Source organism: Lithobates pipiens, unplaced genomic scaffold (genome assembly GCF_037356315.1).
Source record: "Lithobates pipiens isolate NorthernLeopardFrog02 unplaced genomic scaffold, aLitPip1_a1.2 Scaffold_18, whole genome shotgun sequence".
Taxonomy (NCBI): domain Eukaryota; kingdom Metazoa; phylum Chordata; class Amphibia; order Anura; family Ranidae; genus Lithobates; species Lithobates pipiens.
This window is the reverse complement of record NW_027507758.1, coordinates 490195705-490339883: the sequence shown is the minus strand read 5'-3', so window position 1 is coordinate 490339883 and position 144179 is coordinate 490195705. Positions and strand designations below refer to the sequence as shown.

General features: G+C 42.6%; 2 protein-coding genes across 2 annotated transcripts; both read right to left on the bottom strand.

The window, feature by feature from the left end:
- Positions 1 to 27261: 27261 nt before the first annotated feature.
- LOC143988747 (uncharacterized) lies at positions 27262 to 105721 on the bottom strand. The gene is made up of 11 exons (XM_077488571.1): positions 105662 to 105721; positions 99429 to 99622; positions 98180 to 98332; positions 96103 to 96251; positions 95887 to 96027; positions 89194 to 89345; positions 85370 to 85480; positions 71204 to 71339; positions 53792 to 53898; positions 32781 to 32893; positions 27262 to 28941 (listed from the first exon to the last, which is right to left on the bottom strand). The coding sequence occupies exons 2-11, from the start codon at positions 99603 to 99605 to the stop codon at positions 28933 to 28935; spliced, it is 1248 nt and encodes a 415-aa protein (XP_077344697.1). The 5' UTR covers positions 99606 to 99622; positions 105662 to 105721; the 3' UTR covers positions 27262 to 28932.
- A 6160-nt stretch (positions 105722 to 111881) lies between these two features.
- On the bottom strand, positions 111882 to 141901 carry SHBG (sex hormone binding globulin). The gene is made up of 8 exons (XM_077488569.1): positions 141675 to 141901; positions 133987 to 134096; positions 129010 to 129199; positions 121085 to 121252; positions 119020 to 119185; positions 117675 to 117817; positions 116977 to 117202; positions 111882 to 112363 (listed from the first exon to the last, which is right to left on the bottom strand). Exons 1-8 carry the CDS (start codon positions 141891 to 141893, stop codon positions 112233 to 112235), a joined length of 1353 nt encoding a protein of 450 aa, XP_077344695.1. The 5' UTR covers positions 141894 to 141901; the 3' UTR covers positions 111882 to 112232.
- Between the last annotated feature and the right edge of the window lie 2278 nt (positions 141902 to 144179).

Sequence of the window (144179 nt, the reverse complement as noted above, 5' to 3'; positions counted from 1 at the left end):
TGCCACACAGTTCCCCAAGGAGAAGATATCTATGATGATGAGAGTACTCCTCTGAATGAAGTAAGGTCTGAAAACCCAGTTGTGGAACGGACCTGCACTGAAATAATAAATTGAGGAGGCAAATATAGATATCAGAGGAGGGAATGATAAGAAATATGCAAAGAATTACAGGTGATATTGATATTTGCCTTGGTCCTTATATGTACTTTGTGTAGCTAAAAAGGGCGCTGGCTTATTGTTTATGCAACTTTATTAAGTCCTGACCAAGGCCTGGGGCAATACTTAAGAAACTAGCAGATATTACCAAATTAGGAAAAGCTTGTAAAGGCACTCTGGCTTTGGCAATAAAGCTGACAATGCACCATGAGTCACCAGTGTGCCTTAGCCAATGGCAGGTTGCCAAATACTACTATAAAATGACTGTGTACATATTTCCTGGTATGATTTTGCTGTGGATCTTCTGTTGGAAGGGTCCCTCATCCGTTTGTACTGGTACATCTGTAATAAATCTGTCTTCTAATCAACATGACCGGAGTTGACTGATCAGTAAGAGGAATAGAATTTTACTGACATATACCCAACACTGTGCTCAAACAGTTCAGGGGACATGGTGGGTCTAGGGAAGGAGTGACTGATGATATTGAAATGAGAGAAGAAGACGTGTTGGCAGCTTCTTTGATAATACCCTGAGCCTGGGTGAGAGAGGATGAGGAGGATGAGGAGGGCTTGGTCATCCACTCTACCAAGTCTTTGGCATGATGCGGCTCAACATGTTCAGCTGCCGTAAATAAGGACAAGCGTGTCCCATGGCCACGGGCTGATGATGATGCACCGCGTCCATGACCAACACTGTTGTCTCCAGACACAGAGCCTGCTTGCCCTCTTTTATTGGCTTGTGACTGTCTGCCTCTCCTTGTTGGCCTTCCAGACATAGTAATGGCCTGCAGGGAGATGGGAAAACCAGCAAATGGGTAGTGTATATTGTGCTGGAGGCACACACCGCCCACTGTAAAGGCTGCAGCTGCCTGTATTAGAGGACACCAGCAAAAAAGGGTAGATACAGGTGTATACTGTGCTGGAGGTACACAACACCCACTAACTCCTGCAGATGCTGTATTAGAGAACACCAGCAAAAAAGGGTAGATACAGGTGTATACTGTGCTGTGCTGGAGGCACACAACACCCACTAACCCCTGCAGATGCCTGTATTAGAGAATATCAGCAAAAAAGGGTAGCTACAAATGTATACTGGGCTGGAGGCTGACAACACCCACTTTAACTCCTGCAGATGCCTGTATTAGAGAACACCAGCAATAAAGGGTAGATACAGGTGTACACTGTGCTGTGCTGGAGGCACACAACACCCAATTTAACTCCTGCAGATGCCTGTATTAGAGAACACCAGCAATAAAGGGTAGATACAGGTGTATACTGTGCTGTGCCGGAGCTACACAACATCCACTAACTCCTGCAGATGGCTTTATTATAGAACACCAGCAATAAATGGTAGATACAGGTGTATACTGTGCTGGAGGCTCACAACACCCACTTTAACTCCTGCAGATGCCTGTATTAGAGAACACCAGCAAAAAATGGTAGATTCAGGTGTATACTGTGCTGTTCTGTAGGCACACAACACCCACTTTAACTCCTGCAGATGCCTTTATTAGAGAACACCAGCAATAAAGGGTAGATACAGGTGTATACTGTGCTGTGCTGGAGGCACACAACATCCACTAACTCATGCAGATGCCTTTATTATAGAACACCAGCAATAAATGGTAGATACAGGTGTATACTGTGCTGTGCTGGAGGCACACAACACCCACTAACTCCTACAGATGCCTGTATTAGAGAACACCAGCAAAAAAGGGTAGATACAAGTGTATACTGTGCTGTGCTGGAGGCACACAACATCCACTAACTCCTGCAGATGCCTGTATTAGAGAACACCAGCAATAAAGGGTAGATACAGGTGTATACTGTGCTGTGCTGGAGGCACGCAATGAACACTTTAACTCCTGCAGATGCTTGTATTAGAGAACACCAGCAAAAAAGGGTAGATTCAGGTGTATACTGTGATGTGGGCACACAACACCCACTAACTCCTGCAGATGCCTGTATTAGAGAACACCAGCAAAAAAGTCTGCGCCGCTCCTCAGCCGCCGAGTGACTGGTTGCTAGGCAGAGGCCGCTCCGCATCTAGCAACCGGTCACATGACTTCGGCGTGGGCACGCACTGGCACGAGCCCGTCAGTGTGACACACGCTGCGCGCCGGACTGTCCTCCCGCTCCCCTCTACCCAGTGCCTCCTGGGGAAACAGCCGCTGCAGTGCACTTTGAGTTTACTTCTCCCCCCAGAACAGAAGGGAAGAAGAGAATACCAGGAGGTCAGTCACTAGTAGTGTCATGTGTAAGTAAGTTGCATTCTGCAATACCCTGCCAAATTGCCAATACTCATCCATACTCTGCAATACCCTGTCAATACTCATCAATACTCTGCAATACCCTGCCAATACTCATCAATACTCTGCAATACCCTGCCAATACTCATCAATACTCTGCAATACCCCGCCAATACTCTGCAATACCCCGCCAATACTCTGCAATACATACCCTGCCAATACTCTGCAGTACCCTATCAATACTCTGCACTACCCTATCAATACTCTGCAATACCCCGCCAATACTCTGCAATACCCCGCCAATACTCTGCAATACCCGCCAATACTCTGCAATACCCGCCAATACTCTGCAATACATACCCTGCCAATACTCTGCAGTACCCTGCCAATACTCTGCAATACCCTGCCAATACTCTGCAATACCCTATCAATACTCTGCAATACCCTGCCAATACTCTGCAATACCCTATCAATACTCTGCAATACCCTATCAGTATCAATACTCTGCAATACCCTGCCAATACTCTGCAATACCCTATCAATACTCTGTACTACCCTATCAATACTCTGCACTACCCCGCCAATACTCTGCAATACCCCGCCAATACTCTGCAATACCCCGCCAATACTCTGCAATACATACCCTGCCAATACTCTGCAATACCCTGCCAGTACTCTGCAGTACCCTATCAATACTCTGCAATACTCTGTCAATACTCTGCAATACCCTGCCAATACTCTTCAATACTCTGTCAATACATACCCTGCCAATACTCTGCAATACCCTGCCAATACTCTTCAATACTCTGCCAATACTCTTCAATATCCTGCCAATACTCTGCAATACATACCCTGCCAATACTCTGCAACACCCTGCCAATACTCTGCAATACCCTATCAATACTCTGCAATACTGTGCCAATACTCTGCAATACTCTGCAATACCCTGCCAATACTCTGCCAATAAATACCCTGCCAATACTCTGCAATACCCTGTCAATACTCTTCAATACTCTGCCAATACTCTGCCAATACTCTTCAATACCCTGCCAATACTCTGCAATACCCTGCCAATACTCTGCAATACCCCATCAATACTCTGCAATACTGTGCCAATACTCTGCAATATCCTGCCAATACTCTGCCAATACACACCCTGCAATACCCTATCAATACTCTGCAATACCCTGCCAATACTCTGCCAATAAATACCCTGCCAATACTCTGCAATACCCTGTCAATACTCCGCAATACTCTGCCAATACTCTGCCAATACATACCCTGCCAATACTCTGCAATACCCTGCCAATACTCTTCAATACTCTGCCAATACTCTTCAATACTCTGCCAATACTCTTCAATACTCTTCAATACTCTGCCAATACTCTGCCAATACTCTTCAATACCCTGCCAATACTCTGCAATACCCTGCCAATACTCTGCAATACCCCATCAATACTCTGCAATACTGTGCCAATACTCTGCAATACCCTGCCAATACTCTGCCAATACTCTTCAATACCCTGCCAATACTCTTCAATACTCTGCCAATACTCTTCAATACCCTGCCAATACTCTTCAATACCCTGCCAATACTCTGCAATACCCTGCCAATACTCTGCAATACCCCATCAATACTCTGCAATACTGTGCCAATACTCTGCAATACCCTGCCAATACTCTGCCAATACACACCCTGCAATACTCTATCAATACTCTTCAATATCCTGCCAATAATCTGCAATACATACCCTGCCAATACTCTGCAACACCCTGCCAATACTCTGCAATACCCTATCAATACTCTGCAATACTGTGCCACTACTCTGCAATACTCTGCCAATACTCTGCAATACCCTGCCAATACTCTGCCAATAAATACCCTGCCAATACTCTGCAATACCCTGTCAATACTCTGCAATACTCTGCCAATACTCTGCAATACATACCCTGCCAATACTCTGCAATACCCTGCCAATACTCTGCCAATACACACCCTGCAATACCCTATCAATGCTCTTCAATATTCTTCCAATACTCTTCAATATCCTGCCAATACTCTGCAATACATACCCCGCCAATACTCTGCAATACCCTGCCAATACTCAGCAATACATACCCTATCAATACTCTGCAATACCCTGCCAATACTCTGCAATACATACCCTATCAATACTCTGCAATACCCTGCCAATACTCTGCAATAAATACCCTATCAATACTCTGCAATACCCTGCCAATACTCTGCAATACATACCCTGCCAATACTCTGCAATACCCTGCCAATACTCTGCAATACCCTGCCAATAGTCTGCAATACCCTGCCAATACTATGCAATACCCTATCAATACTCTACAATGCACACCCTATCAATACTCTGCAATACATACCCTGCCAATACTCTGCAATACCCTGCCAATACATACCCTGCCAATACTCTACAATACTCTGCCAATACTCTACAATACATACCCTGCCAATACTCTGCAATAACCTGCCAATACTCTGCAATAACCTATCAATACTCTGCAATACTGTGCCAATACTCTGCAATACCCTGCCAATACTCTGCAATACCCTATCAATACTCTGCAATACCCTGCCAATACATACCCTGCCAATACTCTGCAATACCCTGCCAATACTCTGCGATACCCTGCCAATACTCTGCAATACCCTATCAATACTCTACAATACATACCCTATCAATACTCTGCAATACCCTGCCAATACTCTGCAATACCCTATCAATACTCTGCAATACCCTGCCAATACATACCCTGCCGATGCTCTGCAATACTCTGCCAATACTCTTCAATACATACCCTGCCAATACTCTGCAATACCCTATCAATACTCTGTAATACCCTGCCAATACTCTTCAATACTCTGCCAATACTTATTCCTGTTTGTGGGATATTTTCTAATGGGCTGTGTAACAGAATTTGGAACAGGGTGTATTTGTGGTAGAAATTCCCTGCGAGGGAAAGATCATCACCCATTGTGTTGATTGTTTTGTTTGACACGTTATTTTGTTTTTGTAAACTGGCACTTTACAATAAATGTTGTACTGTATTTTCTGTGCAGTATATATGCATATGAGCGTACCTTTTTTTTTTTTTTTGGTGGGGGAATGGATCTTGGGTGGGAGTTCCCACACTTTTTTTCCCAGGACTTGACCCCTGCATACCCCCACTCTGCAAACACCTCTTTCCAATCCCAGGAAGTTATCCATTACCTAACAGGTCTCAACCAGCATCAGTCTGCCCCAGTCAGCTCTTTAGAGCAGGCTGGGGGAGAACGAAAACTGGGGGGACTCTTATAACAATACATATTAAAATACATCCAATACATCTTCATAAAATTTTCCACAAAAGTTCGTCCTCTTTGTCATATGATCCCATGTGTCCCTCGATGAAACTTGATCTTCTTTTTACACCTGGAAATGAACCAGTCCTTACAGTCCATAAGAGTCCATAAAAAGGAAAACACAGCTTGACATGTAGACTCTGTTCTTCAGGAGAGATGACATGGTGAGCTGTAGTAATAGCCGGTTGGTCTGGGATCCTCTGTGTCTTGTATGTGGGTTGGGCTTCTTGGGTGTCTCATTGAGGAAGATGTGCTCATCAGCTCAGGCTCTGGTCACGCTTCCAGTCAGGCAACAGGAGCACCTCATCACGGCATATAGGCATATAAGGAATAGAAACAAAAACAACATGCAAAAATAAAGATTAAATACCCATAGATTCCCAGACCCTTAAGAGGATTCCAACCTTCACTAGCTATAGCTCTGGCTTTGCCTCTCATGGATCCAAGCCCCATCCATATGGGCCTGAACGTTGTCACTAGTATCCTCGATCCAGGTATAACAATCTTTACTTATGAATTCACAGAAACCCCCCTTGGACTGTGGGAATTTCCTTGTAGCTTCAACAGTTACATGAAAACATCCCATTCTCAGACCGCAGTGCATAATTATGGTACTTATGTGGTTGCCTCCTGGTGCGGTGTGGTCTATGAGAGAATGTTACTTTTGTTTTTATTCTTGGTTCCTTTTTCTTACTTTTTTTTTTTAGTTTCATTGACATTTTCCATGTCTCAGCGGTCTACAAACCGAGCCTATTTGTACTTTGTGTTTCCTGTATACCTTTGGATGTAAAAACCAATGCTGCTGTACGACTGTACTTTACTCCTATGTTTGGTTTGTACCATATGTGTTTTGCAATAAAAACTTATTTGAGTTAAAAAATAAATAAAAGGTAAATAGAAAAAAGCGTGGTCAAGCATAGCCAGAGTCCAGTAGCCAGATCGGGTAGTCAGCCAGTCCAAAGTTCATAAACCAGATCGGGTAATCAGTCAGTCCAGACGTCAGGGATCCAAGGAGAGCAACTGCAAGCAGGATAGAAGCCAGGAGGGATGTCAGCAAGCCAGTCTTAAAACAAACAGCAGGAGATGGTTCCTAGTGATGTGACCAACGAGAAGGCAAATGAAAGAGTGAGCTGGAAGGCTTTAAATAGGCAGGTCAGACGAGCATCATTGTGAACAGCTGGTAACTGTGGAGAGAGAAGAGAGCTGGCAATTAGCCGACAGCAGAGCGGCCAGCCCAGAGGAGGAAGGGCTAAGCCAGCCCTGACAGTACCCCCCTCTCAATGACCCCTCTCCCTCGGAGGGCCACCGGGCTTGAGGGGAAACCATCTATGGAACTCACGGAGGAGGACAGGGGCATGTACGTCAGAGGATGAAACCCAGGAGCATTCCTCTGGACCGTACCCCTTCCAATGCACCAGGTACTGTATCCGCCCACGGAACCTACGGGAGTCAACAATGGATTGTACCTCATACTCCTCATGGTTCTCAACCTGAATAGGGTGAGGACGTGGCACCGAGGTGGTAAATCGGTTACAGACCAACGGTTTCAATAAGGAGACATGAAACACATTTGAGATGTGCATACTAGGAGGAAGGTCCAATGCGTAAGCTACCGGGTTAATCCTGCGAAGGATACGGAAAGGCCCAATAAACCGAGGTGCAAACTTCAGTGAGGGAACACGAAGTCGGAGATTGCAAGATGACAGCCAGACCCTGTCCCCAACATGGTAGGAAGGCCCAGGCAGGCATCTGCGGTCAGCATGGAGTCTGTACCTATCATTAGCATGACGCAAAGCCTCCTGGACTTGTACCCAAGTGGAACGAAGACCACGGAGATGCTCCTCTAATGCAGGAATACTCTGTGGAACAAACGAGTCAGGCAACATGGAAGGTTGCAAACCATAATTCGCCATAAATGGAGGCAATCGGGAGACAGAATTCAAGGCACTGTTGTGAGCAAACTCTGCCCATGGTAATAGGTCTGACCAGTTGTTATGGTGGTCAGAAATATAGCAACGTAGGAATTGCTCCAAGGACTCATTGGCTCCCTCTGCGGCCCCATTAGACTGCGGGTGATATGCAGAAGAAAAAGCAAGCTGGATTCCCAACTGTGCACAAAAGGCTCGCCAGAACTGGGAGACAAACTGACTGCCCCTGTCCGAGACAATCACCTTGGGTAGCCCATAGAAGCCAGTTCCTTAGAAGTAGGCAACTTCTTAAGTGGAATACAATGACACATCTTTGAGAACCAGTCAACCACCATAAGGATAACAGTTTTGCCTTGGGACCTGGCAACTCCACAATGAAATTCATTGACAGGTGGGTCCAGGGCCTCTCTCCATTGGGTATGGGTTGTAGGAGGCCAACAGGAAGGTGTCGTGGAGTCTTACTCTGAGCACACACATAACAGGCAGCTACGAAGGCAGTAACATCAGCCCCTAAACTAGACCACCAGAATTGTTGGGAAATGGCTCAAATGAGTTGATTCTTTCCAGGATGGCCAGCTGCCTTGGGAGAATGGTAAGTCTGGAGCATGGCAGTATGGAGACTCTCTGGGACAAAGCAGCGGTCACAAGGTTTATCAGGAGGAGCATGGACCTGAGCAGCAAGAATTTTGTCATCCAAAGGAGAAGTAAGACTGGTGCGAACCGTAGCCAAGATACGATCAGGAGGAATCACAGGAACCAAAACCGACTCCAACTTGGAAGTGGAGGAAAATTGTCGTGACAAGGCATCAGCCCATTCTTACATTCTTAGTACCGGGTAAGAATGAGACAATGTAATTAAAACTCGACAAGAAAAGAGCCCATCGCGCCCTTCTGGGAGAGAGGTGCTTAGCCTCAGACTGGAATGTAAGATTCTTATGAACAGTAAAAATAAGAACCGGCACAGTGGTACCTTCAAGGAGATGTCTCCATTCTTTCAGCGCTAAAATGATCGCCAACAGCTCTGTCACCAATCTCATAATTGCACTCAGCAGGTGACAATTTCTTGGAAAAGTAGCCACGCGGATTCACAGCGCTCTCAGAGTTAGGACGTTGAGACAGAAGGGCGCCAACTCCAGTCTCAGAAGCATCAAATTCTAGGATAAAAAGCAACGTAGGATCGGAAAATGCCAACACAGGAGCAGAAACAAAGGAAGCCTTGAGAGTCTCAAAGGCCTTAATGGACTCCGGAGACCAACTCTGTGGATTACTATCCTTTCTGGTCATATCAGTCAGGGGCTTGACCAGAGACGAGAAGTTACGAATAAACTTCCGATAGTAGTTGGCAAAGCCCAGGAAACGCTGCAGAGGACGTAATACCCACGGGTCGAGGCCACTGTAGGACTGCTGAAAGTTTCTCTGGGTCCATCGAAAAACCAGCAGTGCAAATGACATGCAATGGAACTCACACTTCTCCAGTTTACAATAGAGATTCTTCTCTCTTACTTTCTGAAGCACACGACAGACATCTCTGTGGTGGCTCTCCAGGGACTTGGAAAATATGAGGATGTCATCGAGATAAACCACCACACATAACTGCAACAAATCTCGGAGGACATCGTTAATAAATTCCTGGAAAGCCCAAAAGGCATTACCAGGTACTCATAATGGCCTGTTCTGGTATTAAACACAGTTTTCCACTCGTCGCCCTCCTTAATGCGCATGAGATTGTATGCCCCTCTCAAGTCAAGCTTCGTGAAAACCGTTGCTCCCTTGAGGTGGTAAAATAACTCTGTAATCAATGGAATCGGGTAGGTATTCTTAATCGCGACACGATTGAGACCCCTATAATCTATACAAGGTCTCAGTTCACTGTTCTTCTTCTTCACAAAGAAGAAACCAGCACCAGCAGGAGACGAGGATTTGCGGATGAAACCTTGAGAAAGTCCGTCTGCAACATACTTCTCCATGGCCTTATCCTCCAAGACCGACAAAGGGTAAACCCAGCCATGGGGAGGTATGGAGGTATTTCCAGCGGAAACCTGGGTGAGGAAATAACTTTGAATTGGATTATCTCATGGTGAAGAGCCCCTACAGCCATGGACAACGGAACTGTCTCATGAGTCACATGGGCAGCTGTAAAGATCTCCTGTCAAGAGCCTCAATGGCAAGTGGAGTGTCACGCAGCTGCAGCGGAATCGAGTGCTGCGAAACAAATGCAGCATCAATGAACAGGCCTGCAGCCCCAGAGTCGATTAGAGCCTGTATCTCGATGGACGACTCAGCCCAAGAAAGGGTGACTGAAACCAGGGGCTTATCCTTCTGGATAACTGGGGACGAAACAATGCCATCTAAGGTCTGTCCATGACAGGACCTCAAGGTTCAGGCGTTCCCTGGACGGGTAGGACAAGACTTCAAAAAGTGACCTGCCTGGCCACAATAAAGGCACAATCTCTCCCTCCTCCTAAAGGCTCTCTCATCCGCAGAGAGACATGAGAAGCCCAGGTGCATGGGTTCATCTTCACTGACCGACTCTGTACCAGGAGGCATGGGAGGTGAGGGAGGCACGGGTGGGACTGCAAAGCTCGGAGGCAAATGTACAGGAGGCTTCCGCAAGCGCTCCTTAAAAGAAAATCTTTCTCTGAGTCTGAAGTCAATGAGGATGGCAAACGAGATCAGGCTCTCCAGCTCAGTAGGTATATCTCGGGCTGCTATCTCATCCTTGATGGAAATTGAGAGACCATGAGAAAAAGCAGCCACGAGGGCCTTATTGTTCCAAGCAACCTCTGCTGCCAGAGTATGGAATTCAATGTCGTAGTCGGCAACATTTCTTGTACTCTGTTTGATGGACCTGAGGCACTTGGCAGCAGAAGTGGAGTGTGCGGGAACGTCAAATACCCTTTTAAAGGAGGCCACAAACTCAGGGTAACTCAAGACAACAGGTTTTTGCATCTCCCATAGAGGGTTAGCCCAGGCCAAGGCTCTCTCAGAAAGCAAAGATATCACAAAACCTACTTTGCTTCTGTCCGTGGGAAACGCCTGGGGCAGCATCTTGAAGTATATCTCAACCTGATTGAGAAACCCTCTGCATTGAACTGGATAGCCCCCAGATCACTGGGGAAGCGGAGCAGAATCAGCCATACCTCTTATAGAGGTAATACTCGAGGCGGATGCCTGCACATAGACTGGTGCAGCAGCAGGGACGGTTTGCGACTCAGGTTGTACCGGAGCAGCCACCGTGGGGGATTCCAGGTGAGCTGTGCGACTCCTGGAGCGTTTGTAACGCCATGGCAAAGTGATCCATGCGGTGATCTTGCTCATCCAATCTGGAAAAAATATTGCCAACAAGTGGATTGACTGTATCTTCTGAATTCATGGCCTTCGCCTACTGTCAGAAACCATGAATTAGACAGAGACAGAAGTACAATTAAATCACACTTGTTTATTAAATAAAAATAAGAAGGTAAATATAGAAAGAGTAGTCAAAGCATAGCCAGAGTCCAGTAACCAAATCCAGTAGTCAGCCAGTCCATGGCTCAATATCTAGATCGGGTAATCAGCCCGGCCAGAAGTCAGGGATCCAAGTGGAGCAACAGCAGGAGAAGGAGCCAGAAGGGATGTCAGCAAGACAGTCTTTAAACAGAACCACAGGAGATGGTTTCTTGTGATGTGACCAAGGCGAAGGCAGAGATAAAGTGAGCTGGGCAGCTTTAAGTAGGAAGGTCAGACGAGCATGATCAGGAACAGCTGGTAACTGTGGAGAGAGATGAGAGCTGGCAAATAGCCGGCAGCTGAGCAGCCAGTCCAGAGAAGGAAGGGCTAAGCCAGCCCTGACACATTGGTATTGTGGACACCATGGTGCCTATGATCCTTAGACAATGAAGTGCATTGGGATAAGGGGAGGAGAGAGCCAGACGAATCCTGCCCCGAACTATTACAATCTTCTCCTCGGGTAGATAGATGGTACCTCTTACCGTGTTGAAGAGAGCTCAGAGGAACACAAGAGACTGAGAAGACCCTTCTCCAGGTTCAGGAGCCAGCCGAATTCCTTGAGAGTTGAGATAGCTTGATCTCTGTGTTCCAAGAGACGATCTCTGTCCTGAGCCAGAAGGAGCAGATTGTCTAGGTAATGATGGATATGTATCCCTCTGACCATTAACAGGGCAACAATCGCCAACAGGACCTTTGAGAAAACACGTGGTGAAGTCAACAGACCGAAGGGAATGCAAGTAAATTGTAAGTGAAGATGGCCTATGGAGAATCGCAGGAATTGTTGGAAGCCTGTTTCCATGGGGACGTGGAAGTAAGCATCTTTGAGGTCTATGGAGACAAGCCAATCTCCCAGCTGAACTGACTGTTGGATCGTGGACAGAGTCTCCATCTTGAACCTTTCTTTTTTGATGAAGCGATTCAAATGCGCCAAATCTATTACGGGTCTCCAAGCCCCATTCTTCTTTTGGGCCATGAAAAGAGGAGAATACATTCCCATACCGCGTTGGAATGGGAATAGCAGCACCTTGATCCAATAAAGATCTTAGGTAGGCTGATAGGATTTGCCTTTTTTCCTCTGACGCTGGAAGAGATGCGGGAACCTTAGTTTGGGAGCCCTGCTGAAGGTCCAGGTGTGGCCTGAAGAGACAGTTCTGACGGTCCAGAGGTCTTGGATCGAGGCTGCCCAGATGTGCCAAAAGTGGAAAAGACGAGCCCCCACCTGGCCTTTCTAGATGGGCCCAGTCTCAAAAGGACTGGGTCGGTTCCTTTTCCCATGTCGAACTTCTCTTTGCCGACTTCTTGAAAGATGACTGCCTGAACTTCCATGACCTGGAAAATTCACGTCCAGGCCTATAACTACGTGCCTCTCTGGCACAATCTTGATTCTGTCTCCTTTGAAAGGATCTTCTTTGGCCTTGTAGACTGAGCCTGAGGAAGAAAACCCAATTTGCCCCCAGTAGCCTGAGTTATGGCACTGTCTAACTTATTGCCAAAAAGAGACGATCCATCAAAAGGGATCCGGCACCAAACCTGTTTTGAAGCAGGATCGGCCAAAGAGGGACGAAGCCAGAGGGCACGCTTGGCAGTGACAGAATACAACATAACTCGAGCCACCAGGCGGATTATATCAATCGAGTCCTCCCCCAAGAAGACTGAGGTCAACCTCAACTCTTGGACGGGTGAGCTCTTGGCCAGGTCTTCCAAGACATTTCTGAGTGTCTTATCCATATTGTCAGACCAAATCTTCATCGCTCTAGACAATATGGCAAGGTTTACAAGCCATGCCTGCTGTAAGATAGACCCGTTTTAAGTCAGAATCTATCCTTCTATCCAGGGCATCCTTGAATGAAACAGTGTCTTCTAAAGGGGAGCTGACCTGATCCTCTTTGAAGGGGTAAAGCCTCTGAATTTTAGAGACGAGGGAATTCTTCTTCTCCACCTTCCCCCATTTGTCCGTAATAACTTCACCCAATTCAGAAAGAAAAGGAAAGCTAATACGTACCTTCTTTACTTTCTTGAAAAATTTCCTCTGTTTTGCATGAGCCGTCACTGGCTCTTCCCAATTTAAAGTTTCCTTGATGGCTTTGATCAAAGGAGGGAGTAAAGTCAAAACCGGTGCCAGACTCTTCTTCTTCAGATTCGCTATCTGAGAGGGCAGCGGATGGATGGCTAGGTAAAGTGGACTCCCAGGCATCCTGAGCCTGAGTATACCTTGCTGGGGATCGAGGAGACTCAATGAGAGACATGTGGGGAGCCTCCAGCTTCTTTAAACTGTCCTTAACCATCTTCTCACCCAGAGACTTTAGTTGCTGGTCAGAATCACTCCTTTCGCCAGTTGCTTTCACAAAGCAGGTATCACAGAGGGACTTGTTAACAGAGACATGGGCCCTACATCCCTAGCAGAGACCTTCAGTTGCGTGACTGGAGTGAGCCGTGGAAAGTCGAGATGATTCCCGGCTATGGTGACTGGATCTCGAGGGAGAACCATGGTGTCTGGATCTGAAAGAGGAACGCCGGCGATGCGACTTTGAAGAATCACTTCCTCTGCGTGAACTCCATTGCTAGATAGACCTAGAAGGGCTGACAAAGAGAAAGGAATCATCTGTGTTAATGGAAGCCATCAGATACTGGTGATCCAACAATTCCCCCCCCCCCCCCGCAGGCACTACAAGGGAGACCTTCGCCCTACCATATACCTGCTGCGAGAGGGCTGGCCATTAGCAGGTGGTGACGGATCCAGGGCTCTGGAAGGGTCCATCAGGCTGCAAGGAAAACAGCCTTGTTAGGAGAATATAAAGCAGCAGAAAGACAGGAAGAAAACGTGTCCCCTTGAGATCCCATACCTTAGAAGCAAAAAATCAAGTCACAGGAACACTGCTGCAAACCAACAAGCATTCCAAGGCTTGCCAATTGTTTTCTCCTTTTAAAACTGCCGCCCTTAATGACGTCATCAATGCAACAGCCATAGCGCTAGTGCGCATGCGCGAATACCACTACGAGCATGCGTGACCCAAGCCTCGTTCTTGCGCCGAACTCGCGCCTGCACAGAACGATCGTGCGAACGAACGAGGCAGTGGATCGGCGGCTAGAACGCAGAGGAACCAGCCGCCATGCCAGCCAGACACACTGAACAAACAGTGTGTGGGGAAACACAGGGAAACAAGGGGAAAGACATGGGACCAGAACAAAAACAAAAACAGCTGCCATAGACACAACAAGAACAAACTCACCACTCCCACGAACGACAACTGGCCGAAAGTAAGCAAACATGCATGCCGGACTTGTAGGGTGAAGGTCACCTGCTAGTAGCTAGGATAAACGATCAGAGCGCGATTTTGCCTGTCGGTGACTAGGAATACACCTCTTCAGCGCCTCTTCCATATGCCCATTCCATACCCTGCTAGTAGCTAGAGCTTATTGGAATCATGCGACTCCAGGTCGCTCGGCCGGTCCGCATCGCAGGAGATAATTGGAAATCTTCGGGTAGGAAGACCACAAAATAGGTCCTTTGGAGGAGTACAAAAAAAGAACGCAGCCTCTGGCAGGGAGCAAAGATTTATGGGAGTATCGTCCTATAGGGCAGTGGAGGTGGGACTAAACCCACATGTAGGCTGCCATGGAGTCTGTCAGGAAACTCCCATACATTTGTAAAATAGAAATAACCGCTGTTTATAAAAACTCATAGTTAAAGCTAGTTTCACTGTCCACTGAAACCCAGTGCAAAGCAGAGATTTCAATGAAAACCAAAATTCAATACAGAAAATGCAATAGCTTTACTGAAAAATCATGTAAAAAGTACAAAAATAGAATACACTTAAAAGGAAATGGTGCCGGCCCAGAACACATGGCTACACACACAAAGGAATTGGAGCAGTTTCCACTCTGGGATGATTTACAAGCTGAAAAGCACAAAGTCCTTAAATTGACCCCTCAAAATGGCCGCCGACCATGACCTCATGGTGATTACAACAAAAGCCAGGCCACCACAAAATGGAGCCTTTCCTGCCAAAACCAAAATCCAATACAAAATTTGCCACTCTTATACTGAAAAGTTGATAAAAAGTACAAACAGCTAACCTACAATAGCTTACAGTACATTCACTTAAAAGAAAACAGAAATGATGCCTAGAAACAAGATGGTGGCTCATATCACATGGTTTCACACACAAGGGAATGGTGTCTGCACCTTCCCCTATAGGAAGACTCGCAGTTCCTCAAAATGGCCACTGACCCTGGTCACATGGCAGACTACAAAAGAAAATGGCAGCCAAATGCAGTTGCTTTTCCCGCCAAAACCAAGATTTATTCAGTTAGCTACACAAAGTTCTCCCCACAAATCCTGACAAACTTGGGACATCAGCATGAACACTTAATGCATAGACAAACACTTTAGGCTAACTCACATTTAAAAGTGTTAAAGTTACATGTAAATGCACAACTTAAACATACAATCTTGTGCCCACCTAAAGTTCATATGCTCACTGTGGCATCAGCTTCCATAATAAACCATTGAAATACAAACAGTGATGCTTGTGTGTATGCTCAGAACATTAGGGTTCCCCTCCCACAGGGCGTAGCCCTGTCAACACAAAATCCTTTCTATTGTAAGCAATGGAGCAGCCATGTGGCTGCCCTTCCCCCATGCATGGCCACAAACATGCAGTTACAAACTGCTCAGGCACCTACACATTGCAGGTTGCAACTAATGCCACATCTATACTGACAAATTATATACAATATACAGTTTCCATTTCTCATTCAGTTACTTACACAACTTCAATCTATTCTTTTAAACACCATACATAACTCATACACTTACACACACATACACTAACACACACAATCAAACTTCCAGTATTATTTCAAAAAGATGTAAAATTTGTTCTTTTCGCAAAGCAGGGCCCCCTCAGCACATCAGGCAGAGAAAACGTACCCCTTTTGTCTTAGGACAACAAAGTTTTGATGTCCTGGACTGGGATCTGTTTTCCCCCCACTCTCAGCCTGTGCAGAGGGGCTCTTCTTGCTCCTACCTGGCTCACCATCTGTCATGGAGACTTGGATGTATGCTATGCACACAGCCAAATCTCCTGTTTCTCATAATAATAACATTTTATCTAAATGATATAATACTTTACCTTTCAACCCACTCATCCAAATAAAGAGACATCACCAGCATTCTTACGTCCTCAAATCGGTCACTATCTCTGAGTTCTCTGAGCCGTGCATCTGCTTTTATTTACATATAAACAGGAAGCCACACCCTGGAGGGTTTGCCTCCAACAGCTAAACCCCTCCTACACATTTTGTGACCTCACAGGAAAATGAACAACACAGGATGTTAATGACCATATAAGGACATGACCAAATAAAGATATGACACAGAATAAATTAATTTATACAATAACCAATGAATGATGACTACAATTTTGCTGATAGAAATCCTTAATATACATTGTTCCAGAGAACAATGTATACCTGGATTATGCTACCCTTCCTTGTGGATGGAAGGTTATCTGCAGATGCACGCTGCGAATCCCGACATGTGCTGATCAGACACAGCAGAGACAATGAGCGTACATTCGCCCACAACTGATCTTTGCAGAGCAAACATATCCCCTCAGACGATCGTTTGTGCAATGCACAGGGGCCCTTTCACTGGCGGACATACCCCCCTCTTTCCAATCCCAGGAAGTTATCCACTACCTAACAGGTCTCAACCAGTATCAGTCTGCCTCAGTCAGCTCTTTAGATCATGCGGGGGAAAACGAAAACTGGGGGGACTCTTATGACAATACATATTAAAATGCATCTTCATAAAATTTTCCACAACAGTATGCACACACACACACACACATACATGCATGCACATACACACACACACACACACACACATACATGCATGCACACACACGCATACATTAACACACATACATGCATGCACACACACAGACATGCATGCACACACACACATTCATGCACACACATATAAACACACATACAGTAGATAGACTTATAAAAAACGGCAGTCCTTTACCTTAGCTCTTCCTGGCGAGTACTGCACTGTAGGGGGAGACAAAGAGCACAGCACACACTGCTTTCACTTTAGGCTAATGTGAGGAGATCCCTGCACCGTGTCGCTTACAGTTCGGAATCGGCTGACGATCGGGGAGCTCCTCTCAGCCGCCCCTGCCGTTCCTCCTAATCGAAGAACTGCAGCAAGGGACCCGGTTGCCATGGCGATCTCAGCGATCCCTATAATTCCGCCACTGCTCTGAGCAATCTTCTTTTATTGTTCAGTGAGATAAATCTTGACAGAGAAAAATGTTGTCAAATCCTCCACCTTGCTGTGAGTGACAGGTGGTTTACATATCTCGTGCACTAGCCTAAGAGACATGCATTAATTTTTAATTCGCTCCCACTCCTTTCTTCTGCTGCTCTGCAAGGATTGGCTGTTCCACACCTCAGCATGATTGGGAATGCTGAAGTCATGTGGGGACTTTTCTGGGTTTTGACTGGATAGTTAGTGATCATAGCAGAAGTTCAGTGTAAGAAATGCACAGGAGAAAATGCATGTTGATAAGGGGAGTGTAGAGGTGGCAGGGAGTCTACTGACATCACGACTCCACCCACTGAGCCCTGGAAAACAGACCCACCCACAAAATCTGCAGTTTTTCGGGTCTCATAGCAGACAGAGGGGAGACATTTGACAGCGAAGTATACATGCAGGAGGCATGTATATCCTTCTAGATAACCAATATTGCAGTAGTTTAGAAAGGATGAGAGTGGGTTTACTTTAGGGGTGCCCAACCCATGGCAGAGTGGACACAGACATACCATCCATCCGCTCCCCTCATTGTGGCCCGCGACCAGTTCCCAAGTCGCTTATGTGGCCCTTGCTCTTCAAAAGGTTGGGCACCCCTGCTCTAAATGATCCAGGGAATAGCTACTCGCAACTGGATACCTCAGCTGTCAGATAAATCCTGGTTTATGGATTTAGCAGCCGACAAGTGATTCAAACTTAGCAAGGTCTCTGCCACAGACTTGGTTGTAAAACTTTAGATGAATACAGAAAGTCTCTCACAGGAACTTAGTTGTAACCGAAGGATGAAATTAGGAACCAGAATCTTGCAGCCGATCCGGTGATACCGTAAGAATGCAGATTTACTTGATGTCCTTTCAGCTCAGCTTCCAGGCTCTTACCAAGCAGCCAGCCTCATGCATGATAGTAAATAGTTATTCTTGCGCTGCTCCTAGTGAAGGTTATTTATATGAATAGCTGCATACACCGATATGTACCAAGCCGTGTCCACTAGGGAAAGTATGTAAGGAAAGTTGATGTCGCGCTATTCTTACCCTATTCAGAACATATATATTTGTATAGATGATATCTTCTAGATGGTTCTATTTGATTAGAAATTCATTATGGTGTAGGTAATTTATAGAAAGAACTATAGAATAAGGTGCCAAGAAAAGGACTACATTTTAAAAGTTGCACTCTTAAAAAACCATAAACACACTTGCAGAGGTGCTGACACTCAGTGATGTTGGATGTATATAAAACTATCGGAAGTGTGTTAGTGTTGGATGTTACCGCAAAAAAAAAAATTTAAAAATAAATAAACGCCCTACAGAGGCAATTATTGTATACATATAACTTATCAACTCTAAATCTATATGTGTTTAAATGACATCAATATTGCGTGAAGAAAAGTGCCACGTGCTCATCAGGTAAGTACAACTACTTCAAATATGCTAAACAGAACTAAAAACTCTCTGATTCACTCATATATTGCCTAGTGTTGGCTGGTATTGTAAAGGTAGTAATAACAATGTTAAATATAGTAAGATATGTGAAGTGTCAAAATAAATATAAAGTGCAAAATGTAAAAACCCTACAGAGGTGCTATCACACTAAAGTATAAATAATCCAAAAAATTATGTATTAATGTGGGATAATGGTGTAATGGAAATTTGTAGGTTCTGTATATAATTGTATTCTATTTTATATGTATTGCACAATGCCCTCACTGTGCACACGGCACTAATAATGTTTTCAGTACATGTTTTGCATTCTTTCGAGTTCTGATTAGAATAAGCCTGCCTATGTAACGCCCCTTGTTACCATAAACGTACAATTGTAATATTAATGTGATACCTACGTAATCATGTGTATAAAAGCCTTCACATGCGTCATAATAAAGGAGAACGGTTATTTGGAAAGATGCTGAGCGTATCTTTTGTGTCTGTTCCCTACTGCAGTAGTTATTAATTTGGAACCACTAATCAATATGAGGATAGGAGTTGCCTATCATCAAAATATCCATTTCAGGTGGCGAAGCCAGCCAGGAGGGGTTATCAGGTGACCCTGAGTATCCGAAACGAGGAGCTTGAGACGATCCGGGAATTTCTGATAATCAGCCGGCTGAGGTAAGCCTTTTGCTTACATTTGAGTTATCAGACTTCCTTGATCGGTAAGGCATTTTCGGGACAAAGGGTACCTATTTTACTCCCCTTAATCGAACTGTATTGATTAGTGGTTATATGATATGTTGTCACTGTCTACTGTCCATCAGAGTGTTATAGAGAAAGAGAAGAATAGTGCTGTTCACAGAGTATAATGTAGTACATCTGCTACATAAAGTAGTTTAGAGGCAAGAGGGTATAGGCACATGTAGAGAAGACTGGCCAGTCATTATGGGCATTAAATTAAGTAAGGGAATGATGGGTAAGAGACCCTCAGAAATGCCCAGCGCAAGAGGAGCGCTATATATGAACCGAAGATGTGGTTCCGCCTATACTGAGCCCCTAGATTAATGGTTAAAGTGGACAGGGATCCACAAAGGGTAACTGGGTTACCACCAAAGTCCGCAGGGACAAAGAATCATGCAGAGTATACAGCTAGAGAAACAGCTATTTATGTGAGCAGGATGGATCAAGAGTGACATTAACACTAGAGAGAAAGAGACTTTTGATGTTAAGTTGTGGGATGAATTTGGGGTCAGGCACTACAACTAGTAAAGTCAAGAAACAGTAATGAGAGTTAAAACAGAATGCTTTATATGTTGTCAGAGAGGGAAGATGGGATGAGCACTATGGCTGCCCGTCTGATCATAGAAGGTACAGTATGTGAAGTATGGACTTACAATACATTGGATGCAAAGGATATCAGAACAAAATAAAGAAAGCAGAAATTTAAGCAAGAAAGTAATAAAAAGCGTTAAAAGAAAGTGAGAGAATGATATGCATATGTTGTGTACAAATGGGAATAATGTAAGCAATTTTAGAGATATATTTGAGTATGTTTGTGAATGCTGGAACCTTTAGTTCGCTCGGTTGTGTCATGTACGCAAATGTGACCCCCTCCTTTGTGCTCTCCTGAAAGAATGTGGCTGACATGAGAGATTGGTGATAAGCTGGAGGACACCATGCCAATTTCAGTTTTTTAGACAAAACATTTATAACAAAATGTGCTGGGTTAACGAATCTAATGATAAACAATGTGATCACAATTATTTTTGAATCTGTTTTCCAAACATGGTAAAATGAAGGTTACAAATTAACTGTGTCTTACACAAATTTAATATCCTGTGATAGTGGAAACAGTGCATAAAAAAAAAAAAGAGAGAGAAATTGAGTAAAAATAAGTAATATGTCCCCGTTTAAGGACATTTATCTGTGCATATATATTAGTGTGTGATATTGAAATTATCATATGAGTATTAATTTCTAATATGAGTTTAACAATTTTATTAATAAATATAGATATATTGAAACTGGTTTAGACAACCTTTGGTTGGAAATTAAATCCAGGTTAATGGGGAAATTGGTAAAAAAAGGAATTTGTTTAGATTAAGATAACAATTTTGTAATTTTACATTTATTAAGTGGAAAGAAAAAAAAGATTAAGATGAGGTTGTTGATTTGAATACAGCTGCAATAATGTTTAACAAAGCCAAGATGGATGGGATACATAAGGAAGTTTTTCTACAGAAATGAAATCTTAAAGTCTGATAATAACTTGATGTGCGGTCCATGATGTGAGAGTAATAATAACATGTAAATATAACAGACCCATCACATCAAGTCCATACACCCTGTTAGGATAGCTGCTGCCTGCAGCCAGTCGGTTTAAAGTTTTTGATGGCCAAGTGCTTTCTGGTCCGTCATACATAATGTTGGTCCTTTTGTTTTTATGTATTTTTATTTTTGAAATCCAAAGCAGAATGTGTGGATTGTGAAATGATGTGTCCCTTTTCCTTATAATGCAGTGGGTATAAGTATAAGAATACTTAGGGTTTATGGAAATCTCTGCATGACTGCAGGGTATTCTTATCATTTATTATAATATTGCTAGGAAAAAGTTGTCTTTTTGAAACATGAAACTGGAGTTCTTACACAAACAGCATGATAGAAAACAAGCCATTGTTTATGCAAGCCGGACCCAGTAATCAAGGGTTCACCCCGATAGATCAGAGCTGTAGCTTTATGCAAAGTTGCTATTAGACAAAGTTACAGATATTATTTTGGTTGAATATTTAATTTTTAATAGTCCGACATTCTGCACAGCAAATATATAGCTAAGTGTTTGTCTAATGAAAGGTTCAAAATATGAATTTGTTTTGTGTGTTTATGTACAAATCTAACAATGAAAAATGTGTACATTTGAATCCAGCCACCTTATTGCCTCTATTGGAGGAGGCTGGAGACAAAAAAAAAGCACATGTGTTAAATTGATGACGTGGGAATCAGCTGCTGTGAGCCCAGTGCAGGACACACTCCCTGAAGACCCGAGTATTTACTTTTTTGTAGTGTTATTCCTGGTTTTATACTGAGGATGAAGTTTATCACCCAGAAGGAAACTCTGTATTCAGAGTCATTGGATCCTTTTTCCCCAGCTCAAGAAGCAGAGCTCCATGTTTTAGAAAAGCCTGTGAGCTATAAAAAGAGTATATATTTATATAGATAGTCGAGATATAGAGAGCTTTTGGTTCCATTTGAAGGGTCAGAAGTTTGTTTTTACTTCGGCGGGTAAACCAATCAAGCATGCTAAGTTATTTTGATCGGCTGTTTTCAGCCTTCCAGGTTCTTACTGAGGTAGCCATACTAACAGTAAAACTCAAATATGGAAGCAGACCAGGCGACTCTAAGGATGCTGCATTTACAGCCCCGGACACTTGCTGGGTCTGTGCAACTCACAGATTCCACCCCAGTTCTGGCCCAGTATAGCTGGGATTAATAATTCAACTTTAAGGACCCCAGAACGAGAAGCACAAGTGGTCCACAGAGGGCAACTTCTTACGAAACAAGACTTTGGAAAAGGTGATCATTTATGTCTGCCAGACACTCTTTTCCCTCCAGCTTGACACGTGGACCGTGTCATCAGTCACAAGCAGTTATGGCTGCCTTAGTAAATGAGCGTGGGATAGAGCCAGGGTTCTCCACAGTTGTTTTTATAACATACCACTTCTTGTTTTACCTGTTACCAAAGGTGTTACCAAAAGCTGAACATCCCTTCCAGAGATAACAAAAAGATATATCCAGATGCCCAAGTCAGGATCTTAGTATGTATTTTGTTTGTATGGACATGTTTTCTGGATGTCCAGTGGCAAATGCTACTGCACAGGCCACAGTAAAAAAAAGTGTTATCAGAAGTAGTTTGTAAGTACAGAGTGCAGAATCTACAGAGAGTAACAGAGGAAATCATTTTTATAGGAGAGTCCTTATTAGAAGTTTTGAGGTTTTATTTTTTACACCCCTTACTGTCTACAATGTAGCGGACAAAGTAGAGTAAGAAACTAGAAAACTTTTGCCTGAATGTTTTATTATATTTTATCAAGCCCGTAGGGGGATGTTGGACTCTCTCCCTATGGGATTTGCTTTGGGAGTGTGTTACTCACTTGCTTATATTTTGTCTCAGCAGCTGAAGTCCTCCTTTCGGATCTCACAGAGAATGTTGCTGATTTTTTAAGGTTTTTGACAAACTTATTTATGTGTTTTCTCCCCAATTCCAGATCCTAAAAGTTTGGAAGGATCTAAAACTAAAGCCAGTTGACTTGTGGATTGTTAAGAGACATTTATATATAAGGAAATGTTTGGAGACTCAATACAGCATCTATTTTATGTACAGTTTTGCAAAACTTGAAGGAAAAGTCACCCAAATCCACACCAGACACTGTAATATGACTAAATGAAAGAAATCTCTGTGTTTGATTTGTTTCCCTCTTGCGATAACAGTCTAGGGTATTTTTTGATTTAATTACTTTAATTGTAAGGGATATAGATATTTGAAAAGTAGTTTAGCCATGTTGAAGTCATATTTGTCTTTTGTACCTTTTCCATTTTATGTAGAATTGTCTGTGTTTACATGTGCTGATAAGTCAGCATACCAGCAATTAAGCTAGAAGGCCATTCTGGCCACAGGAGTGTACAGCCAGTACTCTGTAAATATGTCTTATCAATCATTTGTTTTTCACAGTGAAAAGTCGTTTTGTAATGAAAAAAGCTGCTCAGCTATTATTTTCTCCACAATGGAGTTTTTGCCTCTTTGGCCAGGACTACCTCCACCTAAGCCTGTGGAGGTTCCAGGTTAAAGGTGATAGCAGGTATGGTTAGTGATCAAAATATTGATCAAAAGAGAGGAGACTGTAATGGAAATTTGTAGGTTCTGTATATAATTGTATTCTATTTTATATGTATTGCACAATGCCCTCACTGTGCACACGGCACTAATAATGTTTTCAGTACATGTTTTGCATTCTTTCGAGTTCTGATTAGAATAAGCCTGCCTATGTAACGCCCCTTGTTACCATAAACGTACAATTGTAATATTAATGTGATACCTACGTAATCATGTGTATAAAAGCCTTCACATGCGTCATAATAAAGGAGAACGGTTATTTGGAAAGATGCTGAGCGTATCTTTTGTGTCTGTTCCCTACTGCAGTAGTTATTAATTTGGAACCACTAATCAATATGAGGATAGGAGTTGCCTATCATCAAAATATCCATTTCAATGGGTATCACACTCAGATTTGAAGTCCTAGAAACATTAATAAATATAAAGTGCAAAGTGATAGAAATGTAAACACCCTACAGAAGTATTTAACAACCAAAAGTATAGATGATCCAAAAGAAATTGTATTAATGTGGAGAAATGGGTATCGCACTCAGACTTGAAGTCATATAAGGTGCATGGGTGCGTAAAATTTGTATATCCAAAAAAGAAAATAAGAGTAAAGTGGATGATTTTAAGAACAAATTGTGCGTGTGGAAGTTCAGTGACAAGTGTAAACTGGTCCCATGCACTAACCTCAAAGACTGCAAAGAATCTAAAAAAATTATAAAAAATATTTCTAAGAGTCCAAACAATAGTAATTTGTAGTGAACAATAAATAAATGAACAAAATTATTTTGATAAACACCCTACAGAGCTAATGGAAAGCAGGGTGTGTAAAAATATGTTTTCTTCGCTGTGTCAACACACTTAAGTGAGTAATGGCCCCTTACCTCAAGGCAAGGAGAAAAAAGCGTGAAAGTGAGGGTCCCTTTAAGGCTCCTCTTTCTGGATCTGCATCTCTCCTTCACTCTCTCCACAAAAGCATGTTTGGCAAGAAAATGGTCACAGCACAGGTGCAGGTCACTTTAAGACTCCTCTCCCCAGCTCCACTCTCCACCTTTAGTTTATCCCAATAGAGCCCAGTTTAATCAGAGAAAGCAAACCATAGTGTAGTAGGTCTTTTAAAATATATCCAATTTTTATTAGCAATAAACATAGGGTACTCACAAGAGAGGTCTCTTTATATAATAATATTATATATAATATAATATTCTAGGACTTCAAATCTGAGTGTTATACCCATTATCCCACATTAATACATCATTTTTTGGATTATTTATACTTTAGTGTGATAGCACCTCTGTAGGGTGTTTACATTTTGTCAGCACAAGGCTGTGTTGCAGTGTGAATGGGACTCATAGGAAACACTTGTTTCCTGTGTGTCCCTGTGGTGACAGACGTTTACCATGCGGTAAAACGTCTCTCAGCGCATATGGTGTAAATTAGCCCACAGTTGCTTATTTAAATAATGTGTGAAAAATTGTATATACCAACCAGTAAAATGGGCCTACCCTTGCTGTTTAAAATTGTTCTGCTGTTGGCCAGTACTGCAGTGTCATCTGTGGTCTATTAATTCATTAAAAAAACACCTACCTGTACTCGTTGCCTTTAGACAATTTTTTACTGCAAAAAGAAGAAGCCCACAAATTCTACCATAAAACAGTTTTGCCACTGGCAAATTTGCTGCTGCATTTAAGCCAAGTAATGATGTCAAATTTAAAAAATAAATTCCACACCGTAAACATGTAAATCCAGAATACTGTGTCGTTGTAAATCCAGAATACTGTGTCGTTGTAAATCCAGAATACTGTGTCGTTGTAAATCCAGAATACTGTGTCGTTGTAAATCCAGAATACTGTGTCGTTGTAAATCCAGAATACTGTGTCGTTGACACTGTTAATGAGAATTGTACTGTTCTGTAACTTCACACTCAGCTTAAAGGCATCTCTCAAGCTGGATTGCTGTTTTTGCCCCGCTGTTTAATATTTAAAAAAATAAAACAAAAATCTATTGGTACATTTCCACTATGGCAGTGTCCAGCAGTCCATGCCCTTTTTTTTTTTTTTTTTTTTTATAACTGACAATTTTTATTAAGAGTTTATATTTTTTAATACAAAGATAAAAATAAAAAATAAAATGTACTTTCTCTGGATAGCATACAAGCTTCCAATAAGAAACTGAAAGGAGATACAATCTGTTAACATTACACACAAGAATCTCAGAGAAGGATGATAACTTAGTTCTAAAATATGATAATGAGGGTACCACAGTCAAACACACTATATCAGCATAATGATGGCTTATAATTGCGTAGCCTGCATATCCATGAAAGAAAAAGGTAAAACAAAAATAAAAATGAAATCAACCAGCGGGGCTCATCACTCCTTGGCAGTCCATGCCTTTTATTGGCAATCCGTTGCTTATTAGTCTAGAAAATGCCCAGCACCGATTGCCAATTCACCCCCCCCCCCCCCTCATAGACTTCAGTGGGATTCAGTTTTAGGATTGCAATTTTTGGACTGATTTTAAGGGCAGTGTTATACAAAGGTGCCATTACATTTTTTTATGCAGAGACATCCCTGAGGCCTTTAGCTTATGTTTATTTGAATAAATTAGAGATTTTAGATTAGAAATAAATTAGATTAGATTCAAAGGTGACCTTAAACAGTCTTGACTTTTAATTTTAAAATGATAGGTAAGGTGGGAAATTCAGTTTATTCAGCTTAATCTTTTGAAATGTCCTTTTCTTGTCCAACTTTGCTAAATGAGTCCAAAATGATTCTACAGAATCAACATTTGATTTTGTCTTTGCCAATAGATGGCTATGTCTAAGCCCTTGTACACACGGTCGGAGAATCCGTCGGAATGTGTCCTATCGGACCGTGTCGTCGGATAATCCGACTGTGTGTGGTATGCATCGGACTGATTCCGTCGGAATATCCGCCGGACCCAATTTTCCAACATGTTGGAAATATTTCCCGACCAACTGGGCCGATCGGACATACTCCAATCATGTGTAGAGAATTTTGATCGGACCAAGTGCCACGCATGCTCAGATCAAATTCCTACATCAAAGCTATTGGCTATTAGACTGAATGTAGTCCCATCGTAACGAAATTACGTCATCACGTTCTGAAAGATCGGATTTTTCGCCAACTTTGTCCGACCGTGTGTATGCAACAGTTTCGGACAAGATCCGACGGACAAAATCCGACAGGCAAAATCCGACGGATTTGGTTGTGGAAATCTCCAACCGTGTGTACAGGGGCTTATGTGTAGCTATGGTGGATACAACTGTGTTTTGTTGGAAATTATGCAAAATGTTCAAGTTTAACAATGCTGTTACTGAAAAGCAGGTAGAATCAGTGCCGGATTTAGACCTTGGGGGGGACCCAGGGCACTTCAAGTTTGAGAGCCCTCAACAAAGAAATTTAATTATGTGACAAATAAAAGTTAGGTCCCCAAAAAGACATTTTATTGACTTTAAGAATACACATTACACAGGTAATTGGAACTGGGAAGTCATACATCACAGTTATGCATCACACTATAATATTTACAAAAAATCTTTCTTCCTGCACTTAGCATCTGCAAAATCTTTAACATTGTTGAGATGGAGTGAGACATGACCTGAGTTTGCCTGATGAAGGGGTCCTGCGTGGCTCTGAAACATTGCACTTGTCTTTGTGATGTGATCTATCTGCAATAAAAACCTTTGGATGGTAACTGAAGATTCCTGGTGTGCTGGAAAATATGTACATTGGTTTTTGTGTTTCCAGTATCCAGCTGGTAATCGCTGCAGCACCCATTACTGATGAGCTTTGTTTTCTGGAAGGTGTGCAATAGGAAGATTGATAAGACTGAGCTTGGGAAAGGCTGCAAAGTGGAAAATGTCCTCAATGAACGCACTACTGAATTTGCGAGGGAAAATACGTTTAATTTTTTTATAAAGGAAGTCTGTGGCCCCTTCTGGCGGGGGGGGGGGGGGGGTGGGGCAATTTCCTCTGTGGCCCTCTTATCCACTTTTACCCCCTTAATGACCAGAGCATTTTTTGCGATTCGGCACAGCGTTGCTTTAACTGACAATTGCGTGGCCGTGCGACATTGTACCCAAACAAAGTTGACGTCCTTTTTTCCCTACAAATAGAGCTTCCTTTTGGTGGTATTTGATCACCTCTGCTGTTTTTATTTTTTGTGCTATAAACAAAAAAAGACTGACAATTTGGAAAAAAAAGCAATATTTTAACTTTTTGCTATAATAAATATCCCCAAAAAATATATCTAAAAAAAATGTCTTTCTCAGTTCAGGCCAATATGTATTCTTCTACATACTTGTGGTAAAGAACTGTCGCAATAAGCATATATTGATGGGTTTGCGTAAAAGTTATAACATCTACAAAATAGGGGATAGATTTATGGCATTTTTATTATAATTTGTTTTTTTATTAGTAATGGCGGTGATTTGCGATTTTTATTGGGACTGTGACATTGCAGCAGACAGATCGGACCCTTTTGACACTTTTTTAGGACCATTGAAATTTTTACAGCGATCAGAGCTAAAAATAGACACTGATTACTGTGTAAATGTCACTGGCAGCGAAGGGGTTAAACGCTAGAGGGTGATCAAGGAGTTAAATGTGTTCCCTCAGTGTGTTCTAACAGTAGGATGGATGGGATACCTAGGACATGACAGAGATCACTGCTCCCGATAACAGGGAGCGGTAGATCCCTGTCATATCACCAGGCAGAACAAGGAGATACCTTGTTTACATTTCCCCATTCTTCTTCTCCTCGTTGCCCACAGGACCCGTGGGCATGTCACAGTGCTGCCTGCGGATTATGAAGGGACGTACAGATACGCCCTTATGCTCACCTGTGCCATTCTGCCTATGTACATCGGCGCACAGTGGTCGGGAAGCAGTTATAAATACCTTATTGTCAAGAACAATCAGCAGTACTGGAATGTGAACATGGAAAAGCCACAGATTTTCTGAGTTTTGTAAATTTGCGCCAATCAAATGAATGTACCGGTCACTAGCGCAACAGTCATCTTCTGAATATGGTGATGAAGGCTTTAAAATGTAGAGATGGATGTGTCCATTCAGTGCAGAAGAGTATGATTTCTCAGTTTTTCTGTAAAGAACATAAAAATGAAAACATATGATTTAACTAATCTAATCTGGATTGAAAAAGTCAGCGCATATTCAGCTCATATCAGAGTATAGGTATGCTAAGTTATATGCTAACAAGTTCACAGTTTGGATGACTATTACCTGATCAAATATATTTTAACCAGTTTAGAGAGGGCTGGCATAGCTTTAGCTGGCCATAAACTTTTTGTGCAAACATTGGTACAAAAAATTTCATTAGAACAGTCAATAATGCCATCGGAGACATGTTTTGAAAGTACTACAAAATTTAATTTGCTTCCAACATTTGAATTGTGGAATTATTGGAATTTTCTTAACAAAAACCACATACACTGTTAGAAGTTTGTTAGTTTGAGAAATTTTTTCCACCCTGCCCCTTAAATTTTTCTCATCACTACCATGAAAATGATCAATTTGACCTCATTAACCATTATGCCGCGTACACACGACCGGACATTTCGGCAGACTAGGTCCAATGGTCTCCACGACAGACTTTTCAGCGGAGTCCCGATGGGCTTCCGAACAAACGGACTTGGCCACACACAAACGGACTAAGTCTGTTCGAATTCATGAACGTGATGACGTAAGACGGGACTAAAAAAGGAAGTTCAATAGCCCGTAGCCAATAGCTTCCCTTGCATCGTATTTGATCTGTCGGACCAGCTTACAGACGAACGGTTTTCCTGATAGGAATTGAGTCCGTTGGACAGATGTTCTATTTCTACGTCCGTCTGATTTTTTAAATGAAAAATGATCGGATTAGCCCACACACAATCGGATTGTCTGACGGACTGATTCTGTCGGATATAGTCTGCCGGAAAGTCCGGTCGTGTGTATGCAGCATTAGAGAATCAAATTAACGTTCTGAAATGAACAATTTTCAATTTAAATTTTACTAGTGTATGGTCATTCTTTGAGTACTGTGTGACTTTTCGTTATGGAAGTGAAACATGATGTAACACTTCCGAAAATAGTTTCTAAACACAGCCATGTTAGTAACAGCTTCCATTGTGTTTCCTTCTATGTGCACTCGATGTGCACCAAGAAAGAAACACTTTTCTTGAATAAGACACTACCCAATTAAAAAAATAAAAATGTTTACACAGTTTTACATTTTATTGTCCACTTGTATAAAGATTAGGGTTCCATCATATTTAATGTCATGTTCCAAGCTAAAAAGTTGTTTGCTTGAAAAAACAGGCCCCGGGTATTTGAAATGAGCTTGTTTAACCCTCAGGAACAATTAAAAACTAACTGTGCCCTTAAAAACCAAAAACCATCTTAATTTCACCCTTCCAATAGATAAAAAAAAAAAAAAAGGCAAATTCTGTCAAAATGTCAGTTTTTTTTAGCAAAATTTCAGCAAAGAGATACATTCTTTTAAATGTGCTATGAAATGTAAACTTTTGATTTGAGACGTGCCCCCAATCCACATGCATACATTGTACCTTGTAATTATAAAGCTGGCTACACATTATACAATTATTTTTGTTCGATTTCCTTTGGATTTACCTAGGGCCTGCCTGATTGCATACAATTTGAAAGTGTTTAGGTTTGACCTCATATTATATGGTTTTGGTAAATCTAAAGGAAAGTTGTATAAAAATTGTATAATGTGTAGCCAGTTTTAGAGACACCACCGTGTGACTGAGCTTAGATGTCAACTGGGTTAGTCTTCCAGCCATTTGCTGTTGTTTTCCTGATATAAAGCTGTTGCTCGTAATAGCTGCAAAATGTATCAGCACCTTATACAGTACGAGCACACATGCTTTTGCACCTTTCAAGAATAATAATCAATTGACAATAAGATAGTGAATTCTCATCGGCAGCTCCCCATCTTGTGTTTATCAGTACATTAAAGCATTTGCAAATTTTGGGTACAAAAGATAATGGAATAAAAAATATTTTCCAATCCTTAAAGTACTTTGAAAGTACAGAGGGGGTCAGCCAGATGTCCATCCCTCATTCCAAGCAATATGCTGTTTAGTAATACAGTCAAGGTCTCTCATTGGGTACAAGCTGTTCTCCATGTTTACACAGAGGAGATTAAAAAGAAAATCAGTACACAGAACTATGTAATTAGCTACTTTGGGAAAAACAAGCATTTTGTTTTTCTCTAGAGAAAGTGAAATGTAATTTATCATTGAATGTAGAGGAAGGGTCTCAACAGCATATTGAACATGGAAGCTATTTGAAGAGTGGTAGCCAAATGCAAAGACCTGGAAAAGCTGCTCATAGTAACTTTGCATCAGTTTCAGCAGACTGTGTGCCAAAGCATGTGGATTGCTCAGCAACAGTATGTGTTCTTGTATCCTTTAGCTGTGCTACATGATAAGGTAGATATTTTTCAAATGGAAACAAAAATAATAAAAATAGTGCAGATATCTAAAACACAAAGCAAAGTAGGTGAGCAAAACTGAGGGGAGTACAGACTAGATGATGCTAGATGTCCTCCAGGAAGGGAATGAGTGAGCATGCAGCGAAATCAGAGTAAGTGATTTTAGTACAAGAGCCTGTACAACTGTGCAAGGCTGAAGGTGGCATTTGATTTTGGGGCTCTTCCACATTGAGCAGGGTCTCGGAGCAGGACATCCATATGCAGATCCCGTGCTGAATCAAAGCCAAACAGGATGGATGTCAGGTTTTTGACATCCATACCCATTCATTTTGTGCCTGGCGGACACAAGCAGACCCGGGATAGCTCTATGAGTGGCCAAATTGTAAATGGACACTGGTCCAACATATGTAGAGCCCTCCTAGGATAGAACGCTAGGCAAATTTAGTTGTTGGCTTGCTCTGTAATCATCGGAGCTGAGATTGATTGCCCGTGTCTGTACATAGCTGCACAGCCTGGGAATTTGATTGTTCCCCTGCCTCTATGAAGAACCTTCCAGAGCTTAGGGCAGGAAATTCGAATGCCTAGGCTGAATATTTGCCAGACAGCATGATCAGGTAACATAAACATGAATAGAACATGTCAACATGAACAGACATGAATAAGTATCATTTGTACTTTGGTAAGCTAATGTACGGGTGCTTTTGTCAAATAGTGGGTATATAGATACAATTATTTTCTATGCATCTTTATCACTGAATGCAAGGCAGTAGGACCTGTCCTTTTGTCTGCTATTCAGTGTTGTCTCACAGGAATAGGTAGCTGAGTAGCTTTGGATTCTAGGCAAATAACCAAACATATAGCTGATATACACATAGGTGATCTGTGTTATCAACCAAAGGATTTATAATTCTGTTGAGACACTTTTGCTATTCCCGTATCCCCACCAAGCAGCAGAACCAGGAGTGGAGCCTAGAACAATTGGAATTTATAGCTCAACCGTATAGGTTTTATTTTTATTTTAATGTCAAGCATTTTATGGCAAGACAAAGTTATTAATTAAGCATTTAAGATAAAGTGTTACTAAACCAACAAGAGTAAAATGTGTATTTGGAGTCACTCTGCACATGCTCAGTTTGGTGTGTGTTGCTAGAAAGTTTTTTTTTTTCTTAGGAGGGTGCATGTGATTAGCACAGGGCCAATCAGCACAGGGGGTCAGGGGTCCCACAGCCTCATAGGACAGTCAGAGTAGAATGAAAAAATCCTCCTACAAGCTTTAAGCAGACACTGATAGAAGTCACAAGATTACTATATACTGCTGATGAGAAATTGTATTTAGCAGTTTATATTTACTGAAATAATTCAATTTCCATGTTCTGTGTACTGTGGGAGACCAGATAGAATGAATGCAGGCTCCTTTAGTAACACTTAAAGAGTCCAGACATTTAAATCACATGTATACACCAATATAAAGTAGTGCCAATTACCTTCTTCCTTTTCTTCTTCGAGACTTTCAGTTTTTTACTCTGTTTTAGGATGGCTTTAAACGTAATTGAGGAAATCTGGGCAGTGACTTTTATTTTCAAGCGCGGTAGCTTTCCTGGAAAGAGCATAAGTTAAGGTGAAAAAGGAAATAAAAGTACATAACTATTTGTGACTGGATTAAGGAAAGAATGAAGTGTATGATGAGTAATGGTCCATAACACTTTTAGATTTTCTTTGATTTCTCTTACAAAGAATTGTATAGTAACTGGACTGTCTGCCATCATCTTGTAAAGCTCTGCACAAATTATTGGCTATATATATATTTTATATATATATATATATATATATATATATATAGCGTGTGTGTATTTTTCTTATATTATATCTATATATATATATATATATATGTATGTGTGTGTGTGTGTGTATATATATATATATATATATATATATATGTATATATATATATATATATATATATATATATATATATATGTATATATATATATATATATATATATATATATATATGTATATATATATATATATATATATATATATATATATATATATATATATATATATATATTATTACCTTGGAATAGAAGCAGGGGAGAGAGGAGAGAATTTAAAGTCGTACATCATACTGTTTTCACAAATTACTCACTCTAGGAGGGGGAGTTTTTACACAAATCAAGCTGGCCAGCACTCATGTTACCCCACACCAGTGCACTTCCACCAATATGCTTGACTGTAGGCAAAACACACTTGTCTTTGTACTCCTCACCTGGTTGCCGTCACACACATGCTTGACACCATCTGAACCAAATAAGTTTATCTTGGTCTCATCAGATCACAGGACATGGTTCCAGTAATCCATGTCCTTAGTCTGCTTGTCTTCAGCAAACTGTTTGCAGGCTTTCTTGTGCATAATCTTTAGATGAGGCTTCCTTCTGGGAAGACAGCCATGCAGACCAATTTCATGCAGTGTGCGGCGTTGTCAGAAACCATGAATCATACTAGTACAGACGTGCAGTAAAGATCACACTTGTTTAATAATGATAATAGCAAAAGGTAAACAGAGTAAATGTAGTCAAAACATAGCCAGAGTTCAGATACCTGAAACAGACAAGCCAGAACATAAGGGAGCCAGGGATCAGCGTACTTCAGGACAAGCTAGGAAATCAGATAACTGGAGAATCAGCATAGTGGAACAGCAAGCAGGATCAGGAACCAGAAGGGATGTCAGCCAAGCAAGTCTTTACCAGGTGCACAGGAGAGAGTCTCTGGATGTGTTGACAAGGCAAAGGCAGGACTTGAACCACCAGTTTGAAGGGAAATGTGTCAGGTCACCTGAGACCAGGTGACAGATGCACTCCGTAGGAGTCAGGAGTACACTGCTAAGGTAGTGGACCCTAGGACTGACTGCTGTGGATTGAACCCTGGGAGGTTCAGGAAGCAGGTCTACTGGATCATTAACACACCTCCAAGAGGCAGCTAGAGCATAGATTCCCCAGGGCGTGGGGCCTAAGAGCCAGCAGGTGTTCACCAGAGCTTCTAGTGGTGAGGATGGACTGCGCTGCAGTCTGGCTCCAGGTCGTGGCCCCCAGGGTCTCACAGCTCATGCTCACGGTAGATTACAGGAGAAGGAAGCAGCAGGCTGGAACAACAATTATAGTAAGGGATAAGGCAGAGGTCAGGGCAACTAGCAGACAGGAACAACAGAGGACACACCAAAGGATCAGGGTCACAGGCTAACAGGGATAGTCGGCGACACGCCAATAGGTCAAGGTCACAAGCAGACAAAAATAGTCGAGAACATGCCAAGGTCGGTAACAGAGACAAACGTAGAGCACACGGCAAGCAGGAAACCAGGAAGCTAAACACACACAATGGTTTATCAGTACCACTGGCTTGCAGTGCACAGGTTAATATAGGGTTTCCTGATAGGACCTGGGGTGGAGCCATGCTTAGAGGAGAGGTTATAAAAACAGCCAGGTGAGAGTGGCTGGCCTCTTAGTCTGAACACATGACGAGAGGTAAGCTAACAGAGAAAGATTACTGCATAACCATGACAAAATGTCTATGTAAAGCACTGAGGAGGAAAGGGGCATGTACGTCCAAGCATGAGACCCAAGAGCGTTCCTCCGAGACCATACCCTTTTCAACGTACCAGGTACTGTATGCACCCACGGAACCTATGGGAGTCAACAATGGACTGTACTTCATATTCCTCATGGTTCTCAATCTGTACTGGGTGAGGACATGGCACAGAGATTGTAAAGTGGTTGCAAACCAAAGGTTTTTATATGGAGACATGGAACACATTTGAGATACGCATATTAGAACGAAGTTCTAAAGCGTAAGCCACTGGTTAATCCTGCGGAGAATATGGAAAGGCCCAATAAACTGTGGTGCTAACTTCAGTGAGGGAACATGAAGTCGGAGGTTGCAAGATGACAGTCAGACCCTGTCCCCAACCTGGGACGAAGGCACAGGCAGGCATCTGTGGTCAGCATGGAGTATGTACTTTGGCATGTCGCAAAGCCTCCTGGACTTGTGCCCAAGTGGAACGAAGACCACGGAGATGCTCCTCAAATGCAGGAATGCTGTGATGAACAAATGCATCAGGGGACAATGGGGACAAGGTGCTTTGGGGTGGGGGGGCGCGCGGCCCCCCCTTCCCCAAGGCACCCCCCATGTTGAGGGCACGCGGCCTGGTACGGCTCAGGAGGGAGGGCGCTCGCTCGCCCCCCTTTCCTGGCCGGCCGGGTAGCGTGCTCAGACAAGGGTCTGTTGTGGACTTGGGGGGGAACCCCACGCCGATTTTTTTCGGCGTTGGGGTTCCCCTTTAAGTCCATACCAGGCGGCGGGGCCAGCGACGTCTCCTTCGCGGGCCCCGCCTACCTGGAGACGCGCTCGAAATGAGCGGACTTTCCTCCGCGTGTGTGGGCGAGTCCGTTCATTTCAAAAGTAGGGCGGATAGTATGGCGGACTTAGTACGCCGTATTAGTCCGCTCAAAAAGTGGTGTGTGTGGTCATGTCCGTTCATTCGAAAGTATGACGGACTGTCCGTCGGATTGTCTGACGGACTAAGTTGGCCAGACAGTCCGCCCCGTGTGTACGCGGCTTTAAACTCCCTTCCACGAAAACATTTTATCCCTATTGTGGGGTCACCAATACGGTATTTGTAAATTGAAATCATATCCCCTCTCAAGCTTCTCTTGTCCAGAGAGAATAAGTTCAGTGCTCGCAACCTTTCCTCATAACTAATATTCTCCAGACCCTTTATCATCTTTGTTGCCCTTCTTTGTACGCGCTCAATTTGCAGTACATCCTTCCTGAGGACTGGTGCCCAAAACTGGACAGCATACTCTAGGTGTGGCCTTGCCAGAGTCTTGTAAAACGTGAGAATTATCATTTTATCTCTGGAATTAATTCCCTTTTTAATGCATGCCAATATTCTGTTCTTTGTTAGCAGCAGCTTGGCATTGCATGCCATTGCTGAGCCTATCATCTACTAGGACCGCCAGGTCCTTTTCCACCCTAGAGTCCCCCACAGGTTCTCCCCTGAATGTATAGATTGCATTCATATTTTCCACATCCTGAGGAGAAGTTATTGCCCTGCTTAGCTTGGTATCGTCCACAAATACAGAGATTGAACTGTTTACCCCATCCTTCAGGTAGTTTATGAACAAATTAAACAGGATTGGTCCCAGCACAGAACCCTGGGGGACCCCACTACCCACCCCTGACCATTCCAAGTACGTCCCATTTATCACCACCCTCTGAACTCGCCCTTGAAGCCAATTTTCAATCCATGTACTCACCCTATGGTCCATGCCAACGGACCTTATTTCTTACAGTAAATATTTATGGGGAACTGTGTCAAATGCTTTTTCAAAATCCAGATACACCACATCTATGGGCCTTCCTTTATCTAGATGGCAACTCACCTCCTCATAGAAGGTTAATAGATTGGTTTGGCCAGAACAATTCTTCATGAATCCATGCTGATTACTGCTAATGATACCGTTTTCATTACTAAAATCTTGTATATAATCCCTTGTCATCCCCTCCAAGAGTTGCATACTATTGATGTTAGGCTATCTGGTCTGTAATTCCCAGGGATGTATTTTGGGCCCTTTTTAAATATTGGTGCTACATCAGCTGCTACCATTCCAGTCAGTAGACTGTCAGTAAAAATTAGGAACAGGTCTAGCAATTACTTGACTGAGTTCCCTAAGTACTCTCGGGTGCAAGCCATCTGGTCCCGGTGATTTATTAATATTAAGTTTCCCAAGTCTAATTTTAATTCTGTTCTCTGGTAATCATGGAGGTGTTTCCTGTGATGTGTCATGAGGATAAACACTGCAGTTTTGGTTAGCCCCCCGATTCTCTCATGAAGACTGAAAAGAATAAATTCAATACCCTCGCCATCTCCCCATCCTTTGTAACCAGATGTCCTTCCTCATTCTTTATGGGGCCAATATGGTCTGTCCTCCCTTTTCTACTGTTTACAAACGTAAAGAATTTCTTGGGATTTTTTTTGCTCTCCTCCGCTATGTGTCTTTCATGTCCTATCTTAGCCATCATTGCACCCTTACATTTCTTATTGCATTCTTTATAAAGTCTGAATGCTGAGGATGATCCCTCAACCTTGTATTTTTTGAAGGCCTTCTCCTTTAATTTTATATGCATTTTCACATTCGAGTTAAGCCATCCAGGACCTTTGCTCGCTCTTTTAAATGTATTACCCAATGGGATGCATTGGCTAATGCCCTTATTTAATATGCTCTTAAAGCAAACCCATCTCTCCTCTGTGTTCTTTGTTCCTAAGATTTTATCCAAATTTATGCCTTTTAGCAAGGTTCGTAGTTTAGGGAAGTTGGCTCTTTTGAAAGTCAGTGTCTTTGTATTCCCCTTATGTTTCCTATTTATGTGATTTATACTGAAGCCAATTGACCTGTGATCACTGTTACCTAAATTGCCCCGTATATCCATCTCCGTGATCAGGTCTGCATTGTTGGTAATCAGTAATTCCAGCAACGCTTTATTTCTAGTTGGTACGTCTACCATCTGACCCATAAAATTGTCCTGCAAGACATTTAGGACCTGGCGAGCCTTAGATGAATGCGTGGTACCCTCCGCCCAGTTTATGTCTGGATAATTAAAATCGCCCATTATGATAACACTTCCCATCCTTGCTGCTACTCCAATTTGTGATAGGAAATCCTTCTCCCCTTCCTCCCTCAGATTAGGGGGCTTATAGCATACTCCCAGTATTATTTTCCCCTTAGCTTAATCCCTTTGGAGCTCTACCCATAAGGATTCCACCTCCTCCCCAGCTCCCTTAATGATGTCATCTCTCACATTCACTTGTACATTATTCTTGATATATAGGCATACTCCTCCCCGTTTTTTACCCTCTTTATCCTTGTGATAAAGGGTATACCCTTGAATGGTTGTCAGCCAATCATGAGAGCTGTTGAACCAGGTCTCTGAAATTCCCACAAAATCCAAATCCTCCTCTAACAACAGTATCTCTAGTTCACCCATCTTGTCCGCCAGGCTCCTTGTATTGGTGAACATGCCACATAGATTAGACCAGTCGCATGTTATGCTTTTATTAGGTGTTCTGAGATTGCAACTAGGACTTGCTACTACATTTACCTTGGGTTTATGTAGTTTGGTCAACCTATCACTAATGCCCCCAATACTACCCTCTGGAATATGTTCCACTCTGAGTATCTCTATCTATGGACCCTACCCCTCGTCGCCTAGTTTAAAAACTCCTCTAACATTTTGGAAGGTTGAAAACCATAATTCGCCATAAACGGGGACAATCAAGAAGCAGAATTCAAGGCACTATTGTCAGAAAACTCCGCCCAAGGTAAGAGGTCTGACCAGTTGTTATGATGGTCAGAAATATAGCAACGTAGAAACTGCTCCAAGGACTGGTTGGCTTATTCTGTGGCCCCCATTAGACTGCGGGTGATACGCAGAGGAGAAAGAAATCTAAATTCCCAACTGTGCACAAAAGGCTCACCAGAACCACAAAATGAATATCTCTGTCCGAGATGGTCAGCTTGGGTAGCCCATGTAAGTGAAAGATCTCCTGAGCAAAAATGGAAGCCAGTTGCTTAGATGTGGGAATTTTGCCACCCAAAGTGAAGGTAAGATTGGTGCAAATGGTAACCAGAATACGATCAGAAGGAATCATTGGAACAAGAACCAATTCAAAATTGGAAGTGGAGGAAAACTGTTGCGACAAAGCATCAGCCCTTTACATAGTACCAGGTAAGAATGAGACTATGTAACTGAAGCTTGACAAGAAAAGAGCCCACCCTTATGTGAGAGGCATTTAGCCTCAGATAAGAATGTGAGATTCTTATGGTCAGTAAGAATGAGAACCGGCACAGTGGTACCTTTGAGGAGATGCCTCCATTCCTTAAGGGCTAAAATTATCGCTAACAACTCTTTGTCCCCAACCTCATAATTGCATTCCACAGGCGACAGTTTCTTGGAAAAGTAGCCACAAGGATGCATAGTGCTCTCAGAGGTAGGACGTTGAGACAGAAGGGCACCAAGTCTAGTCTCAGAAGCATCAACCTCAAGGATAAAGGGTAACATAGGATCAGGATGTGCCAACACAGGAGCAGAAATAAAGGTAGTCTTGAGACTCTCAAAGGCCTTAACGGAGTCCGAAGACCAACTTTGTGGGTTATCGTCCTTTCTGGTCATATCAGTCAGGGGTTTGACCAGGGACGAGAAGTTATGAATAAACTTCTGATAATAATTGGCAAAGCCAAGAAAATGTTGCAGATGACGTATACCCATGGGTTGTGGCCACTGTAGGACTGCTGAAAATTTATCTGGGTCCATCAAAAAACTAGCAGTGGAAATGACATAGAGATTGTCTTCTCTGAAGCACACGAAAGACATCTATGTGTTGGCTCTCTAGGGACTTGGAAAATATGAGGATATCGTTGAGATAAACCACCACAAATAGCTGCAACAAATCTTGGAGGACATCGTTGATAAATTCCTGGAAAACTGACAGGGCATTGCAAAGGCCAAATGGCATTACGTAGTACTCATAATGGCCTGTTCTGGCATTAAACTCAGTTTTCCATTCGTCGCCCTCCTTAATCCTCACGAGATTGTATGCCACTCTCAAATCAAGCTTTGTGAAAAACATTGCTCCCTTGATCCGTAATCAATGGAATTAGATAAGCATTCTTAATTGTGAGATGATTGAGACCCTTATAATCAATACAAGGTCTCAGTTCAGCACTCATCTTCACAAAGAAGAAACCAGCACAGGCAGGAGACGAGGATTTGCAGATGAGTCCTCGAGAAAGTGCATCTGCAACATACTCCTCCATGGCCTTATCCTCCGAGACCGACAGAGGGTAAACCTGGCCATGAGAGGGTATGGCACCAGGTTGAAGGTCAATTGTACAATCGTATGACCAGTGTGGAGGCAAACTACCGGCTTAACCTTTGTCAAAGACACCGCTAAAATCGCAGTACTCCTCCAGTAGGGAGGAGAGTGAAGAGGTGCACAGGACCTTAGCCACCTTCTGAAAACATGTCTTGCTGCATTGTGGCAACCAGGAAAGAACCTCAGCACAAAACCAATCAAAAGAGGGTTTGTGCCTCTGTAACCAAGGATAAGCAATATCCACCGAAAACTTAGGTGAGGGAATGACTGGAATTGGAGTATCTCATTGTGAAGAGCCCCTATGGCCATGGGCAATGGAACAGTCTCATGAGTCACATGGGCAGGTCTCCCATCAAGAGTCTCAATGGCAAGTGGAGTGGCACGAAGCTGCAGTGGAATCAAGTGCTAAGATACAAAGGCAGCATCAATGAACAGGCCTGCAGCCCCAGAGTCAATTAGAGCCTGTATCTCAATGGATGACTTAGACCAAGAAAGGATAACCGGGTTCAGGGGCTTATCCTTCTGGATAACTGGGGAAGAAAAATTCCACCTAAGGTCTGTCCACTACGGGACCTCAAGGTTCGAGCGTTCCCAGGACAGGTAGGGCAAGACTTCAAAAAGCGACCTGCCTGGCCACAATAAAGGCACAATTTCTCCCTCTTCCTAAAGGTTCTCTCATCCGCAGAGAGACATGTGAAGCCCAAGTGCCCAACTTTCACTGACCGACTCAGTACCAGTGGGAGGTGAGGGAGGCAAGGCCTCGGAGACAAATGTACAGGAGGCTTCCACAAGAGCTCCTTAAAAGAGTCTTTCTCTGAGTCTGGAGTCAATGAGGATGATAAACATGATCAACCTCTCCAGCTCAGTGGGTAGATCTCGGGCTGCTATCTCATCTTTGATGGTATGCGAGAGACCATGAGAAAAAGCAGCCAGGAGGGCCTCATTGTTCCAAGCAACCTCTGCTGCCAGAGTACATCATTTAATGGCGTAATCGGCACCAGTTCTGGTACTCTGTTTGATCGACATGAGGCATTTGGCAGCAGAAGCAGAGCATGCGGGAACGTCAAATACCCTTTTAAATAAAGCCACAAACTCTGGGTAACTCAGGACAATGGGTTTTTGCGTCTCCCATAGAGGGTTTGCCCAGGCCACGGCTCCCTCAGAAAGCATCTCTTTGTTGCCACTGTGCTATTGCTGGGTGTCCAGTGTGCTCCTTTTCCTTTAAGGGGGATTGGGCTGCCTCCAGGCCCATCTGCCTCTCATCTATCCATTTAATGCATGTGCTTCTATTGTGGAGACGCTTATAAATTCAGTAGCGTTAAGACTGCAAGCAATACACAAAGTGCCGTGAAGAGGCCTTGCAGCTTATGCATGTGTTTGCAAATGTGTGCTAACTAAACCCCTGTTTTTAACGCAGACAGGTTAATTTGGTCAGTTGGCAGACTGGTTGGTGAGTTGAGCTACGGAGTGTTCTGTTTTTGTCTTATCTCAACCTGGTTAAGAAATCCTCTGGATTGAACTGGATGACCCCCAAATCGCTGGGGAAGCAGAGCTGAACCAGACATACCTCTTATAGAGGTAATACTCGAGGCAGGTGCCTGCACAGAGACTGGAGCAGCAGCAAGGATGGCCTGCAACACGGGTTGTACCGAGGCAGCCACAGTGGGAGATTCCAGGTGAGACGTGCAATTCAGGAGCGTCTGTAACACTATGGCAAACTGATCCATGTGGTGATCCTGCTCATCCAATTTGGAAAAAATATTTCCAACAAGTGAATTGACTGCATCTTCTGAATTTATGGCCTTCGCCTACTGTCAGAAACCATGAATCAGACCGAGACAGAAGTCCAGTAAAAATCACACTTGTTTGATGATAATAGTAAACGGTAAACAGAATAAATGTACTGAAAACATAGCCAGAGTTCAGTAACCGGAAAACGGATAGTCAGACAAACCAGGACATCGGGGATCAGCTTACATCAGGACAGGCCAGGAAATCAGAAAACCGGAGAATCAGCATAGTGAAACAGCCAGCAGGATCAGGAACCAGAAGGGACATCAGCCAAGCAAGTCTTTAACAGGTACACAGGAGAGAGTCTCTGGATGTGTTAAAGCGGTTCTTCACCCTAAAGGGGAAGTTCCGCTAATCTGATCCCTCCCCCCCTCCGGTGCCACAATCGGCACCTTTCAGGGGGGAGGGGGGTGCAGTTAACTGGATAATCCAGGTATCTGCACCCACTTCCGGGCAGACCGCCGCAGACCCCCGCAGACGCCCCCCCCCCGTTGTGTTCTGGCAAACACACAGTTCCCAGGACACAGTGGGAGATCTGAAGAGACGCGCAGCGTGACTCGCGCATGCGCAGTAGGGAACCGGGCAGTGAAGCCGCCATGCTTCACTTCCCGATTCCCTGACAGAGGATGGCGGTGGTGGCTCGTCATCTGCCGCCGACATCGCTGGACCCTGGGACAGGTAAGTGTGATTTTATTAAAAGTCAGCAGCTGCAATATTAGTAGCTGCTGGCTTTTAATATATTTTTTTTAGGTGCAGAACCACTTTAACAAGGCGAAGGCAGAGAGGATCTGGACTGAACAGCTTAATTAACCATCAGGACTTGACAAGCAGGATATCATTATCAGGTGATTCACTGTGCAAAGATTGGAGCTGGCAATTAACTGGCAGCTGAGCAGCCTGCTCTGATCAGGAAAGGCTGAGCCCAGCCCTGACAGGCGTATGGTCTGAGCACTGACAGGCTGATCCTCCACCCCTTCAACCTCTGCAGCAATGATGGCAGCACTCATACGTCTATTTCACAAGACAAACTCTGGATATGACGCTGAGCACATGCACTCAACTTCTTTGGTCAACCATGGCGAGGCCTGTTCTGAGAGGAAACTGTCCTGTTAAACTGCTGTAGTCTTGGCCACTGTGCTGCAGCTCGATTGGTTTGCACAAAAGTTATAGCGACTACAAAATAGGGGATAATTTTATGGCATTTTTATTTATAATTTTGTTTTTTATTAGTAATGGCTGCGATTTTTATCGGGACCGAGACATTATGGCAGACACATCAGACATTTTTTGGGACCATTGTCATTTATACAGCGATCAGTGCTGTAAAAATGCATTGATTACTGAGTAAATGACACTAGCAGTGAAGGGGTTAAGTGTGTCCTAGGGAGTGATGCTAACTGTGGGGGGAGGGGCTACAACACACATGACAGCGATCACTGCTCTGGATGACAGAGAGCAGTAGTCTCTGTCCTTTCACTAGGCAGAACAGGGAAATGCTTTGTTTAAAGCATCTCCCCGTTCTACCTCCCTATGACACGATTGCGGGCACCTGTGGTCATGGCCACGTTTGTCATGGCAACATTTCTAATTACGCCACTAGTAACTGTAGCCACCGAGCATGCACGGGAACCAGCAAGGAATGATGGTTCCTCCGAAGAGAGGGAAGGAGGAAGTGATTGCTTGTGGGCTTCAAATGCCTACAAGCAAAATGACATCGGCCAAAACTCATTTATAAAAAGAAGGATTTAACGGAAATACGGACATGGATAGCGGGCGAAGTCAGGGCAAGTAAGGTTTTTATTTGAAACACATCTTTTTTATACATTCCGCAAAAAAAGAAAAAATCGTCAGTGCAGAACCGCTTTAAGTATTTGTTGCCTACTCTGCCCATACACAAAAGCTGCTCTAGAAATAAACATTGCACTGCCATGGTGAGTTTTGCCATTGAGAAGACATGAGTGATCGCAGGTATCCTTAACTATTGCCAAATTGAAAGTCATGGTGCAGAGGTTACATAAGAAAAAAAGTGAACATTTTGTTTAAGCCAGCCCCCTCCAGGAATAGAATGGACATCTCATGCAAATGTTGTTTTTCTTCCTGCAGCAGAGTTATGTTTTGCCTTCTCACAAAGTTTTCCTATGAAAGAGCAGGACTACAGCATAGTAAGTTGTAGCACACATTGGTGGGGTTGAACATTGTGAGCGTTTCTCTACTATGCTCACTAGCACAGTACAAGCATATGTGTAACTAATGTGAGATGTTCCCAGTACTGTCATTATGAGTCCTAAAGTCTAATTCCTTTGCTATAGCAGAAACAATAGTGTCACTTGTAGGTAGATTCTCATGCCAGCAGTTGCCATCTTGAAGAGCGGGACTCTTGCTTGAGCGGGTAGTAGAGCAAGGCATAAGGTGGTGATCCACAGGTCACTTATTCACGTCTGCATTAGCAGCCATAAGTAAATAAAACAATCAAATGATTTCAATTAACCTCTGGATCTACGGGAACCCTCCTGAGGACTGACTTGCGGTGGCCATATTGGGGGAGTCTATGTCCAATTAGACACAGAGCTCACATGAGATTTTGAGCAGCAACACTGGACACAGAGAGGCTATAGATAGTCCCTGTTGGATCATTTTGGCCTGCCCTGCAATGTGGGGAATGTGAGATAGGGATAGAGTCTAGCTGGCTTCAGGGGGGTGGGGGGTGAAGTAGTTTAAGGAGAGATTCCTAAAGGGATGATCAGGAATACTCCTGGATACTTTTTGGAGTTTGGGGGAAAACATTTTTGCCCAGTCTGCCTTTGGATTGGCACATCCTACATAGCCAGCACAGCACCCCATCTGGAAGTCTACTGTAAGCCTAAGGGGATCTGTTTAAAGAGCAATCTTCGAGTACAATGCACATGAAAGTTCTAGATATTAGAAAACTGTAAAAATGCCTCGAAGATTACAGCCACATTGTTGTAATGTTCATTTTTTTATTATATAAACCAGAACATTTTTAAGGTTGTCTTGCCTGGTCCCTTTAAATCACTCACACCCAGTAAGCCCCAGCCACACATGACTGCAGAATTTTTCTTTAAAAATCTGAGTGAAGGGGCGTGGCTTAGCAATGGCCGAGTAAAGACGTGCTTTGGAGGCCTGTAATGACCACCAAACAGCTTTTTACTCATGTGAGCATGGCATGAGCACCACTAAATGGTACAGAACAAGATTGGCAACCCGCGGGAACCGTCCCCAAACATCCCAAACCGGAATCCAGCGCTATTTCAGAGACCCACTGCGAGCCTCGCCAGGCACCATTGTAGCGGCACCACACGTGACCCGCATAGAGAACGACACCATTACCTCGCTGGCAACCTCACTTACACCTTCTCCAGAACCTAACTACATCACTGAGACTACGCCCACTTTCCGGACTGATATGGCAGGCCCTTCACAGATCCAGAGCCACCTGGATGACGACCTCCGCGCCATGCTGCAGGCCCTCCCTACACGGTCGGACGGCGAGGCCTTAATCCTCCGCATAGAGCAGGCTCACAGCAGGGACATGCAGGAGGTGAGAACTGATTTACAATCCCTAACAGACTGAGTGAGCACAGGAGAGACCTCAGTCACCTCCTTAGAGAATCGGGTGTCAGCTCTAGAATGTTTACAGGACACCCACTCTGCTGCAGCCCTGGAGATGCAACTCCACTTAGAAGAAATGGAGGACTGCAGCCGCTGAAATAACTTATGGCTGCAGGACTCCCGGAAGCCACTGGGCCAGAAGACCTGGCAGAGACAGTCGCGGCCATATTACATAGGCTCATGGAAGACCCACAGCCTTCCCTAGAAATAGGCCAAGTACATTGAACCCTCGGACTGAAATCTGCGGACTCGACAGACCCCGCAACGTTCTATGCCGCCTGCATCGCTACTTGCAAAAGGAGATAATCATCTGTAAAGCCTGGGAACATGGAGCGATCGAGTTTGATGATGTACAGATCCAAATTCTCACAGACTTATCCAGAGCAACACTGCAGAGGAGAGCACTATTAAAACAGGCTCTAGAGGCAGCTGGCCCTACAGATGGGGATACCCTCTGGCAGTAATATTTCGCAAGGCACAAACCACCATCACCTTACGATCCCCAGCAGATTTACCGGCGTTCTTCGCCTTTCTGGAAGCTGAGCCGGTGCAGGTACAGAATTGGCTACAGAGGAGTCCAAGGCCGATGGGACAATTAGGTCCTGCCACCTGCAGAATCTACCAGCCTGCCTGATTGCAGAGGTCTCGGAGGAGATTCCGCGGGTCATCCATGAACAGGTCATGTGAATTCCAAGACCAAGAAATGGTTCCTTGTTCCACACAGATTGTCTGCCCATTTCCCCACAAACTGACTCCCTGTCTCGTTGCCAGCTGTTTTGCAACTCATTGGTCAGCTTCCCCCCCCCGGCCAATCGGCCAAGTTGATGTTGGGTAACTTCTACACTGTGCTGGTCTAGACTGTCCCCGTCCCTGTCCCCGTCCACCCCCGAATCACTGATTATTTGGTCATTCCCCCATCACAGGATACTGTCAGACACGACCCTCTCCCAGACCTAATGGGAACTGATGGTATTCTGCAAGGAACCCTATAGTACCTGCAGATACTCGGACCCCTAATGCTCTCTACCTGAGGAGACAAACAGGAATTCACACTTAACATTTTTTTTATTTTTTACTTCTGCCAACCTGAAGAGACACATTATCAACTGCTAATGACGTGACAGAAGGAACTCAGTTGCCATATATATGTCAACACATAATCTATAGGCCCTCTCCTGTTAGACAGATGGAGGTGACGGTAATAGCCCTGTTTAACAACCCTTCCATTGTGGGTCCGTGCTTTATTCATTCAGGTCTCACGGTCCCCTGTGCTGCAAGAGCTCCAACTGCTACAGCCATAAGTGCGCTATATGTGAGTTGCCAATTTGGAGGGTTATATATTTTCAATCTGGGGTGGTGGGGGGCGCGTGGCGGGGCCCCGGGGAGTCGAGTGACACCGGACTCTCCGGGAGACATGTGGGGAGGTCATCAGAACCAGCCTCTTACAGCGAGGGGACCTGGGGCCTTCATGTCTCCACTCAAATACAAGACCTAATGAGAATAACTATGATGCTGCGGGGGAGATGTGAATACCGAGGACTGAATGCTGCTTCTGGTCAGCACAGATCCTTACTGTGGGGGGGGATATATTCATGGTTCTATACGGGGGGAGGGGGGGACCTGATTAGAGGGGATCAAATCTAGACCTTCCTTTCCATGCTTACCCCCCTGAAGGCCCCCCCTTTCTTGATTGGGGCGACCCGTGGGGAGAGCGAAATCTGGATGGGGGAGAACCCCAAACAGTTAGTACTTACCTCAGCCTGTGTGTTTACTATGTTAGTTATGCTTAAGGTGTTGATTATGTTTGAAGTTCCCACCGACTCTTGCTAATCACACTCCCACATAGGCCAACGCTCCGCTCATGGACCAGTTTTTTTTACTGGAAAGCTTACTAGCAAAACTTTGCTACCACTTTAGCTTCTCCCTCTATTTAGGTGGTGCCCATTGTAGGACACAGCCCCTTGTAAAAACGTCCCCCCCCCGTCGGGTAAACTACCCACGGGGGCTTCTCTCCTTTCTCTCTTTCACACGCTCTTTCAACCTTACTTCCTTTCCTCCTTCTTTCCACCTGAACCCCTCACCCTACCCCTTACCAGCCACTCCCCTGTCCCTCCACCCACGAACATGGATGAACTTACCATCATTACCCTAAATGCGAAGGGACTTCACTGACATCCCTGAAAAAAGACGGATGCTCCTGCATGACATGAAACGTATGAAAGCAGACATTATTCTATTACAGGAAACACACTTCAGAGAAAACACTCTGACCATACTTAAGGACAAATTCTATCCTACGGCGTGGCATTCTACCCATTCAGAAGCCAAGTCCAGAAGAGTCTCATTTCTAATTTCAGCCAGAATCCCATGGACACATGTACATGCAAAAACAGACCCAGTGGGTCTCTACTTATTTAATAAAGGCCTGATTGGCGGAGTAAAGGTAACTATTGCGAACCTCTACGTCCCAAACGACCATCAAGATACCTTTCTAAAACGACAACGCAACAACTAGAACAACTCTTGACATATTCTGATGGCCAATTGATCATAGGAGGAGATTTTAATATCCCCTGATCCCGACAGAAGACACTTCGATGGGAACGTCCTCAACACCCCCCCCCCCCCCCCCGAGACACACACACACAAATTCATACTGCTCTTCATACTGCACAGTTGATAGATGCCTGTCGCCTTTTCCATCCTGACGAACATTCTACTCAAGACCTCACTACACATACTCACGAATGGACTATTTCCTGATCCCCCACAGCCAACTACAAGCAAACAAAGACACCACCATGGGGTCCATTACCCGGTCGGACCACGCTCCGGTTACTCTTTGGTACGCTATAACAGACTTCTATAAAGCACAAAAGAAGCCATGGAGACTCAATGAGAGCCTACTACAAGAACTGGAAGTGCTGGCAGAAGTGGTAAAGGAGACAGTAACAAGGGAATAGTTTGGGAAGCTCACAAGGCGGTGATATGTGGTGTACTCATAAAACATGGATCTAGGATCAAGTGACAATGATCAGCACAACTGACCTCCCTCCTAAGCAAATTAAAAACACTAGAAACTAGACATAAGCAGGCCCCAACCAGACCACTAGAGAATGACCTTGACACTGTCCGCACACAGATTACTGATCTCCTACACTTTAAAGCCAAGTCTGTCGCAAAAAATTATATGAGTTGGGCAATAAATGAGGGAGACTATTGGCCCAATCCCTACATACCCAGAAAATGGCAACTTATATACCACACATCATATCCCCTATGGGACAAAAAGCATCCCTACCTCAACAAATTACTAGGGCATTTAAATTGTATTATGAAACTCTCTATAATCTGCACACAACACAACCCCCCAAGAGCAAATGGCAGACTACCTAGCTTCCTCCCAGATGCCCACTTTACCAACTGAAGTGCACAATTTATTAGAAGAACCCATCACGTTAACTGAGCTCCAACTAGCTATAGGAAACACCAAACCAGAAAAGGCACCGGGACCAGATGGCCTCAATACCCAATACTATAAAACCCTACTACCTCTAGGTAATCATCTAGTTAAACTCCTCAATGGCCTTCGTAAAGGGAAAACACTACATAACTTTACACTACAAGCCCAAATATCCACCAGAGAAGCCAGAGACAACACCAATAAGGTGCTAAACCTGTTATATACAGCCAACATTACCAAAACACCAAGTGTCTTCATTGGCACAGACACTGAGAAAGTGTTTTTTACCAAGTTAACTGGAATTTCATGTTTGCAACACTGAGACATGTGGGATTAGGTAGCAATATGCTTAATTGGATCTCCGCGGCATACTCAGACCCATCAGCTAGAGTTAGAGCTAATGGCTTGACTTCGGACTCATTCCCAATTACCAATAGGATGTGACAGGGATGCCCACTTTCACCCCTCATTTTTGCACTGTCCCTAGAACACCTCCTGTGCCATGTGAGATTGAACCCAGATAGCACCAGAATTACGATAAATTAATCACAACATAAAGTATTGGCTTACGAGGATGACCTGATGTTCTCAATCACAAGCCCGACTATATCCCTATCAAATCTGTTACGAGAATTTGCGACATTCGGCACACTCTCCAATCTAAAAATGTATTTCTCCAAGTCAGAGGAGATGGGATTCGGAATACCACAGCTGCAGCTCATACACCCACAATTTAGCTTCAATCTAAAATGGACCAATAAAGCTTTAAAATATCTGGGAACGCTCATCCCTCAAAAAATTTCACAACTTTATGAACTCATCTTCCCGATGGTACACAGGTCTACATTCCTGGTTTGGCTGCTGTAATATCCTCAAAATTACCATTCTCACCAAATTCCTTTACCTTCTACAAGCCCTACACATCCACATCACTGCAGGCTACTTTAAACAAGTATAATCAGCATATGGGCCCGAAACAGACCCCGGCTCAACAAAAAAAATACTCACCCTCCCTAAACATGGAGGTCTATCGATGCCGGACATTCGCACCTATTTCCATATTCAGGCAGGCTGCTAAATTGGTTCCGGCACCGAGAAACAAAACTATGGCCCCAGGTATAACAAGCCCAAAGAGAGATTCCCCTCAGTAGAGCCCCATGGTGCCATTAATCCCTCCCTCAAAATATCAAACGCCATCCCCTGATAGGCAACACCACAAAAATCTGTGCCCTTCTTATCTCCCAAACTTCTCGCTCTTTCCAGAACTCACCCTTATGCTCCATACTGGGGAACCCCCAGTTTGCACCAGGTCTGAATGATGTAGTATTTCGTGGGGTCTAGGCAACGCAGGCCTCTACCAAGCCTCCCACTTTAGCTCTGGGGGATGCGAGAAGACGATTACAGAATTCTCAGATCCCATGGGCCCGTTCCGCCTGGTCTCCAGAGATCCCTTCAATTATACCAATTTCTGAGATCCATACAACCTCCCTCTGACCGTAGCCAACCCCTTACAACACTGGAGGAATTCTGTACTGAATCCAGAGTTCTACCGCATACACTCTCCCTCGCCTACACCCTGTTAAATACACCGCCTGTGGAGTATCAGCCTCCAAGCCTCATCAAGTGGGAAAGGGAACTAAATTGCCAGTTCAGCGCTAACGAACAAAACCATATCCTTAGATTCACATATAAATCTTCCATCTGCACCAAAATTCAGGAAACCAATTACAAAATTCTATCAAGATGGTATAGAACCCCATCACTACTACACAAGTTCCTTCCGACAACATCTGACCTCTGTTGGCGTTGCCAAACAGAAAGAGGAACCCTAGTATACATTTTTTGGTCATGCCCTAGGATTGCGAATTTCTGGAAGGTAGTTGGCAGAATAGTACAAAAATTCACAGACCGCAACATCCCAGACGAACATGCTTTTTTCCTCCTACATGCATCTGACACACCTGAATGGACCTAAAAGAAATCAGTGATACGCCAACTTCTCAATGCAGCTAAAGCCTGCATTCCACTCCACTGGGAATCACCACACCCACCAAAGACCTCATTCTCACAGCCCAAAATAGACAGGAAACATATTCCAAAACCTGGCAGCTGTGAAACATGTTTATATATTCAAATGAAGGCCAAGCACTAAGAGGAAATACATCTGACACCTAATAATAATAAGAGAACCAACTTTACGCTTTAATTGATTGAGTAATGCATGACATCTTCTGGAAGATTAGCCAGACGAGAAACCCCACAGTTCCATGTTCCACATCTCCCCTCCCCATCTCCCCTCCCCATGTCCCCCCCACTTTATCAAGCACTTTGTATCTACCCCCGCTCTATCAAACACCCCTAATTCCTCCTACCCTTGCCCTCTTATACAGAGAAAAAGGATTGAGCACATGGTGCCGCAAAATTTTTCACAACCCACACCCCAAGAATTCATATGATTCTCCCCCAAGGCAGGAGAGTATATGACAGAACAACAAGCACTGTTTAACTGAGAAATCTGATCTACAACAAGATTCGAATAGTAATTTCCTCACAATGATAAGTTCTCTATACTTAGAACATTGTGAACTGTGATCAGATGTAACATCATACATATTATAGTTATGTAGTTCCTGTTATAGTTACGTGGTTGTATCCCTTTTCCTGTAATGTACTGTAATGTTGCAGTCCATGTGGGCTTCTTTCCCAGAATAAATAAACAATTAAAAAAAAAAATCTGAGTGAAATGCCCCAGTAAGGGTAATGGCAGATGGTGGACCTAGGATCTCAGGAACAATTCTCACCAGAGTTCCCAGGAGATAAAAAGTCAGCAGGTTGGACATGAATGTGAAATATAATCTTCAACTTGACTGACCTTTTACATGTATACTCTTTAGAGTATTATAATTTTCAAATAATTGTACATATTCAGCTGTGGAAAGTGACAAACTAATTCTTAAGAATTTAAATACATATGCGCCTGCAAATTTCATCACACAGGTGGCAGCACACATGTCATATAAATCCCAGGACAGATTGCATAATTTGGCTCCCAAAGAATAACTTTAATTATTAGCTTAGCTCAACCAAATGAGAACATGTAGCTGAACATTCAGCAGGTGTAGACCAAATTCTTGCATTTAATTATAACTCTGGAACCTGGATGCAATCTTATTATCTATCACAAATGTCTAAAAAACATTTTCTTGACCTGGACAAGAAATAAAGACTAGGCATAGCATTTAAAACACATCAGTTAAAGCATATCTAAACCCCCAAAAAACACTATAATATATTGCAGGTTACCAGTCAAGACAGTGTTATATTTATTTTTTATTTTTTTCCTTTATTTTCCCCTGTTAGTCCTATTCCTATGTTCATTTCTCTCTAGTATTTATGAAGGAAGTCATAGTGGAGGCTTGTTGTTTACAGAAGATAGCTTGGAAAATTGATAAAATTATTGAGCTTTCAGGAATAAACGGAAAGCTGTTCTATTTTTTCAAAAGAAGTACATCCATGCTATATTAGTATATTGGGGAGCTGGAATTTGGAACAAAAGAGGTGAAAGGGGTGAACTTAGCTTTTAAGTTTGAAAAAATGCAGCTAAGGTCTGAGAAGCTGTGTTATATTACATTTTTGTTCTTGGGTTTAGATATCCTTTAATATTTATGTAAGCAAATATTTCAAAGGGCCAGAGCATTAGCGTTTATGTGCACTGTTCATGCATTTTAACACTGCTTATTCAAGACTGTGACAAAGTAGATCCTTGGTATACCCACATTTTATTAAAGCATAGCTGACTGAGGTTGAGGAACCCACATAAGCTCACATCGACACACAGTTGTTCTCAGACATGCTCATTAGTGCATCTTGCAAATTACAGACTTGCCAGATGGCTATTGACTTACCCGCCTGCTGTTGACTATTGAAAAAGTTGGGCAGTGCACTCTGTGATCACTGCATTCTCCGGACATAGCTGATTACAGATTGGGGTAAAGAGCCAATCATAGACACTTTTTTCACAGCATGAGGAGAGGAGAGAGCCGGTAACCAGCTAGTGTGAAAGGGGGCATCTGCACTGATAATCAGGGCACAGATCATCAGTGCCCTGATTATCAATGCAGCTCCAACAGTGACCATCAGTGCTGCCTATCAGTGCCAGTCAGTGCTGCCTCAGTGTCGTCTATCAGTGCCCATCAGTGCCACCTGTCAGTGCCCACCAGTGCCTCCTCATCAGGGCCCATCAGTGCAGCCTATCAATACTGCCTATCAGTGCCCATCAGTGCAGCCAATTAGTGCCCATCAGTGCAGCCTCATCACCGCACATCAGTGAAAAAAATTTCAGTCTTTTTTGATTTGTTTAGTAAAAACTTAAAAACCCAGTGCTGATTAAATACCACCAAAAGATTTCTATTTGTGTGAAAAAAATGCTAAATGTTTCATATGGGTACAGTGCTGCATGACTACCCAATTGTCATTCAAAGGGTGACAGCGCTGAAAGCTGAAAATTGGCCTGGGCAGAAAGAGGGTAAAAGTGCCCGATAGGCAAGTGGTTAAACCTGCTTTAACCTATCTGTACCTGTGGCTTTGGCTTTGGCTATCACAGCCCATGTTTCAAATCTAAATGTTTCACTCTTTATTGTAACAAAAGGTTTAATTCATTACAGTAAAAGATAAAAACATACCTTGATTTCTGTAGGTCAGGGCCTCCAGGATGTCAGTGGCTGGCATTTCTCCTAGACAATTGTTATCAAGATCCAGTTCAGAAAGCTGTTCTGAGTAACGGATCAAGCTAGAAAAATAGTGAATAGCCAAAAAAAGGTCACAATAACTGGACATAAGTAAATGATGACACTCACCCCAGTAATAAGTGTTATAGCTTTTATTGCAAAACTTTTGTCTGTAATAGTAATTTTGACATTATTACCATGAAAACACACTATTTACTAATAACTGCAAAAGTATACATTTCACCTGAGTGTCCCATTTTCTAGTGGCTGCTGTATTAGGTTGAAGTCCTCATGACTCAGATACCCCCTGTGTGAGGGTTAGAATGGGCATCTTCAGCTGTCACAGGTACTCAAGTTCTAACTTCATTCGTTAAAGCTGTACTATCAGTTCCCACAATGAAAAGAATGCTCTAATAATGAAGGACAAGTGGATGAAAGAAAGGCCTGCCTCCGCTATTCATGGAACACTTTTCATTGTGGAAACCAATATTATGGCTTCTATGGAGGGAACATTATGGTGAAATAGGTAGAACTGTGCAAATGTTTCCAAACCACCGTTTTATTTCATCAAGTGTATTATCTGAACTTGGTAAAAGTTCAAATGCAAGTCTAGAGGCATCTATGAGTATGGATACATATGCTGCCATATAGAAGGGGTGAAGCATAGCTGGTGAATGAAACAGTGTCTAATATTAAATGCCAGCTACTGCTGGTACACATATGTTCATAGCAGAATTTAAGCTACAGGACACTGGTGCAAAACAGCCCCCCCCCCCTAACTGCACAAACCTACACAACCTACACAAACCTCTGATTGTTTTATTCAGAACTTGAGCTGTTAAGTTTTCAGGGGCGTAACTATAGGGGGTGCAGCAGTCGCGACCGCAACCGGGCCCTGTGATGCAGGGGGCCCATGCAGCCCCCTCTACATATGGCCGGCAGCAGCATAGGCAGCTAGGGGTACCAGTGCACCATGCACACGGGTGACTGGAGGTGGAGGGTGACTAGCAGAGCTCCATGCTCGACTATCGCACTGGCTGCTCTTTAGTTGTGCATTCCCCGCATGCAGGGCCGGTGCACCCACTAGGCGGATTAGGCAGCCGCCTAGGGCGCACTGCCGCCTAGGGGCGCAGCCGACCCTTGCCTCCCCCTTTCTTCCTCTTCTCCCACCCCAAGCTCCCGGCAGAGCCACTGACAGGGGACCCGGAGAGCAAGGAGTTCAGTGCGGCGGGCGGGTGATAGCCTTGTGCTGTGGTGTGCAGCTTCTCCCCTCTCCCTCCCAGGATTTCACAATGCTGGAGGGAGATGGACGTCTGTGTAACAGGCAGGCAGCCAATAGCGCTCCTCTTCTGAGTGGGAGGGCGTGACTGCTAAGTTGCTCCGCCTCCCACTAACTCCTTAGCCAATCATATTGTCCAGCCCGCCACATTTGACCAGCAGATGTTGGCCAGAGCAGGGCGGGATGGAGAGGACCTCACCCGACATACCTGAGCATGGTGAAGGTATGAGATAAAACCTGTCACAATGCTGGCTGCAGACAGGTATCAGTGTTCTCCTTCTCTGGTGCTGTGTGTAGGATATGCAGAGATCACACTGATCGGGAGGACTTCCCCCTTGTCTTCTCACTCTGCTTCTTATCTGTGGTTTTATTTACACTGAACACAGGACAGGAGAATGCTGATTAGACTTCTGCAAGACCTGCAATGACTGCTGTTTCTATAGCTATATGTGTCCATCCATGATTTGTTTGACCTTTTATTTATCTTTGAAGGAATTAGGTTGGTCAGGCTGGGAGCGTCTCAGACCTGTTAACCATTTACTGTCCTCCTTTGCTTGAGAAATTACTGTTTTTTTATTTTTTTTTGGCACATTGTTATATCTTGTAAACTCCTGTTTACACATATTGCAGTGATCAATGTTTTTCCACACTGGTCACTGCTAGCCTAGGAAACGCTTGTACTATGTCCCCAGTCTCTGACCCTCTTCTGTACCCTGTCTGCAGTCTCTGACCCTCTTCTGTACCCTGTCGGCAGTCTCTGACCCTCTCCTGTACCCTGTCTGCAGTCTCTGACCCTCTCCTGCACCCTGTCGGCAGTCTCTGACCCTCTCCTGTACCCTGTCTGCAGTCTCTGACCCTCTTCTGTACCTTGTCGGCAGTCTCTGACCCTCTTCTGTACCCTGTCGGCAGTCTCTGACCCTCTTCTGTACCCTGTCGGCAGTCTCTGACCATCTCCTGTACCCTGTCGGCAGTCTCTGACCCTCTCCTGTACCCTGCCTGCAGTCTCTGACCCTCTCCTGTACCCTGTCGGCAGTCTCTGACCCTCTTCTGTACCCTGTCGGCAGTCTCTGACCCTCTTCTGTACCCTGTCGGCAGTCTCTGACCCTCTCCTGTACCCTGTCGGCAGTCTCTGACCATCTCCTGTACCCTGTCGGCAGTCTCTGACCCTCTCCTGTACCCTGCCTGCAGTCTCTGACCCTCTCCTGCACCCTGTCGGCAGTCTCTGACCCTCTCCTGCACCCTGTCGGCAGTCTCTGACCCTCTCCTGCACCCTGTCGGCAGTCTCTGACCCTCTCCTGCACCCTGTCGGCAGTCTCTGACCCTCTCCTGCACCCTGTCGGCAGTCTCTGACCCTCTCCTGCACCCTGTCGGCAGTCTCTGACCATCTCCTGCACCCTGTCGGCAGTCTCTGACCATCTCCTGTACCCTATCGGCAGTCTCTGACCCTCTCCTGCACCCTGTCTGCAGTCTCTGACCATCTCCTGTACCCTGTCGGCAGTCTCTGACCCTCTCCTGTACCCTGTCGGCAGTCTCTGACCCTCTCCTGTAGTACGTTTTGCAGTCTGTGACCCTCTCCTGTAGTATTTCTGCAATAAAGGGGGGCTACAGGTATGTTGGGTGGTGAGGGAAGAGGGCTGTGGGTGCAGTAGGTGGTAAAGCAAGGGAGGTTGCAGGCACAGTAGATGATGAGGAAAGGGGTCCCAGATGCAGTGGGTGGGGATGAAAGGCATGCCTAGGCACAAGTGATGGTTAAGGCGGGCCTGTAAAGAAAAATGTAATGTATAATTCAGGGCAAGGGGCTTCATAATCCAGAGCCCACCAAAATCTTCAGCACCAGGCCCATGATGCTCGTAATCCAGGCTGAACGGTCGCACTTGCAATTGGCCCTGGTGTTCACAGTGAAATAATTAAAACTGACAGATTGTCACACAATACACACTGGGATCTGTGATCAAAGAGTGTGTTGTGCTATTATTTAATGACACTTCACAAAGCCATGCAGGGTATGTTTTTTTTTTTTTTTTTTTTTTTGGGGGGGGGGGGGGGGTCGCAAGTAGCTGGTCTTGCCTAGGGTGCAAAATAGTCTAGCACCGGCCCTGCCCGCATGACCTCTGTCCTCGGCTGGCTCCTCAGAGTACCCCTCTCCAGCTGCATTGCCGCTCAGTCCAATGTCTGTTCTCCCCAGCCAGAGTCCGCCCCCCCCCCCGAGTCCAGCCCACTCTGCACTGCATACTTCTCCCGGGTAAACAAACTTTAAGCACACAGATGCAGTGCAGCCCTATGAGAGCCGGCTCGCGGAGCACACTGCAGGCTTGTCTGCCAGCCCTCCTCCTCCCCCATCATACACAGATGATGAAAGGTCTTTCTGGGAGATATGCTGATCGCCCGTCCAGCACACTGGATGGAGCCCAGGCCAACATGGATGAGTGAGCGGCCTACAGCTTGGTCATGGTGAGTGAGAGGACCCCATCCCCCACACACCATTACATACCCCCTCCATCTCCCCCTGGAGACAGGGACCCCTTCTCACGTGGGGACAGGGACCCCCACCTCCCCTGGGGACAGGGACATCTTCTCACCTGCGGGCAGTAACTTCATCTGTCCTGGAGAAAAGGACCTCATCTCTTCTGGGGACGGGGACCCCATCCTGCCTAGGGACAGTCCCCCAATGGGGCACCTAAAAATTAAAAAAAAATAATAATAAAAAAAAAATCTGATGCCAGTGGTGGAACTACAGGGCTCACAAAGGTCAAACCTGTGACCACGCCCTGGAGTTCCACCGCTGGACTCGGAGGGAAGGGCCCTGGCTGGGGTTCAGGGGGGCCCTTCATGGTTCCTTGCATTGGGGCCCTGAAGGTTCTAGTTACGCCACTGTAAGTTTTATTAACCACCTTCAGACCGGACCATTTTGCTGGTAAATGACCAGAGGTCTTTTTACAATTTGGCACTGCGCTGCTTTAACTGGTAATTGCGCGGTCATACAATGTTGTACCCAAACAAAATTTGCGTCCTTTTCTTCCCACAAATAGAGCTTTCTTTTGATGGTATTTGATTGCCTCTGCGATTTTTATTTTTTGCGATATAAACGTAAAAAGACCGCAAATTTTGAAAAAAAATGATATTTTCTACTTTTTGTTATTAGAAAAATCCAATAAACTCAATTTTAGTCATACATTTAGGCCAAAATGTATTCAGCCACATGTCTTTGGTAAAAAAAAAGTCAATAATTGTATATTTATTGGTTTGCGCAAAAGTTGTCACATCTACAAACTAAGGTACGTTTTCTGGAATTTACGCAGCTTTTAGTTTACGACTGCCTATCTCATTTCTTGAGGTGCTAAAATGGCAGGGCAGTACAAAACCCCCCCCAAATGACCCCATTTTGGAAAGTAGACACCCTAAGGAAATTGATAAGTGGCATGTTGAGCCCATTGAATATTTTATTTTTTTGCCTCAAGCGATTGAATAATGACAAAAATTCAATTTTTTACACAAAGTTGTCACTAAATGATATATTGCTCACACATGCTATGGGTATATGTGAAATGACACCCCAAAATAAATTCTGCTGCTTCTCCTGAGTACGGGGATACCACATATGTGGGACTTTTTGGGAGCCTAGCCGCGTACGGGGCCCCGAAAACCAAGCACCGCCTTCAGGCTTTCTAAGGGCGTAAATTTTTGATTTCACTTCTCACTACCTATTACAGTTTTGAAGGCCATAAAATGCCAAGATGGCACAAAACCCCCACAAATGACCCCATTTTAGAAAGTAGACACCCCAAGCTATTTGCTGAGAGGCATTTTGAGTCCATGGAATATTTTATATTTTGCCACAAGTTGCGGGAAAATTACAAACTTTAATTTTTTTTTTTTTTTTCACAAAGTTGTCACTAAATGATATATTGCTCACACATGCTATGGGCATATGTGAAATGACACCCCAAAATAAATTCTGCTGCTTCTCCTGAGTACGGGGATACCACATATGTGGGACTTTTTGGGAGCCTAGCCACGTACGGGGCCCCGAAAACCAAGAACCGCCTTCAGGTTTTCTAAGGGCGTAAATATTTGACTTCACTCCTCACTACCTATTACAGTTTTGAAGGCCATAAAATGCCAAGATGGCACAAAACCCCCACAAATGACCCCATTTTAGAAAGTAGACACCCCAAGCTATTTGCTGAGAGGCATGTTGAGTCCATGGAATATTTTATATTTTGCCACAAGTTGCGGGAAAATTACAAACTTTTTTTTTTTCACAAAGTTGTCACTAAATGATATATTGCTCACGCATGCCATGGGCATATGTGAAATGACACCCCAAAATAAATTCTGCTGCTTCTCCTGAGTACGGGGATACCACATATGTGGGACTTTTTGGGAGCCTAGCCGCGTACGGGGCCCCGAAAACCAAGCACCGCCTTCAGGCTTTCTAAGGGCGTTACAGTTTTGAAGGCCAAAAAATGCCAAGATGGCACAAACCCCCCCCAAATGACCCCATTTTGGAAAGTAGACACCCCTAAATTTAGGGGTACACTAGTGAGACTAGGTAATAAATGGCGGGTGCCCTGAAACTATAAAAAAAATAACTAACCAACCAGCGTCACCTGTAACAGTTATATGGTGATCACTGGTGAAAGGGTTAACTAGGGGGCAATCAGGGGGCTTTATGCGGTAGTATATGGGGGTCCCTGGCGCTATAAAAAGCTGCGGCGAACCTAAATACCTACCTGCCTAACTAGCGTTACCTGTGACACTAATACAGTGATCAGAAAAACGATCGCTTATTAGGCTGGGTTCACACTGGAGCGATGTGGGAACGCCACGAATGCGCGGCGGGTTCCCGCATCACATGCCTCCCGGCGGCAGTTCACACTGCCCTATACGAACTGCTGGGAGTGTCCGTGAAATGTTAATGACACCCCCAGATCAGTTCGCATATTGCAGTGCGATCTGCAAACTCGGATCGCATGGTGTGAACACCCATGCGATCCGATTCTGCTGCGGACCAAAAAAAGGGTCCCGTGCGAGTTTGCGGCGGGTGCGGCGGGTGCGACACGAATTCAGCCATACTATCTGTATGGCTGAACTCGAATCGCACAGAGATCGGATGTGATTTGCACTGCAGTGCGGTGCGAATCACATCCGTTCTCATAAACCGCTGCAATGTGAACCCAGCCTTAGTGACACTGGCGACGGGGGGTGATCACGGGGTTAAACCTTTATTGGGGGGGTTAGGGGGGTACCTTAGAACTAAAGGGGGCTAACCCTAACTGCCCTAACAGTTATTACTGTCACAAATGACACCCGCCGGGTGATCAGGGGGTTAAACCTTTATTAGGTAATAAATGGCGGGTGCCCTGAAACTATAAAAAAATAACTAACCAACCAGCGTCACCTGTAACAGTTATATGGTGATCACTGGTGAAAGGGTTAACTAGGGGGAAATCAGGGGGCTTTATGCGGTAGTATATGGGGGTCCCTGGCGCTATAAAAAGCTGCGGCGAACCTAAATACCTACCTGCCTAACTAGCGTCACCTGTGACACTAATACAGCGATCAGAAAAATGATCGCTTATTAGGCTGGGTTCACACTGGAGCGATGCGGGAACGCCATGAATCCGCGGCGGGTTCCCGCATCGCATGCCTCCCGGCGGCAGTTCACACTGCCCTATGCGAACTGCTGGGAGTGTCAGTGAAATGTTAATGACACCCCCAGATCAGTTCGCATATCGCAGTGCGATCTGCAAACTCGGATCGCATGGTGTGAACACCCATGCGATCCGATTCTGCTGCGGGCCAAAAAAAGGGTCCCGTGCGAATTTGTGGCCTTTATTGGGGGGGTTAGGGGGGCACATTAGAACTAAAGGGGGCTAACCCTAACTGCCCTAACAGTTATTACAGTCACAAATGACACCAATGCAAAAAAAAAAAAAAAAAAAAGCAATTGGTGTCACTGTGACTGGGGGGGCAGGGGTAATTGGGGGGTGATCGGGGGGTAAAGGGGGGGTGTGAGTGTGCCTGGCATGTTCTACTGTGTAGTGTAGTGCTTGTGCAACTCACCGATGCTCTCTCCTCGGTGCCGGAACGAAAAATACCGACACGGAGGAGAGAATACATCACTTCCTCTCCTGTGTTTACATTACAGGAGAGGAAGTGATGTCACGGGACATTTTCATTCGTCGGGAGCGATCGCGAGGGGGTGGCCATGAATGAATGGCCGTCCCCTCGTCCGGGATCGCTCCCGAACGAATACCGACCGCCGCAGGCACCGGGCGGGGGCCCGATCGGGCCCCCGACCGGCGGGCAGGCAAGGACGTACATGTAAGCCCTTATGCCTGCCCGTGCCATTCTGTCGACGTACATCGTCGTGCGGCGGTCGGCAAGTGGTTAAAGTTTGACAAAATGTCATCCGTTTCCGATCCAAGTCAACTAGAAGTTTCCATGGCAGATAAAAAAAAGGGTGGTAAAGGAAAGATATATGCCTTTCTATTTTGTACAGAGTGTAAAGTAAGCGTGCACATGGTATTGTGCACTGTGTACTCATTATATCCGCATCCTAGGTACAAGTAAAATCTTGGATTGAGAGTAACTTGGTCTGAGTGTTCTGCAAGACAAGCACATTTTTTTTATAAATTTTGACTTGATAAATGAGCAATGTACTGATATAAAAGTAGCGTCTGAGTATAAAAGAGAAGGGAGGCAACTCTAAGTGTAGCAGTATATTTTTACATTTAATAAAGGTACAACATTTAGCAACTCACATGGTTGATGACTAAAACGGGCACATATAAGTATGCAGACATCCAGGGTAAAGCTGTCCACATAGACCGTCCTCCACACAACCATCGATGTCATCCCTTCCAAGCTGTGCTCCAAGAGCGCTTCAAGCTTCCATTTCAGATCACTCTACTGTAGAGTAGTCTTCCCGGTCATGATTGCAGACTGACAGAGGTGAGTGCGTAGGATGGTCAGCTTTAACCCAGATGCCTGCATACTTAGATGCGCCTCTGTCAGGGTTCCGCTCGCACTTTGCGAACGGACCGCCATTCGCACATGCGCACCCGCGCCGCTAGGCAGCCTGGGCATCGGCGCGGGTGCGCGCGGCACTGCGCACCCCAGGCGCGCGCGTGCACGTGCGGCACGCGCACATGTGCGCGCTAACGCGATTGGCGCCAGTGGCCCTATTTAAAGGTATAGCTGCAGATGCTCTGTGCTGTTTTTCTGCAGCTAGTACCTGAAGAACCCCGTTATCTGCCTGCTTATTCCTGATTATTTGACCCGGCTTCCGTCTGACTCTGCTGCCCTCTCCTGCCCCGACCTCGGCTTGCCTGACCTTGTTACGGACTGCTTACTGTTGCTGAACCTACCACCTGTCTGCTAGTCCCAGCCTGCCTGACCTGTCTTGTCAGTATCTTCGTTCTGAGACCTTCCAGGATCCGCTACTGCCTTCCAGGTTCACCGGGTTGCCTGCCCTGCCTCTGCTGCCAGTTCTGCTAAGCCGTCTCCTGCTTCCACCAGCTCCTGTGGTTCCAGCATCTGGAGGTCCGCCCGGTCCGCCTGCATCTGCTGCTGCATCCAGCCAGATGCTCCTACCCCGCTGTGCTCTCGTACCACTGTTCTCACTCCAGTGGGACTTGAACCAGAGCCATAAGAGAGGTCTTCTTCCGTCGAGTCAGGCTCACCACCCAGGTACCTAACAGCCTCTTTTAATCATCAATCGTGTGAGTTGCTAAAAATTTTGTACTTTCATTCATGAGCAGATCCGGGGGGGGGGGCAACAGTGCAATTGCCCCCCTCTAAATAGTAGCACTGAGTCTGACTGACATCTCATATTCTCACAAGCTCTGCCTCTGCCGCGGCTGCCGCTGTCTCTGCCGAGTCTCTGTCACATCCATTAGCCGATCAACGGCGCAGAGAGAGAGACTCGACTAAGAATAGGAGGAGGAACAGGTGATTGGGGCCTCTCCTCTGCACTCGTTGCTAACGCCTGGGTCGCCTGGCGTCTAGCAACGAGTGACATCAGTGAGTCACGTCAGACTCGAGTCTCACTCTCAGAGCCGACGTGACTCACTGTAACAGGAGCTGCTGGAGAAGAGAACAGGGGAGAGAACAGTTGCAGTAGCAACTTTAGAGTACAGACTCTGAGACTGAGTGTGTGTTGTGCATATCGGTTCCACTCTTCCAGTTCCAACCACCGCTAACAGCATGTCCAGCGTGTGACTACAGAGCGCTAGCATTCTTCTTTCTCCACCCCTGACTGTGTTGGCCCCACCCACCGGCACCCTCCTCCCTCTCCATCTTGTCCAAGCTACAAGCCTCTGCCGCCCCTGAGTTAGTCTTGGCTCCACCCACCTCCTCCATCTTCTCCACCTTGCACAGTCTGCATAGTGAATTGAATACAGTATTACAGGAAGAAGACTTATTGAGATTACTGGATCCATCTCCATCCCATCCATTTCCACTCCATTGCTCCAGCATGGGAACTCCTCCCCTCACCAGAGCACCAAAATAATTGACTAAACGTGAGTAAAAGTATGAATGAATGTCATGTGACAAATCGCAAAATGCATGTGTGCCATTATGTATGAAAAAAAAATGCCCTTTAAGGCCGCGTACACACGGGCGGACTGTTCGCCCAACTTTGTCCGTCAAACAGTTTCGGCAAACAGTCCGCTCAAAATTAGCATGGACGGACATGGCCACACACGACGAACGAACAGTTTGCTGAAACCGTGCGCGATGACGTGAACGGCACGTACGACGGGACGAAAAATACGACGTCCTATACACTGCATTATAACTTTCGGCGTGTTAAGCCTTTCTGAGCATGCGCGGAACTTAGTTTGTCGAACAAGCCTACACACGGGCGGACTGTTCGCTCAAACAAGGTTTCAGCGGACGGTTTTACGGAATTTCCGAAAAACCTTGTTCGTCAAACTGTCCGCTGAAACTGTCCGCTGAAAGCCCACACACGAGCGGACTGTCCACCCAAACACTGTTCAGCGGACAAAGTTGGGCGAACAGTCCGCCCGTGTGTACGCGGCCTTAGTCTTTACTTGTTCAATCTTCACCCCTTCAGCTCTGAAAAGTTTTACCCCTCCTTATGACCAGGCCATTTTTTGTGATACTGCGCTGTGTTACTTTGACTGGCTGATAATCGCGCAGTTGTGCAATGCTGTACCGAAATAAAATGTCCTTTTTTTCCCACAAATAGAGCTTTCTTTTGGTGGTATTTGATCACCTCTGCAGTTTTTATTTTTTGTGATATAAACAGAAAAAGAGTGACAATTTTGAAAAAATAAATATATATGTTTTGCTATAAAAAAATGTCTTCCTCAGTTTAGGCCAATGTGTATTCTGCTCCATATTTTTGGTAAAAAAAAAATGGCAATAAGCATATATTGATTGGTTTGCGCAAAATTCATAGCACCTACAAACTAGATTTATGGCATTTATATTTAATTATTTTTTACTAGTAATGGTGGCGATCAGTGATTTTTAGCTGTAATGCAACATTGCAGTGGAGAGATCGGACACCTAACTGACACTTTTGACACTTTTTGGGGACCAGTGACACTAATAAAGTGATCAGTGCTAAAAAATATGCACTGTCACTGTACTATGACACTGGCAGGGAAGGGGTTAACATCAGGGGCAATCAAAGGGTTAACTAACGGTGTGCCTAGGGGGTGCTTGCTAACTGTGTGGGGGGTGGACTCACTAGATGAACAGAGTGATCCGTGTTCCTGGTTAGCAGGAACACAAGATCGCTCCTTTCATCTCTGACAGAACGGCGGTCTGCCTTGTTTACATCTGCAGACCGCAGTTCTATCTCTGTGGGGAGCGATCGTGGGTGGCTGGCGGACATCGCTTCTGCCAGACCCGCTAATTGTCTCCCCCTCTGGCCAATCAGCACGCACGCCTTTGCTGGCTATTGCACAAAATGGCCTACAGGTATGTAGTTGTGCAATAGAGCAGACCTGCTGCAGTATATGTACTGCAGCTGGTCAGCAAGTGGCTAATCTAATTATAATGCAGAATATTGATTTAAATGCAGAGCTGCAGAAGAGCAAACAGTGCTTTAATCTGGCCACCTGAATTAATTTTTTATATTTACATTTTTTAAACATTTGTTAAATCAATAAATCTAACACTGAATTTTAAAACTTTGACATGGCAATTGAGCAAAGATTTTCAGGGTTTCTATGCAATATTTTGGTATTTCATGGTACAAAAGTTTATAACCTAAAGGAAACAGAACAGGTGAGTTTACAAGGAAAACAATGTAACCAATGTTTCTGTTATTTTAGGAAGAACCTTTGGCCCCTTTCACACGGGGCGGTAGGGGATTGGCTGGCAGATCCCCTGTTGATTAGAGCAGAGTGGGCGGATGACACATCTGTATCCGCCAAGTTTCTGAAGAGCAAACACAGACAAAGCCTGCTCTACTCTATGATCGACTGGGTGTAAACGGACTCCACTGTCTGTTTACACCCAACTACTTCTAATCCGATTTTCCAACACAGAAGAGGACAGATCCCCTTCCATTCTTTTTAGAGCAAATCGGAGAGGAGGTAGGCAGGTATAAATGGGCCATTTACACCTGCCTGTTTATAGGAATGCTTTGACCTTTCCAGTCAGGTCCCCCTGAAAAACTGACCGACAGACTTGATCATTAGAACCCCTGACAATTTTTTTAAAATTGCTGTTGGGCACTGATAAGGCTGCATTTAATGGCCACTGGTGAGGCTGCATTGATCTCTTGTATCATGCCTGAAGTCTCTGATTATCTCCTGTATCATGTCTGCAGTCTCTGATCATCTCTTGTATCATGCCGGCAGTCTCTGATCATCTCCTGTATCATGTCTGTAGTCTCTAATCGTCTCTTGTATCATGCCTGCAGTCTCTGATTATCTCCTGCATCATGTCTGCAGTCTCCGATCATCTCTTGTATGATGTCTGCAGTCTCTGATCAACTCCTGTATCATGTCTGCAGTCTCTGATTGTCTCTTGTATCATGTCTGCAGTCTCTAATCATCTCTTGTATCATATCTGCAGTCTATGGTCATCTCTTGTATCATGTCTGCAGTCTCTGATCATCTCTTGTATCATGTCTGCAGTCTATGGTCATCTCTTGTAGCATGTCTGCAGTTTCTGGTCAACTCTTGTATCATGTCTGCAGTCTCTGATTGCCTCTTGTATCAATTCTGCAGTCTCTGATCATCTCTTATATCATGTCTGCAATCTCTGATCATCTCTTGTACCATGTCTGCAGTCTCTGGTCATCTCTTGTATCATGTCTGCAGTCTCTGATTATCTCCTGTATTATGTCTGCAGTCTCTGATCAGCTCTTGTATCATGTCTGCAGTCCCTGATTGTCTCTTGTATCAATTCTGCAGTCTCTGATCATCTCTTGTATCATGTCTGCAGTCTCTGATCATCTCTTGTATCATGTCTGCAGGCTCTGGTCATCTCTTGTATCATGTCTGCAGTTTCTGATTATCTCCTGTATCATATCTGCAGTCTATGGTCATCTCGTGTATCATGTCTGCAGTCTCTGATCATTTCTTGTATCATGTCTGCAGTCTATGGTCATCTCTTGTATCATGTCTGCAGTCTCTGATCAACTCCTGTATCATGTCTGCAGTCTCTGATCATCTCTTGTATCATGTCTGCAGTCTATGTTCATCTCTTGTATCATGTCTGCAGTCTCTGATCAATGCCTGTATCATGTCTGCAGTCTCTGATCGTCTCTTATATCATGTCCGCAGTCTCTGATTGTCCCTGGTATCAATTCTGCAGTCTCTGATCAACTCCTGCATCATGTCTGCAGTCTCTGATCGTCTCTTGTATCATATCTGCAGTCTCTGATTGTCTCTTGTATCAATTCTGCAGTCTCTGATGCTCTCTTGTATCATGTCTGCAGTCTCTGATCAACTCTTGTATCATGTCTGCAGTCTCTGATCATCTCTTGTATCATGTCTGCAGTCTCTGGTCATCTCTTGTATCATGTCTGCAGTCTCTGATTATCTCATGTATCATGTCTGCAATGTATTCTTGCAATATTTAAACAGGGGGCCAGTTCAGTTATGGTACATGTACACGTCAACAATGTGTGTGCAGTGCTGTTCTAAAAAGCCAATTACTTTATGTAGTGTGCACTTTTGTACTTTAATTATAGAAACAGCAAAATCAGTCAGAAAGAGTGAACTGCAGGACTATATATTCTTTCTTCAGTGCCGTGCAAAAAAGTCATCAGGAGAAAAGCCAATAGTAGCACTTCTATATGACTTAGGCCGTGTACACACGGGCAGACTATCCGTCCAACTAAGTCCGTCAGACAATCCGACAGACAGTCCGTCCTACTTTTGAATGAACGGACTTGACCACACACGACGAACAGACAGTCCGCTGAAAGCTTGCGCAATGACGTGTACAACACGTATGACGGGACTAGAAATACGACGTCCAATACACTGCAATGCAACCTTCGGCCGTGTAAATCCTTTCTGAGCATGCGCTATACTTAGTCCGTCCAACTTGCCTACTCACGAGCGGACTGTCCGCTGAAACCAAGTTTGGACGGACAATATTATGGAAATTCCGAAAGACTTAGTCTGCCAGACTGTCCGCTGAAAAAGTCCGCTGAAGCCCACACACGAGCGGATTGTCTGCTGAAACACGTTTCAGCGGACCAAGTCCGTCAGACAGTCCGCCCGTGTGTACGCGGCCTAAGACTATACGAAATGCTTGCTATTGGAAAATCCATGGCAACCTCCTCCTGGATATGAATTACCTTTCTCTGTTCAGAACATGACTTCCAAGAATGGAGAAACTCGTTAAATAAAGAGATACTTGTCAAAACAACATATTGACAGTTTTCCTTGGCTAGTGTATTCACCTGCCAAAAAGAGATTGTTTTGCAAGTATTGTGCATTGTTTGCACAACATCGGAAAGGTGGCCATAACAAAGGCATGGTCCTTGGAAAATTGGTAATGAAGCCCCTTACTAATTTTAAAAAGCTTAAGGGCAAGGATGGAGATTTGGAAGTCCATGCAAGGCTTGTTTATCACCAGGAGAGTATATTTGAAGGAAATGTATTTTTAAAAATCTACCATGCGCCGGAAAATTAAATTGTTAATCAAACAAACTTGCATCGACTTCAGAAAGTGAAAGAGAACCGAGAGCGAATTTGTCCTATCGTTGAGTCAATTATATTCTTAGGTAGACAAAATATACCTCTGCGTGGCCACCGAGATGATGGTGCTTTAATGTATGACTCCACCCCGGAGGTGGCAACTTTTCGGGAATTGCTGAGGTACCGTGTTGCATCTGGAGACAAAGTATTAAAGAAGCACCTCCTTACTGCATCTTCTCGCGCTACATACATTTCAAAATCCACACTAAATGATTTAATCGGGTGTTGTGGTGATGAAATCAGTAATGTCATTGTAGCTAGAATTAAAGAGGCTTGCTATTTTAGTATAATATTTGATGAAACTGCAGGCATTTCCTATACTGAACAACTTACACTGAACTTTAGATATGTCTACAATGGATCGATTTGTGAAGATTTTATAAAATTTGTAGATGCTTATGAATTTGCAACCCAGAAGGAATCAGGAATTGATAATTCAGGTTCAGAACCAAGGCTTACAGGAAAGGTTTTAGGCCAGATGGTTATCCAACTAATTAAAAACCTCTTCCTGGACATCACTCATTGTGTTGGCATTGGAACAGACAGTTGCAGTGTTAAGTTTTCAGAGGTGGCTGGTGCTGTATCAGAGATTCACTGTGTAGCACCCAAAAGTTGCAGATGCCCTTGCTACAATCATTGTCTGAACAATTCAATTTCAAAGTCCTCACAAGTGTCAGCAGTTCACAATGCAGTAGCAGTGGTTAAATCAACCATTTCATTCTTTAACCAATCAGCAAAGTGTCATTTTATTTTAAAGCAGGAATTAGGCTCTTAGCTTACCAGTCTTTGTGAAACTGGATGGGTAGAGCGCCATGATTCTCTCATAAGATTTCCAGATGGACTTGTAAAAGTGGTGAGTGCACTATCTGCAATATCTCAATAGAAATGCTCAAGCACTAGCTCAACAGCATCTACTCTCATTCATTCTCTGTGCAGTGCAGAATTCATATTTTCCTTGGTTTCATATTTTCCTTGGTTTCACTCATCAGTGTTCTGAAAGTAACCCTTCCTCTGAGTCGCTTCCTTCAATCCCCAACAATTGATTTAACAAGCGCATCTGACTGTTTGACTGATAACATGGCAACCATGGAGAATATGCGATGTAACGCTGATGACAGAATTGGCATCAGAACTTGGAGTAGAACTAAAATTGCCACGTCTTGTAGGCAGGCAAGTGCACAGATTCAATTACAATGTAGAATCAACTGAAGAATACTACAGGAAATCGTTGTATATTCCCTTGCTGGACAACATTATTAATGATTTAAAAACTCGTTTTCCAGAAAATTCGATGCAGTGTTTCCAGATTCAAATCTTGATGCCAGATGTACTTTTTGAAAAAAAAAGCATTTCCACCCTCTTCTAGCTGATGGTAAGCAGAAGATAATGGAGACATTGCTGCAGGGAGAAGTAAGTCTATGGCTTACAAAGTGGAAACAAGAGTTATCACAACATAAGGAAATTCCAAAAACAGTTCTTGAAGTGTTGGACTTGTGTGACCAGGACCTCTTCCCAACCATCAGAAGTTTACTTCTGATCTTAGCTACGCTTCCTGTAAGCCCTTGAATCTGTCGGAATGAGTCTTATCGGACCGTGTCGTCAGATAATCCGACTGTGTGTGGTATGCATCGGACTGATTCCGTCCGAATCTCCGTCCGAACCAATTTTCCAACATGTTGAAAATATTTCCCGACCAACTGGGCCGGACGGACCTAATCCGATCATGTGTAGAGCATTTTCATCGGACCAAGTGCCACGCATGCTCAGATCAAATTCCTACATCAAAGCTATTGGCTACTAGCCTGAATGTAGTCCCATCGTAACTAAATTACGTCATCACGTTCTGAAAGATCGGATTTTTCGCCAACTTGGCCCGACCATGTGTATGCAACAGTTTCGGACACAATCTGTCGGACTAAATCCGACGGGCAAAATCCGACGGATTTGGTTGGCAAAATCTCCGACCGTGTGTACAGGGGCTAAGTGTGGCCACAGCAGAGAGATCTTTCTCAAATCTCCGTTGTGTTAAAACATGGCTTCGTTCACAAATGGTGGAGGACCGGTTAAATGGCTTGTGTTTACTTTACATTCGTAGAGATATTCCTGTGAATACTGACCGAGTTATTGAGCTGTTTGCCAAAGAAGGAAAACGAAGACTTGAGCTAATTCTGTGAATTTTTCATGTTATGTAACTTACAAATTAAATGTTTCTGTTGTGTGTGTTTGGAGACAGTGGAGAGTGATAATGTTTGGGTTCTGCTATTTGGTTTTTTTACACATAATTTTATATTGTTTGTGAATATTTTGTCTGTTAATATTCTGTTAGAAGTATACAAACTGCTTATGATTTTTGTAATACTAAGGTTATATGTGGTTAAACCTATCCTGTCTGTTTGTAATGTAATAATCTAATCTGGAATGATAAAAGTGTCACTGTTTTAAACAAGGTAAGGACAGTTTGATACGTTAAATAGAGTTCTGTAAGCAACACCCTATTTTCTGGCAGTGCCCCTCCAGAAACTTGACTCTGGATCCACCTTTGCTTTCATTGAATGTTACCATATTGCTAAACTTAGAGGCGCCTCTCTTCTCTTTTATACTTTGTAGCTCCTGCTGGATTTTGCTTCTAATCCCCTTGTAGAGGCTGCCATTTGTGGATGGATATTTTATGGTTACACAACCTATCACATTGCTATCATCTTTTTATATGGACTATAAACTGAAGGACTTATGAACGAATGGTTGTGGAACGAATCATCTGAGTGTCTATTATTTCTTATGAGGATATTTGCTTTGACATATGAGTGCTTTGGATTACAACCATGTTTCTGGAACAAATTCTGCTTGCAATCCAAGGATTTACTATACATGCAAAGTGCTTACCTGCTCAGCAGCTGAGAAAATTCCAAAACACCGGTCTCCTTTTCCACCCCCATGGCATCAATCCCATTGTCAGCCAGGTGTAGCTTAGTCACCCAGGGACCAGGCGGCAATGCTGCCTTTTTCGTTCTTTTTCTTCCTAAGAATATTTTGTTAAAATTGGTGATGTATTATAAATAATATAATATTCTGAAATCCATGTTGCACTCATCAGGTCTGATTCATTAAAGTGTTACTAAACCCAGAAGCCTACAATCACTATATCTGGTCTCCCACAGTACACAGAACATGGAAATGCAATTATTTTACTAAATATTAATAGCTAAATACCCTTTCTGATCAGCAGTATATAGCAATCTTGTGACTTCTATCAGTGTCTGGTTATAGCTTGTAGGGGGAGTTTTCATTCTCACATGATTGTCCTATGAGACTGCAGAACCCTTGACCCTCTGTCTGGACAGTGCTGATTGGCTCTGTGCTGATCACATGCACTCTCCCAAGAAACAAAAACCTGTCTAGCAATACACACCAAAGTGAGCATGTGCAGCTTGCCCCCAAGGGTCTGTTCTATCAGCAGATATATTGGGGACAGTGGAAGAAGGGGAGGTTAAGAGAAGACAGGATCAAGCAGCTTTTTTACACAATGCGAAGGATAACCCCTTAGGTTCCACAGTGAGCATAACAAGCATGCTTTACTGCATATACAGATTGATTTTACTATTGTAGGTATAGTAACACTTTAAGCTGGGTTATCATTTATCATTTCAAATGTTATATCAAGCTATAATGTCATACTTGAGTTAACAGGAAAAACTTTGATGTATTATTGTTCACCTGAAACAGTTTTCTGTGTGGTTTTAACGTATTACTTTTTCAATAAATTAAAATGGACTTAAAGCGACTATCTCATGAGCGAAATATGGGGGCTGCCACTACAGATCTACATCTGAAAACTCTAGAGGCCTAAATGTATCTGACATCAGTATGTTTCAGACATATTTCTGAAACAAACATGCTGTGAATGAATGTTGCAAAAAGTTCAGAACTGCTAATTTCTAAACTCACTCTAGGTCAACTCAGCAACTCGAACAGCACTGAGGTCTTCAAGGAGAATTCAGTAATGGCAGCCTCCATTAATCTCATTAATCTCATGACTGTGTCCCTTAAGATTGTTTTTTTCATGCATCCCATTTTCTGTGGCTACAAGCACATGAGACTGGTGGGCTGGTAGTATGTGACATACTTGCTGTGACTTGGATTGTTTCCAAAGTATACAAATTAGCTCTGCCATTGTTGATCCTTTAAAACAGTATGGCTTTCCCATAGGAAAGAATGTAGTTTCAGCACACATGTACACTAGAAAGGGAACACAGCAGGGGAGCTTCGAGGAGGGCTGGATAGTGCATATTACTGGATTGATAAGTATTTATCCTGGTGAGATGCACTTAGAAGAAGTGGGCAAGTAATAAAATGACAACTGTACCAAAGATACAGGTGTTCTTTAACCACTTTAAGACCGGACCATTTTGCTGGTAAATGACCAGAGGTCTTTTTACACTTTGGCACTGCGCTGCTTTAACTGGTAATTGCGCGGTCATGCAATGTTGTACCCAAACAAAATTTGCGTCCTTTTCTTCCCACAAATAGAGCTTTCTTTTGATGGTATTTGATTGCCTCTGCGATTTTTATTTTTTGCGATATAAACGTAAAAAGACCGCAAATTTTGAAAAAAAATGATATTTTCTACTTTTTGTTATTAGAAAAATCCAATAAACTCAATTTTAGTCATACATTTAGGCCAAAATGTATTCAGCCACATGTCTTTGGTAAAAAAAAAGTCAATAATTGTATATTTATTGGTTTGCGCAAAAGTTGTCACATCTACAAACTAAGGTACGTTTTCTGGAATTTACGCAGCTTTTAGTTTACGACTGCCTATCTCATTTCTTGAGGTGCTAAAATGGCAGGGCAGTACAAAACCCCCCCAAATGACCCCATTTTGGAAAGTAGACCCCCTAAGGAAATTGATAAGAGGCATGTTGAGCCCATTGAATATTTTATTTTTTTGCCTCAAGCGATTGAATAATGACAAAAAAAAAATTTTTTTTTTTTTTTTACACAAAGTTGTCACTAAATGATATATTGCTCACACATGCTATGGGCGTATGTGAAATGACACCCCAAAATAAATTCTGCTGCTTCTCCTGAGTACGGGGATACCACATATGTGGGACTTTTTGGGAGCCTAGCCGCGTACGGGGCCCCGAAAACCAAGCACCGCCTTCAGGCTTTCTAAGGGCGTAAATTTTTGAGTTCACTTCTCACTACCTATTACAGTTTTGAAGGCCATAAAATGCCAAGATGGCACAAAACCCCCACAAATGACCCCATTTTAGAAAGTAGACACCCCAAGCTATTTGCTGAGAGGCATGTTGAGTTCATGGAATATTTTATATTTTGCCACAAGTTGCGGGAAAATTACAAACTTTTTTTTTTTTTTTTTTTTTTTCACAAAGTTGTCACTAAATGATATATTGCTCACACATGCCATGGGCATATGTGAAATGACACCCCAAAATAAATTCTGCTGCTTCTCCTGAGTACGGGGATACCACATATGTGGGACTTTTTGGGAGCCTAGCCGCGTACGGGGCCCCGAAAACCAAGCACCGCCTTCAGGCTTTCTAAGGGCGTAAATATTTGACTTCACTCCTCACTACCTATTACAGTTTTGAAGGCCATAAAATGCCAAGATGGCACAAAACCCCCACAAATGACCCCATTTTAGAAAGTAGACACCCCAAGCTATTTGCTGAGAGGCATGTTGAGTCCATGGAATATTTTATATTTTGCCACAAGTTGCGGGAAAATTACAAACTTTTTTTTTTTTTTTTTTTTTTCACAAAGTTGTCACTAAATGATATATTGCTCACGCATGCCATGGGCATATGTGAAATGACACCCCAAAATAAATTCTGCTGCTTCTCCTGAGTACGGGGATACCACATATGTGGGACTTTTTGGGAGCCTAGCCGCGTACGGGGCCCCGAAAACCAAGCACCGCCTTCAGGCTTTCTAAGGGCGTTACAGTTTTGAAGGCCATAAAATGCCAAGATGGCACAAACCCCCCCCAAATGACCCCATTTTGGAAAGTAGACACCCCTAAATTTAGGGGTACACTAGTGAGACTAGGTAATAAATGGCGGGTGCCCTGAAACTATAAAAAAATAACTAACCAACCAGCGTCACCTGTAACAGTTATATGGTGATCACTGGTGAAAGGGTTAACTAGGGGGCAATCAGGGGGCTTTATGCGGTAGTATATGGGGGTCCCTGGCGCTATAAAAAGCTGCGGCGAACCTAAATACCTACTTGCCTAACTAGCGTCACCTGTGACACTAATACAGCGATCAGAAAAACGATCGCTTATTAGGCTGGGTTCACACTGGAGCGATGCGGGAACGCCACGAATGCGCGGCGGGTTCCCGCATCGCATGCCTCCCGGCGGCAGTTCACACTGCCCTATGCGAACTGCTGGGAGTGTCAGTGAAATGTTACTGACACCCCCAGATCAGTTCGCATATCGCAGTGCGATCTGAAAACTCGGATCGCATGGTGTGAACACCCATGCGATCCGATTCTGCTGCGGGCCAAAAAAAGGGTCCCGTGCGAATTTGCGGCGGGTGCGGCGGGTGTGGCGGGTGCGGCGAATGGCTGAACTCGAATCGCACAGAGATCGGATGTGATTTGCACTGCAGTGCGGTGCGAATCACATCCGTTCTCAAACCGCTGCAATCTGAACCCAGCCTTAGTGACACTGGCGACGGGGGGTGATCACGGGGTTAAACCTTTATTGGGGGGGTTAGGGGGGTACCTTAGAACTAAAGGGGGCTAACCCTAACTGCCCTAACAGTTATTAGTCACAAATGACACCCGCCGGGTGATCAGGGGGTTAAACCTTTATTAGGTAATAAATGGCGGGTGCCCTGAAACTATAAAAAAATAACTAACCAACCAGCGTCACCTGTAACAGTTATATGGTGATCACTGGTGAAAGGGTTAACTAGGGGGCAATCAGGGGGCTTTATGCGGTAGTATATGGGGGTCCCTGGCGCTATAAAAAGCTGCGGCGAACCTAAATACCTACCTGCCTAACTAGCGTCACCTGTGACACTAATACGGCGATCAGAAAAATGATCGCTTATTAGGCTGGGTTCACACTGGAGCGATGCGGAAACGCCGCGAATCCGCGGCGGGTTCCCGCATCGCATGCCTCCCGGCGGCAGTTCACACTGCCCTATGCGAACTGCTGGGAGTGTCAGTGAAATGTTACTGACACCCCCAGATCAGTTCGCATATCGCAGTGCGATCTGCAAACTCGGATCGCATGGTGTGAACACCCATGCGATCCGATTCTGCTGCGGGCCAAAAAAAGGGTCCCGTGCGAATTTGCGGCGGGTGCGGCGGGTGTGGCGGGTGCGGCGGGTGCGGCGAATGGCTGAACTCGAATCGCACAGAGATCGGATGTGATTTGCACTGCAGTGCGGTGCGAATCACATTCGTTCTCATAAACCGCTGCAATGTGAACCCAGCCTTAGTGACACTGGCGACGGGGGGTGATCACGGGGTTAAACCTTTATTGGGGGGGTTAGGGGGGTACATTAGAACTAAAGGGGGCTAACTCTAACTGCCCTAACAGTTATTACAGTCACAAATGACACCAATGCAAAAGAAAAAAAAAATGACATTGGTGTCACTGTGACTGGGGGGCAGGGGTAATTGGGGGGGTGATCGGGGGGTAAAGGGGGGGTGTGAGTGTGCCTGGCATGTTCTACTGTGTGTGTAGAGTGTTGGTGCAACTCACCGATCCGCTCTCCTCCGTGTCGGAACGGAAAATACCGACACGGAGGAGAGAATACATCACTTCCTCTCCTGTGTTTACATTACAGGAGAGGAAGTGATGTCACGGGGGATTTCCATTCGTCGAGAGCGATCGCGAGGGGGTGGCCATGAATGAATGGCCGTCCCCTCATCCCTGATCTCTCCCGAACGAATGCCGACCGCCGCAGGCACCGGGGGGGGGCCCGATCGGGCAGGCATGGACTTATATATACGCCAATATGCCTGCCCGTGCCATTCTGCCGACGTATATCGTCGTGCGGCGGTCGGCAAGTGGTTAAGAAGTAATCTTGTGCCAGTAGAGCATTATATACTGTATAACAGTGGTTCTAAAACCTTTTTCAGACAAGGCACCCTTTAAAATGATAGACAGTCTCAAGGCACCCTTTAAAATTATGGAAAGTCTCAAGGCACCCCATTCTAAAATGTAAAAAAAATTCTAATAGCTTTACATAATGCAGGAACACCCATACGTAGAACACCCAATGTTAGAGGTGATTTATTCTTCCAAAGCAAATACAGTTTTTGCAAACTTGTACTGACTTTCTCTTTTCCCAATTTCTCTCAATCAGTCAGCTAATGTGACCCTATTGCTGAGGGAGAGGGGCAGAGGAGGGTCAAACAAGGTTGCTGTGGAGGCAACAGACCTCATCCTTATCAACTGATGACATCATTGGTTGTTAGGAAGTCAGTGTCTAGAAAGTCATAATGGTGCATAAGGAAAACCTGTGTCTTTGTGTAATTAAAAGGCAGGCTTCATCCACCTGCTGGCATGTATACAATTTTTGATCATTTTTTTGGCATTTTGCCAAGGCACCCCTGAAGAAACCTCAAGGCCCCCTGATTAAAAAAGCCTGCTGTAAAGCTCTACCTATTTAAGTAAAGCTATACGTAGAAGACAACAGACACTCTTAACCACTTGCCGACCGCCGCCCCACGATGTACGTCCTATTTTTGAAGAGTGATATCTCGGTAACGGCAGCAGCTGCTGCCACAACCGAGATGTCCATAACGGTCTCTGCCGCAAATTTGCCAAGAGATCACCGCTATCGGCGGCGAGAGAGGTGCCACCCCCCCTCCCGCCGCCCTCCCGCACCTTCCGCCGCTTACCGGAGCCGTCGGTAGCGGCGGAGGCATTCGGGTCCTCTTCCTAGCTGGGCATAGAGACAAGTGAGGCTAAGGCCGCGTACACACGGGTGGACTGTTCGCCCAACTTTGTTCGTCAAACAATCCGACAAACAGTCCGCTCAAAATTTGCATGAACGGACTTGACCACACACGATGAACGAACAGTCCGCTGAAAGCGTGCGCGATGACGTGAACGGCACGTACGACGGGACGAGAAATTCGACGTCCAATACACTGCAATGCAACCTTCGCCGTGTAAATCCTTTCTGAGCATGCGCGAAACTTAGTTTGTCGAACAAGCCTACACACGAGCGGACTGTCCGCTGAAACCAAGTTTCAGCGGACTGTCTTACGGAAATTCCGAAAAACTTTGTTCGTCAGACTGTCCGCTGAAACTGTCCGCTGAAGCCCACACACGAGCGGACTGTCCGCTGAAACACTGTTCAGCGGACAAAGTTGGGCGAACAGTCCGCCCGTGTGTACGCGGCCTAAGATGGCCCCCACTCGTCTCTATACCATAGGAGGGCGGAAGCGACGTCAAAGCGTCACTTCCGCCCATACCTCTTAAAGGTATATTTTTTTTAAATGTCATTTTTTCTTTTTTTTTTTTTGTTGCATTTTAGCCCAAATATGAGATTTGAGGACTTTTTGACCCCCAGATCTCATATTTAAGAGGACCTGTCATGCTTTTTTCTATTACAAGGGATGTTTAGATTCCTTGTAATAGGAATAAAAGTGATGCATTTTTTTTTTTTTTTAAAACAGTGTAAAAATAAATAAAATCAATTAAAATAAATAATAAAAAAAAAGTTTTTTAAAAACACCCCGTCACAACGAGCTTGCGCACAGAAGCGAGCGCATACGTGAGTATGAAAACGGTGGTCAAACCACACATGTGAGGTATCGCCGCGATCGGTAGAGTGAGAGCAATAATTCTAGCCCTAGACCTCCTCTGTAACATAAAAAATGCAACCTGTAGAATTTTTTAAATGTCGCTTATGGAGATTTTTGGGGCTAAAAGTTTGACGCCATTCCACGAGCGGGCGCAATTTTGAAGCGTGACATGTTGGGTATCAATTTACTCGGCGTACCATTATCTTTCAAAATATAAAAAAAAATTGGGCTAATTTTACTGTTGTCTTATTTTTTTATTCAAAAAAGTGAATTTTTTCCCAAAAAAGTGCGCTTGTAAGACCGCTGCGCAAATACGGTGTGAAAAAAAGTATTTCAATGACCGCCATTTTATTCTCTAGGGTGTTCGAAAAAAAACAATATAAAATGTTTGGGGGTTCTAAGTAATTTTCTAGCAAAAAAACCTGTTTTAAACATGTAAACACCAAGTCTGAAAAAGAGGTCTGGTCCTTAAGTGGTTAATGAGTGCATTTTATACATAAAAATGAAGCAAAGAAGCACCTCTTTTTTTACAACTATTGCCTAGTACACATGACCGGACTTTTCGACGGACTTGGTCTGGCAGACTAGAATCCGTCGGACAATTCGATCGTGTGTGGGCTCCAGCGGACTTTTCCTTCCCAAATGTCCAGCGGACCTAGAAAGAAAACTTGCTTCAAATCTTTCCGACAGACTCAAGTCTGGTCGAAAAATCCGGGTCGTCTGTGTGCTAGTCCGACGGACCGACACTAGGGCAGCTATTGGCTACTGGCTATGAACTTCCTTATTCTACGTCATCACGTTCGAATCGGTCTGACTTTTGGAGTGATCGTGTGTGGCCAAGTCCTTTCGTTTGAAAGTCCGGCAGACCTCAGCTGCAAAGTCCGTCGGATTGTCCGCCAGACCAAGTCCGTCAAAAAGTCAGATCGTGTGTACGCGGCATTAGAGATGAAAGACAGTTCTCCTTTTGCAGACAGACTTTGATTTCAAAAGGAGTAATTGGTACTCCTGTCAGATTGGCGGACTAACTACCTTGCAAAAAAAGAGTTGTTATTTTTTTTATTTTATGATGTTGTGTTTAGTATTTGTAGTATTTTAGTATTGTTGTATTTTATGTTTTGTGTTTAATTAGACAAAACGTTTCACTTTCATTCTTATAATAGATTGATTCTATATCTCAGGGTTGAAATACTAGCTATATAACAATTTGCAATTCCTTAAAGAAAAAGTCCAAAGTATAAACCAAAATTAGCTAAGGATACATTCATCAACATGTTACATCTGTATTTAGGGTGTAACATGTGACATGGTATCAAAGAGCACCAGCCTGCACCCCTCCAGTCCCCGCATTGATTTTCTCCCTGCACCCGCTGTCACAATCAAAAAAGAGTGTGTGAATGCAGGGCTCTATCCACAGGCCTCATCCTTCATGCCTTTAAGGCTAGGTTCACATTGCAGCAATGCGGGAACGCATCGCATACCTCCCGGCGGAAGTTCACACTGCCCTATGCGAACTGCTGGGAGTGTCAGTGAAACGTTAATGACACCCCCAGATCAGTTTGCATATCGCAGTGCGATATGCAAACTCGGACAGGAATCGGATCGCATGGTGTGAACACCCATGCGATCCGATTCTGCTGCGGACCAAAAAAAAGGGTCCTATGCGAGTTTGGGCCGGGTGCGATGCGAATTCAGCCATACTATCTATATGGCTGAACTCGCATCGCACAGAGATCGGATGTGATTCGCACCGCACTGCAGTGCAAATCACATCCGATCTCTGTGCGATGCGTAACCGCTGCAGTGGGAACCCAGCCTAAAACAGAGATCTCCAAACATTCTAAAGAAAGGGTCAGTTTACTGTTCTTCAGACTTTATGGGGGCTGGACTGTGCCCAGTGGGAATAAACAATGCCCGATTTTTGGTATTGGTGGGGGTTGGGGGGGGAGTTTGCTGTCAGAGGATTGTGTGAGAGGATTAGTGCCCCATTTTTGTTGTCAGTGAAAGGAATTATGCCCCATCGTTGGTGTCAATGGAAGGAATAGTGCTCCGTTGTTGGTGTCAGTGGCAGATATATTACGTGCTGGATAAAGGCAAGCAAAGGGCCACATCCGGGAAAAGGGCCGCAGTTTGCAGACCACTATTTTAAAAGATAAAATAAATAGATAGGAGCTCCAAGCCAAACATGACTTGCCACGACAGGTGTTCTATAGTTATTTGCAGATCAGGAAGTTTGCTCAAACCATAGCCCCGCACCTGCAATTCTCCTCACCCTCTCCATTTGAACATATCATACTAGAGGGACGAACTTGTAAAGGACTGATATCAGACATATATCAGATCCTAAATGCATACCCAATACCAGTACGGGGTAAACATGCATACATGCTACGCTGGGAGAGAGTTGGCAGAGGAACTCCCAGTGGAGGCATGCCTGGCAGTCTGGAGGCAGGCTGCCAAAAGTTTGAATAAGATTCTCTTTTTTTGGTACCAGACCCCAGCCGTACTCCATAAAATGTACCCCTCCACCTGTGACCGATGTTGGTGCTGCCAATGAGATAGAGGCTCTCTATTCCATATTTATTGGTCATGTCCTCTCATAGTTTCGTTCTGCAGTTTGACCCAACAATTATTAACCCACCTCTTTGATGTACCAATACCTCTGATGCCTAATTTTTTCTTGTTCGGCCTTTCCCACCCAGAAATAGCTAAACCATTCAAGAAATTGCTTAGACACATTCTCACAGCAGCCCAGTGCCTAATTGCCCTTAATTGGAAGAAAAACTCACCCCCATCCCAAGAAGCCCTGTACTCCAGGATCAAAGATGTGGAACTCATGGAGAAAACGACGGCCAGAATACAGGATAGGTTGGACGAGTACAACGTGATCTGGAAGAGGTGGCATCTCCGGGAGGACTTGTAGTGAGCCAGTACTGGAGCCGAAGTTGTAATCTACTGCCCTCTTTTATCTTATTTCTTATATCTTTCCTTCCCTCCCCCCTTTTCTTGATTTGCAGACTATCTCTACACGGTTATATGTGATATCAGCTCTAAGATACTGTTTATTATGTTGTGCTCTATTGGCATGGTTGCTAAAGGAGTTGGATTATATTTCATATTGCTTACGCAAACGGTCTATCCCCCTAACTCTGCTGCGTATAGACTGCCCATTGCTTTGTTCTTTGATTTGCTTTTATTGACTCCTTTACATCTGTGTATTTTTAACCCTCTTAAAACCAATAAAAAACTGTTAATTGGATAAAATAAAGAGATCATTTTTCAATCTGGAGCTGTTCCCTGCAGTAATTATTTTCCACTTCTAGATGTCCTCAGTCTGCTGATTCAAATGACAACCAGCATAGGCCTGCTCCCAACCTGACTGGACGGTGAAAGGAGAAGCAGCATAGTCATGAGCTTATCCCTTATTCACTCTGCTTTCTCCTCCTATAGTTATTTTCTATGTTAGCTCATGAACTGATTGGTCTGTTGTGTTTCTGCTTCTTCCTGCTTAAAACTCAGGAACTGGACTACTACTTCTAGCATTAAAAAAAAACAAAAAAACATGTACTGATGTACTAATGAATACATGACTGCATTAATTTGTGTCTCTTCTGCCTGAAGCACTACCAGAACATGATATTCCTAACGAGTCAATGCTAAATAAAGCAATAAAGAAATGACTATCAATTGCAGAGCATAAATCGTTTCACCAAACTCTGCTAATGCGTGACCCTATACAGCTTGCCAATTTGTTGTTTATCTATTCAGATTGCATACTTTGCTATATAATTTACATATTTACATTAGATATGTAACACGTTATTTGTTCAGAATGTGTATACATTTGGCAAAATTAAATAAAAATGTAAAGTTTAAAAAAGAATGTGTATACATTTTTACATTTTGCATTTATCTATCACTATACCTGACGAGGGAGTTTTAGGCCTCATGCACACGAGACGCAGTTAAACGCGCGTTCAGATGCAGTTGGACAGTTTTTTCAACTGCCCCTGAACTCATTCAATGTTATCCTATGTGTCCATGCACACAGTCTCGTTTTTTTCCGTTTTTATGCAGTTGCGTTTAGTCTCGTTTTTCCAGAAGCAAAAAAATGCGTTCAGAAACAAAAATTTCCACGTTTCAGACGCAAAACGCGGCAAAACGCGGTAAAACGCGGCAAAACGCCGCTACCGCGTTTAGCCGCGTTTGCGTTTATATGCGTTTTTAAAGGTGACCTTTTTTTTTACATTAAAAATCTCAAAAATGATTGCAAATGATGAAAAACCATTAGAAAAATATTTTAAACAATTGCAATTGCAAGTGGACAATCCACAACTTGTGGCAAGTGACATGGCAGGTGGCAAGTGACGTGGCAAGTGGACAATCCACAACTTGTGGCAAGTGACATGGCAGGTGGCAAGTGATGTGGCAAGTGGACAATCCACAACTTGTGGCAAGTGACGTGGCAGGTGAAGTGGCAAGTGACGTGGAAAGTGGACAATCCACAACTTGTGGCAGGTGACGTGGCAAGTGACCTGGCAGGTGACGCGGCAAGTGACCTGGCAGGTGACGTGGCAAGTGGAAAATCAACAACTTGTGGCAGGTGACTGGCATGTGACGTGGCAAGTGGACAATCCATAACTTGTGGCAGGTGACGTGGCAAGTGACGTGGCAAGTGGACAATCCACTTGTGGCAGGGGACGTGGCAAGTGACGTGGCAAGTGGACAATCCACTTGTGGCAGGGGATGTGGCAAGTGACGTGGCGAGTGGACAATCCACAACTTGTGTCAGGTGACGTGGCAAGTGGACAATCCACAACTTGTGGCAGGTGATGTGGCAAGTGATGTGGCAAGTGGACAATCCACTTGTGGCAGGTGACGTGGCAGGGGACGTGGCAAGGGACGTGGCAAGTGGACAATCCACAACTTGTGGCAGGTGATGTGGCAAGTGATGTGGCAAGTGGACAATCCACTTGTGGCAGGTGACGTGGCAGGGGACGTGGCAAGGGACGTGGCAAGGGACGTGGCAAGTGGACAATCCACAACTTGTGGCAGGTGACGTGGCAGGTGATGTGGCAAGTGATGTGGCAGGTGATGTGACAAGTGGACAATCCACATCTTGTGGCAAGTGACGTGGCAGCTGACGTGGCAAGTGACGTGGCAAGTGGACAATCCAAAACTTGTGTCAGGTGACGTGGCAAGTGACGTGGCAGGTGACGTGGCAAGTGACGTGGCAAGTGGACAATCCACATCTCGTGGCAAGTGACGTGGCAGGTGATGTGGCAAGTGACGTGGCAAGTGGACAATCCACAACTTGTGGCAGGTGATGTGGCAAGTGACGTGGCAGGTGATGTGGACAATCCCCAACTTGTGGCAGGTGACGTGGCAAGTGACGTGGCAAGTGGACAATCCACAACTTGTGGCAGGTGACGTGGCAGGTGACGTGGCAAGTGGACAATCCACAACTTGTGGCAGGTGACGTGGCAAGTGACGTGGCAGGTGATGTGGCAAGTGACGTGGCAAGTAGACAATCCACAACTTGTGGCAGGTGATGTGGCAAGTGACGTGGCAGGTGATGTGGCAAGTCACGTGGCAAGTGGACAATCCACAACTTGTGGCAGGTGATGTGGCAGGTGATGTGGCTTGTGACGTGGCAAGTGGACAATCCACAGCTTGTGTCAGGTGGCATGGCAGATGACGTGGAAAGTGGACAATCCACATCTCGTGGCAAGTGACGTGGCAGGTGATGTGGCAAGTGACGTGGCAAGTGGACAATCCACAACTTGTGGGAGGTGACGTGGCAAGTGACGTGGCAGGTGATGTGGCAAGTGACGTGGCAAGTAGACAATCCACAACTTGTGGCAGGTGATGTGGCAAGTGACGTGGCAGGTGATGTGGCAAGTCACGTGGCAAGTGTACAATCCACAGCTTGTGGCAGGTGGCATGGCAGATGACGTGGAAAGTGGACAATCCACATCTCGTGGCAAGTGACGTGGCAGGTGATGTGGCAAGTGACGTGGCAAGTGGACAATCCACAACTTGTGGCAGGTGATGTGGCAAGTGGACAATCCCCAACTTGTGGCAAGTGACGTGGCAAGTGACGTGGCAAGTGGACAATCCAAAACTTGTGGCAGGTGACGTGGCAAGTGACGTGGCAGGTGATGTGGCAAGTCACGTGGCAAGTGGACAATCCACAACTTGTGGCAGGTGACGTGGCAAGTGACGTGGTAGGTGATGTGGCAAGTGACGTGGCAAGTAGACAATCCACAACTTGTGGCAGGTGATGTGGCAAGTGACGTGGCAGGTGATGTGGCAAGTCACGTGGCAAGTGGACAATCCACAACTTGTGGCAGGTGATGTGGCTGGTGACATGGCAAGTGGACAATCCACAGCTTGTGGCAGGTGGCATGGCAGATGACGTGGAAAGTGGACAATCCACATCTCGTGGCAAGTGACGTGGCAGGTGATGTGGCAAGTGACGTGGCAAGTGGACAATCTACAACTTGTGGCAGGTGATGTGGCAAGTGGACAATCCCCAACTTGTGGCAAGTGACGTGGCAAGTGACGTGGCAAGTGACGTGGCAAGTGGACAATCCAAAACTTGTGGCAGGTGACGTGGCAAGTGACGTGGCAGGTGATGTGGCAAGTCACGTGGCAAGTGGACAATCCACAACTTGTGGCATGTGACGTGGCAGTTGGACAATCCATAACTTGTGGCAGATGACATGGCAAGTGACGTGGCAGGTGATGTGGCAAGTCACGTGGCAAGTGGACAATCCACAACTTGTGGCAGGTGCCGTGGCAAGTGACACGCTAAATACAAGTACACTGCAGCTCTCACAGCTGCTGCTACTCACTCTGGTCTCACAAAATTGCTGAAATAGTTAATTTTTGAGCTGGGGAGGGTCTATGATGTTAGCTTAACTAAACGCTTCTAGACGCAAATGCGGTAAAACGCGGTAAAACGCCGCTAAATCGTGGTAAAAATCGCGGCAAAACGCGCGTTTCTAAACGCCGGTTTCAACATGTGTCCAGCAGCGTTTGCATCTGCGTCTCGTGTGCATGAAGCCTTAAAGCACCAATAACATTTAAATATTTTTAGTTGGCCACTAAAAGGTATCACTGCTATAATGCTTTTAGCCTTCTCTGCCTGAGTCTAAAGCAATCTATTGAGCCTCCTTGCTTGTGTTAGCCATCTGTACATCCCACATGTATCAGTCTTCAGCTTTTGAACAAATAAAACAAATGTACCCTTTTTCTTGCTTTTTTTGTGTTCAGCTGCTCTGTCAGGTGAAGTTGCAGGTCTTTCACTAATTTCCAGGTCTCCTGATATTGCAGTAGAAATTCCAGTTTGACCTTGAGCTGTACAGATAACAAAGGACAAAAACAGATATAAATGACCAGAAAATGAAGATATACACTTGAAGGGGAGCTAAAGGCAATATAAAAAATCATATGAACAGGCAGGCTATTTATTGCAGAAGAAACATACAATGTCTCTTCTTCTGCAATTAAATACACATACCTGCCTGCTCACAGTCTTCTGTGGGATGTAAACTGAGCTGCGCATGCATGCCCAGCTCCGTCTACATCAATGACACGGTGCCTCCTGAAGCAGGAGTTATGTCATTCCACACTGACCAATGAAGATGGCTAAAGACTGGCACCCAGAATGAGTTGGGAATAGGGATGAGCTTCGAGTTCGAGTCGAACTCATGTTCGATCCGAACATTGCCTGTTCGCCCGTTTGCTGAACAGCAAACAATTTGGGGTGTTCGCTGCAAATTCGAAAAGCCACGGAACATCCTGTAAAAGTCTATGAGAGAAATCTAAAGTGCTAATTTTAAAGGCTTATATACAAGTTAATGTCATAAAAAATGTGTTTGGGGACCTGCCCCAGGAGACATGTATCAATGCAAAGATTTTTTTTAAAAACTGATGTTTTTTCGGGAGCAGTGATTTTAATAATGCTTAAAGTGAAACAATAAAAGTGAAATATTCCTTTAAATTTTGTACCTGGGGGGTGTGTATAGTATGCCTGTAAATTAGCGCTTGTTTCCCATGCTTAGAACTGTCCCTGCACAGTGTAATTCCTGAAGGAAAAACAGTAATTTAAAAGCACTCGAGGCTATAATGAATTGTCGGATCCTGGTAATACAGAGAACAGTCATTGAAAGTCATTGATAAAAAAAAAATGCTTGGGGCTCCCCCCAAATTCAATTACCAGGCCCTTCAGGTCTGATATGGATATTAAGGGGAACCCTGCTTCAAATTTTTAAAAAAATGGCGTGGGGATCCCCCCAAATATCCATACCAGATCAGTCTGGTATGGATTTTAAGGGGAACTCCACGTCAAATAAAAAAAAAATGGAGTGGAGTTCCCCCCAAAAATCCATACCAGACCCTTTATCCGAGCATGCAACCCGTCAGGCCGCAGGAAAAGAGGGGGGGCGAGAGAGCGCCCCCCCCTGCTGAACCATACCAGGCCACATGCCCTCAACATTGGGAGGGTGCAACCCTTGTCTGGTGGTTGTGGGGGTCTGCGGACGGGGAGCTTATCGGAATCTGGAAGCCCCCTTCAACAAGGGGACCCCCAGATCCCGCCCCCCCCTTGTTTGAAATGGTAACGGGTACATTGTACACCTACCATTTCACAAAGAACGTGTAAAAAATTGTAAAAAAAAAACACACAGACACAGTTGGGATAAGTCCTTTACTAAAAATAAAATAATAAATTAAAAAAAAGATTCCTGCGGTGATAATCCACTCTTGGTATCCTGCGATGGGTGATCATCTCTCCAGGGTCCAGCGATGGATGATCTCTCCTCTCCAGGTCCAGGGTCCAACGATGATGTCCAGCACAGTGCATCCTGTCTCCACCCAAGACACTGCGGGAATCCCGGCAGCCTGACAGGTCTCTTAGCTGGGGACGGGGCCACCCATCACGTGACCCCTGTCCCCTTCTGATGCAAGGGGAAACCCGGGATTCCCAGTGACGTGTGGGTGACCCCGCCCCCTCTGATGTAACGGAAACCTCTGGGGAACGCCAGCCCCGCCCTTCATTTTGACCACTCCCACTTCTCATAAGCCACACCCCTTCTAGAATCCACCCACTCTGTCCCCTGTATTCCACTTGCTTCCACCCATAGTGTCAGGAGTCTATAGCTCAGCATCACAAGACAGAGTATACAGCCCCAGAATCACAGGACAGAGTATACAGCTCAACATCACAAGGCAGAGTATATAGATCAGCCTCACAGATCAGGGTATATAGCTCAGCATTACAGATAGGGTATATAGCTCAGCCTCACAGATCAGGGTATATAGCCCAGCATTACAGATAGTGTATATAGCCCAGCAATACAGAAAGGGTAAGTAGGCCAGCAATACAGATAGTGTATATAGCCCAGCAATGCAGATAGTGTATACAGCCCAGTAATACAGATAGTGTATATAGACCAGCAATACAGATAGTGTATATAGCCCAGAATTACAGATAGTGTATATAGACCAGCAATACAAATATATATAGACCAGCATTATAGATAGTCTATATATAGACCAGCATTACAGATAGTGTATATAGCCCAGCATTACAGATAGGGTAAGTAGCCCAGCAATACAGATAGGATAAGTAGCCCAGCAATACACTAAGTGTAAACAAATATACATGTGGTGCTGGTACTGAAACAGATCCTATAGTACTGAAGTCCAAGTGGCCAGTGGGCTACTGTGCAGCCTAAGAATAGTCTATTGATTCAGGGCCAGCCTTAGCAGGGAAGCAGAAGTGGTCTCCTGGATATGCAAGAAAAAACAAATGCAGGCACCTCTGAGTTAGACTGTAAAGTGTGTATTAATAAAAACACATAGTAATTTACATCAAGGTAAACAAGGAAGGGTACATCTGTGGATAAACACTCTGTGGGGCACCCATTGCACTGGTCAGTAGAAGGTTCACTGTCTCAGCCGCTCTGTGGGCTCTCCCAGCCGGCAGGAAGATGGTATGATGGCGGAGAGCTGGAGAGGAGGTTTGGAACGCTCCCTGGACCACAGCGTTGGAGGGGATGACATCAAAGATGTGATCGCGTCATGTTTCCAGGCTAGTGCACCCTGGTGGTGGGAGGAATGCACGCTCCATTCCTTTACAGTATGGGCAGCAGCGGCGACAGAGGTGTCCGCTCCTCATGCTTATGCCGCTTGCCAAAGCTCTGCTAGGTATCCAATAGGATTACCTAGCGCTTTGGTCAATCAGAAAACAAGTCTCACCGACCTGCCTCCTGATTGGTGGGGAGGCACTGTAGTGTGTAAATTCATTCACTATGGTCACACAATTGGGTGGGATCAGGGCGCACTCTCTGCTCCCCAAGTCCACCCTTTTTTGAAGCCTATTAGAGCCTTTGGCTCTAATCAGTTGCTTCAAAAGAAAACACCCCTGCCATAGGAATCCATGAACCTGGCATTCTGAAAGGGGCCGGGCCCATGGATGGGGAGGTGGCGGCAGGGAAAGGGGGGCGGCGCCCATGTGCCCACAATGCACGGCCCGCCACTGAGTATGCCAAGGTGGTCTTTAGGCTGTCTTACCCAGTGTGGAAGAAGCCAGACCCTTGCTGGAGAGAGCCAGGATGAAGGCTGGTCTCTCAGGAGGGCCTGGTCACTCGTTTGGAGGACGCATCTAAAAGTAACAACCTCCCGTTTAGTGTTGCCGGGTTGGCTTAAAGGTTTTGACACTGTGAAGCTGGATCTTGTTCTACATCTGAAAACACGTTTGCAGGTTCTGGTACTGTGAAGCTGTACTTTTTCTGGATCCAAGGAGTCTGAAAGTGATCTGCTACTGGTATCTGAGACCCCTCCTGCTACCTTCTAAGTTCCAAGTACTAAGTTCTACATTAAAGGTTTGAAAAGGCCAAAGTGAATGGAACCCAATTTTTGTTCAAAACTCCCTGTTTTAGCCATGGACTCAGCCCTGGGGTAAATGCTAGCTCACTCCCTGTCTCTGGAGGTGACACCCTGCCTTTAGAAGACCCAGGGAGGCGCTACATATGTTTTTATTGAGAATAAAGGGAATTCAATTTTACCTTCTAGAATTTGATGAGCTAAATCAAATGGCTGCTCAGGTTGCCTCTCAGGTGGCCTCTCTGTAGCCAGATCATGAGCATGATCTGCTATACTTGCAATTAGGTCTATTGCTCCAGAGCACTGCAGATAGTTCCCAGTAAGGTATAGTTCACTGCAAGACAAAGATAGTAGAGAAGAAGAAGTCAGTTTATTTTAAAGTAATTCAATTTACAGTATGTAGTCAACAAGAAATCTTATATAGTGCCTTAAATAGGATTCATACCCCTTGGAATTTTTCACATTTTGTCATGTTACAACCAAAAAAAATAAATGTATTTTATTAGCATTTTATGTGATAGACCAACACAAAGTGGCACATATCCACAGCTCAGGAGGGAGAATCTGTCCACAGGACAACTATTAGCTGTGCACTCCATAAATCTGACCTTTATGGAAGAGTGGCAAGAAGAGAGCCATCATTGAAAGAAACCTATAAGAAGTCCAGTTTTCAGTTTGCGAGAAGCCATGAGGGGGACACACAAACGTGGCAGAGGGTGCTCTGGTCAGATGAGACCAAAGTTGAACTGGTCAGAGTTGAAGGGAAGATGGATGGAGCCAAATACAGGGTAATCTAAAAGAAAACCTGTTAGCCCTTGTACACACGGTCGGAGATTCCGACAACCAAATCCGTCGGATTTTGTCCGACGGATTTTGTCCGAAACTGTTGTATACACACGGTCGGACAAAGTTGAGGGAAAATCCGACGTGATGGCGTTATTTCGTTACGACGGGACTACGTTCACGCTAGTTGCACTTTGTCCGATCGGAATTCTCTACACATGATCGGAGTATGTCCGATCGGAGCATTTTGTAGGAAAATTTTACCAACAAGTTGGCAAACTTGGTCCGTCGGATATTCCGACGGAAACAGTCCGATGTAGACCACACACAGTCGGAATATCCGACAAAACGGTCCGATCGGACACATTCCATTGGAATCTCTGACCGTGTGTACAAGGGCTTAGAGTCTGCAAAAGACTTGAGACTGGGACAAAGGTTCGCCTTCCAGGAGGACAACGACCCTAAACATACAGCCAAAGCTACAATGGAATGGTTTACATCAAAGCATATTAAGGAGTTAAAAAATTACCGAGTCAAAGTCCAGATCTAAATAAAATTGAGAACATGTGCTGAGACTTGAAAATTGCTGCTTACAGACGCTCTCCATCCAAAGAAGAACGGGCAAAAGTTTCACTAGATGTGCAAAGCTGGTAGAGACATCCCCAAAAAGATTTGCAGCTGTAATTGCAGTGAAAGGCGGTTCTACAAAGTATTGACTCAGGGGGGCTGAATATAAATGCACACCACACTTTTCAGATATTCATTTGTAAAAAATATTGAACACCAGTTATCATTTTCCTTCCACTTCACAATTATGTTCCATTTTGTGTTGCTCTATCACATAAAATCCCAATAAAATAAATTTAAATTTTTGGTTGTAACATGACAGAATGTGGAAAATACATTCAAGAAGCATGAATACTTTTTCAAGGCACTGTAATTGTTATTCCCCATACACACGGTCAGAAATTCAGACAGAATAAAATCCGATCGTGTGTGGGCTCTAGCGGACTTTTTCTGTCAGAATTTCCGACGGAAAAGCTTGAGAGCTGGATCTAAAATTTTCCGACAACAAAATCCGACTTTTTCCAATCGTGTATGGAGAAATCCGACTCACAAAGTGCCACGCATGCTCAGAAAAATTTGGAGACGAAAGCTATTGGCTACTGGCCTCTACGTAGTCCCCTTGTACGTTTTGTACATCACCTCGTTCAGAACAATCGGATTTTCCGACAACTTTGTGCGACCGTGTTTATGCAAGAAAAGTTTCGGCCAAAATCCGTTGGAAAAAATCTGATGGATTTTGTGGTCGAAATGTCCGACCATGTGTATGGGGTATTACTATTGGCAAAGAAACACTGAAAATAACCTGTTCTTTGAAGTTAAACTGATTTGAATTGCTTACTGCTATTATTTAAAAAGCATTCATTAAAACATTCATTATTGCAGGGTAAAGTATTTTCCAATAGGAAAAACAGAAAAACTTGAAGTACACTTTTAAAAAATGGGGGGTACCATTGATGCCTTCTTTTCAAAATGCTTTAAAGGCTAAGTTTATCTTTTAGGACAAAATAATCCCCCTATGTATACTAAGCATTCAGCTTCCTTCATTGAGTGTCATCAAGGTGCCCTCATTAGTATACCAGTCTCTCCAAATGTTTCTGCTATAATTCTGTCTAGATGGACAAACTAACAGACTCTGGTGTCAGGTGTACTAGTACTCAGAGGACTCTGGTCTGGCCTAAAAAGGTCTTTTGCATCTCGCTTACAGGGGCGGATCCGGGGGGGGCAACATGGCAATTGCCCCCTCTGAGAATATGGTACTGACATGATTGTCACACTGGTGTCACTTGCAGGCTGCAGCGCTGAAGCCTCTGCCCGAGTCTCTCTGTCTATCTCATCAGCTGATCAATAATGCAGAGAGAAGACTAGTGGGTAATTAAGCGGCGCCGGCATGGATCAGAAGGAGCCTGGAGGTGGGTGGAGCTGCGCCGTTGGCTTGACAACCCTGTCCCTGCAATCATTGCTAGCGCCTGGGCCGCCTGGCGTCTAGTAACGAGTGACGTCATTGAGTCAGTCACGTCGGACTTGGAGTCTCAGACTCAGAGCCGACGTGATGGTGAGAGATGCTGCCTGGAGCGGAGGAGCCTACCTAAGTGTAGCTGTCTTTCAAGGGCTGATTCTGATAGGCAATGGTTGCTGCAGTCTGACACTGTGTGTCAGAGGCCAGCAATCTTCCTCCTCCACACCGCCCCTGAGTGTATTTGCCCCTTCCACCAGCAGCGCCTCCTCCATCTTGTCCATACAGTCACTCACACTGACTGAAGGCCTCCGCCCCTGATAAGTGTTGGCTCCACTCACCTCCTCCTTCCCTCTTGTCCACCTTGCAGTCTGCAGAGCAGCATGGATACAAGAAGAAGGCTGTGGACACTGACAGTGAAATTACTGGATCCAACCAACTGGACTCGATTGCTCCTGCATGGTAGCCCCTCCCCCCACCAGAGCACCAAATTATTTAACTAAAAGTGAGTAAAAAAAAAACAATGAATGAATTCATGTGTCAAGTCATATCGCAAAATTCATGCGTGCCATTATGGATGAAAAAATGCCCTTTTAGTTTTGACTTGCTCAATCTTAACCCCTTCAGCTCCGGAACCTTTTATCCCCCTTATGACCAGGACATTTTTTACGATACTGACTGACAATTGCATGGTCGTGCGATGTTGTAACCCGAATAAAATTGACGTCCTTTTTTTCTCACAAATAGAGCTTTCTTTTGGTGATATTTGATCACATCTGTGTGTGTTTTTTTTTTTTTTGCAATATAAACAGAAAATAGCGACAGTTTTGAAAAAAAAATATATATTTTTTGCTTTTTGCTATAAAAAATGTCTTCATCAGTTTAGGTCGATCTGTATTCTGCTACATATTTTTGGTAAAAGAACAATCCCTGTCTGTACTATACATTAAATACAGTTCTGTAAGCAACACCTTATTTTCTGGTAGTGCCCCTCCCGAGACTAGACTCTGGATCCGCCTTTGCCTGCTTACTGCCCACAAAAGGCTGTGAAAAGAGTCAGGGCAACTACAGCTGTGCTCGCTGAGTGTTGAACACTTCGCTTTGGGTTTCAGCCCTATAAAGGGCCATAGCACAGTAGCGGACTACATCCAAATAGCTCTGGGGTGTTTGGCTCCCATGCCAAAACTCACTAGAACCCCATTCGTGGCACTTCCATGTTCACTAGATCCACCCATTACATCACTATATGAAGGTTTTTACTATACCAGACTATTTTATGGAACAGAGCTATCTAGTAGGAAGCAAGCTAACTGCATTTGCTAATACAATGACTCACAGACTCTAGAAGCATTGGACTACTATGGAAAGAACCTTCTCAAAACAGAAGGTCAGCAATAGGAAAGATTTTGCTTATAGTTTTGCAGCTGTATATACAGTATCTGAGTACACCCCTCACATTTTTATAAATATTTTATAATATCTTTTCATGTGACAACACTGAAGAAATGCCACTTTGCTACAATGTAAAGTAGTGAGTGTACAGCTTGTATAACAGTGTACATTTGCTGTCCTCTCAAAATAACTCAACACACAGCCATTAATGTCTAAACCGCTGGCAACAAAAGTGAGTTACACCCCTAACCATTTTCCCTGTCTGGTGTCATGTGGCTCGTTAGTGTTAAAAGGTCTCAGGCGCGAATAGGGAGCAGGTGTATTAAATTTGGTGTTATCGCTCTCACGCTGATCACTGGAAGTTCAACATGGTACCTCATGGCAAAGAACTCTACACGGATTATTGGAATCATGTCCTGGGGTCTGATGAGACCAAGATCAACTTATTTTGTTCAAGTGGTGTCAAGCATGTGTAGCAGCAACTAGGTGAGGAGTACAAAGACAAGTGTGTCTTGCCTACATCTGGCAAATGAATGAGAACTTCCATCCTTTTCGGGCAAAAGGAAAAACTTCTGATCTTTATGAACTTGACATTCCCAGAACTTTTAGTACATATCTTTAAGCCATCTCTTCATTTAGGACCTCAGACAAACTGTATATTCTTCTCTCAGGAAAGTTCAAAGGGGAAAAGGCAACCTCTATAACTCTATCTTCCTGAATTGCTACACCTATCCAGAGGTCTCACAGGGCAGGGGGCAGAAGCCTTCAGGCTCCAACAGTGATGAGGGTTCATTCGACAGGATCCATCTTGATGTCATGGCCAGCACACACATGGGTCGCCTTAGAAATTATCTGCAGGGCAGCAAGCAGGTTGTCTCAGCACATCTTTCTCAGGCACTACAATGTAGACCTGAGGCTCTTACCACAGTTGATTTTGGAAGGGGAACTGTTCAGGCTTCTATGTCTCATGCTATCAAAATGTAACTTGTGCCGCATCACCCTCTGTGTCAGCTAGTTACTTTTCTCTATTATGGTGCAATGTAGACACCAGGAACCCAGAAAATTGTTTCAAAGACTTACCATAATTTTTACCATAATTTTCCTTTCCTATATCTTGGCAGCATATGAATCCATCCTCGGTCTTGCTCTAGAACTGAGAATGTGGCTGGGTCTTTCGCTCACTTTTTTATATGCTTAAATTGGTTCTGTAGGAGGAATGTGGTGGAGCACTATCACTAGTATGCTGTCAGGAAAATTCTGGTAAGTATTTGATATAATTTATCTTTTAACCTCGGAAGACACACTTCCTTCCTGCTCTCTGCTGCATGGAGTGGCCAAAGGAGGGCAGAGGGAGCTGGCACAAGCAGCAGCTGTCTTTCTTTCTATGTCATGTCTGGTGCAGTCATGGTATAGAAAATGGAGCAGATTGCTCTAAATTAGCAAAGAGCCCTGGTTTAATTCACAAAGCATTTAGTAGCGCTAACCCCATAGGTGCCACTGGTTAGGATGAGTCCACTATTCTTTGCCACGACCTCCTTAAAAACGTCAACTCCTCTTACACACTAGATTGAGTTTGAGCGATTTGTGGGGAAATTCGTCATCAAACACTAAATCTAATGACAGCGACAATTCTGCAAATGAGCAAATTTCAGTGTTTTTGGATTTGATTACATTATTGAATAATTTTTATTATTATTTATTATTTATTATATTATACATTTTATCATACCCAGGATGTCTGCTAGACTCTGGTTTGAACAGATTTAAGAGAATTATTCCTAAGAATTGCAGGCCTACAATATAAAACGCCAAATTTCCATGCAAAATAACTGTACCGCTTTCAGCACCTAAAATCAGAACTAATCATACCGCCAGGGAGGTTAAGAAGCGTTGCTGCACTTAGAAACAGCTTCAATAAACCAGTATGCAGTACAGGTGTAGTAAAAATGCAGCAAAGGCACCGTACAGGTGCAGTATAGGTGGAGTACATGTGTGGTATACTCAATGTCCTGCCTCCAGTAACTCAGTCCCTGCTAACAGTGTGAACAATGGGCAGTGCCCCCTCGCCAGTTCCTGTGGTGCGGCTGTGATCTATCGATGTAAAAAAGGGGGCCTCCCTCTGTCTCTCCACAGAATACCTCTGGAGATTCAGTGGTGAGAAGTAGAGGGTGAGAAGATACTCTGGCCTTTGTTGCCTTAACATTAAAGATGTGGTCTGTGCTGTGATGCCCACTGTTCTGCATAGGATTCCATAGGCTTTTCTGGCTATAGCTCTCTCCAGCACTTGACTACAATAAGGATAGGAATCTTTATTTTAGACATGTAACTGTAATTTTTAAATCTAATAACTTTTTGAACATAAAGATCCATATTCTGGCATGTTAGCTTTGTGAATTGAACCTATTGTGCCAACATTTGGGTATAGATCTAGTTCTATCCATTTTTAATATTCTCTAAAGGAGCCCTAATACATAAAACTAAAATGTTCTCAGATTTCTAGAATTTGGTTGACATGCTTCATTCATTTACAGTATCTCACAAAAGTGAGTATGTTTATTTTTTTGGGGGGCTAATAAATGTATCTGTTTATGTTGCATGTATATGCTTTATAATGTTTATAAGTTTTTAAATGCTTCCACCATTATTTAAATAAATATAACAAAAGACCACAACTGGTTACCTTACTGCTGATTCTGCCAAAACTTTTCCCAGTAGTGCCCCACTGGATGGACCAAGCTTACAATAACACAGGCTAAGAGAAACCACCTTCATGTTCTCTTCCAGGCCATGAACAAGACCCTGTATCCCTTCATCTTTGAACCTGACAAACAAAAAATTTTGTGGTCACGTCAACAGGAATGTCAGCTTGGACTCTATGTATAGGTGAGAGTCTTACTCATTGTAATCCAAGGTCACAGATGTTAACTGGCTGCATCTTATGGCTTTCCCCAGCCTCTCGACTGACCATACATCCATCCCACAATCTATAGCCTCTAGTTTTACAAATGGATAGGAGGTTCTTCCACTCAGCTCCAACAATATAGCCTACAATGATGGAAAGAGACCATATGCATTAATGTTATTAGAAGAAGCACTTTTCATTCCGGTAATCGGTACATTCTATGTATGCATGTGAACCTAATTTGCTGCAAAAACAGAATGCTTCTAGCCTTGCGAGATGGCCATTGTGTGACATGGCTTTGTTGATATCAGCAAAGTCATATGATCACAGTGTCAGTGCTACTGTGGTGATTAAAGACTTCATTTATAAACAAATGTTGCAGTTAGTGTTAGGTTTTCCTTTACTTGACACTAGAACAGGTCCAGGATAGTTACAAAGAGCTCTACATAAAACCCAATGCACCCCTATATATAATATATTTTCCTTCTCACTAATTACCCAGTGTGTTTTTCTGAAACAAAGAAATGTCAGCCTAATGTTTTGATTTTACCCCATAATTATAGCGAAGTGAAAACTCACATGTTTGCTCATCTCTACAGACATTTAAAACAAGGAAATACCAAGAGTCTATAAACTTGAATTATGTTAGGTTAGAGAGAGGGAAAAGCCATTTGCAAATGTATGCTTTGTAAAAATAAAAAAATCCGGGTCCCCATAATCAATAGTGCTTAGATACAATAACAATAATAAAACAGTAATGAGAAATGGCAGAGGTAGTCTGAAATGCTAATTAAAATTCAGCTACCGTAATACTGAACTGTCTGTAAGGGACCTGGCTAGGACAGCTGTTGGCAACAAGCTGTCTCAGGTCCCACCCTGCTTCTTCCTAGGATAGGGCAACCATATACCTGGTTTCTAAGGAGATTGTGCCATCGTATACCACACTTCCTCCCAGCCCACAACTGGAAAAAAAAGAATGTCCACTCCAACAGCGTTTTAACACTTTACTTCAATTACTCTCAAATACATCTCCATCAGAGCATCACATCTCCAGTTTGTAGTGCAGAAAACAAGTAGTACTAAATCAACTTTTTGACAGTGGATTCAAATCAGTGCAGAGCACTCATCAATTGTGTTTGCCATCTTTCCACATTTCCACCATAAGTCCTTTGCATTACTTATCTCACCACAGAGCCACAGAGTCTTAGGCCATAGAGCCTCTCCGCACCAAGCCACAGATCTGCAGAAGAGGATATGGAGTGGCAAGGTGTTCTGGTGCTGCCCAGCCGAGCACTCTCACTTTATCCTTCACTTTCTAAATGACATGGTGCTGCACAAGGGTGAACTGTTAACATATCCCACTCTACTTTGGGACCCTTTCACAAATGGCATTTGTAGGGTACAACCTCCACCCACCACATAACTACAGGAGTGGCAAAATTTAAATGGGCAATAAAACCAGCTGACATGTGGGGTGTGGTGCATCAAATTTATAAATAAAAATATATAAAAGATGCACTAAAATGTGTTATGTACTTCAAAAAGTAGCCAGTTTTGTTTTATACTCCTGTCTGTTTCTTTTACTTATTACACATAGGGGCCATTCACATAATATAGATATATTAAAGAGGTGAGATCTAGCATGACTATGTACTGTCACACTCCAGTCCAGCCAAAATTTGTAAAACAGCATTGGGCTATCAGGATTTTTTTCCCCTCCGTGTCCTCCTTTCTGGCCCTTCTCTGGTAAAGTCAACAATTTGATTTTGAAGGGCTGATCCTTTAACAGCAATGACATTTTGATTGTTAAAGAATGTTTTAAATGGAAGCTAGCATGTATTCCCTATGCCTACTGGGTATTTAGTGATTAGCTAAGTGCTTTGTATTTCATTACAACAAAATGAATGTAACCTCCAACGTCTAGTGGCTTTGATGATGTGGCATAAATTAATTCTGCTTACACCCATGGCAGGTCAAAAAACCCAGTGAGGTGTCCGACACCCATGCAGATTAAAGCTAATAAGATGCTAACAATAGCTGCACTTATGCATTCAGCATACAGGTAACTTACAAGACTGGCAACATCCTGGTTACTGAGTGAGATTCCCCACAAGCACAAGTCTGTCCCAAGCATATACCGTTCATCCCGGATTGTCATCAGCAGTGGCCTTAATAAAACTGAAGCTGAGCTGTCTGAAGGGTTCCCAGGGCAGGACAGGATAATCTGGAGGGACACAGAAAAGTGCTGCATTTATGGATCATTGTCACACTAGAATAAGCATACATTTTATACTATTGATCTACATCCCATAAAAAAATCATCTGCAAAAGTGGACCAACATAATCACTTCTAAAATGGTGTAAATCACATTGTCCTGCCTAGTGCTTTCTGGATTGACAGCACTGCCACTGTTCCTGAAACCCTCCCACTGTTAGACTGTAGTGTCTGGAAGGGAGAGCATGTGAGACACAAATGATTAAGGATTTTGCTCAGTTAGGGAAGGTAAAGGAATATTTATTTTACTCTATGACTCTTGTGCTATCTTTTGCTTTTTCCTTATGTTATATTACATATGTAATGTGGTGGATTCTGTTATATTACAATGTACCTCTCCCCGTTGGCAGTGGGAGGTAATGAATGCAATGTCATGACATCAGTTTGAGACACTTCTGAAATCATTCAGAGTTCATTGACAGGTGTATTTCACTTGCAGTTGAACCCAGTTTAACTTCCATTTGACTTGCTTTAAATTGGTTTTGTATTGCCATAGACCAGTTTGGGAATGTAAAATTAGTTTTAAGCAAAAAACAAAAACCCATCATTTAACTAGTTTTCATGTTTCTATCAGTAGCTAACATTATATGATTCTGCCCTACAATCTCACAATCTCTCCAGTGCTTTTGGAGAGTAATGCTAACTGCTATGATGGTCATACAAAACTAATTGAATTTATGGACTGCACTTGTAGAATAAAGCATTATATTTCTTTAGCATGAAATCTATCTGGTCTGGTTATTTTTCTAAAACTGTCCAGTTTTTTGTAAAAATACCATCATTAGAGTGAATGGGCAGACAACATTTTGGAGGTCACCTTCAATCATTGGCTGATTCAAATTTTCTTAAGGGGATAGGAACTAAACATTCCTCGCACCAAGGGAGAGTCTTGGAATTATGGAAACTGATGCTTGAACTCAAACTTGAAAGCAAATAAAGAATTTGCTTATGTTCACAGTGGGGCCAGGAATGCTAATGATACATTTTTGGAGTCTTTCTGCTCTACACTGCTTTTATTGTTAACTTTTTTTAATGGCAAACTTACTTTGAGGTAACTGGAACCATTTTGAATACATTTTTTGAGTGCTTGTGTGATGGTGGGGCTGGCAATTGACTGGCACTGGGCACAATGATTCTCATATCTTTTCAGAAATTTCTTCAGCACTGATGTGTCCACTGCCTTAATTCCCGCTCCTGTTTTCTTCTTTGCCTTCGTTGGCATGGCGTCAGTGATAGTTCCTATAAATAGGCAACATTTTCACAACAAAAAAAATATCAACCTACACTTACTACAGTAGTAAATAAAATCTATACTTAGAAGCAAAATTTGACTACTCCACACCCCTACCCCTGAGTAATTAAGCTCAGCCACCCTATGTTGACCCCCAGCCTTGGCCGGAGGGTTATTGTTGTTCAACAGTTCATTCTACAAAACATGTTCTCAATGTGTATTCTTATGTTGTACCATGTTTTGCTTATTGCTCATATCCCCTGTGTGGGATAATTACAGCTATATATGCTTTTCATATATTTCAAGAAAAAAATTGTACCAGAAGAGCAAACTTTGAGCTATGTATACAGGCTTGCTGGGAAGGGTTAATATAGGGGATCAGAATGGCTAAAAATTCCGCTCCAGGCTCCCCCCAGTAGTGATCCCATGGCCAACAGTAAAGGCATTTCTTCATTTATCTAGCTGCTGAAGAGAATGTTCAGCTATTATAAACGTATAAGAAATCCCACAACAATGACATCAGGTCACATCCAACTTTATTAGACCCAGATATAACATACTGCAGCCCTGCCTACAAAAATCTCTCCCTAACGTTTCACCTAATATGGGCTTGGTAACAGAGATAGGGGAAGCAAGGAGGAAAAACTTGTTTATGTAGTATACAATCAATTCAAATGATACATTCCATATAAACATCAAATCACAAAAAATAGTGCTCAGACTAATATAAAGTTGTAATGTCATATCCCAAGACAAAGTTAATTGCACATTAAAGCATATCATCAATGACAAAAAAACTAAAACTAAAACCTTAACTTTTTATTGAAACTATTCCACCTGAAAAACAAAAGTTAAAAAATCAACCACCAATAAAAGCAAAATTAACAGAGGACGTGTAAATTGGTGTGCAACTTTTTGCTTTCCTATTAAATTCATAGTGCAGAGTTGGGCTTCCTTTGATTGGCACAAAGTGTTGGAGGCAGGGGTTTTTTTTAGACAGGCTTGGAGCAATGAAATCTCCCTACATGTCTACTATGAACTCTAGTTATGAAATCAAGTTTCATTAAACCATGTGGTGTGACTGTAACCTGAAAGTGAATTGTCAGATCCTACAAAATGTGCATGTCAACAAAACAGGGAAAAGGCTTGCACCTTGTTATTTACAAATACAAATAGTTTATTAACCAGTTGCCCACTGGGTGCTTAAACCCCCTTACTACCCAGACCAATTTTCAGCTTTCAGTGCTCTCACAATTTGAATGACAATTTAATTTAGTCATGCAGCACTGTACCCATATAATATTTTTGTCCTTTTTTCACACAAATAGAGCTTTCTTTTGGTGGTATTTAATCACCACTGGGTTTTTTATTTTTTGCACTATACATGAAAAAGGACAGAAAATTTGAATTTTATTTGTTTCTGTTATAAAATTTAGCAAATTAGTATTTTTTAAAATAAATTTTGGCCCAAAATATATACTGCTACATAGCTTTGGTAAAAATAACCCAAATAAGTGCATATTATTTGGTCTTTGTGAAATTTATATAGTCTACAAACTATAGTGACAATCATTGAAAATTGATCACACCTGATGTACTGATGGCCTATCTTATTTCTTGAGACCTTAACAAGCCAGGAAAGTACAATTGTAAGAGGCATTGTGAATGCAAGGAGCACCATCAGGTGTTCTAGGGACATAAATTACATATATAATTTCTATACTACCTCTTACACTTTTAAAGGTCCTGGAGCACCAGGACAATGGAAACGCCCAAAAAATGACCCCATTTTAGAAAGTAAACACTTCAACATATATTCTATGAGGCATAATGAGTCTTTTGAACATGTCATTTTTTCCTACAAGTTTTTGGAAAATGTGGAAAGAAAATTAAAACACATTTTTTTTTTAACAAAGTTGTCTTTTTGGCAGGAGGTGGTAGTGTTTCAATCTAGTCTAGCTACACTTCAGCTTACCCCAGACATTTCTATGTGCCTATTAAGTCTATTTGATGGCCTAGCTACTATTGTAGCTATATACATACATATATATATATATATATATATACATATATATATATATATATATATACATATATATATATATATACATATATATATATATATATATATATATATATATATATATATATATATACACACAGTATCTCACAAAAGTGAGTATACCCCTCCCATTTTTGTAAATATTTTATTATATCTTTTCATATGACAACACTGAGGAAATTATACATTTGTACAATGTAAAGTAGTAAGTGTACAGCTTGTATAACAGTGTAAATTTGCTGTCCCCTCAAAATAACTCAACACACAGCCATTAATGTCTAAACGGCTGGTAACAAAAGTGAATACACCCCTAAGTGAAAATGTCCAAATTGGGCCTAATTAGCCATTCTCCCTCCCCGGTGTCATGTGACTCGTTAGTGTTACAAGGTCTCAGGTGTGAATGGGGAGCAGGTGTGTTAAATTTGGTGTTATCACTCTCACTCTCTCACACTGGTCACTGGAAGTTCAACATGGCACCTCATGGCAAAGAACTCTCTGAGGATCTGAAAAAAAGAATTGTTGCTCTACATAAAGATGGCCTTGGCCAGTGATGGCAAACCTTGGCACCCCAAATGTTTTGGAACTACATTTCCCATGATGCTCATGCACTCTACAGTGTAGGGGAGCATCATGGGAAATGTAGTTTCAAAACATCTGGGGTGCCAAGGTTCGCCATCACTGGCCTAGGCTATAAGAAGATTGCCAAGACCCTGAAACTGAGCTGCAGCATGGTGGCCAAGACCATACAGCAGTCTAACAGGACAGTTTCCACTCAGAACAGGCCTTGTCATGGTCGATCAAAGAAGTTGAGTGCACGTGTTCATATAGACATATGAGTGCTGCCAGCATTGCTGCAGAGGTTAAAGGGGTGGGGGGTCAGCCTGTCAGTTCCCAAACCATACGCAGCATACTGCATCAAATTGGTCTGCATGGCTGTCGTCCCGGAAGGAAGCCTCCTGTAAAGATGATGCACAAGAAAGCCTGCAAACTTTTTGTTGAAGACAAGCAGACTAAGGACATGGATTACTGGAACCATGCCCTGTGGTCTGATGAGACCAAGGCAAACTTATTTGATTCAGATGGTGTCAAACGTGTGTAGTGGCAACTAGGTGAGGAGTACAAAGACAAGTGTGTTTTGCCTACAGTCAAACATGGTGGTGGGAGTGTCATGGTCTGGGGCTGCGTGAGTGCTGCCGGTGTCTTGTCAAATAGCGTCCTCCATCAGATAGTGTCCTCTGCGTACTGCGCATGCGCAGTACACAGGAACACAGATTCCGAAAATTGCCGAGGATGAACGGCGCCTGCGCCGTGAGTCCAGGTTCTATCCCCACTATCCAAGTGGACATAGAGTTAGAATAAAAAAGAGCCGAGCGCAGCGAGGCCGAGCCCGAAGCATGGCGAGCGAAGCTCGCCCGCGAGGGGCCCTCTAAAATTCACAACCCTATGTCCGCTTGGATGGTGGGGCTACCACCTCCACTCACGGCGCAGGCGCCGTTCAGCTTCGGAGATTTTCCGAAGCTTCGTCTGCTCCGTACTGCGCATGCGCAGTACGGAGTGGACACTATGTGATGCCCGGACTCTATACGCCAGAACACCGGCACTGGAGAGCTACAGTTCATTGAGGTAACCATGAATGCCAACATGTACTGTGACATACTGAAGCCGAGAATGATCACCTGCCTTTGGAAACTGGGCCGCAGGGCAGTATTCCAACATGGTAACGACCCCAAACACACCTCCAGGGCAACCACTGCCTTGCTAAAGAAGCTGAGGGTAAAGGTGATGGACTGGTCAAACATGTCTCCAGACCTAAACCCTATTGAGCATCTGTGGGGCATCCTCAAACAGAAGGTGGAGGAGCGCAAGGTCTCTAACGCCCACCAGCTCCTTGATGTCGTCATGGAGCTGGTATATTTTTATATATATATATATATATATATATATATATATATATATATATATATATATATATATATATATATATATTTAGTATACCCCGTGCTAAATCCAAAAGAAAGACTGCTGCACTATATAAAGGTGAAAATATTGCGCTGTCTATTAACCATACCACAAAAAGTGATTAAATTATTGCTGAAATTCAGTGTGAACTCAAAATCAGTACGATAATAAAAAAAATTATATATATATATATATATATATATATATATATATATATATATATTGTATAAAAAAGTATCCTCAATATAAGACAATAAATGTGAACATGTGTCCAGGTGAAAATATTATTTAAAATGAATGTCCATATCCATATAGTTTTCCAAATAAAGTAACATGAAGTGCACTGCTCCCAGTGACAAGTAAAGATGTATCTGCTTCACCAGTGTTAAGGATAAATGTACTTCTTACCAGATACTCAGGATCTCTAAGCCCTTGTACACACGGTCGGAGAATCCGTCGGAATGTGTCCTATCAGACCGTGTTGTCGGATAATCCGACTGTGTGTGGTATGCATCGGACTGAATCCATCGGAATATCCGTCGCACCCAATTTTCCAACTTGTTGGAAATATTTCCCGACCAACTGGGCCGGTCGGACATACTCCGATCATGTGTAGAGAATTTTGATCGGACCAAGTGCCACGCATGCTCAGATCAAATTCCTACATCAAAGCTATTGGCTACTAGCCTGAACGTAGTCCCATCGTAACGAAATTACGTCATCACGTTCTGAAAGATTGGATTTTTCGACAACTTTGTCCGACCGTGTGTATGCAACAGTTTCAGACAAGATCTGATGGACAAAATCCGACGGACAAAATCCGACGGATTTGGTTGTCGAAATCTCCGACCGTGTGTACAGGGGCTAAGGCTGTATTCATACCTATGCATTTTTAGTGCTTTTTGCATTTTGCAGATTTGCACTACAAAACGTGGGAAACAATGTTAAATGGACTGTAGTGCAAATCTGCAAAATGCAAAAAGCACTAAAACTACATAGGTGTGAACCCAGCCTAAATTGTAAGAGATCATGGAAAGCCTGAGATAAGTAGGTATCCTGTGTGTAGCCCTGTCTACTTAACGCACCAGCACTATTGGGAGATAGATTGTAAGCCTGATGATTAGCGTCCCAGACTGCACACATGTTTACCCTGGCTTCCTATACACCTCACACTCGGACCATGATATATGTGTTTAGCAAAAAAGGAAGGTTCAATGTGCAGGCACCATAAAGTTCTTGCTCTTTACCAGTAATGTCAACTCCCACACCTGAGCATTTTGTTGCGTAATTCCTGGGGCACGGCAATGCTCAAGATGAAAAATCTAATTTTTCCCAAGACCCGTTCACATCCTGTGATGTGTGATACTTGAAAAAAATACATGAGCTTCTTTGGGGCAGAATTACATGTTTTGGGCCCCATAGACATTATTAGGAGTGCTGAAAATGTTTCAGAAAATGTAAAATATGATGCATCAGCATTTACATGAGTAAAGTCATTCACTTCTATGGCCGGTTGTATAACTGCCCTGAAGCCCCCCCAGCCACAGGTAAACTGGCCTTTAACTTTGGGCAAATTGTATGCCTCAGTATGTCCGTGTGCATGTAGACTTATGTGTTACAATCTTGTTTGTGAGCCTGTGTACTTGCACTTAGTTACCAATATATCTGTATGAAATCTGGCAAAATAAGAACCGCCATCCAACTAAATTTAAATTTTCCTGCCTCTCTATTTCAAGCATGTATTATATGCTACAGAAAGAGATCTGAACTCTGATTAATAATTGGCAACCATAAAAACAATGTCACCAGTGTGTGTTTATAAGACTTGACAACCAGCAGTTTGCTCTAATCTGATCTAATTGAAACTTTTTTTGGTATATTTTAAAACATCCATGTGGAACATGACATTTATTGTGCTATAATATAGCAGAATTACATAAAATTTTAAATGCGCTGTTTTTTTTTGTTTTTTTAACTGTTAAAATCTATAAAGAGCTATGTGTTTATGTGACAAGATTTACAGTACCTGCTAGTGGAGATCTGGACAAGCAGAGTCTGGCAAGGAGCTGTTGTTTCTATGGTATCTACAAACATCTCAACAACAGCTCAGTGACAATGCACTTGTCTGGGCGTATTCCCACACTAGTAACATTGACTGTTCCCTGTATATCTATCAACATACAAGTCTATGAATCCTTTACTATACATATAGAAATAATACATCTGCCATAAAACAAATTAGAGTAGGCTTTTAATGGCTACTAGTACTAAATATAAGAAGAACTGTATAATCACATAACATGAACAACTGTATAATCACAGAGGGTGTTTGAAAAAACATTTTTTTATGGAATAATAAACTTTTCTTCTTTCTATTTTTTTTTGCCAGTTTTATTCTCACCCGCACATGTAAAGCTTAGAGTATGTTGGAAGAGTTGGAGAACTTGGCATGGAAGAAACAAATTGCAATGTTCAGTGTACAATAGTACTACTCTCAAATGTCATTCTTCTCAAAAACAGCTTTTTAGTTACAAGTGGTATGTGGTGTATGTGTCAGCTTCTGATTCCATATATCTCTGCAGGAGTCCAGGGGCAGAATATTACTTCAATAGTCTCCTTCACAAGTACCAGGTGTTCTCCGCCACCTTTGGTTGTTCTCGCTTCTTCTCTTGCTTTAAAAATACAATAGTAATAAAGTATGACTACTTCATACTGTGCAAAACAAGGTTCTTAAGGTACATGTAAAGCCAAACTTTTGGGTAGAGTAAAGAGCCATAGACCTCTCCATTTTTTTCCCATTGGGAGAGATTTTCATCAAAAAGGAGATCCAGTCATTTTTGTGTTCATTAAAAGTCAGTAGCTACAAAAACTCTCCCATTATTCAGCGATGTGCTCATCTGAGCTGTTTCTTCCCTTGGTCTTCTGTCCCAGATGCCGGAATCTCAACTGTGTGCATTCGGGTGTGACAGCTTGTGGCTTCACAGCCGGGTGCCCGCTGCACATTGTGAATGATACCACAGTCTTCTTCTAGGACCTGTGAAGTATACCTTAAGACTGCGGGGAGGGAGGGGAGAGAGGAGAACTTCTGCTTGGATTGCCTAGGTGACCTGAGCGAAAGTGGCAGCAAGTACCTGTCAACACCAGGCGTGGCAGCCATCTGAAATTTTTAGGTTGCTTACACAGCTTTAGGCCTGGACCCCCCCCCCCCCCCCCGAGCCTGACAACCAACATTCCCTAGGGTTTTTCCCACGGGCCGTCCTACCGAATCCGCACACTGCCCACCCCACCTGTATGCGCTCAGCCCCCCTCAATCCTGTATAAATGTCAGCCCCCCTCCACACACACCACACACACACACACACACACACACACACTTGTATACATTGGCAGCTGGTCTTCAACATTTTTTTCGGGGGTGGGGGGGGGATGCACATAAACTAAAAAAGAAAAAATGAATTGCAGCTTCACTGTACCCATCAAATGCAGCCACTGTGCCCATCAATTGCAGCCACTGTGCCATCAAACGCAGCCACTGTGCCCCATCAAATGCAGCCACTGTGCTATCAAATGCAGCCACTGTGCCCATCAAATACAGCCATTGTGCCCATCAAATACAGCCATTGTGCCCATCAAATGCTGCTACTGTGCCATTAAATGCTGCCACTGTGCCCATCAAATGATGCCACTGTGCCATCAATTACTGCCACTGTGCCTATCAAATGCTGCCACTGTGCCCATCAAATGCTGCCACTGTGCCATCAAATGTCAACACTGTGCCCATCAAATGCCGCCACTGTGCCCATCAATGTGGTTGGAATGTCCGACTGTGTGTATGGGGCATTAGTGTTTCTGCTGGCAGCCCTAGGGTCACTGATTAAAATCCCAATCAGGACCCAACCTGCCTGGAATTTGCATGTTCTTCCTGTGCTTGCCTGGATTTCTTTTGGATACTCTAGTTTCTTCCCACACTCCAAAGACATGTTTATATGTAAACTAGCACTAGTAAGTGACCTTAGATTGTGAATTTCTTGAGACAGGTACTGATGTGAATGTACAATATATGTGTAAACCACGGCATTCATTGTTGGCACTATATATAATACATAGTTGTGCTCATAACTTTACATACCCTGACAGAATTTTTGATTTCTTGGCCAGTTTTCAGAGAATATAAATGATAATATGGAGCTGTGAAAACAATACTACATGGTCCCTACTATATGAATTCTATACTAATACCATTCAATAAGAAAACCTTTTTTTTTTTTTTCTTTCTTTTTACTGAGAGTTTCAGTGTTGGACTGCAAGTAAAAATAAGCCTACTATATAAAATGCACGTACACCAGTGTAATTTTTGTATATTCCCAGTCCTTGCAAATATCAATGGATCAATTAATTACTTTGGCATCTCTATGGGAAATTTCTTCTGAAGATAAGTGTTGTAGGGGACAACCTGTGACCTCTGCAGTCATAATCAAAGCGAATAAGTCTTGAATAGTTCTAGAACTTTTTAAAATAATATGCCTCTCAATGAGAGCAGTAATAAACCCAAAGCAAACATGTATTATATTGCAACTTATCAATGCTTAGATGTGATGATTGCATTTGTTTTATTTTTTTAGGTTTTCTTTTTTCTATTTTTTATCTGGTGATCCTGCTAGAAAGTCTGTTGTTTTTCAGAAGAACAAGCTCTCTTCCAGATGTATCTATTTTTTTTTAGGGATAAGACAAACCATTTAACACTGACAGGGGTGCTTACAATGATCAGCTTTTATTTATATACAATTGTGCTCATAAGTTTACATACCCTGGCAGAATTTATGATTTGTTGGCCATTTTTCAGAGAATATGAATCATAATACGAAATTTTTCTTTCATTCATGGTTAGTGTTTGGCTGAAGCCACTTATTATCAATCAACTGTGTTTTCTCTTTTTAATTCATAATGACAACAGAAAATACCCAAATTAACCAAAGTTTACATATCCCAGTTCTTAATACTGTGCATTTCTCCCTTTAACATCAATGGCAGCTTGAAATCTTTTTCCTGGCAGTTGTGGCTAACATTTTAGTTGGTCTACCTGTCCGTGGTTTGGTTTCAACAGAACCCCACATTTTCTACTTCTTGATTAGAGTTTGAACACTGCTGATTGGCATTCTCAATTCCTTGGATATCTTTTTATATCGCTTTCCTGTTTTATAAAGTTCAATTACCCTTTCCTGCAGATCTTTTGACAATTCTTTTGCTTTCCCCATGACTCAGAATCCAGAAACGTCAGTGAAGCACTAGATAGAAGATGCAAGGGTCTGTCATGAGTCCAGAAACTCATTGACCTTTTATAGAACCACACACTAATTACAAGCAAACAGATCACAGTTGATGATGGTTACCTTTACTAGACATTCAAACCCCTTTGTGTCAATTTGTGTGCATGCTATCAGGCCAAAATCACCAGGGTATGTAAACTTTTGATCAGGGTAATTTTGGTAGTTTCTGTTGCCATTATGATTTAAAAAGAGTAAACACAGCTGATTGATAATAAATGGCTTCAGCCAAACACTAACCATGAGTGAAAGAAACGTTTTTGTGTTATCATTCATATTCTCTGAAAAATGGCCAAGAAATCATAAATTCTGCCAGGGTATGTAAACTTATGAGCACAACTGTATATATATATATATATATATATATATATATATATATATATATATATATATATATATATTTTTTTTTTTTTATGACCAAATTAAAAGGTTCAGTCTTTGGAAGGTGTGTATTAGTTACGTTTAGGCCATGGAGATAAGTCAAATATTTCCAATTTATCAATGTCCAGAATAACCAAACAACACAATACTGAATTCCCACCAGAGAACCAGGCTGGGTGGTTGTGGCACTAGTGGCTACTGTAAACTTGGGGACCAGGCTGAGTAGCGGTGTTAATACCTGTACTGTTATTTAGGGATTACATTGGATGCTGGTACTGTTAATTTAGAGATACAGCTAGGTATAGAGATACCTGTATGAATAGGGGTTGCCCTAGCAAGTACGATAAAGTGTGGACAAAGTAGCTGGATAAGCCGTATACAGTATAGAATGCCAATGGGGGCTATTGTGTATAATATGTGCACTCCCATATGAGAAATATTTGGGGCTATTGGAGAAAGAAGGAATTATTGTCTACTGTAATTTGTTAGTTCTTTATTTATTTTTCTATTTTCCTTCCCTTTTGGATTAATAATTCATATATCAGATTTTTGAAATTCTTACATTTTTGGATCAATGTAATTAGATTGGTGATAGTACTTTTATCTTGGGGACCAGTCCAGGTGGTGGTAAGCCATAGCGGTACTGTTACCTTGGTAACTAAGCTATTCTGTGGTACTATTGTTACCTCGGGGACCAGGCTTGGTGGTGAAGAGTGGGATGAGTGTATCATTGTTATGTCAATAGAACCTCCAAAAGGGACTTATACTTAACAAATGATCTCCTTCTTGATTTTCTTAAATACCTCTTGCTTAAAAAGGGGATGGCATCGAGCATCATTTACATTATGGAGTGATGTGATATTATATGGATGTGTATCTATTAGTCCTAGTGCTAATTTTCCCAAAATACGTGCATATAATGTGTATTTTTGTTAAATCTCCTTCCGTAGTAGGTTGTCACAAAAAATTTACTTTGCCCATATATACACAGCACAATATACCATTTAACCATAGTTTTCTTTAAAAAAAAAAAATGTTCACTTTAATTTAAAGTGCAGATCTAAGTGCAGATCTAAATGTGTTTTAATTATCTGCAAACTATAATTTCTCTTGTTTCTTTATATTCCGTTATTTCTGTTATGTAGGATATATAGGGTAATGCCTGTTAAAATGCACACATATGTGTTTGGAATAAGAAAGTATCTATTGTAAATATGGTAAAACTCATCAGAAAGTAAAGACAAAAAGAAAAAGATTTTTTTTTTTAAATAGAGGGAAAAGGAGGAGGATAAAAAGAAAGGAATGAGCAGGGGGATGCAGACTAGATTTAATGTGAATAAATGAACAATGAGCTAGTTATCTGTTTGTAAGTGAATTTCGTTTTGTTTGAGTTTTTGAATATGGAATTCTCACACCTATTTTATAATAATACCTTAAAAATAATTATAAATACCCAATATGTTGCTGCCCATTGTGCCCTAAGTGGTTGCATCCATGCCACACAATATAAATACAATATTACACCACCTTCCTTATGATTGTATAATCAACATGCAGTTTCTTGAAAAACACACATATTGGCTTAAAAATTAGTTTATTTTTATCAAATTAGCCATCATGAAGGTAAAAGGCTTCCATGTCTGCTGATTAAATTTTACATATTTGTATATAGAATATTGTGCCAAAAGCCAGAAACAGTTGAGTATTTGTAGATTAGTTCTATAATCAGCCATTACTAATACAATGTATTACATAGTATAATATTTATATTTAATCAGCTATTTACTAACGATTGTGCAGTTTAGGAACATTGTACTGTTGACTTATTTTATAATGACAGCATCCATTTTTTCCCCAAAAAACAATAAGGCTATTCAATAAGAATTAAAGCAGATTTATAGGCAAAACTTTTTTTTTTTTCATTTTGGATAGAGCAAGGGGATTTTTTAATATATGTGTCCCATTGCGGAGATTTCCCTTCACTTCCTGTTCCATAGCCAAACAGGAAGTGAGAGGAAATTCCTAGAAATTAAAGTGGTTGTATAGTCAAAATGTTAACTTTTACCTACAGGTAAGCCGATAATAAGGCTTACCTGTAGGTAAAAATAATATCTCCTAAACCTGTACAGTTTGGGAGATATTCCCCTCACAATGAGCACATGGGATTCTCGGCTGAAAGTCCTACAGACTCCAGACTTTGCCGGAAAAAAGTCTCCAGCATGCATGCGCGGGAGTGACATCGAGGCTCCAGCCACTCACAGCGATGGACCCGCGATACTCGGAAGACACGCCGAGGCAACATGTCAGCTCCCTTGGCATGGACCAGGTGAGTTACCGACGCCTCGTTCTAAGGTATTTCATAATGAGCTAGTATCTGGTGCATACTAGCTCATTATGCCTTTTGCCTTGCAGGTGTATAAAAAAAAAGAATTTTGGGGTATACAACTGCTTTAAGGTCACCAGAACTAGTGTCCCCAATGGAAGATTTCCCCTATATTACTTTTTTGAGGACAACTTAAAATTTTACACCCAAAATAAAAAAAAAATAAGTTTTGCCTTTAGTTATACTTTAAGCACAATATTAATCAATATAAGGCAGAAGAGGCATTGACTGATATCTGTGATCCAATGGCAATCGGAAGGGCCATTACTCTTGAACAAGCGCAATGCTCACCACAAAGTAATCTGCTAATATAGTAGATCCTAGATACCCACTGGGAAACTTAAACTGGTTTCACCATAAGGCCAGCCTAAAAAATTCTGTGACCTAAACAACCTAAAACAAATCATTTTAAACATTTTTTAGATATAAAAATGTAAAGAAATCTTCTACAAAAGGTTATTTAAAAAATCAATATGTTGGGGGTCAAGCATCATATATTTGGGTCCTAATTATATTGCTATAGGACAACTGTGACTGCGGACATGAGGGTGCTTGTACTGGGCTGTATCAAGGTCTACGGCTGTTCCTTGCAGACCGATCTTCATACACCCTGAAAAATGGCTTCCTTGTTCTGAATGTTCTGAAAAAGACATGGGAAATTACAAATTATAAGTAGAAATTGTAAATTAAAACTATAACATAACCTGCCCTCTGTCTCTTTGACCCCTTTCACACTGGGTCGTTTTGCAGGAGCTATTGCGCTAAAAATATAAAAACACCAAATATCCACGCTTAGGAAGAAAGAACTGCAGCCACCCTAATTGGGAGCACCACCTAGGTGGAACCCAGAAATATAAAGGTCTACAAAGGGAAATTGGCGCTGTTCAAAAAATGATGTGTAAAAATGTAAAATCAATCCACTGTTATGAATATTGCCACCACTTGATATAAAGTGAATAGTTGAATAGTGCTATATATATATATATATATATATATATATATATATATATATATATGCGAACTAAAATGTATAAAAAGTATTAAAAAATAAAAAGTATATATATATATATATAGACAGTATTACTCCAAAAAAAAAAAATGACAGGTGCTAAGTGCTTAGTGACTCAATCTCAACCTAAGAAAAAAAAAAAAGTCATATAAAAAGTCATATAAAAAGCGATTTCCCTTTGTAGACCTTTATATTGCGCTTTAAATAGTATCTGCAAACCGACCTGAAACAGCCGCTGCTGTTTCTCCAGTGGACTGTAAAAAAAGTCCTGCTAGCAGCATTTTTGGAGCGGTGAAGGAATGGTGTATGCACCGCTCCTTCACCGCTCCTGCCCATTGAAATCAATGGGGCACCGCGGCTATACCGCAGGCAAAGAACCTTTGCGGTGGTTTTTAACCCTTTCCCGCCAGCTAGCGGCCCAAATAGCGCCGTAAATCCGATGGTAAAGCGCCGCTAAAAATAGCAGCGCTTTACCGCTGACACACCTCCAGCCCCAGTGGGAAAAGAGCCTTATAAGGGTTTCACAACATTAAAAATATTTTTAACCACTTCAATGCATTCTACCCCCTCTCTTCCCAGCCCAATTTTAAGCTTTCAGCACTCTCACACTTTGAATGACAATTGCGCGGACATGCAACACTGTACCTAAACTACATTTTTTGCAATTTGTTTGCACAAATAGAGCTTTATTTTACTGGCATTTAATCACCACTGGGTTTAAATTTTTTTGTAAATAAATGAAAAAAGATTGAAAATAAAAAATAAAAAAAACTTGTTTTATTTTGCAAATAAATAATTGTTCTTCATAAATTTAGCCCAAAATGTTTTCTGCTACATTTCTTGGTAAAAATAACCCAAATCAGTGTACATTTTTTAATCTGTCTGAAAGTTATAGAGTCCACAAACTATGGTATATATTTGAAAATTGATTAATCCTGATATACTGATGGCCTATATAATTTTTTGAGGCCCTAAAATGCCAGGACAGTACAAATACCCCCTAAATTACCCTTTTTTGGGAAGTAGATAGTCCGGGGTATTGAGTAAGAGGCATGGCGGGTTTTTTGAAGTTGTACTTTTTTGTCATAATTTTTGGGGAAAAACTCACACTTTTTTTTGCACACTTTCACCAGTGCAGTACAACATCATCATATAACTGGTGTGGCGGTGATCATGTATACTGACAGTATGAAATCTTTTTTTTTATGATTTTACATTTTTTTTAATGATTTTTTTTTAACACACTGTAACCAGAGCAATATAATGTTACCATATTAACATAGTACTGCTCTGGGAAAGTGATCAGTATTTTATTTTATTTTTTACACATTATGTTTGCTTATAGAAGTGGATTAAATTGCTATAAGCAAGCATTTTACTGAATGAAACAAATGTATTCAGTCTGTTTTGTTTGTGATTAGCTGTGATTGGTCAAAGCTAATCACATGGTACAGATGGGCTGGGCTGTCTGCACCATGTGATCAAATTGACCAATCACAGCTAGCAACACAATTGTACACATTGGATGGCATGAAAGGAAGCCATCTATTGTGTACAACTGCCATGTGACCTGCTCCGATTCGTTAGGGTGGTCACATGGTACTGAAAGCGACAGCAAGCCGATATACCGATTAGTCATCGGCTATGTCCTGTGGCCGGTGACAGATCGTGCTGCTGCGCAGCCCCGCGGCCACGCAAATGGCTCTTTCTGAGAGGACATCATATGATGTCCACTCAGGATAACAAATTCACAGCTCCGGCCTAGAGACAAATGCCAGCTGGGAGTGGTTAAAGTAGGGGTGTCTAACCTTTTGATAATCCTGGATCACATTAGAAGAAGAGGAATTGTCTTGGGTCACCCATAAAATTCACTATCAAAAAAACTGTATAAACACAATCTGAAAATCAGCTGGTTGTCCAAACAGAAGCCTGTCCAACAGAAGCCTGTCTCACAACCGGCTCCTGTCAAACGGACATGCTGGCAAGCCAATATCCGACCAGAAGCCGATCAGCACTGGCATCCAATGGCTGTGAGCACTAATCAGTGTGTTGTGGCATAGAGGCTATTCCCCATCAGAATGCAATAGAACAGAGGGGGAGATCACCGTACTAATATCGCTTGTATTAGTATGGAGATTTGTCCATTTTTTTTTCATTCAGCCAGCTGGGATGAACGAAAAAAATAAACTAAGGGTGTGTACCCAGCTTTAGGATAACTGATCGTCAGAAAAAGTCAGGCCAATCAGATTTCAACTATGTGCTCTGTGGGGAGGTGGGGGGGAGGTTGTGGGTGGGAGAGAAACTGAAATCTAGGGGGGCACAGCCCACCATAGCACCCTGCTAGATCCAGCCATGCGGCACTTGCTTACCTGAGGAGTCCCTGCATTCACTGCCACCAGTGCTATACCAAGCACAGCATCCCTTCAGACATCCCTGTGTCTGGATTGTTCATGATGGCTGCAGCTGCCATGGCATCCCTCCAGAGGTGCCCAAGCCACAAGCCACTTGGGCAGCATGCGGCCCATGGGCTGGATACCATTGATTTAAATGTTTTTCGTTTTAGATGGAGAGAAGAGGGAGTAGAACTCCTGTCAGTTTTTTTATTGCTGTCTGTCCCTGTTAGGGATATTCATTCTCTCCATGTGTTCTTTTTACCAAGTGAAAATGAAAAAAATACCAAATTTTCGGTCATCACCAGAACAAGAATACAGGGGAAATCTTTCAATGGGGACACTAGTGACCCTGTAATAACCCAGGATTTTTTATTTTGAGGGTTTTACTCCCACTTTCTGTTTTGCCTATGGGACAGGAAGTGAAGGGAAATCTCCACTACAGGATACATGGTATTATTTTAAAATTATATTGCCAAAACAGCAATGCCCACTATTTGGTCCACAGGCAAGTAGACATTGTGGAAAGTCCAACACCTCCCACAACTTGGGTGCAAAAATGTCTCAAACAAAGTCTTCTTAAGTGCATCTATCTAAACCCAAGAATAAATTGCAGTATACCAGTACTTAGATGTGGTAGCTGCATTGATTTTCTTATGTAGTAACCTAAAATCTCAAACAATGTTATTTGCTTTCCCCGCTATCTTTTGTGAACTATAAAAATCCTTTTTCCCCATATGTGATGAGGGAGAGGTGTAATCCTAGGGTGACAACACTGCTCCTCTAGCGAAACAATATGGTGAGTGAGCTGCATTGTCAGGAGGTTTGTACCTGGCAGGACCACCAAGTCAAAATAAAAGGGACAATGCCTGAAAAGAAATAAAAAGAAGAAGAAACAATGCAGCCAACACATCTAAGAACTGGTAAGTTAAAATATGTTACATTGTTGTTTGGGGCTTAACTTTAAAGAGGAAGTAAAGGGAAAAAAATATAAAACATACCCTGCAAGGCAAAGGCATAATGAGCCAATATGCATAGCATACTAGCTCATTATGAATAACTTACCTGAGAACGAAGCCCCCGAAGCGGTCCTCCGTCTTCCTCTTCGCCGCTGCCATGGATCCCAGAGCGACTTCACTCCCAAAGCTGACACTCGCGGCATATAGCTGTGGCCTGCCCAGTGCGCCTGCGCGCCGCTGTCTACGGCGAATGCGCTGTAGACAGTGGTGGCTGTCTTCGTGTAAATATCTCCTAAACCGTATAGGTTTAGGAGATATTTCTTGGACCTACAGGTAAGCCTTAATCTAGGTCAAAGTGGTTTGTAAGGGTTTACAACCACTTTAATGTTCTCTTCATGAAGCCATTATTATACTAAATGTATATGTAAAGCTTGACATGCTCTAGTTATGCTAAAATGAATAAGTAGCATTTCCAGCTGTACTGGAAGCCCCAAAGCAAGAGTATTCTAAAGGATAGGCCCTTGTATCACGAATCTTTCATTTTGCTACCAGAAAGTACATTAAAATACCAGGAGTGTGTAATGTGGTGCCATTAATAAAAACACTTTTGCTGGTAAATCCTGATATAACAACCTATTTAGATGCACTGATACTTTTTGAACCTTAGGATATATGTTAAGGGGCATACTTTATTCAAAAGAGTGATGCATGCAAAATAGGGATGCTATGCCTGCTGATGCTGATAATGAGGCTGCCATGAGTAGGAGAGCCAAGATTTATTTAAATCAAGACCTATATAATTATGTTTATACCTATGCACCATATACAAATGGGCATGGAAGCTTACAGAGAACCCAGATGTCAAACATCTAGGCAGATGAGGGTTGTCATTTACCTGCCATGCCACCAACAGAAATGTATGCATTAGGATCCACCCATGTATCTTCCAAAGCTTTGAAATCAGCAGGTGGTATGTCCATAGAGGATGTTGCTTCCTCTGTTTTCAGCACAAGCCGATTTGCCTGTATCTGAACATCCACAGTGTGCCAGTCTTTAAGGCAAATACCAGATGGGAATGTCACGGAATGTGCTAGTTTGTCCAGTAGAGAGGCTTCTAGTACCTGAGGATGAACAAGGATCATTAAAAGAAGGCAGAAAATAAATAATTAATACACTGGTGAATTAATAAAAGCCAGAGAAGTACAGACATACCCCACTTTTAAGTACACAATGGGGTTTATTTACTAAAGCTGGAAAGCGCAAAACCAGGCTCAGTTCTGCATAGAACCCAATGAGCTTCTAACCTCAGCTTGTTCAATTAAGCGTTGGTAATAAAACCTGGAGGCTCATTGGTTTTTATGCAGAAGTGAGCCTGATTTTGCACTTTCCAGCTTTAGTAAATAAACCCCATTATGTGCTTAAAAGTGGGGTATGCCTGTACAAGTTTTCAGATTTCCAGTTCATTTCTACAGCTTAAAAAACAAAAACAAACATTTTCTGACTGTTTTCTGTATTCAGTAACATTTTCCCTGTCTGTTCTTTTACCCAGTTTTAGTAGTCAGCCCAATTGCAGCAGGTTAGTATTGTGTATACCTGTTTCTGACCATCCAAGGTTATGGTCAATGCTGAGGTATTGCCTGCACCATATAGGGCAAAGAGGAGCCCACCATCCTCTAGGACTCGGAATGACAGTTGAATCAATAGATGCCAGGGTCCATGTGTATGTAATGGGAATGCTATGAGGGACCCAGAAGAAATTATTAAAGAACAATTTATCAGAAACACAGACGTAATACACCAGATTAAACATGGAAATTTAAAGAACAGAAGACAAGCCACGTAGCCTTATTGAACATTTTTGATACAAACAAAAAATACATTTATTCAGAAAAAAACAGCTATAAGGATCTTGAAGTTTTGGTATCCAGTTGTAATGGTTTTTATTTATTTATTAACGTAAAACTAAAGTCAAAACATTTTTTTCCATCAGAGTAGGGGAGGGTTATAACCCTTGTCAGGTTTTTTTTTGCCACCTGTGTCCCATTGGGGAGATTAAGGTCCTATATCCACAACAGGATATGAAAGGAAATCCCTCTAAAGTGAGGGAATCCCTGGTTGCCCCTATTGGAGGATTTCCCCTCAATTTCGGTTCTGGTGTCAACCCAAAACATGGGATTTTCTGTGACTTTTGGTGATAACGGTAAACGTGACAAATAGAGAGGGTTAATCTCCTTAACAGGGACACAGGCAGCAATACAAATCTGACAGGTGTTCTAATCCCTCTCCACTTAGTCCAAAACAAAAAAAAGTTTTCCCTTTTAGTTATACTTTAATGTTTTTATGTTTTGGATAAATATCTGGGGCAGCATTAACAAAAATCACAGGAATTGTTTTCAGATTTTTCCTTTTTATTTCTAATTTAGAAATATAAATGTATGAATTTAACTTTCCTACAATAGTCTTTCTGTCCTAAAAAAATATATTGTGCATTAAAATGTACTTCAGGCAAAGTGCTTTTGGCAGCATTTACTGCTACTTGGAGGGCTGGTTAAGAGATTTACTCCTACAGTTTATCCTGCTGACAATGCTTTTCACCAGACAGTTGTATGCAGGTTGTTGTGTGAGTTCATCAATTTTCTATGATACCACAGCTCACACAAACAACAAAAAAATATACCTACTCCCAAGCACACTGTAATAAAAAATATATTGCCTTTGCAGTGCACTGGAAGCAATACGTTAGAAGCATTTTGTGTCCCTTGGATACACTTTGAAGATCTATTACCACAACAATCTGATGTGGCAAAAACTGCACAAGTATGGCTGGGCCTTCAAGCTTGTAGTAATCAGCAACACTGTGCTACTATCCTATAGTTATCAAAAATTGTACCATTGAAGGTCAATGTTAAAAAAACACTGTAGAAAAAACATGACTTACAGGTAGGCTTGAAGATGGCATAACCTTGCGCAGGGAAGAAGGTGCCTCGCTCCTCATTTTCAAAGCACCGCCGGTTCTCATCTGTCTCCATTGCATCATCTAGATTTTTTGTGCTCTTTTTTACCCAGGCCCAGTTTCTCATACATGCATCTAGAGCAGGATTCAGCTAAAAGAACAGAAAGTACGACTGTTTTTTTACATGCATGGCTTAGATTTATCATAGATCATTTTATCTTCAGAATGTGTTGCCATTAAAATGGAAATTAAATATTTCAAAGGTCATATCTGACATTGAACCCCTCCAAGTACTACATGTACACACGATGTCCTTAGACTTCTTCAGTGCTTTTATGAATGGTGAGTCTGCTTTACCAATTTATTGTCCACCAGATCAGAAAACAGAGGCAAACAAACTTCCTACAGTCTTGTCTGCACTCTTAAGCCTTGTACACACGGTCGGAGAATCCGTCGGAATGTGTCCTATCGGACCGTGTTGTCGGATAATCTGACTGTGTGTGGTATGCATCGGACTGATTCCGTCCGAATATCCGTCGGACCCAATTTTCCAACATGTTGGAAATATTTCCCGACCAACTGGGCCGATCGGACATACTCCGATCATGTGTAGCGAATTTTGATTGGACCAAGTGCCACGCATGCTCAGATCAAATTCCTACATCAAAGCTATTGGTTACTAGCCTGAATGTAGTCCCATCGTAACGAAATTACGTCATCACGTTCTGAAAGATCGGATTTTTCGACAACTTAGTCCGACCGTGTGTATGCAACAGTTTCGGACACAATCCGTCAGACTATCCTGTCTGACGGACAAAATCTGACGGATTTGGTTGGCAGAATCTCCGACCGTGTGTACAGGGGCTAAGAAGGGACAAGATCTATTATTCAGGGACTGCAGTGATATATATGTGAGCAACAGTAAGGGGAGATCCTTTCTCTGCACTGCTGATTGTTTGGACTTAGTAATGCTAGTAGTGTTATTGAAGGATCAAGTGCTTACAGAAGAACCATGCAAGATCACCCTTGGTTTTTGCTGTCTGCTTCATGACCATTTGAGGGATGGGGCTATCAATAGTAGTTTTACTATCAGTAGTAATAGACTTTAAAGGGTGGACAAAGCCATTTTGTAATAGGAACCTCGTCACCTTCATACAGTACATCCAATTGTTTTTCATATATATATATTTTATGTTTGGCAACATAGTTCCTATAATTTATAATCATGTTTCCTATAATTATCTGGGAAATCTGTTGCAAAGTTTCCTACCTTGAAATCCTGCTAGTAAATTCACTTGCCTCTCAATTAACAGCAGTATTGTCAGTCTATCACGTGCCCATTTTCAGTTGGCCATACTGGGCATGTAGCCCTGGTGCATGAGACTCTGGTGTTTAGGTATGGGCTGGAAGGCACAGGCGTACCATCCATCCCTGCTGCCAGCAGCCTGTAAAACCCTATGAGGGGCTGACGGCTGCTTCAGCTGGACAGTGCCCTCGAGCCGTACTAAAATTTAGGGCAGTATACACCCTGGGACAAATGCTTGGAACGCAGACTGCTCACGTTCCAGACTTGTGCCTCTGGGTGCATACTGCCCAAAACGTTTGTACTACTCGCGCACTGTCTGGCCACAGCCACTGTCAGCCTCTACAAGCTGTTGGAAGTGGGGTTGGATGGTGCGCCTATGCCTTCCACCTGCACCTAACCGCTGAAAATCAATGTACCTGTGCTAAACGCCCAGTGTGCGTGAGGCCTTAAACACTCAGAACAAACATAACTATCGTTTTATACCTGCTCTGATGTATGGTGTAGTCAGATTTTAGAAAAACGTTGAATAATTTATTTAGGAAGCTAAATGTAGGGTAGTTACATATGTGAGTACTTATAAACTTGTTTATGCTGTGGTCTTAACAATTACTTCATTCCTAAAATATACCACATTGATGCAATAAATCTGGAAACGTTTTATGTTTAGTGAACATTTCTTAATTAGCTAGCTTTATCATTAAATGTCTAGCTCAATGCTGTAGACATTTTATGTGACAAAAGTACCGGTCTGAGAAGTTGAATTTGGCTATTTGCTGGAAGGTCACCCAGGAGAATTGCCAGATTAGCATATTCGGAGATCACAGGCTCGTTCTTCACATGATGAGTTAGCATGATAACAACCTCTCCGTTCACTCTTACATCTATGGTGTTAATCGAGCTGTCCACAGTCACCTGCAAGACATGTAAGTTCCAAATAATAGTTCCATGTGAGTTAATAAGGGACAAAAACATTTTCTGCTGGCCAGATCTTAGAACATACAGCAGGTTGAATGTTATTCAATGTAGGAAATCTCTGTTCTCACAGTATAACATAATACTGCTAACTGCCCACACACACTGCATGGTGCTAGTGCAATATTATTGGCTAAATGGCCTGATTTTGCAGCATGCATGGTGCAAGTAAAACATTTGGATTATTTAAAGCAGTACAAAAGGTATGAGTTACAGTAATTCATAGCAACCAGTTATTAATTTACTGCCTAGAACTGCTTTAGCCTACAGGAAGAAAATCAGCGGCATCTTTTGCTCCTAGGTTTAATGTTGGACAAATCTGTCAAATATATAGCAATCAACCATAGATTTATGACCACCCACATAATATTGGGTAGGTCCCCCTTTGCTGAAAAACACCACCTTTTCTGCCAAAACAGCCCTAACCCTTCAAGGCATGGACACTACTAGACCTCTGCAGTTACGCTGTGGTATCTGGCACCAAGCCATTAGTAGCAGATCCTTTAAGTCCTGTACTACATGAATTGGACTTGTTTTTCCAGCATATCCCACAGATGCTCGATTGTCAAGTCAACACCTCAAACTCATTGATGTCTAACGCAAACCATTTTTGCTGTGTGGCAAGGTACATTGCCATCAGGAATTACCGTTTCCATGAAGGAGTGTACTTGGCCAGCATCAATGTATAGGTAGGTGATATGTGTCACGTGACATCCAAGTGAATGGCAGAAGCCAAGGTTTTCTAGAACATTGCCCAAAGCAGCACGCTGCCTCTGCCAGCTGTCCTCCTTCGCATACTGCATTCTGGTGCCATCTGATGTCAACAAAAAGGGTTCTCACTCACTTCAAACTCCACTTGCCGCACAGCCATCATCGTTATACAGAGGCAGGTCCGTAAATCACCACAGGTGTATGTCAGCTCCTTTAAGGAGCCGTATCAGGCATGCGTGATGGGGGAGCCAATGCATGTGGTTGTCGGCCTGGATGTCCGCAGGCCACCCGCGATCGTGGGAGCGAGAGCCTGAACAAGGATCTGTCAATGTAAACAGACAGATCCTTGTTCTGACAGGGGAGTTAAAGAGAGATCTGCTGTTCCTAGTGATTAGAAACAGTGATCTCTCTCTTCATCCAGTCAGCCCAGCCCCCTTACAGTTAGAAACACTCCCAGGTAGCACATATACCCCTTAAACCGCCACCTAGTGTTAACCCCTTCCCTCCCAGTGACATTTCTACAGTAATCAGTGGCTATTTTTATCTCTGATAGCTGTATTAATGTCAATGGTCCCAAAAAAGTGTCAAAAGTGTCCGATCTGTCTGCCACAATGTCGCAGTCCCGCCAAAAATCACAGATCACTGCCATTACTAGTAAAAAAAAAATACATTTTAAAAATGCCATAAATATAGCCCCTATTTTGTAGACACTACAACTTTTGTTCAAACCAATCAATATATGCTTATTGTGATTTTGTTTACCAATAATATGTAGAAGAATACATATTGACCTAAACTGATGAAGTTTTTTTTATTTTAATTTTTGGGGGGGGGGGGGGGGATATTTATTATTACAAAAAGTACAAAAGTTTTTTTTTCAAAAATTTCTTTTTTTTTTATAGTGCAAAAAAAAGAATGCTCTATTGTGGGGAAAACATTCTCATTTTGTTTTGGTAGAGTGTCACACGATCGGGCAATTGTTCTACACAGCATTCTACGCGAGGAAAGCAGTCCTCCTAAGATGGAATGATTCCGCTCCCCCAATGGTACAACAATGGATGCAGCCCTGCCACTCTATAAATTAACTTATCTAGGACGTAACTGCCCCAAGAAATTTGAAAAAAATCTAGGCGGCTTGGACTCGGGAGAAGAGGCTAATCTTGGAATAAGGATTAGGGACGTGGTGGAAGACTGGTGTGGGATTGACTGAGACCTCACTGTCACCATTAGGGTGAACCCAACCCCCCATGTCTACATCACAAATGGAACATGTTAACTACATGAGTCCTCGTCTGTTTGGGTTCTCATCCCTGCTGACACTCGATACAGTCCATGTCAGGATCGGGTCCATAACTGCAGATCTACCGGCCCACGAGGGATCTGCCCCCCCACTCCACCATATGCCCTCTATGAAATATGCTTCACTGATAAACTTTATCTGTTGTACTACTTGTGAATACTGGAATTCTGTTTCCTCTTGTAAACGACATCTTAGTGCAATGTACTTCTTTGGTTAGAATGGATCTACTACTGTTGGCGGCTATTATTCTGTTGAATTGCAATTCATGTTATAGATAATGATTGTCGAGAATGTACCGCTGTTTTTTTACGTGTTTTATTCAAAATAAATAAACTTTATGTTAAAAAAAAAAGTATGTGCAACAATGTTACATCTATGGTAACAACTAATAAGTGTTACTACATTGAATTCAAAACAAATGGTTATTATTATTTAGCAGAAGATAGGTGGAAGATCAAGAGCACAGGGAACTGTCAATCCTTTATCAATTTTGTTTTCCTTTGGATTCCTTTTCTTTTGGACTCACCATTTGATTTTGATTCAATATAGTAACATTTACTAGTTGTTACCATAGTTGTAACATTGTTGCACATACTTTTTTTTTTAACATAAAAATTATTTATTTTGAATAAAACACGTAAAAAACAGCGGTACATTCTCGACAATCATTATCTATAACATGAATTGCAATTCAACAGAATAATAGCCGCCAACAGTAGTAGATCCATTCTAACCAAAGAAGTACATTGCACTAAGATGTCGTTTACAAGAGGAACACGGGTGTCTCTGTTGACAGATCTCTCCCATGGCATTTTCTTTTTCTTTTCTCTTCTGGTCTTTTTGAAGAATCCTTGTATCTTGTATATAGTTTCTTTACAAATATATATTTTTTTCTTTTAAATCATTTTTACCATTTATTTTTAGTCACGTAAATATAAACTACTGCATATTAATATTTTGCATTCACCTTTAGAGACAGCAGGTGGAGCTCCAGTCTACTTTTGACATTTATCAAATTTGCCTTTGATGATACAGCACTGAATGAAGACTTTTTGTTTACAAAACTCTTGATCACAGCAGTGAACCCTATAGTTAGGAACCTGCACCATGCAGTGGAAATAGGAAATTGAATGCTTGGGTCCAAATAACTTCATATATATACCACACATGAGAAACTGAATAGGTGTTACCACTTGTTAACTCTTTCCTATAGCAAACTCTTGCTTATAAAATGGGAATTATTAGTATCCATATATTGCAATACATGTGCAAACTGTCCAACTGCGTCAAAGTGATCCCTCTCTGGTTTAGGCCCCATTTTCTAACAAAGAGTTTGCTAAAGGAAATAGTTAACAAGGGGTAACACCTATTCATTTTCTCATGTGTTGCATGTATATATATATATATATATATATATATATATATATATATATATATATATATATATATATATATATATGAAGCTATTTGGACCCAAGCATTTCATTTCCTATTTTCACTGCATGGTGCAGGTTGGTAACTATAAAGGGCAGGGATGCCTGAAGTTGCTAATTTACTGTTTTAAGTGTATACCTGACGTGCTGTAACCCCTTTGTAATATATACAGTATATCACAAAAGTAAGTACCCCCTCACGTTTTTGTAAATATTTTATTATACTTTTTCATGTGACAACACTGAAGAAATTACACGTTGCTACAATGTAAAGTAGTGAGTGTACGGCTTGTATAAGTGTAAATTTGCTGTCCCCTCAAAATAACTCAACACACAGCCATTAATGTTTAAACTGCTGGCAACAAAAGTGAGTACACCCCTAAGCGAAAATGTCCAAATTTAGCCCAAAGTGCAAAAATGTTATGTGGCCACCATTATTTTCCAGCACTGCCTTAACCCTCTTGGGCATGGAGTTCACCAAAGCTTCACTGAAGTCCTCTTCCACTCCTCCATGATGACATCACAGAGCTGGTGAATGTTAGAGACCTTGCACTTCTCCACCTTCTGTTTGAAGATGCCCCACAGATGCTCAATAGGGTTTAGGTCTAGAGGCATGCTTGGCCAGTCCATCACCTTTACCCTCAGCTTCTTTAGCAAGGCAGTGGTTGTCTTGGAGGTGTGTTTGGGGTCATTATCATGTTGGAATACTGCCCTGTGACCCAGTCTCAGAAGGGAGGGGGATCATGCTCTGCTTCAGTATGGCACAGTAGATGTTGGCATTCATGGTTCCCTCAATGAACTGTAGCTCCCCAGTGCCAGCAGCACTCATACAGCCCCAGACCATGACACACCCATTACCATGCTTGACTGTGGGCAAGACACACTTGTATTTGTACTACTCACCTGCTGCTACACATAAGACATGGTTCCAGTAATCCATAGTCTGCGTGTCTTCAGAAAACTGTTTGAGGGCTTTCTTGTGCATCATCTTTAGAAGAGGTTTCCTTTTGGGATGACAGCCAGTTGTATGGTTTGAGCACTGACAGGCTGACCCCCCACCCCTTCAACCTCTGCAGCAATGCTGGCAGCACTCATACGTCTATTTCCCAAAGACAACCTCTGGATATGACACTGAGCATGTGCACTCAACTTCTTTGGTCAACCATGGCAAGGCCTGTCCTGAGTGGAACCTGTCCTGTTAAACCACTATATGGTCTTGGCCACTGTGCTGCAGCTCAGTTTCAGGGTTTTGGCAATCTTCTTATAGCCTAGGCCATCTTTATATAGAGCAACAATTCTTTTTATCAGATCCTCAGAGAGTTCTTTACCATGAGATGCCATGTTGTACTTCCAATGACAAGTATGAGAGAGTGAGAGCGATAACACAAAATGTAACACACCTGCTCCCCCATTCACACCTGAGACCTTGTAACACTAACAAGTCACATGACACCGGAGAGAGAAAATGTCTAATTGGGCTCAATTTGGCCATTTTCACGTAGGGATGTACTCACTTTTTTTTTTGCCAGCAGTTTAGACATTAATGGCTGTGTGTTGAGTTATTTTGAGGGGACAGCAAATTTACACTAATATACAAGCTGTACACTCACTACTTTACATTGTAGCAAATTGTAATTTATTCAGTGTTATCACATGAAAAGTTATAATAAAATATTTACAAAAATGCGAGGGGTGTACTCACTTTTGTGAGATACTGTATATATATATTTATTATAGTTGCTATATAAAACATTTTTTTTTAAATAGAATTTCTTTAAATCCATTTAGCCACGTGTGTCTAAATTTAGTTCTGCGTGGGTGTAGAACAATGCCAATTTGTAGTCTGGTTTGATCAGCTTCCCTTAAGTTCACCCTAGCTATCCATTCTCAGTAGGTGGCATTGCTGTCTCTGGTATTAGTGAGAGATCTCACAGTAGGTATGTTATGAATTTTCATATCTTCTCCTGGCCCACCACAAGGAGTTTCCTTTACCAGTGGTGCATTATGGTAATGGGTATAAATATTCGGGGCTATCTGATGCAAGCTCTCTTGCCCTCTGGCTCCAGCCTGGGGAGGGTGCACATGATTGAGCTGCTGATCTAGGCCTTTCTAGCCTAAAGGAAGCCTGGAAAGTGATGAGGCCTAGTGCTGCTGATATTCACTGGAGGCAGGATGGACTCCCCATGGAGGCTGGTTGTCTCTCTTGCCGAAGATGGCAGTTGTTGCTACAGGTAATAATTGCTAAGGAATTCTAACGCAGAGTGTCGGCCCCGACATAAAGGATCTTTTCCCTGTAATGTACTGTATGGAGTACTGGAGTTCTGCTTTAGTCTTTAGCATCTGTACCCATAACCCTCTCTCCCATTTAACTGAGTAATAAAATCCTTTTTGTTTTAACTAAAAGTGTCTGGTGCCCATCTGTTCACATGTCTCTCTATGTAAGAGACTTACCCCTAAGGTGAAATGTCAGCCCTGTCTCTGGGGGTTCCACCACGCTTCCAGGGGTCAGAGGTTTCTACATACAGTTTTCTGTATACAATTACAATACAATTTACATATATATATATATATATATATATATATATATATATACTATATATTTTGTTATGTTTTTCATATATTGTACATACTGTATATTCCTCTCTATATATGTTTTTTTAGTAAACGCTACTAGCTTTTGGCTGATGACTGACAGATGATTTTTTCTTGTTAATATACAACTATGCATGTATATATCTGTTCTTGTTTATTGTACGTTTGATGAATCACTTATGTTTATTTCTCAAAAACATTTTCAACTTGAATCCATACACCTGTGTTACAGATTGTATTGATATTGATTGTATTTGTGTTCCCTTACATATTAGCCCTGAGGAAGAGGGAGGTAATTCCCCTGTAACATGTTGGCCCCACTTGTTACCTTTTATCTTCAATAAAATGCTGAAATGCTGAAATAAACCATCAAGTGAGTCGATCATTTGTTACTGGGAGTCATTTATCATTTATAAAATTTTGTAAAACAAAGATTGTGTATGTATAGTTAAAAAGTAATCAGATTATGCATGTGAAATACTCAGGATATTGGTATGGTATGTTCGATACTGTCAGGCCCGGTTCACACTGCCGTGACCTGCGGTACGGCTTTGCCAGGTGGCTTCCTGGCGACTTGAGTACTACTTTGATAGAAGTATAAAATTGAAGAGAATAGTACAGGAACCTTTTCTAAAGTCGGAGTGATTTCAGTAGTGCTAAGACAACTCTCAATGACTAATATGGGATTTCACATGTCACGTCACTTGGGATCTCTCAAGTCAGATCCCAATGTGAACCGAGCCTAAGTCTTAGCTTGTTTATGTACTGTCAACTCTTTTCTACAACTTATAAAATTTGCTTTTTATATTATTTTAAGTGCATTGTGGGACACAGTATTCGTTATAGCCAATTAGCAGGTTCAAGTGAACCTATTGTGACAGAAGTTGCCATTACTGGCCTCCTGAAAGATGCTAGCTGCCTGGCTGTCTTTAGAGTCAATATATGACTTCCAGCACTGGCGTCCTTGGTTTCAATACCAGCCAGGACACTTTCTGCTTGGAGTTTGTATGTTCTCCCTGTGCTTTCTTGTTTTCCACCATTTTCCTCCCACACACCAAAGACGTGCCAAAGGTTACATTTGGAGCCAGTATGTATATGAATGGACATTAGATTGTAAGCTCCTTAAGGGCAGGAACTAATGTCAAGGTACAATATGTAAAAGCTCTGTCAATTGTCAGCACTATATAAATACCTATAATAATAATAAATAAATATATTTTTAATCTCAGACCCAGAATCCAGTATGACTATAAGGAAACGTCAGAATTCCTTGTAAACATAAAATATACTTGTCAGGTCAGGGACCCAGAAAACCTTAAAACTAAATCATTCGAATGGCTGTCGGGCAATTAGCATTTTTTAAAGGGAACGATCATCAATGGCAGGCTCAATTCATCTTCTATGGTTTTCTAACTAATTTAACACTATTTTATCTGAACAATTTGCAGCAGGCATGCCTATATAAGCGTTGGTGTGTCAGTGTGTCATAAATCTTGCTCTGCTTTCCATTGATACTTCAGTCTGCTACTGTCTACAGCTATCAGACTACAGATGTCATTTGACAATAACTGGGGGCAATTAGCACAGATGAGCATCGGAAGTTATCATCTGTATTTATTATACTTCGTCATACTTTGCTAGTGAAATTCATAAGCTCTCACCTTTTGCCATTTGCCATTGCTGACTTCTGGTCCCCACTTAGAGAGAACCATTTGACCATTGCCATTACTCATCTGTACCTCCAACCGATGATCGCGAATCCCAAGTGCAAACCAGTTATCCATGCCAATATTTCCAAAGAATATGATGCCTGCGCTGTCGTATGTCCGGATTTCAAACGATGAGAGATTGCTGTAATCATATGGGATAATCATCACAAAAACATCATGCTGTATTTTAGTATGGTAAACCTATAACCAGAATAACACATCTGAACACAAGCTACTGCCAAACATCAGGTGCTACAGGGTGATATTAATATGACATTATGGACATTTTTTGAAAGGTTTATGCATTGTGTATTTAGCGTATAAATCCACAATAAATATCATATCTCTGCTCTGACAGTTCAATTAAGTGGCAGGGGAGTGAGCTTTCAAGGGAAACTTTCTGCTTTTCCTGCCCATACCTATTCAGGGCAAAGTAGTAGGTTTTCTTTAAAGCAGTAGTAAACTGTCACAAAAATAAAAATTTAAATAAAAAAAAATCAGGCCCCCCTGCAGGTTTAAGTCATAATGTACTAGTATGCATCGCATACTAGTACATTTTGTCAGACTTACCTGCACATGAAGCCCCCCAGTGCAGCGCTGTCATGGCTTCCCAGCGCTTCCATCTATACTCTGTCTACCTTCTGGGTTAGTGGGCTCCAGCTGTATGAATGGACAGGCCCCAGCACAGAGCTCTGAGGGGACAGCATGGGTATTCCGTCCCTTCAGAGCGCATGCACTGCTGGCATCACTGGCTGCATCCCGTGAGAATATCTCCTAAACAGTGAAAGTTTAGGAGCTATTCACTGTACCTACACGTGAGCATTATTATGGGCTTTGCTGTAGGTACAAGTTAAAAAGTGGACTTTACTTCCACTGTAAGCGGAGGGCCGTTTAAAAAAAAAAATAAAAGTCAGCAGCTGCAAACACTGCAGCTGCTGACTTAATCAGCCCACTTAGCTGTCCAGGGCGCCCGCGATGTCGGCCGCCCGAGGCCGACCCGTCCTTCGGGTCTCGGGTCCCAGCGCCGCCATTCCTTGTAAGGGAAACAGGCAGTGGAGCCTTACGGCTTCACTGCCCGTTTCCTACTGCGCATGCGTGAGTCACGCAGCGCTTTGTGAATGGGACGCGCTGTGTTCTGGAACACACAGTTCCCAGAACACAGCGCGACCCATTACCCAGAAGACGCCACACGAAGGAGAGAAGAAAGAAGATCTCCGCGGAGGAGGAAGAGGAAGATTAGGATTATGTGCCTAGCAACAGACACTTCTGGTAAGTAAAAAAAAATTCATTTTTTTTTTTTTTAGATTTTTTTTAGATTTTTTATATATTTTTTTTCAGGGTGGCCTTCCACTTTAAGCCCCCCCACCCCATACACAAACACACACAGAGTTATACTCACTTGTGCTGGACTTTCCAACCACTCTATTATTTTTTCTGAGCTATTGGAAATACCTGGTGCTTCTGGGGATGGGGTAGCCCAAACCTTTTGGAAAGAGGACCAAGTGAGTAGCTCTGTGTAAGCTTTGAAACTGCTTGTCACAGAGTTTACACAGGTTTTAGGCACACAGCTCTGATGCAGAGCTGAATCATCTACAAAGCAAGCCTAGGCTCCAGTGAATGTGCAGAGGGAGTCAGTATATCTAGGACTCTACAGCAGCAGTCCATATAGCCACTTCCAGCACTTAGTTCTCTTCTGGCACTCGCACAACTAATAGTCCCCAGCAAAGTGTTTATTCCAGTAGCTGTCTGCCACCCAGCATTTACAGATAGATCCTCAATAAGAGCGATAACAAGATCCTGCTTCAGGCCGGGACTTCAATTCAGTTCCCTCTAGCTAACATCCATTGGCAATTTTTTCCAGGCCCTCAGCCCAGCAGACTTCAATTTCTTTTTTCAGTAAAGCTACCTCCAGGGGCAGCAGCCCCAAGAGACCCAGGACCCTCCCTGAAGAGAAAATAACACTCTGGCAAGGCTTCCTAATCATTTATCACCTCCCCAGCCAGCTTCTGGATGCCTCCTTCCAGGGGTTGGCTGGGGCATGATAAATGTTGACACTTGTCATCTGATTTGCCCTGCCCTATACTCTGAAAACTTTTTTCAGGCGGGGGTTGGGGGGAATCAAACTCACTACAGTGGAGCCAAAAACTAAATTTAACCTGCCAGCCTAACCAGGGGAGGGCACTACAGAGAGAAGTTCAATAAAAAAATGAGCCACCTCCTAAAAGTGAGAAAGAATCACAAATATATACATTATCAGTGACTGTTAGGTCTTAAAGTGGTTGTAAAGGCACTAGGTTTTTTAAAAACCTTCTGCTTGCAGCAGCGCCATCTAGCCCCCCCCCCCCCCAATACCTGAGCCCCTTTTGATCAAGCAATGCCCACAAGAGCCTTGGCTCTCCAGGGATTTTCTGTGGACTCCTGATTGGCTAATTGTCAATCACAGCCAGTAAGCCAATCAGGAGACGGAGGGGGTGGGGTCAAGTCACGGCTTTGTGTGTGATTGGACACACAGAGCCGTGGCTTGAATGTGCCTACTTAGGTGCCTTGGGGACCAGGAGTACCGTTGTGTGGGACCCGAGAAGAAGAGGATCTGGGCTGCTCTGTGCAAAACCATTACACATGACAGGTAAGTGTAACATGTTTGTTAATTTAGAAAAAAACAAAACACGACTTTAATATTGCTTTAAGCCAGACTGGGAATTAAATGTAGCCTTGGCACATAAAACACACTCTCACTTCTGTATTTGTGATCAAATTTTGCCACATTTGAGGGAACACAATCAGATATTCATCCTCTGTCCATTTAGTACATAATCTTTCAGTATTTTTAAGATGTCGTACTATAAGAACAAAATAAATCATTACAATAAACATGCATTAATCATGAAAAAAAATTTTTTTTACTGGGTATACCCTTTCTCACTACTATGTATTGGACTGGTTACTGTATTTTGAAAAAAAAATGATTAAAATTTTGTTACAGAAAAAAGCATTTACGATATGCACACAAGTCATCAGTGAGTCCTTCAAAAGTTCATTTACTGAATGCATTCTTAAGTTAGTTGGGTTTGGTTGCTTGTTTCATGCCCTATCTATTCAATCAGCAAAACCAATACAGCCTAGGTTTCAGATGTTTAGTAAATAAACATCATTTTTGTGCACCTATGCTATGGCATTAATAGTTACGTAACATGCTAAAGTCTGCTTATCACATTGTCTCCATATGTAAGACACTTGACGCTAACAATAATCTGTAAAAGCAATATATGGGTTGGCTTAAATAGTACACTGTAGGGTTGAGTTACTAAAACTGGATACTGCAAAATCTGGTGCAGCTGTACATGGTAACCAATTAGCTTCTAATGCCCCGTACACACGATACGAAAATGGTACGGAAAATACCGCTTTCGATGCGATCGTACGATAATCGGATCGTTAGTACAGAGCTTTCGAGAGCCGATTCGAACAGTACATCCGATATTATTCTATCGGACGTGCACGGAAATTTTTTTCGTACGATGCTAGATCGTACGATTTTCGTGTAATCAGTACAGCTATCGTTCGAAAATGCAATACAAATGCATTACAACACATGACATCACGTACGAATTTTTTTTATGTCGTGCGGGAATTTTCGTGACTTTAGTAAACTCATCAGATTCGATCTGAGATTAGCATGCAATAAAAAACGGACGTTCATTCGTCCGATAATCTCATCGTGTGTATGGGGCATTACTCTAGCTTATTCAATTTAAGCTTTGACAATAAAACCTGGAAGCTGATTGGTTTCTATGCACAGCTGCACCAGATTTTGCACTTTCCAGTTTTAGTAAATCAGCCTCTGTATCCTATAATCTACACATTGAGGGTTATTTACGAAAGGCAAATCCGCTTTGCACTACAAGTGCAAACTACAAGTGCAAAGTGCACTTGAAATTGCACTGAAAGTGAACTTGGAATCAGTCGCTGTAAATCTGAGGGGTAGATCTGAAATGAGGCAAAGCTCTGCTGATTTTATCATCCAATCATGTGCAAGCTAAAATGCATTTTTTTATTTTCCTTGCATGTCCCCCTCGGATCTACAGCAACTGCATTTCCAAGTGCACTGTCAGTGCAATTTCAAGTGTACTTTGCACTTGTAATTTACACCTGTAGTGCCAGGTAAATTTGACTTTTGTAAATAACTCCCCATTGTGTCACACTCACAGACATCTTTGGAAAGTGAATGGTTCTTCTTACTTACATTAGACAAACCAAGTCAGAACTACAAACTCCTAAACTGGGTTTAAGATTGGGCAACCTAAGCACTATTGGTTTTCTTGTTGGAATGAATGGAAAACTGAACTAAGAACTCAACTTAAAGCAGTACAAAGCCTTTTAGAATGTACATTTAGGTGTAGATACATATGAGTAATGATTCATAAAATGTAGCATTGTCAGGTTTGCAAATAAGGTGGTTTAGTGGACTAATATCATAAATTCCTATATGACTTGGTGAAGTACAAAAAACATGTTTTGGGTCTCCTAACTCATCATTGACACTACTGCATAATTTTAAAATCCAGGCCTGTATCACATACTTGTCCATTCAATGTGGGTGCAGACAGTACTACTGTTCAAGCCTCATCTATTATAGAAGGTCTAAAAAAGTTTGCCCACCCTACACCCATGTTAGATCTACCAAGACATAACTCAGAATCTTTACTGACTGTCTTAGTCAATGATTTGTGAGATGTACTAAAAAAAAAAGTAGAAAGACTCTTGTATATACAGTAGTCAACCATCAGACTCCTCCTTTCCTATAGCCCAGGTTAGGTCAGAGAATGGAGTGGTGAACCTTACCTCTCTTCTTCAAGTTTTTACAGACCATACCCTCTGTGTTTAGGGTAGCCGGTTACTATTAATATTTAAAAGGATAAATTTTTTTACCTGGTTAAAGATGACAGAGGGAATTCCAGCCGCAGAACATTCTTTGGGTCTCCATTTCCCAGGTACAGGCTGTGTGTGGATCTCACTGGACTTCCAGCTGAACAAGAGTCCTGAAAAAGACCAATCCTAGTAACTTCTTTTGTTTCTCTGCATAGTTCTGGTCAGTTTTGAAAAAACACTGTGCTATAAAAAGTGTGTTCATTTGTGTCTTATATTTTTACTGCCACCAAGCTATAGCAAAGGCTTGAAAATTTGCAGAACTCAGTTTTTTAAGTCAAATCCAAGTTCTCATAGATGCTGCTAAATAAGAAAATGATTGCAATGCTTAATGACAGAAAGGTCGTCTTTAAAAGGATGCAGTCCCCTTTGATCCATCACTACCTACTTTTGAACTTTGAGGTCCCACAAGCAAATCAAGGACTACTCATGGCCCGACCTATACCCCTGCATGCAGACTCCTCCACACCCTATTTAGTTTTTGATAGAGTGGAGAAGAGTTAAAACACCTATATGTTTTTTTATTTTTGCTGCCTCTGACCCATTGGGGAGAAATCCCATTATCTCCTGTCTTGAAAACACAATAGGATGTGAGAGTAAATATATTTGTAGCTGGGTACTCAATATGACCTGGAGGTGCACTGCCTGGGCTGCTGCAGAGCGGGCTGCGTCTTCTTTTCCTATTCCCCCCTCGTTGGCGCTGCAGGACACAAATGCTTCAATAGATCATGGGACTTCTACTTCTGCACTGTATGAAGAATGAATGAAGAATGGACTACAACACCCAAGACTAGGTTGCATAAAATTGCTTGATTCCCTCTATCAACACATCATTGCTCAATGTTGCTACTGTGTTCTCCCGGCAGGGTGGGGCATGGATTTCAGATATATATACCATAGTTTGTAGACTCTATAACTTTCCTATAGACTAAATTATAAACACTGATTTGGGTTATTCTCACCAAAGAAATGTAGTAGTATACATTTTTGCCTAAATTCCTGAAGAATGATTATTTATTTGCAAAACCTTATGACAGAAATGAAGAAAAACTTGTTTTTTCCAAAATATTTGTTCTTTTTTTTTTAGTTTATTTACCCAAAAAAAAAACAAAAAAAACAACAGTGATTAAATACCACCAAAAGAAAGCTTTATTCATGAGAAAAAAAATGATAAAGATTTCATATGGGTACAGTGTTGCATGACCTTGCAATTTTCATTCAAAGTGAGCTCATCCATCACTTTGATAGAATGATGAGGGGTTCATACTACTTGTCACAGTTGTCAATATAATAAGTGCCGAGGGGGGAAGCTTCCAATAGAGACACATGTTCAAGCGTAAACTGTCTAATAGAGGATTTGCCCTTTTAGATATTCTCCCACTTCCTTTGGCTATATACTAAAATTGAGGGAAAAAAAAACAAAAAAACAGGCAAATCAATTTTTATCATTTTGGATAGCGTACATTTTTCTTTCCATCTGTTGTCACATTGGGGAGATTTACCTATACTTCTTGTTCCATAGCCCAAACAGCAAGTGAGAGGAAATCCCTGCAACTTAAAGGGAATCCCTTGGGGCTCTCCAGATCACCAGAACTAGTGTCCCCATTGGACATCTAGTAATTTTCTGGGGACAACCCAACATTTGTGATTTTCTTTTACTTTCACTTCCAACAATAATGGAAAATAGGACAAATAGCTGGCATCTAAACTCTATCCAAAGCTAAAAAAAAAAAAGGTTTGCTTTGGGTTTGCATGACTTTTGGCCAGAAAGTACAGTTGTATCATTGAACCACAGGAAACTAGTCTTGGTGTTTCTGATACCTGGATGGTTTGAACATTTTCATAGATCTTTTATTCATCTCTATAGAGATTGCTAACCATTACTGCTGAAAGCACAGAATTTGGGAAAAAAAATGGGTACTGAATAGTAGAGGTCTGTGAACAGGGTGGGGATCTATCTAAAAAGAAACAATAGAGAAAAATCCAGAAACTCCCTTACCCCTGAAAGACGTTGGCTAGGGAAGCCTACAGACATTGCAAACTTCCCATTAATGATGTATATGTGAAGAGATCATGTAAGCCTACTGCCTATGCCGACTAGGGGAAGTCCAAAGTATTATGTAAAGAAGGAAAAGAAAGGCACGTTGCCTGTTGCATGAATCATTGAAACAAGGAGTTTATAATAAACAAAATGGGTATATACAAAGATATACTACGTATTTGTACATATGAATAAAAAGCAAAAATTCCACCTCTATCTATATTTGTTTGATGTCTTGTTTTATTTAGAGTGCTGAGATGTGGAAGCATAACCTCTACAGAAAAATAGAATTTGCCCGCAATACAATACCACCGATGTAGTGCTATACTACCCATGCCGCTTCCTCTATCTATTTTTTTAAAATTAAAACGTTTTTATTTCCCCCAAAAAAATAATACATTTTCCAATGCACAAACATTATGGGGGTTATTTCCAAAAAGGCAAATCCACTTTGCACTGCAAGTGCACTTGGAAGTGCAGTCGCTCTAAATCTAATGGGTAGATATGAAATGAGGGGAAGCTCTGCTGATTTTATCATCCAATCATGTGCAAGCTAAAATGCTTTTTTTTTCTTTCCTTACATGTCCCCTTCGGATCTACAGTGACTTTACTTACAAGTGCACTTGCAGTGAAAAGTGGATTTTCCTTTAGTAAATAACACCCTCTGTCTTTTATTCAGCACAATTATTATACATATTACTCACGAAGGTGATAGCCAGAAGTCTCTGGTCAATTGTAAAGACTGTTACAACGTAGTAATACAGTAGATATTTTGTGGTATCAATATATCATTTGCTATTATACAGATTTAAAGAGAATGAGCTGTATGGTATAGGTCCAGTAGGGTGGTACGTTAAAGAAGTAGATGTGCTCTGCAATGCTACACACATGTGTCAGTTGTATTCAGCCAACGGTCCCAGACTTTGTTAGATTTTGCAGAGCACCCTCTATTAATGTAGACAAATTTTTTATAGGGCAATGTACTATTATCGTCAGTTTTCCAGTCAGATAATCTAGGGGGAACTTGTCTCATCCAGAGTTTAGCAATAGTTTTCCGGGCAGAAAATAGGGTCTCCTGCATAAAAGTTTTTGTGTATTTGTCAGTGCCAGTGTCTGGGGAAAATACCCAGTAGGCATGGTTTGGGGTCCAGGGCCAGCGGAGATCCCATATTGTCATGAAGAAAATCTACCACTTGTTTCCAGAAGCCCAGTATGTAGGGGCAAGACCACAGGAGGTGGTAGAATGTGCCTGTTTCTCAACTACATAATAGACACGTCGAGGGTTGTCCCTGGGTGAATTTCGCCATTCTTATAGGTGTGAGGTATGCGTGGTGTAGGATGTATGTTTGGGTCAGTGTGTCAGATAGCTTGGGTGAGACAGCTTTGCATGCGTCCAATGATTCACTCCAGTCCTCGTTTTCCAGGATTCCTAGGTCTCCCTCCCATCTTGATTTTATATTGTAAGCTATTTTAGTGGAAGAGGGAGTATGAAGCATATTATAGAATATTGATATTAATTTCTGGGGATCTACACTTTTGACTATGTCCATTATAGGATTACAAGTAGGGTTAAGGTAAGGATTCTGGAAACTAGGAGCAAATTGCATGTCGGACTTGTAGAAATTGGAAAAACATGCGATTCAAGAGAGTAAATTCTAGTTTTAGTGTTTTGAATGTCTTTAATGTCCTCTATCTATTTTTATTTAAATTTAAGCACAGACTAGATTAGGCTCTCTCAGGCTCCAACGAAGAGGAAAACCCTCAAAATGCGTCAATCATTCAAGTATCCCTTCTGTGGATAACATCACATATCAATCTACCAAGTGTCTAACATTGCTTTTGTTCATATGTACGAATATGTAGTATCTCTTTGTATATACCCATTTTGTTTATAATAAACACCCTGTTTCAATGTTTCATGCAACAGGCCACGCGCCTTTCTTTTCCTTCTTTAGCAAAAGTATGTAGCCATAGGACACACACTCTGCCACGCCCCCTTAAAGGAGACTTGTACAAAAAAAATAGATAAACCCACAAGGGCTTTTTTTTACCACTACTATTCCTTTATATCTGCTTTTGACATTTTCAAATGCAGCTATTTAGAAATTGGATGAAAGGTTTAGCACTGGGAAACACTTTTTGAAAGACAAAAAGTGCATTTTATATACAACTATATAGATCACACCAAAATGAGGAGGAAAGAGGGACAGAGGGACTTTGTTCCAAATCAGGGACAGTCCCTTGAAATCAGGGACAGTTGGGAGTTATGATAGTAGTCCTCCTAGAACACATCATCTGTTTTCAGTTCAGATATGTGAAAGATGCTGAAGGCCTGTTTCACACAGGCTTCATCTTGTATAAGAGCAGTGTGAACAGCAAGCTTTAACAATGTATGTGCAGAGCTTTCAGCAACCTTTGTTGAAGCTTTTAAAGTATTATGCAGCTCCAGTTTGTAAATGTTGAACAAAGATCCTAATGGCAGTGTTGATTGCCGCATTAAACAAGCTACTAGCAGGCTCAAGAACGTCTTGAAACTTGTTAAAAGCCTGCTAAAGCCTGCTAGCAGCTTGCTTTGACTGGCAAGCAACACTCCCATTAGGATTTGTGTTCATAGTTTACAAACTGGAGCTGAATGGTACTTTAAAAGCTTCAACAAGGCTTGCTGAAAGCTCTGCAAATGTTTTGTCAAAGCTTGCTATTCACACTGCTCTTATACAAGCTAAAGCCTATGTCAAACAAGTCTAAAGCCCCATACACACTATCAGATTTTCTGCTGATTTTTGTCTTCAGATTTACCAAAATCATGTAGTGCAAGGGCCTGCCTGATTGCATACAAATTGAAATGCCTAAGGTTTGACCTCATATAATATGGTTTTGGTAAATCTGAAGTAAAAAATCAGCAGAAAATCTGATAGTGTGTATGGGGCTTATGAATCTAAGATTGCTACATGTTACAACTGCACATATCACTATTTTAACATCAGTCTAGAGTTCTGAGCACTGATACTGTTGTTTCTTGAGGAACAGGATCTGGGGATTTTATCTTGATTCTGGTAATCTAGTAGGTCCCTGACCTAGAACAAGCAAGCAGGACAGGAGTTCAGGCTTTTTAATCCCAATTGGTCATGTGCTTGTTCTAGTCAGTAACTCACTAGATAGTGAAAATAGGATGAGGATGAGCAGCCTTGCAGCATGCACCGTTTATAAGCAAATCAGCAGATATAGCTCACATATTTCTACCATCATGGGTTTATGACCATGTTGCACAGCCCATCTCTAGTACTAAAGATATGTCCCTCCAAATATTCCATATGGTTAACATGGGCTAAGTGCATAAATTGGTTATACAGAAACAAATGGGAGTCCATAAACCTATATTCAGAATAAGATACACCGAATTGTAGAAATTATCTTAAAAAGTAGTCAACTATGTAATGCCAAATTTAAGATCGCAGTACGTTAAAAGAAAAAAAAATAATGAGCTGCAAAATTTATTTGTTTTACATTTAGTCTGCAATTTACTTTTTAACTAAATAATTCTAACTGAAATTCTCTTTTGGCACTTGGGTGAATTTGCAGGAATGAAATTCCTTTGTGATCCTACAATATTTTTAATTATAACCATACTAAATCTATTTAGCATGCTGCATGCGATGGTTTATATGGCTTTACAACTCAAAGCACAGAAACAATAAATCAGACGTAAAAAGATCATAATTTGATTGGCTGGCCTCAAAAAGATAACTAACAAATTAGCTGGCAAAACAATTCAGTTAGTTGTAAAGCTTGCAAGAAACCCAATCATCAACAACAGATCAGCTATAGCCCAATCACAAAAGGTAATATTTCCATTAAATTACCACAAGAATAATTTCCAAGGAAAATCTAATACCAATACACAGAACACAATACTTCTATTCAAATAAAAAGAGTATCCTGCGCTACCAGGATAATAATAAACAATGGAACACTGGTTGCAGCAGACACCGGATTGGTCAATCCGTACCAACAATAAATATATATAAAAATCAATATGTGGTGTTGTGCTCTAGTGAACAGTGGCTGGCTACCAGAGATAAAGTGCTAAATTAGATAAAGTACTAGATAAAGTGTACATCACATGTGCAAAATTGCAAGGAAAAAACGCACAATAAACGCTACATAATTGCATAAACGTTAAATTGCACAGAAAATAGATAAAATCAAAGTGCTAAGGTTGACATAGTATAGAGGTAAAGTCCAACAGTGCACATAGGTATCCAGAAAAAAATTATAAATAAAGTGCAATAAATAAAGTGCTGTGCTCCAAGTGACAATCTGTGCAACATGTGATCCACTTCCATACAATGCCGATGTACAGCTGAATCTGGGAGTGGAAGGAAGCTCTGCAATCTCACGCTGTTCATGATCTCTTATAACTTGGAGATCTGATTTGGGAGGGTGTCCAATGTTACCGAGGTACACAGAGGCAATATATCACTGTATATGAGGACTACCAAGCCACATTAAGACACCAATCCTATCAATGTTTCCCTGGCCACCATTGTATAAGAAGAACACTAGGCTTTGGAAGATCCTGGATTCACCCATCATCACTATTTTTCATCATGCTGTTACCTTACAGATGTAAGGTAAGGAGCCACTCACTGTACAACGAGGTGTTCAGACACTGAAGAGGATTTACATCACTTATGCACTGAAAGACTGTATTTGCAGATTGTCACTTGGAGTACAGCACTTTATTTACTGCACTTTATCTATAATTTTTTTTCTGGTTACCTGTGCACTGTTGGACTTACCTCTATACTGTGTCAACATTAGCACTTTCATTTTATCTATTTTCTGTGCAACTTGAGGTTTATGTGATTATGTAGCATTTATTATGCATTTTTGTCCATGCAATTGTGCACATGATGATGTACACTAGCACTTTATCTAATTTAGCACTTTATCTATGGTAGCCAGCCACATATTGATTTTTATAAATACTTCTATTCAGCCACTATAGAGCAATTAATAATTTTTTTAAAGGAACATATAACTTATTTCTAAGACATTTCTACAGATATACCTTTCCCCAACTAGTACTTGAAATAAAACTGCCTTTGTTTTATAACAATGTAAATATCAGTAATGGGCTTAAACTATAAAAACGAATAATGGGGTATACTTTATACATAGCTATGGGGTCTCTGCACCCTTTGAATGCTTTATTTGTAATGAATTGGTATTTTACTCATAAATCATTTAGTAATTTCTACCTGGAAGGGCACCATTCCCTTTTCACCTGTAAAGCACCTCATATAGCTTCAGAATTATCAACATTCTGAAGATAGACTAATAATATGCAATATGTAATTTTTTAATGGACTTTTAAATATAAAATACCACAGAAACTAAAATTGTGATCTCTATATAGACATTAGGGGAGATTTACTAAAACTGGTGCACTCAGAATCTGGGGCAGCTGTGCATGGTAGCCAATCAGCTTCTAACTTCAACTTGTTCAATTAAGCATTGGCAATAAAACCTGAAACTATACAGAGTTGCACCAGATTTTGCACTTTCCAGTTGTAGTAAATAAACCCCATTGTTTTTATGAACTTTTTTTCTCTATGCCTCAATCATAGACAATCTCACAAACAATTACCTGTCCTGTGTGATGCTTGCTGGAAACATGTGGTAGACTGCCTGAAGAAAACTTCCCATAGGAAAACAGCAACAGGATGATAGGACTGGATATACAGCTAAGAACCCTCATGTTGCTGATGCAGTGGATGTGAATAGCTGTCACATGTTCATTATCCTTTATATAGCTCCGATAGAAGGGAATCAGACCTTTTCTCAGACCAACCTTGGCTCCAACCATAACACATTCCCAGTGTCTGCCTCCTGCAGATGTTCCACGAGAACAGAGGAGACAAACTGTTTAACCCTTTACCAAAGTGACAAAGATTATCCACAAGAACAACAATTTTATTCATTGCTTTAATTAACCATTTGTCTCTATCCATTCATGCTGTCCTATTTTTTATTTACATTTCATCTTATTTAGCCAAGTGCAAAAAGTGTCAGTGCTCTCTGTAAACTATGAGACGGTGCAAACATACATCTCCAGGTATCTCACCTATTCATATATATTTAGAAGCTTTGGACTAGCAAAAAATGTACTATAAAAAAAAACAACACTTTCCAATATGTCCCAATAGTGTGATGCTCAACCTGGAGTCTTTCCATTCTTCTACTTGATACTCTGCCATTGGGCATTGGCAATGGCTTTTGCATAATCGTGTTAATTATGGCCCCCCCTAGTTCCAATGTTGTGGGCTACTGAGCTGGAGTTAGGGTTGCCACCTCATCCCTTTAAACATGAACACATAACACACAGGTTCTTAAGGCTAATTTAATGCAGATAAGGCACCAAGTGAGGTGACTGCCACCTTAATCAGCCACAGAACTTGTGTAATCAATATGTGTTTGGTTTTAAAGGGATGAAATGGTAAGCCTAGCTGGCGTACCTGTTTCAAAACCAGGAAAGCGAGTGCCAGTTAGGAGCACCTAAAAGCAGGGACTTATGATAAGTATAATTGTGATAAAAAGTTTGCGAACCTTTAAAGGGAATGCATATTTTTTGTCTGTATTTCCTTTATTTTTCAGTATAAGGGCATAGAAAACCACGGCTACTGCTGAATAGGGCATTGGTCCAGCATATAGAGCGCCCCCCACCTCTTTCTCTGTCCATTTTCTTCACTAAAGGGTCACAGGGACGTTAGCCACAACCTGCTATTTATACACAACCTGCACTAACACAGACTCAGGCATTGGTTGAAAGAAACAGACACAAACCTGGAGATTCTGCACCTGCATGAGGCCAAAGGTACTGATCCAAAGTGTTGCTGAGCATCAGCAACCATTCAAGGAAGTTAGTTCAGGAGTGACAGTCCTTTCTCCACACAAAGCTATTCTACTGGAAAGTCCTTAGAGCACCATGTGAGATCTAAAGATCTATCCCCAGCTGCACTGCCAACTCAAAATGAGAGGCTTGGTGATGCACTGCCCATGAAGCACTAACAGTCCTGGTGGAGCGCACTTTGATTTGAAAAGGTGGAACTTTCCTCTTCAAAACCATCAGCTTGAATAATTACTTGCCGAATCCATTTGGCAATAGTGGATTTCGATGCTGCCTGTCCTTTCCTAGGACCTTCAGGCCACACAAACAAAACATCTGAGCAGTCGCCTTCAAATATATATTGACTGCTCTCACTACATCCAAAGAATGTAGTGACTTTTCTTCCGTAGAACGGGGTTCTGGAAAAAATGAAGGTAAAACAATATCTTGGTTTAGATGAAAACCTGAAACTACCTTTGGCAGCAAGTTAGGATGAGGACGCAATCCTACTCTATCCTTGTGAATGATTAAATATGGCTCTTTACAAGAGCCGCCAACTCTAATACCCTTCTTGCAGAAGAAATGGCTACCAGAAAAACGACTGTCCTTGTCAAAAGGACCAAGGGAATATGTCGTATCGGCTCAAAAGGCTGTTTCTGTAATGCGGACAGAACTAAATTCAAGTCCCAAGGGTTCAGGGGTGCTTTAACCGAAGGTTTAAGCCATGTTACCCCCTGTATAAAGCGTCGGACCAAAGAATGCGAAGCAAGTGGATGTTGAAACAATACCGATAAGGTGCCAATGAGCTTCCTCTCTAACCCCATTTGCAGAAAGGCAAGAATTCAGTTATATAGACAGGGGCTGAAATGTTGGAAGCAATTGCAGGTCCTGACGACCCAATGGCTCACTCTAACCAGCCTCTTTAGGCCTTTCAGGGAGGCATGGTGTTGCAGAGTGGGGGGTCACTGGAGCCTGAGGGTGACCCCTTTATAATCTTGTCTTTTGAAGTATTTGTATCTCTCCCTCTGGTCATAGTGCTGAGCACAAATGTAGAGGTACTACCAAAAATTTACCCACTGCAGAGCAATAGTCCAGCAATCGCCGCTGCTATTAATGCTCAACCGGATACTAAGTAAACGTGCCCTGGGAATGCCTGTGTCAGCAACACTCACATGCCTCCCGCCTGCTCTGCGTCCCTTCAGCTGTATGCACCTGAAAAAAGTGCACTTTATAGCTTTACACAGCCCGCGTTGGGGACACTGAATC

What these genes read in the sequence shown, in the direction of transcription:
- LOC143988747 (XM_077488571.1), bottom strand. Translation starts at nt 99,605, where the DNA reads ATGCCAACGAAGGCAAAGAAGAAAACAGGAGCGGGAATTAAGGCAGTG. An exon ending in ACCAGGATGTTGCCAGTCTT is followed by an intron (nt 96,252 to 98,179) that starts GTAAGTTACCTG and finishes CCATCATTGTAG; the next exon opens with GCTATATTGTTGGAGCTGAG. An exon ending in CAAAAAAAGCAAGAAAAAGG is followed by an intron (nt 71,340 to 85,369) that starts GTACATTTGTTT and finishes AAATATTCTTAG; the next exon opens with GAAGAAAAAGAACGAAAAAG.
- SHBG (XM_077488569.1), bottom strand. Translation starts at nt 141,893, where the DNA reads ATGGTTGGAGCCAAGGTTGGTCTGAGAAAAGGTCTGATTCCCTTCTAT. An exon ending in GCAATGGCAAATGGCAAAAG is followed by an intron (nt 121,253 to 129,009) that starts GTGAGAGCTTAT and finishes CATGTCTTGCAG; the next exon opens with GTGACTGTGGACAGCTCGAT. An exon ending in CCTTGGATGGTCAGAAACAG is followed by an intron (nt 117,203 to 117,674) that starts GTATACACAATA and finishes GTTCATCCTCAG; the next exon opens with GTACTAGAAGCCTCTCTACT.